Source organism: Natator depressus, chromosome 13 (assembly GCF_965152275.1).
Source record: "Natator depressus isolate rNatDep1 chromosome 13, rNatDep2.hap1, whole genome shotgun sequence".
NCBI lineage: Eukaryota > Metazoa > Chordata > Testudines > Cheloniidae > Natator > Natator depressus.
The window spans coordinates 17,493,815-17,637,993 of record NC_134246.1 but is presented as its reverse complement, the minus strand read 5'-3'; the positions used below and the strand labels follow the sequence as shown (position 1 = coordinate 17,637,993).

Sequence of the window (144,179 nt, the reverse complement as noted above, 5' to 3'; positions counted from 1 at the left end):
TGGGTTGCACTTGTTAATCCTTGCACCGCATGAGAAGAAAGAAACGGGCAAAACTGGAAGAGAAAAGGTGCGGGTGAACACTCCCAGGAGCTTTTGGCTGAGTATTGTGTTTGGTGGGGGGTGGGAAGAGATCACTCGCCAGCTGAGTACAGGCAAGAACAGAGAGGGAGGGGGAATCAAGAGAGCCACATGGAAACCCGTTAGGGCAGGGGTTCTCAACCTATTTCTTTCTGAGGCCCTCCAACATGCTATAAAAACTCCAGGGCCCACCTGTGCCGCGATACCTGGTGTTCTGCATATAAAATCCAGGGCCGGCGTTAGGGGGTAGCAAGCCGGGCAATTGCCTGGGGCCCCACACCACAGGGGCCCCCACAAAGCAACATTGCTCAGGCTTGATGTCACTTCCTATTTCTTCCAAGAAAAAGGCTTGGACATGATCTTGATGTGGAAAACAGCTGAAAGGTTAAAGAGACTGGCATTTTATTTGTTTACTTCCTGTGTTTTTTAACCACTACACTTGCCACTGAGATTATCCCACTAATATGCAGCAGTGCACATTTGACAAGTGAAAACCAATTGCTAAGGAAAACGCCACAGTTCTTTGGATCTGGGATCTATCACACGCATTGTCACATGGCATTTTATGTTCCACACTGTTTAGCACCTTTCTGCTTTTTAAAAAAAAATGCTAACATGATTTCCTTAGTCAGTGTCGACAGGACCTTTATTAGTTTTGGGAGTGAATTATTCTGTTTTTCATTTGTTCCTGGAGTCCAGGGCTCTATCAGTATTCCTGTCACTTCTTTCCTAACTGAAAAGCAAAATTTAATATGCAGCAGACTCCTCTGAGTGCACAAGATAAAACATGTAACTGGTCACTCCTGTGGCATTCAGATACATGGAAGTCTAACAGCATCTGCTACATCAGCCTTCTGTAGCAGGAGAGTCTCATTATCACCTTTCGTGGAGGTAGGAAAGATCCCAAGTGAGTGATATCCATCTTTTGGTCTTCCACCTCTCAGGCACTTGGGATTGTGTGAGCTACTCGTTCGTTCTTGTCTTTCCACTTGATTAGGTCTCCCACTCATCAAGCAAAGGCAATGATTGGCATGAATATTAATCCCCACCTGTTCTTTCTGCTCCATAAATATACACTTTTTTTGTAGAAAGACAGTTTGTTTCTTATCTATGTTTTCAGATACTTGGAGGCTTTTGAAATCCTTCTTTGGCCTGGACACTTAGAGAGAATGTTTCTCTGTGAAAGGATGACTGGCCCAGATTTTCAAACCCGAGCGTCTGAAGTGGCCTAAATTAAAGAGGCCTGATTTTCAGAGCAGCTGAGCACCCACAGCTCCTGCTGACTTCAGTGGGAACTCTGGGTGCTCAGTGCTTATGAAAATCAGACCACTTTGATTTAGACACCTATATATGGATTTAGAATCCTAACTTGAGGCACCTACGTTTGAAAACCTGGGCCTGGGATTCTAAAACGTCAGTGGCTTGCCTAAAAGTTTACCCCTTTTTAAATGCCTTTAAATGCAAATGGGTTTCAGTTCAACATGAAAGCATGAATTGTTGTTATCTATTATTATTATGGAAGGGGCTAGAGGCCCCAGTACAGGATCAAGATTTGTCACAGATGAATCCCATTGTGCTGGGCACTGTAAAACACACATGAAGATACAGCCCCTGCCCCAAAAAGCTTACCCTAAATCGCCTGCTCTTTGACTGTATGTCTACACTGTAGCTGGAAGGTGTAAATTCCAGCACAAGGACAAACAGTTGTACTAGCTCCATGAGAGCTAGCACGCTAAAAATAGATTAGCATGAGGGGCTAGCTGCTCTGTGTACCCATCTGAGACCCCAAGCATATACTCAGGGCAGCTAACCCCTCCCGCTGCTGGTGCTGCAAAGTGGGGTTATTGACAGAATAATTTTTTTAAGTGTCTGCTGCTCATGGAAAATTTTAAATTTTCAGCAATAACCCCAAAACTGAAAAGTTTTTGGGTTTGGGGCAAAAAGTTTTTAGGTGTTGTTTTTTCAACAAAAGTTGAAGTTTTCTGCTGGAAAATAAAAATCTGGCCAGCTCTAATCTTTGCACATTTAAGGCTGAATTTGACCTTATCTATCTGAGAATTTCACAGAATTTCACTATTTTATTAATCCCAACATTCCTATTATCCTCTGTGAGGGCCATCAATATCCTGGCCTCGGTCCACTGCAGAGCTTCCACTCATGACAATGGGGGTTGAATGTGAGGACTATTGAAAGTAAGTTGGCCATAAAGGTGCAAAAGGCCAGAGATCCAGTGCTTGATTTAAAGGGGAACTGAGAGAGCAAGACAGAGAGACCATCACTGGTAAATTCCATGCGGGAATGTTTGCCTCTGCTGCTTGGATTATCCTCTAAAGATCTGCGTGCTGACACAGTTCTTTGATCCTCCAGTTACTACTTATTGTCCTATAAAGAAAGGAAGAACTCTGTACAAAACCCCACAAGGCACAGAGGTTTGAGGCTTTGGAACTTGCAGTGCCAAGCAGCTGAGATAAGAGCTGGGTGGCTGAGCAGATGGAAAGGCAGCATGGAGAAGCTCCTGGTCATGAACTAGCTGCTAGCACTCCACTCAGCAGCCGTCGAAACAGCTACGGTCGGAGCCAAGCAGAGGGAGGAGAATAAAATCCTATGAAATGATGAAAGCTGAGCAGAAGTTCCGATAAGAAATTGCTCAGTGAAGTTTCTGTTTGCGATAGTAACACTGGATTAGGAACTGGGCTTCTCTGCAGAGCAGAGATGTCCTCCCAGGCGCCCCCCCCCCCCATTGTGGAACACCTTTAGGGAGAGTTTCCTTCCTACTGCAAAAAGTGTAACGCTAACATTGGTGGGGGAAGTGTAACGAGGTTTAGCCCTGTCGCTCAGTGGGGAGCACCTGGTCTTTGGGCAGAAATCCAGAGATGAAACTACTTGCCAAGGAAGCAGCTTATACAAACTGAACTGTGTCCACCTGTTAGGCCTTGTACACACTTGATTTATGTCTTGTGCTATGTATATATCTGTCACAACTAGCTTTATACATCAATTCAAAAGTGACTTTTATAGCTGGCACTGCTATTCATGCACACCCGTATAAGCTCTCTCACTCAGTTTAAGTTTAAAATACTTTCCTTTTGTAGAGCTATCCCTCCAGGAATACACTCCATACAGTGAAATTCTGCAGATAGCATTGTGATGGATTCTTAACAGTGGGAATTTTGAAATAGCCTATATTGCTCTTAAATGCCTCTGATGAATTAGCCCTGGGAACCCATCTCATCCACTCAGCTAATTTCATCATAATTATTCTGAGAAGAACCCAGAAGGCTAACAAATAGTGTCCATAGAGACATATAAGGCCTGTTCCTGCTCCCACTGAAGTTAATGGAAAAAATTCTCATTGAATTCAATGGGATCAGATCCTAGTTTGCTGAATGTGCTTAACCTGACATTTAAACGGTCTATCCTGTGATAGTAGGGGCTTAAATTTTTCCATTGCCCTGAAGACCACAAGATTATGAGCTGAGAAACTTTTGGAGTTTTAAGCTGATTATACCTGGGACAGAGGAACCCTTAACGTGGCACATTTTAGAAATTAAATAGCTTAACACAGACCAAGCTATATCCATAAACTAATCACTCTTTATTATTATATGTTGGGGGTCAAAGTTCCCCCCAAGCCAATGGCTCAGTGGGCTGATGAAGTTAAGGCATGCCAGTTTCATAGCTGGCATCACATCCGACCACCTTTGACTGCCCTAACACGATGGATAAGGTACCTATTTTGAAGCTGGGAGAACTGGAGATGGCCTTTCAGTGTGAGATTCAACCTCCCCCTCCCCCCTCCCCCCTTTCCTATCTTCAGGACTGTAGTTGAGCGCCTTAACAAACAATCCTACATCCATGTACAGAGAAGAGCTTTGCACTCTTCCCAACTCTTTGGAAAGCTCTGCGGTGTTGATGATACTTCCTTTAACAGGCTAACAGCATGGCCCCTTTGTGATGCTTTTGCTTTTACTTTGGAAAAACATACAATAGAAAGACTACACGCACACATACACGCACAGCTGGGCGTGTTGGTTTGAGTCCCCATCTGGCAGTCGCACAGGGCAAAGGCCATGTACCATTTCCCTCCCTTTTGTAGGCTCTTTAGGTCTTTGCTCACCTGGCTGATTGCCACGGCTAGGTACTGCTCTCTCTCTGGAAGCTCCAAGAGGGGGTGTCCTCATGCAGTCACAACAATACCCTTACTTGCTGCTCATTTACAAAATAAATGTTTCCTGTTGTCCTATTAAAGTACAAAGATGTTAAATGAGTCGTGGAAAATTAGCTTTCAAGCACCTTTTCTACATGCACCTGTGGGTGAAATCACAGATTCAGGCCCATTATTCAGAGCGTTTTCAAAAGAGCTCCTGCTCAGAAGCAGATAATTGTTGAGCCGGCTTACCCATTCCCTAGTGTAGGGGTCACCTTTGCTTCAGCACTGTAGCTACTCCATGTTACCCATGATTTTATTGTTAGTCTCACAATATTTAGTGTTTTTTTTTTCTTATAGCCCCAGTTCCTGGAGTCATGTGATTCATGAGACTTTTAGCTTTAGCTTTCTACTTCTTCTCCTCTCTTTAAAAAAACCAAATGTATAGGATGATTGTACAGCTTTCCTTGATCTGGAGTAAAACACCTGCAGACCGAATCAGCATGTTGTTGCTTTTTGTGTATGGAAAACACACACACACCATTAAGGGCAGAATCAGACAATCCTATACATTTACAACTTCAAGAGAGTCAGTATAGAGATGAACTCCAATCAAAGCTATTTAACACTCTTCCTCCATTGCTCAACTTTGAGGGTTTGGATAGAATGGAACCTAGGTCCAAATGACCCCTGGCCAAGAAGTTCTTTTGCAAAAATTAACTCCAGTTCTGCCCTATCTCCAATCTCCACTATCTCTCTGAGTTGCAGTAGCATGATACTATGTTGCTAGACAAATAACCCTATGTCAGCTAGGAGTCCTGCATGTGTGGCACGCTCAGGCTTAGGGAGCATCACATCACATTGCAGTGACTCTTCTCAGTGCCTCAAGAGTAGCAATGATGCTGGCTGCAGCTCACCTTGGCTAGATGAATGGCCAGCAAAAAGCTGGGACTTGTGGTTTGTCAGCGTTCCCTCCCCACTCTGAACTCTAGGGTACAGATGTGGGGACCCCTATGAAAGACCCCCTAAGCTTATTTCTACCAGCTTAGGTTAAAAATTTTTCCAAGGCACAAATTCTTCCTTGTCCTTGGACGGGATTGCTGCCACCACCAAGTGAGTTAGACAAAGATTCAGGAAAAGGACCACTTGGAGTTCCTGTTTCCCCAAAATATCCCCTCAAGCCCCTTCACTCCCTTCGCTGGGGAGGCTTAAGAATAATATGCCAACCAAATAGGTAAACAAGGTGAGCACAGACCAAACCCTGGGTTTTTAGGACACTAAAAACCAGTCATGTTTTTAAAAACAGAACTTTATTATAAAGAAAAAGTAAAAGAAACACCTCTGTAAAATCAGGATGGAAGATAATTTTACAGGGTAATAAGATTTAAAACAGAGAGGATTCCCCTCTAGGCAAAACTTTAAAGTTACAAAAAACAGGAATAAACCTCCCTCTTAGTATAGGGGAAATTCACAAGCTAAAACAAAAGATAAGCTAGCACATTTCCTTGCTATTACTTACAATTTTTGTACTCTTGGATGCTTATTTCAGGTAGGGTTTTAGGAGATTATTTTTCCTACCCTGGTCCCTCTCTGTCCAAGAGAGAACAACAAAAGACCACACAAACAAAACCTCCCCCCACAGAGTTGAAAGGATCTTCTTCCCTTATTGGTCCTTTTGGTCAGGTGCCAACCAGGTTATTTGAGCTTCTTAACCCCTTACAGGTAAAGGAGGGATTTTATGCTATGCTTAGCTGTATGTTTATGACATGGTTGGTGGCAGAAGATGAGAAGCTTTTATGGAAGCGCTAAAGGGATCTCTCGGGAGAGAAGTCTTCATAGCATCTGAACAGGGTTATAAGAAACAGCCAGCATTGATCTGTCAAGAACAAATCATGCCAAACCAACCCAGTTTCCTTCTTTGACAGAGTTACAGGCCTAGTGGACAGAGGAGAAGCTGTAGATGTGATATATCTTGATTTTAGTAAGACTTTTGACACAGTCCAACCTGACATTCTCAAAAGCAAACTAGGAAAATGTGGTCTAGATGAAATTACTATACAGTGGATACACAATGGTTTGCTGGCAGATTGGAGGGCATATCTTGTGGCGTCCCGAAGGGTCCAGTACTATTCAATGTTTTCATGAATGACTTTGATAATGGAGTGGAGAGTATGCTTATAAAATTTGCAGATGACACCAAGCTGGGAGGGATTGCAAGCACTTTGGAAGACCGGATTAGAATTCAAAACAACCTTGACAAATTGAAGAATTGGTCTGAATTCAAGAAGATGAAATTCAATGGAGACAAGTGCAAAGTACTTCATTTTGGAAGGAAAAATCAAATGCACATTTACAAAATAGTGAATAACTACCTAGGAGATGGTACTGCTGTAAAGAGTCTGGGGGTTTAGTGGATCACAAATTGAATATGAGTCAACAATGTGATGCTGTTGGGAAAAAAAGCTAATATAATTCTGGTGTGTATTATCAGGAGTGTAGTATATAAGACACAGGAGGTAATTGTCCTGCTACAGTAACTCCTCACTTAAAGTTGTCCCGGTTAACGTTGTTTCGTTGTTAGGTTGCTGATCAATTAGGGAACATGCTTGTTTAAAGTTGCGCAATGCTCCCTTATAACGTTGTTTGGCAGCCACCTGCTTTGTCCACTGCTTGGAGAAAGAGCAGCCCTTTGGAGCTAGCTGGTGGGGGCTTGGAACCAGGGTGGCCCAGCAGCCCCCGTTTCAGCTCTCCGCTCCCCTAAGTTCCCTGTGCAGCAGCTGCCCAGCAGGCTACCAGTTGCCGGCAGTTCAGCTGTCCCTCCTCCCACGGCCATGTGCTGCTCCTGCCCTCTGCCTTGGAACTGCTCCACAGAGCCTCCTGCTTGTTGTGGGGGGGAGGGGGAGAGAGAAGAAGAGGGGGGCTAATGTCAGGGTGTCCTCCCCCACTGCTTTACCCCATCTCCACAGAGTGGAGGGAGGGCAGGATGGGGGACACAACAGGGTTCAGGACAGAGGGAGCTTGCTGGCACCAGCTGCTGTCTCAACTTGCTGCTCTACTTAAAAAGGCAGTGTACTTAGAGTGGGGTCAGCCTGCTTAAAGGGGCAATGTGCATCTCTCTCTCTCTCTCTCTCTCTCACACACACACAAGGTGTGTGTCTCCGTGTCTCTCTGCCATGCTGTCTCCCCTCCCTCCATTCATGCTGCCTTGCAGAGTGTGAGGCTACATTAACAACAATGTGTTAACCCTTGAGGACTCAGCCGAGTGCTAGTTCATCATTTAGCAGCCAGGCATTCCTTGGGAAATATCCTACCCTCTTCCACCCTCTGACTCCACCACGTCAACCAAGCTTCACAATCATCATTGCTGTGTACAGTATTAAATTGTTTGTTTAAAACTTTTACTGTATATATATAGTCTTTTGTCTGGTGAAAATTTTTTTCCCTGGAACCTAACCCTCTCTTTTTACATTAATTCTTATGGGGAAATTGGATTCGCTTAACATCGTTTCGCTTAAAGTAGCATTTTTCAGGAACATAACTACAATGTTAAGCGAGGAGTTACTGTACTCTAAACTGGTGAGGTCTCAGTTGGAGTACTGTGTCCAATTCCGGGCACTACCCTTTAGGAAAGAGGTGGATAAATTGGAGAGAGCCCAGAAGAGAGCAACAAAAATGATAAAAGGCTTAGAAAACTTGAGCTATGAGGAAAGGATAAAAAACTGGGCATGTTTAGTCTTGAGAAAAGAAGATGGGGGGACCTGTTAAATCTTCAAATATATTAAGGGCTGATATAAAGAGGATGGTGATGAATTGTTCTCCGTGTCCACTGATGGTAGGACAAGAAATAATGGGCAGAATCGGCAGCAACAGTGATTTAGGTAGATGTTAGGGGAAACTTTCTAACTATGAGGGTAGTTAAACTCTGGAACAGGCTCCCAAGGGAGGTTGTGGAATCCTCATCATTGGTCGTTTTTAAGAACAGATGAGACAAACACCTGTCAGGGATGGCCTAGGTTTACTTGATCTTGCCTCAGCACAAGGGGCTGGATTAGATAACTTCTCGAGATGTCTTCCAGCCCTGCATTTCTATGATTGTGTGAAACTGCAGGGGAATTCACTTCTTGCGAAACTGCTAAGCACATTGTTTTCTTGCAATAGCGGGATTTTTTTGCATTGCCCTCACATTCTCCTAAATCAGTAGCACCATGAACTGACATGCATCCTCTACAGAGCAGAAGCAAGGCACCAAAGCTCAGCTTGCCAGAGTGTGGGGAGGCAAGAGACTCCAGGTCTTTGCCATCGAGACTCCAGGGTGGCTGTAGCTTAGTGAGCTGTAGCTCACAAAAGCTTATGCTCAAATAAATTGGTTAGTCTCTAAGGTGCCACAAGTACTCCTTTTCTTTTTGTGAATACAGACTAACACGGCTGTTATTCTGAAACCTGTAGCTTAGTGAAACACAGTTGTATGCCTGCAAATGTGTTTGTGATATTTTAGGTCTGAGTTAATTGATGCAGCAAGGAAGTAGCACTTCCATTTTCTGTCTCCAATTTCTTCTTTGTATTATTTATAGAAAATGCTTCTCAATCAGCTGCCAGTACTAACATGCTTGCAACTTCCCAGCACTACATTTCAACATGACCAATATTCTGAACCACTGCTAGAAGCACTATCCCTGCTGCGGAAGAAATGCCAAACTCTCCTCATGTGCTTTAGCCTGAGAGAGGCATGGATTCCTCCTGGGACCCTAGCAAAGGTTCAAACACCGCTTATTATGAGGAGGACAAGTGTTATCTTACTTTAGATTAGGAAAAGTTTGGAGGGAAAAGGACAAATTCTGTAGCATGCTAAGTATAGGACAGTGTTTTTTACTGTGGGACTCTACCCAAATGTTATCCAAACTATAGGATAATAGCCATATTATATTGCAGAGTGATAATACTTTTCGTTATGTTTATTCATAGTTCTTTCAGGCAGGGACCATCTTTTTGTTCATTTTGTACGATGCCTAGCTCAGTGGGTCATAGTCCATGACTGGGGCTCCTAGGGGCTACAGCAATATATATAATAACACTCGCCCTCTTCTTTTCACCTGACCCAAGACATCTGATGAGAGATTTCTTACCTGTGCCAAAGGTGACAGCCCACCTGCTTAGGGAGGGTGTCACTAATGTCCAGTTGTAGTCGATGCTGACAGTTTACATTGCAATCACTGTAACTGTACATACAATCAGATGTATACAATTCTGAAAATCTTGTCCTCTCTCATAAGTGCTGATGTGACTCCTTCCAAGTTTGCTAGTTGGCTCATATTCCCTTTTGTCACTATGTGGGTATGACAGGATTAAGATTCTCTGGTCAGCAGTGGAATCAAGGGGACTCTTGAGATGAATGGTGGTGATGTAGCTCTGTACTAATTACAAGATAGATCAGTAGGAGAGGAGTAGGAGATTCTGTGTGTCTTGATGTTCTCTCTCCAGAGTATTCGGGGCCAACATCTGATTCAGCTGGCTCCTTTTGTTCTGGCTTCCCCTTGCTTTTCCTTTTTCTTCCCTTTTCTCTCTGTCTTCAGTGACCACAGACACACTGTAGTTACCTTGCTTAATTGGGAATGCAGATAAGCACTCACCTGTCAAAGGGCATCCAAGCACATTTGGAAGGGGTCTTTCATGCTTCTCAATTTCAACAGTTTTTGTACTCATAATCCCCTGTGTGCCTTCAATCTCCAGCTCAGTGAGGGACCCTGAAATTCAGGAGACCACACAAAAAATTAATGTATCATGACTAGTTGGTGGGAAACTACTTCCTCTAGGCTCCATTGCAGTTTAACATCCAGACAGCAGGGTGAATGATTTAGTGTAATCCCAGTGAGTGTAGATGAAACCCATTCCCTCCCAGCATGCTGGCAGCTAGGAGTCTGTTATTTGTACTTGGCTAATATAGTTCCCTTGAAAAACTGTGTGTGTGTTTTTGGGACCTAACTCATGATTTTTGGGTGCTTGGGGTTGACAGTACTGCATGCCACACTGACAAGTGGAGGAGGGGCCATTAGTAACACATGCCTATGCTCCAGGATAGGAAGTGGGGAATAGGAAGTGGGGAACATAGTCCAAGTAACAAATAGCATGGATTAGATCAACACAGTGAAAATAATGTCTCGAGGGATATATTTTACAAGGGTCCTCAAGACAGCCTCTGATTTTGCATGCATAATGATTTGTACATGAATATCTCACTACTCTATGAGTGTAAATAATTTCGGATGCAAAATCAGAGGCTACATTCTGAAAAGTTTATAGAGGAAAGAGAGGAATAAAATATGTGAACCAATTATGTCAGCATGTTAAACAAATGGTGCAGTAGCTCAAGTGCATTGTAAATACATCAAATGAACTGCTAGATTCATCCAAATAAATACTTTATAAATAGTCACAGGCTGTTATTTAAAACATACTCAGCATGACCAAGACATTAGTCACATATGATTTATCTGTAGAAATATTACTTTGCATATGACATTAATTTAACATTGATTTCATTACCTATGGGGCCTGTAAATTGGGTTTAGCAAGTGCTATGTGGCTTGAATGAAAATGCAATTGTGAGGAAAGCAAAGGTTCTGCTTATAGATCATTTTTATCTGAACAAAGGCTGCCATATAGATAACTGGGGAAATCATGGGGAAAAAATGGCAACTTGAAAAGAAGAGAGTGGGAAGATAGAGAGGGAGGGGCTGAATGAAATGAACCCTTGAAATGTGCTATTGGAATCAGAGTCTGCCAAAGATGAACTTATTGAAGGGTAGCTTCACAAGTAATTTAGACCTATAAAGACTGTGAGCAAACTGTGGACACGTGTGATAGAGGAAAATGAAGGGTCAAATCTTCAGGTCCCTATTCAGTTTTCACTGAGGCCCCTTACTCAGTCAAAACTCTGACAGAGACCAGTGACTGTTTTGTCTCAGGAAGGACTCCAAGAAAGCTGAGAAGGGACTTTAAGATGTGGCCCAAATGTGCTAAGTTTTGCACATGCAGATGCCTTGATTCACACGTGTGAACGTCATGTAAAGTGAGCGCCAAAGATACTACCTTAATTGTCTTGGGGGCACTTAATTCTGCTTTTAGTTCCACCAGCATGGTTGAGAGCAAAGTATGCCCTGGGCTCTGAACTATTGGAAATGGCCTCTCACCCACACACCCACTAGGGTGACCAGATGTCCTGATTTTATAGGCACAGTCCCGATATTTGGGGCTTTTTCTTAAATAGGTGCCTATTATCTCCCACCACCATCCTGATTTTTCACACTTGCTATCTGATTACCCTAACACCCACACAGGAGATTTCATCATTAGTGTGGGTGGTTGAAGATCATTTATTTGTAAATAAGGCACCTATTTTGCAGCTGGGAGAACTGGAGATGGCCTTTCAGCCTGAGATTCAATCGCCCTCACCCCTTCCCTAGCTTCCCTACGCCTGAGGTATGATTTTTTTTCATGCTACATGAAGTCCTTCAGAGAGAGACAAAAAAAACGAGGAGTACTTGTGGCACCTAAGAGACTAAGAAATTTATTTGGGCTCATTCACTTTCTGGAGTTAGGTTAGATCTTTGATGCCCTCAAGTGGAGGAAACTGGTTTAAACCAAAGCAAGGACAGACTGGAAAAATCCACCTAACTAGGAAATAGTTACTATTGTTTTCAGAAGAGGAAGGAAACAAGTTTCTGAGCATAGACATCCAGCTCTCCAGGCGTTAGCAACACTGGGAACTCTGATGCAGATGGGCTGCCAGCTGCTGCTGATTTTCAAGTGCTATGTCATTTAATCATGCTTGGAATAGGACTAGGGTGACCAGATAGCAAGTGTGAAAAACAGGGACAGGGGGTGGGGAGTAGTAGATGCCTATATAAGAGAGAGCCTCAAAAATCAGGACTGTCCTTATAAAATCGGGACATCTGGTCACCCTAAACAGGACCAAGCTTAAAGAAGGGATCCTATAGCCACATCTAGGCACCTACATAAGTGGTTTGATTTTTAAAAGTGCTGGGCCCCTGGCACCTCCCACTGAAGTCAGTGGGAGCTGTGAGCAGAGCGGGGCAAATAATTAACAGAAAATAATTTGGTCAAAGGAAATTTTTTCTGCTCATGGAATATTCCCAAACAGACCTATTATTCCCATACAGACCATAATTTTCAGGCTTATTCATTATGCCCATTTCTTATCCAGATTTTGCAAATTTTTTGTTTGAACATTCACAGCTCACAGCAAGTATCTGACAATCGGTGGCTGGAATTCAAGCTGTGCTTTGAGCTGTTGTAAACTGCATAGAAATGTTTTGGTTCCCTGGTTGGACCAGTGAGACGCCAATCAGCCAAAAGATGGCTTGACAATGACACCAGGGTAGCTTAGGCACAGGTAGCAGATAAACAGGATTAAAGCATTTTAGAAAATTTGAAAGCTTTTCCCTTTCTGGGCAACGCAAAGCTTATGCAGGGCATTGTTCCTAGAAAAGTCACGTTACCCTGTATATTACTGGCTGGGTACAGAGTTTGAATGGAATTTACTCTTATCACATACACACAAATTAACTGTATGTGTGTGATGCTACCTGCAAAAGGTGCAGCTAGATCCCTCTCTGGCTTGTTTAATGATCTCTGTGCAAAGGCTCTCGTGAGGGGGCTTTACAGAACCTCCCTGCTGGCTGAGTCAAGCAGTGTCATCTACAGTAAAAACCCCTTCACTTCCAGTGCGAATACTCGAGTGTGCAAGATGAGTATTTGCTTTCTGCAAGCATTTGTGTGAACAAAACTCAGTGGCTCCCACGTTCATGGGGCACCCAGAGCAAAGGGATTTTAAAATTCAAGCACATACTTGTTCCATTAGCAACGAAAGATGTGCCAGCCAGGCAGAGTTGTAGGAAAGAATTTTTTACTGGGAATGCAGAGAGGCCAGCATTACAGGCTGAGAGCCCTGCATTTGTCTGGTTGCAGGCACCTTGGTCACTAGCTTATGTTCCTGAGCCCCTGCTATCACACCAAACAAGGTCCCTCCTAAAACCTGACCCGCTTTCTGTAGTTCCACTTGTCATACTACAGTCCTGGTGGGAAAGGTTTTGTGGCAGTTGTGAGCACTCAGAATGTAAGCTCTTCAGGGTAGGAACCATCTCAACTTATTGTGTATTGCACCCAGCTGTAGGAGCCCAGTCCTGCTGGAACTGCCATAATACAAGTAAACAATTACAATCATCTGGCCCTAAAGTTCAGTCTGTACTTTTTTTTCATTACAAGTTTAAAAATATCTGTTTTCTCCCTCTGCAACTACCTCTCCTCCGTATCTCCATTTAGCCTTCAATTCCACAGTGTGGGTAAAACACTTGATTATTTGGTATAAACAGATCAAGCATCCTTTGTTTTAGCCTATTTCCAGCTGCATCCTGCCATCTCTGTGGCAGGCTGACAGACTCATACATTTTCTATTTTAAAAAATGATGATAAATGAAAAAGAAGAAGATTCTATTTCAAGAAAACAGAAATGAGAGCACCTCAAGGCTGTGGTCGCATTGCTGTGTTTGGAGATCCCAGGTCCCCCTCCCCCTGACCACATGTGGGCACAGCTGGTGTGTCTATAATAACATTACCTACTTGGGAGGCAAGTTTCTGGCACAGTAAAGTAGGTGACACACTCACAAAAAACACTGTTATAAATAACAGCATTAGTATTCTCCCCCATGGAACCCATGCTTTACCCAGTTTGGCCAGTTTAGGGGAGGTTATGTGGGAACCTGCTTTGGAACTGCAGTTCCCTTATGATACAATGAAAAACATCAGAGTCATTTTTATTATAGCTGAGGGATGTCCTCTGTTACATTGTCCCCGGTACTTGGAAATATAAGAGGGGTATGATATTACTGGGCCAGTATAATCTATCTTCCAGTGATGGTCCAGGTTGCATTTTCCAGTTCCTCAGGATTATTAATGTTATTGAGCCTGTAAAAATGACCCTATGCATTTTACCAAACCAGTTGATTTTAATGAGTCCAAAAAGCATCAAGTCTTGTTTTAAGGCATTGGAAATAACTCAGAGGGGACCTGTTTAGAGAATGGAAAGGGTTAATGATAACTCAACCAGACAGAATGGATCCCACGGAATGCATAGGTTCCTTTCTACCTTACTCCTGTGAGGTCAATTTAAAGTGTGGTGAATGGGTTTGCTAAGGACTAGGGTCCTTAAAGCCTTCTGGAGACTTATACGGCCATTTTCAGATGCTGTCAGCCTGTCCTTGGGAATGACACCCAGCTCCAAAGGATGCACGATTTGCTGCAGAATATTTTCTTTCCAAATAAGTTATTCTTGTGCCTTACTTAGACTGAGCTCCTGAGAGGGCATGAAGGCAGGGACAGACACGCTCCCTGGGAATTCAGATACGAACATATCAGTTGAAAAGGAAAACATTCATTTGGTTTACAAGTCAAAAAATATTGCTGTAAAACTGCCAGCCCAAGCCAATATCAGAAAACCCAGTGGCATCCTTTCTGTTTTTTACATCAGTGCTAAGCCTCCCCTACAATACAGATCCTAAAATCAGAACAAAACTGGTAATTTGGTTGACAATGCATGAAGCGGATTTGAATCTAGCTCTGTCTTCTTCAGCTTTATTTGCTTTGCTATGCTGCTGACAGGACTAAAAACCTTGTTTTTGTCAATAAACTAAGCAAAAGTCACTCAGAAGACACGTGGAGCCGTATTCTCCTCTCACTTATGTCAGTTGTACACCACTGTAATTCCACTGACCTCTGTGTCAGTGTTAGGGGTTTTGACAACTGTGTCAGTGTTAGGGGTTTTGGCCAGCACAACTCTGTCAGTCACAAGTTACACCTCATCACGCCCCTGACCAACGTAATTGGCAAAAATGTGTGGTGTCGACCTGGCCTATCTCTTAACAATAACACAAAGCCTGATTCTTCACTCACCTAGTGACTGTAAATTCCATTAACTGCAACGGACTCACTTCTGATTTATAGTGGTGTAAGGCACAGGAAAATCAGGCTCCAGCAGTTCATTTGTTCCCATAGTTAGACACATCTTCTAAAAGCTGCATGTAGCTGAGTCCAGTCTCAGTTCTTATTTAATTATGTTTTCAAGCATTTATGACTCTTTCTTTGCAAAAGAGATGGAGTTGGTGGGCCAGATCATTAGTTGGTGTAAATAGGCATCGAGCTATTGATTTTTATGGTGTTATGCTGATTTAAACCAGCTGAGGATCTGGCCTGATGTCTGCTGTATATATATAATTTTTTTTCTTCAAAATCTGCAGCAAAGAGCAAGCATGTTCCCCTGGAACGTATTTACTGACTGTAAGAAAGACAGAGAAGTTAAGGAGTTTAAGTCCCCTGAACGTTCCACAGGATCTGCTCAATGCTCTGTGGAGATAGTACTACTCACTTTAATGTCTTGATATTTTCTATGTACCTATTGAGGATAAGGTTTTCAAATAGGTACGTTTCAAATAACTCACGAGTTCATGATCAGAAATGTGACTCTGCAAAAGTGATCACACTGGGACTGTCCACATTTGCTCCTGCTGTCTGTGTGCCTGATTCTTCTCTCATTTACATTAGTGTAAATTAGGAATAACTCTGCAAACTGGCAAAACTGTGCTTTTGCTAGTACAGTTTATCTCACTTGGGGTCTGGACTGGAATAAATTATGCTGGCAAAAAGCATTGTTTTGCTGGTATAAACTAGGAGCACCTTGATAGCATAGCATATTGGTATAGCTATATCAGCAACCCTGGCCCTATTTTCAATCAAGTTCATCTTGAGTTCCAACAACTCTGGACAAGTTCATTGAGTTAAGTTACTTCCAAAAAAAAAAAAAAAATCAAGCAGCAGTGTTTGGGGAATTGTTTACTAATTATTCTTCATATTTGATATTTGAGTTAAAGAACTTCAACACAGATTAAAGGTCTGCGGGCAAGGCCAATATAATATTTTACAAAATGATAACAAATATTGTTACTTGTGTTACTTGTAACGTCTCAGATGTTTAAAGCTGAAAGAATTTTTAAAGTGAAATGTACTTTTTCTCACCACTGAAGTTTGTTTACTGTGTGCACCTCATTCAGCTCCGGCAGTGAAACTAGTATAGTCAGTTCCAATTTTCCTTCTCAAGCAATGCTGTGAGTTTTGGATTCCTACCACTGGAAGGGAAGGCTTAAGCTACTCTCCACTCCTCCTTCACTGAACTAATTTATGTTTTAAATGTCATGGAACTATTTCTATTCCTTTTAGAGCTGGTAAAATCAATGAATACCCCTCTCCCCAAAACCTGGATTTCAGGCTGAAACCACTTAGTGGCATGGACCCATGTTTTCAATATGAAACCTTGAATAGGACATGACCTATCTAAACTCAGATTAATGCTGAGGGGCACATTATTCCCCTCTATGGTAGGCACAGAAGGCCTCCCAGCAGAAGGACTAGTGCAATTTTGCGGTGCAAGGAGAAGGCTGGATTTGGTTGGGAATCTAAGAAGGGCAGATCCTTGAGCATGGCCTATCTCTCAGTGGAGGAAGAGTGCTAGGCTGGAGTAGCCTCCAGGTAGTGTCTTTGCTTCTGCTCCATGGCTTTATAAAAAGGTTTCTCCTTGGATACTCAGGCTGGTTGCTTGGGAGTGGATTTGCACTTTAGTGAATAAAACAAGTACTTATGTGCCGGTCTGAGGGTGCAAATGCAGAGGACATGGTTGTCCTGGTAATGCACTCATCTTTGAAAATTGTGCTCTGTCCCTTTAAATAATCTTAGTCCACTGTGATGGAGAAAACTGATGAGTTGGATAAGCAGGACACTTTCGAAGCACGGCCAGCAGAGACTTATGATCACCAGTGCCTCTTCCACAATCATCATCCTCTGGGGTTCTGAGTGCTTCACACAGATGAATCAGTCTCCAGCAGACAGAATTCTGCACTCATTAATGGTGAAGATCTGAAAGATGGTTACATTGGAGCTAGAGTGAAGGGCAGAAAGGAAGAAGAAACATAAGGGTCAGTAAGGGTAAATCACCGAAGTTTGGAGGGTAAGAGAAGAAGGGAAAAGTGCAGGTGCTTATTCAAAATGACTTGATCTGGAAATCTCATAAGAACAGGTTTTCTTGCGAGGTTACCAGGGAGTTCTGGTTTCAGCCAGGTCACAAATACCTCAACAGCATATCGAGCTATCCCAGCAAACCTGGCCGCATTTTAAATCAAACAGCAGCCTCGTTTATGGTATTTCTGCATCCAGACAAAGCCAGGAAATTCAATAGTGTGTGAATATTTAAAATAAACCACTTAAAACGTTATTTGTTTCTAAAAGATTACATATCTATTCAGTTTGGGCCAGTACTTGTTTAATCTGAAATGGTTCCTCCATCCCTTGTGAGCATATGGGGCCTTCCAGAAGACAAAGCACAAACAGTAAGCTGTAGATTGTTTGTTTATGTAATGGCTGGTCTCTGGTTAGACATGGACATGACCAACAATAGGATAGAATTGCACGGACGCTCAAAAGCAAGGATCCATCATGCTGACTCCCACGGAATTGTAGGAAAATCTGGAACTGAGACCAAACAAGTCACAAGAAAGGAGTGGGTTATTTGCTCTTGTACTTTCTCAGGAAGGTCCCTAATTCTTTTCTTAGCATGTATAACAACCGATCCATCGTCATCAAGGGATTCACCACACCCTGCACCACAGTTTTGCCACACAAAGCACAAGGAGATATTGCTGACACATCCACAATAGGGGATTATAGACAAATGGCTGAGAACGCCTGGAAGCGATTTTGATATAGCTTTGTAAGGCTGGAACTCACCTTTTCGTTTTCAGTAATTCCTGCTGATTAGATACTCCTCCTGCCAAGAAAAACAGTGCAATGTGATATGGTGAGCCCCGTTCCAGAGATTTGAGACCCAAGGATATCAATTTAATGCTGCCAGCCTGGAAATAAACTGTCCTGACATTCACTGCTTCTCATATTAACCTCTCCTGGCTTGCATGAAGACATGCCTATCAGTGCCGTTTATTGCCCAGTTGCAGTCATGAATTGATACCCTTGAATTGGGAACTCTCTGTGAACTGGACATGCTGGAACATCTCAAGTTATTGGGATTCAAGCAGCTTTTGAATTTATGGTGAGAGGAAGCAACTCTGCTGATGACAAGCATTCAACATAGACGCCTCAGCACTGGTGGTGCCTCAAGCCTCTGGGGAGAGTGAAACCAGTCTGGAAAACTGAAAGCTAAGTTAGTACAAGCCTTTTTTTTTTTTTTTAAATTTTGTGTGCTACCAGGGGCATCTTCTCCTAATTCAGCCCCAGGGCCCACCCGCACCCTAGGCTGATGTACTGGAAATGGCTCATTTACATATTATTTCAGGGGTTTGTGCTCTGGAAAAAAAATCTGGCTTTTTTTGCCTTGGATATTCCTTTCCACCCCGAAAGATTGCCTGGGCCTTTGGACACTTTAAAGGTTTGTATTCAGACACAAGCAAGTGCCTTTAGCTGACTGCTGCTGATCGAGCTGTGCCCAAGAGCCAGAGGACGATTAGTGAGCTTTTTTCTTCCACCATTAACTTGCATTCCAAAATCCCACCCCCTGTGGCATGGGTGATATATTGTTGGCAAGGAGTTCTCATCCCCTTTCCCTTCCCAGTTTTGTATCTGGACTGCAATCACTGCTGCCTTCTGACTCGTATGGGGCAGACTGAATTTTCTCCCACTTCACCAGGCTGTTTCCTGATCCAAGAAATACGGTGCACCATTTAAAACAAAGAATCCTCAAGGAAACCTCCCCTATTATATACTTTAAAATCAGGCATCTTTATGGTGCTGAATCGTAGTAGTTAGAGAAGAAAAAGAGATTCGCTCTTCTCTCTACATTTCAGACCTCCTGACACATGTCAGCCTAGCTCAAGCAGAAGGGCTCCATATCAGTTTAAAGGTCCACCATATGGATTATACAGAATCAGACTGAACTCAATGGAGAACATTAAACCTACCCAAGACTGCCAGTACATTTCTGCAAAAGTGTTCGGAATCAATCAGGACAGTGACCTAACTTACCTTCTGCAACTGCGCTTCAGAGATAGCTCAATATTGACTAGTGGTGAAGGAGTGGGTTGAATTCCTTCTCCATGGCCAGCATCTTCAGATGGTTGATTTAGAGGAAGCAAGAGTAGTCGACATAGCCCCATAGTGTCCTGCTGCTCTCTACAGGCTGGAAGTGAGACTTCATGCCTGAAACATTCCTCCTCTGAAGCCCTTCACAGGGTTCCTTTCTTTTCCTACATTGAGTTCAAGCTTTGGTGATCACACTTTTAAGGCTGTGCACAACTTCACCCGGCCTTCATCTCAATACCAGTGCTTAGGTTCTGTTGCGATGTATACATTCGAAATATCATGGATGGATGGATGGACGGATGGAGAGAGATCTCCTACACACTGCATGCTCCAGCTCTCATTCCCTACATTCCTCTGAATTCTCTTTTCTCACTTCTTCCCTTAGCTGCTCCTCCCATTCTTGACTTCATTACTTTTTTTTTCTTGCCTCCTTCTATGATTGGCACTGCTTTTGAGTCATGCACCCCATTACCTTCTTATATCTATAAGAACTTTTATCATGAAGCCTCCTACAGTCTTCTACACACCAATACTACCTCTCAACCTCTTGCATTTGAACTGCTATCCAGTGTATTGTAGTTACTTGAAGTATATTGCAAGCTTTCTGGGGAAAGGACCTTGTCTTCAATGTGACTCTTAATCACTATGAACAGAGCTCTATAAGTTATAATGCATTTTAAAAATCAACTTCCCTGGCTAGATGATGTTCTGAGAAACTGACAATTCAGGTGTGGAGATCAGATCTGTGCAAACCCCAGACTATAAAATCAAACTGTAACAGGCACAGTGTTTTGTTGCATGCCTTAATGGCTCTTAAGAGTCACAAAGACTTAGTGACTTTGACGACCTCATAAATGCAGTCCCTTAGAAGTGGTCTGCCTGGATTGTCACAATAAACAAGAATAGATAGTCTGTGCAATTATTTCGCATTACTCACATGAGTGTAACCATTGGCAGCCAGTCAGAAAAGCTCATGTGTCCACAGTAATATCAGAGCAATGTTTAATGTCATAACAACAGTATAAGCAGGAGTGTACAGTTATAATGGATTCATGCACACACAGCTGCATTGTGAGGCAGGGACACATCGAATCAGGGTTTCTAGCATACATGCATTTCTCATTCTATGGCTTGGATAAACGGATTTTTGTTACTGTTTGAAATTCTGGCATCTTTTACGGGGATCCTGGACACCTACCTAGTCAAATCATGTAACAGGCAATCTGACTCCCTCTGCCTTAAGCCCAACATTAACTACTACGTGAGCACAGGCCGTTCTGCAATACTACCCTGTTAGATGCTAACAGACGTGCAGCAGCTTACTGTACCCCACTCCTGATGGAAAAGAAAGGGAATTACCTTCAACCAGCCATTTTCCACACCTCTTTGGTTCCCAATGCACAGCTAACAATTTTGAATTAATGTGCAAGAGCTGCTTGAGTCTCGTCTGAGTAACAATATGTGCAAGGCCTCAAAATCCAGAGAAAGTTATCTGTAAAAGCATCCCTAGAAACTAAGGCACAGGATGTCATCGTGTGTTTGCTGAAAAAAGTTTTTGTTGTGACCAGCAGTGAGACACAGTTATGAACAGGAGTATAATTAGCTTCAGAAGCGCAAGAATTATTCTCAGGAGCTACAGAAGCTATCTGCTTCTCGATAGCAGAAACTGTTTGCAATCTGACAGACTGTAACAGAGCATGCTGGTCCTTTAAGGGACGACATGTCCCACCACACCTATTATGAAGCTTTGGTCATGCTCCCAAGCTGGTTGTGGTCCCTTGCTAGAGTAACTGACTGAGAAGGAGCATATGACTTGGAGCAAGAAAGGTTTATTGGAGGAAGCAGGATATAAGATCTCCTATGAGCTCAGCATGAGGAAGACTCTGGTGAAAGCAGCATTTCTCCCAGGGCTGGGGTCGGGGCCAGTGATTACTTGCTGAGAAACAGCATGTAAGATGCCAGAGAAGGCCTTAGGAAAGGAAAGGCCCAGAGAGACGAGCTTGTGTCAAGGGAGGAAAGACCGTCTGAATTCCATGAAAAGAGGGCAGAAGGAAAGGCCTCCCGGATCCCTGAGGAGAGGGCTGCATTGGTGAGCCCTAGGTTCCCCACTAGGATCAATCTCCATTAACTAAATCCAGGTACAAGATGTTAATTTCTCTCCACACTAGGGGAAAGACCAGGGTTAAATTGGGGTTAACACATGTTAGCTAACCCCACCTAACCTCAGCCTCTTTTCCTAATCTAGACAAACCCAGAGTTGAAAGGTTTCCCCTCTTCGGGATAGCCTGGGTGAAATTCCCAAACCACACTCTAAAACCACATGGGTTGCAGTAATACAAGATTTATTAAAAACAGAGTGAGCAAGAGAATCAGATTAAAGCAAGAGAAACAGTGCGTATAAAATAGCTAGTCTTGTGGTCTGCAATAGCTAATCTAGAGCAGTCCCCTTCGTGCTGTCACAGAAAAATAAGTAACATCTGACATTTCTAGGGAATGTGCCCTCTCCAGTCCAGCTTGTCCCTTTCTTCCCAGTCCTCTTGACAGGACTGCGTGTGAGACCCAGTGTAAAGGCAGCGCTCATCTCTTCCTACCTGACTTACCGCTGATATATTTTTTATGTTTCTTTGACATGTTCTTCATTAATTCCAGACAGGCTCCCCACCAACCCCTCCACACACACAGAGGTGTGCCCCGTTTTCTCCAGAAGGGGATATTCCAGTGTCTGTTGACATGTCCATTGCATGGGTTCCCCATCACTGCTTTGGATAAACAGTGCAGGTTCCTGTACACCTGCCAATCTTGGGCCTGATTCGTATGTACACTAAGGCCCCTTCTACACCACTTTGGGAGCATAAAGGGGCATTAAAATGAGGGTAATTGTGTAAAAGGGCCTTAGTGTAAATAAGAATCGGGCCCCTTAGTGCCTAATATGCATCCCCCACTCTATAGGCAGTTGGCTTCTTTTTCTAACCCAGCGGCTACACTTTCTATCCTGTTAGTTTGCCCTGGCTGGACTGTTTGCCCTGAAAGATACAGGATTCACTTGTCATGTAGCTCCCTCTTGATTTTATTTCTGCTCTCTATCAAAGATGAATTATTGACAGACCAAAGGTTATCTGTCACAATCCCAACCAGAGGTTTTTCATCTGATGCTGCCTACTTAACTTACACTAAAAGGCAAAATACTGCCTTTGGCCAGGAGTATAGGCAGGGCTGTCATTTACCCCATGGCATATGCTTACCTACTTCTAGGATACAGACTTCAGCACCGATGTGTCTTATGAAACTAATCAATTCACAGACACAGATTTCCCTTTGACTGCAGAACTCACTACCACAACTGACCTAGCTCTCTCTTCTTTATTCTCCTCTTCCATCTCTCCCTTACTCTGCTTTTTAGCCCATCTCCATTCCTTTCCTTCTCCCTTCCCCAGTGAGGGATGACTTAACCAGAGGTGACACAGCTTGAATTCCAACTGTTGGGGAGACATATTAATCCCTTTCTTTTCTAAATTAAACCAGTCAGAAAAAAAATTGAAATTGTCACTTAGTTTTTATTCTATCAGGCTTTTAGGTTTGTGCTGAATTTCTTGCCCCACAGATCAGAACAGATTAAATTAGATGGGGCTCAGTCACTGAGACAGCCTGTGGAAAGGATTTGAAAGTGGAGCTGCAGTGGAGCTGTGAGGAAGAATTCAAGGAAGCAGCCGAGTCATACAAAACACGGTAACTTTCCTAACTAATTCACTGTGAGGAACATATTGAATCAACACTAACCTGAAAAGCTGATTCCCAGCCTTTGCCTTTCTGACCCAGATTTCTGGTTTGAAAACTGTAATCAGACCCCACATAATACTATCAGTATTTTAGCCTTTAATGCAAATCCAGTCTACCAATGGGGCACATGACACCAAAACTGTCCTTCAGTGCTGTGGGACCCCACAGAAAGCTGTCCACTCTGCAGTGTGTGGGGACACTTCAGCGGATCAAGACATAGACCAGAGCTGCAACCCTGCACAATATTGTTACAAATCTGGAGGGGTATTTTGAAAATGGCTCGTGCAATTTAATAGTCCAGCATGAAAAACACCAAGCCTTATAGTGCATTTTCAAAACAATCCTTTAGACCTGTAAAAATATTCTCCAAAGTTGCAGTCCTCTACTCCAGTCTTTTTGTGGTTACCACACAGGACTGGGAGTAAGTTCTGTTTCCCTTCTGGGCTCTATTTTGCTCTCTGCCATTGCCTGGCTGGTGACATTGGGCATTTAATCTCTTGGAGCCTCACTTTCCTCATTTGCAAAATAGATATTATGGGCCAGATTGATCCCTATTGTAACTCCACTAATTTCAACAAATTTATAGCAGGCATGAATTTTGCCCTTTAATACTGACCTACCACACAGAGGGGTTGTGAAACTTAACTTGCATTGTAAAGTGCTTTGAGATCCTTGGATGAAAGTTGCTAGACACTGTTGTTTTAACATCACAGCAGAGCAGAGTGCATTCTGGGATCGCCTTTCTGTTGAAAGAAACTTTGTCAGGTCAAAATTGGCTCAAAATTTAGTTTTTTAGTTTTTAAATCATTGCAAAACCCAAGACAAACAGAAATGTTTCCATGAATTTAAATTCCAAATATATATATTAGGGCTGTCAAGTGATTAAAAAAATTAATCGTGATTAATCGCACTGTTAAACAATAATACAATACCATTTATTTAAATATTTTTGGGTGTTTTCTACTTTTTCAAATATATTGATTTCAATTACAACACAGAATACAAAGTGTACTGTGCTCACTTTATATTTATTTTTGATTACAAGTATTTGCACTGTAAAAAAACAAAACAAATTGTATTTTTCAATTCACCTGATACAAGTACTGTAGTGGAATCTCTTTATCATGAAGGTTGAACTTACAAATGTAAAATTATGTACAAAAAAAACCTGCATTCAAAAATAAAACAATGTAAAACTTTAGAGCCTGCAAATACACTCAGCCCTACTTGTTGTTCAGCCAATCGCTCAGACAAACAAGTCTGTTTACATTTGCAGGAGTTAATGCTACCTGCTTCTTGTTTACAATGTCACTGCATGTGAGAACAGGCATTTGCATGGCATTGTTGTAGCCAGCGGCAACTGTGCCAGGTGCGCTAAAGACTCATATGTCCCTTCATGCTTCAACCACCATTTCAGGGTCTATGCATCCATGCTGATGACGGGTTCTGCTCGATAGCAGTCCAAAGCAGTGTGGACCGATGCATGTTCATTTTTATTATCTGAGTCAGATGACACCAGCAGAAGGTTGATTTTTTGGGGGTGGTTTGGGTTCTGTACTTTCCGTATCAGAGTGTTGCTCTTTTAAGACTTCTGAAAGCATGCTCCACACCTCGTTCCTCTCAGATTTTGGAAGGCACTTAAGATTCTTAAACCATGGGTTGAGTGCTGTAGCTATCTTTAGAAATCTCATATTGGTATCTTGTGGTGGGGTGGCTGCCCCACATAGGCAGGAGCAGGATTAAGGCAGCGTTGGAAAGACTGTGCAGCACCCAGCCAATCAAGAAAGGGTTTATTGGGATAGCCAATCAGGAAAAGGCTTGCTGGAGACGCCCATATATAAAGGGCTGCTCAGCAGGCTAAGAGGCAGTCTCTTCCTAGAGGGCAAGGGGGAAGGACTGTTGGCTGAGGAGCGTAGGAGAGGCTGCAGTGCTGGTCAGGGTAGCGGAGCAATAGGGGAGCTCCTGGCTGACCATGGCCAGACTAAGGCCCTGAAGCAGGGGCAGGGAAGGCGCTAAGGCTACAGGGGAACTGGCCCAGAAAAAGTCGACAGTGGGAGTAGGAGGAGAGGCAGTAAGTGGCTGCCAGCTATAGGGTTCCTGGGCTAGGACCCAGAGTAGTAGGTGGGCCTGGGTCCCCGCCCCCTACCCCCCTCCTGCCTTTTACCCCTACTTGCCGATGAGGAGAGTGGCCTAAATCCAGACTGCAGTTTGCCCCTGAAGCCAGGGGCTAGACTAGAGGCTGCAGTTGGCTGCTGAGGCAAGTGGAGGGACTGAGAACCGCCTGTCCCCCAAAAAGGGGGAGACAGTGGGCTGGGGCACAGCAGGAGGGCGGTGTCCTGTGGAGGATGCTGCGGTCTGGGAGCAATGTGGGTCCAGATGGTGGAGACGGTGGAGGAAGTGGAAGTAACAGTGAGTGAGAGCCTACTAGTAAAAGGCACTCCGGTGGTCCAAGAGAGCTAATTCCCAGCAGGAGGCGCTACAGTGGTGGGTCTGCATCATTACATACTTTCTTCGCATTTTGTGAAATCTGCAGTGAAAGTGTTCTTAAAATGCTGGGTCATCGTCTGAGACTGTTATAACATGAAATATATGGCAAAATGCAGGTAAAACAGCAGGGGACATACAACTCTCCCCCAAGGAGTTCAGTCACAAATTTAATTAACACATTGTATTTTTAATAAGCGTCATCAGCATGGAAGCATGTCCTCTGGAATGGTGGCCGAAGCATGAATGTTTAGCATATCTGGCATGTAAATATCTTGCAATGCTGGCTACAAAAGTGCCATGCAAATGCCTGTTCTCACTTTCTGGTGACATTGTAAATAAGAAGAGGGCAGGAGTATCTCCCGTAAATGTAAATAAACTTGTTTGTCTTAGCGATTGGCTGAACAAGAAGTAGGACTGAGTGGACTTGTAAACTCTAAAGTTTTGCATTGTTTTGTTTTTGAGTGCAGGTATGTAACAAAAAAAATCTACATTTGTAAATTTCACTTTCACGGCAAAGAGATTGCACTACAGTACTTGTATGAGGTGAACTGAAAAATACTATTTCTTTTGTTTATCATTTTTACAGTGCAAATATTTGTAATAAAAAATAATATACACTTTGTATTCTGTGTTGTAATTGAAATCAACGTATTTGAAAATGTAGAAAAATATCCAAAATATTTAATACATTGCCATTGGTATTCTATTGTTTAGCAGTGTGATTAAAAGTGGATTAATCGCGATTAATTATTTTGAGTTAATTGCATGAGTTAACTACGATTAATCGACAGCCCTAATATATTAAACAGACATTTTTCTGCAGTGTTCATAATCCAAATTCTGCAGGATTGTTAATGCATAAGAATCTCAAAGTTTGACTAAACAAAATTGAAATGCACTAATCTGTTTCAGTGTCCACACTGAAATGCTAAATGTGAACAGCATAAACAGTGAAAAATAGAGGAGACCGGATTTTCAAATAATTTAGACATGTAATTGTGACTAAAACTGCATGTGTAGTTTCTGTGATTGTTTGAAAACTAGGTAATTGTACATGCAAATGAAACCGCTATGCTATTTGAGCACATAGCTGTAATAATTACATACATAAAGTTGGCATAAAATTCCATATGCATTTTCTGCACCCCCTTACTATTGTAGCAGTCTCCAGGTGTGTGGCTTCTGTGTGTATCATGAGGTATTTGTAGCAGTTTCTCCTTAATATTTTACAAGGCTGTATTTGGTGCTGCTAGTACAACATGTCATATTGTCTCTGTTGAGTCAGGAAAAAAATAAGCTCCTATTCTCTATGCTGCTGCTGCAGTTGCCTGGAATAGTGCTCTGAATTCTAACCCTTGACATCCGCATGCACACATCTTTGATTCTATGGAGAGTAAGGAAGCCGGATGCATGGAAACATAATTCCCTTCTCAAGTATGAAGAGACGTTTTCTCATTTTCCCGGCAGAGATTGAGAAGAGAAGAATCATAGAAATGTAACACTGACAGAGCAGTGATGTGGCCATATCTATCTGAGACACAACTGGGGAGAATCACTTCTAAAGGGGGAGGGGAAATTGAAACTGAATTTAGAGCCCTAGCAAGATCCTGAAGTCAGCAGACAGTCCTGCAGTTGTTCACAGTTCTACAAACTGTGCTGATTTCCTGCTATTCCAACAAATGTGACACATTATGGTTTTGCATAATTTTTTCCTAAAATGTTTAGTAGACAGTTATGCAAAGAGGCTGCAGAGCTATACATCTGTGAGCTGCGTCTCTCAGCCTTCAGTGACCCCAGGAGACTTTGCAGTTCTGCAAGGCAGTCAGGCTTCTATTAAAACTATATGCAGAAGGAAGTATCACTGTGAAGCTGCACATGTCCAAAGAGTGACATGAAAATCAGTGGTTTGGATCTGGGAGAATCCACACATGTGGATTCTGGACAGCAATCCTTATCTTTCTACAATGTCACAATTTAAAAACAACATATAACCCTGATTTTTCAGAAATGCTTAGGCACAATTGCATCACTAAGATATCTAAGTGGTTACTTGTACATGCAATGTTGGTAATTAAACACTCAAACAAAGTGCGCAAATGATCATGCAGGATAGAAAACAATGACCTATGCTTTATTAAACAAGGGAAATACAAAATTATTAAGGAATCTAGCTTCATGATTTATTCTGGAGTGTACTGGATATAGAGAAACAGTAGAAAACTGGGACTTCACAGGAAAATATCACAAGAATCTGGAATATTTAGCATTCTGTAATTTGAAGCAATTCTCTACATCGGGGTGGGCAAACTTTTTGGCCTGAGGGCCACATCAGGGTTCCAAAACTGTATGGAGGGCCGGGTAGGGAAGGCTGTGCCTCCCTAAACAGCCTGACCCCTGCCCTCTATCTGCCCCCTCCCACTTTCTGCCCCCTGCCTGCCCCCTCAGAATCCCTGACCCATCCAACCCCCCCCCTTGTCCCCGACCGCCCCCTCCCGGGACCCCCCGCCCCTAACCGCTCCCCCGGGACTCCACCCCCTATCCAACCTCCCCTGCTCCCTGTCCCCTGACTGCCCCCTCCCGGGACCCCCTGCCCCTTATCCAACCCCCCGGCCCCGCCCCGGCCCCCTTACCATGCCGCTCAGAGCAGCATGTCTGGCAGCCCCGCCGCCCGGCCGGAGCTAGACACGCTGCCGCACTGCCTGGCATGAGCGCAGCCCCGCCATCCGGAGCGCTCCCCGCGCGGTGGTGAAGCTGCAGGGGAGGGGGGACAGCAGGAGCGGGGTTGGGGACGGGGGCGAGCCTCCCGGGCCAGGAGCTCAGGGGCTGGGCATCCGGCCCGCGGGCTGTAGTTTGCCCACCTCTGCTCTCGGTGTTTAATAAAGTCAGTTGCTACTCCAGAAGTTCACATTTTCTTTATATGGTGATCCAACGTTGTCGGGAGTCTGAATTTTCAGAGAAAGTATCAATTACTCATATGGTTACTATAAAGAATGTGAGCCAAATCTATCCCTGCCGTAAACACACTGAAGTCAATGGAGTTATGCTGGGGATTAGTAGGTGCCTATGTTTCAAATTCAAATGCTAACAAGAATGAAGGTGTTCTGTACAGAAAACCTGAACTAAGCACACAAAATACCAGGCTGCAGGAGGACGTTCAGCAGAAAATGAAACCTAAATTAAAGCCTCAATCCTGCAATGAGCCCCATCTTTTAAACATTTTTATAGTTCCTACAATTTAATTTAATCTTGCTTGATCTTATTTATCTATGTCTTTCTAATTTTCCCATCACCATGATATATAGCTTCCAAAGTCCTCCTGCTCAAATAAGTATTCCTGTCTGCTACAGCATTTACACCCTAAAACAGTGGTTCTCAACCAGAGGTCTGGGGCCTCCTGGGGGGCTGTGAGCAGGTTCCAGGGGGTCCAGCAAGCATGGCCAGCCTGGGACTTGCTAGGGCCCAGGGCAGAAAGCTGAAGCCCGTCATGTGGGACTGCAGCCCTGGGCCCTGAGCCTCAACACCTGGGGCTGAAGCTGAAGCCTGAGCAACTTAGCTTCACGATTCCCCCTGTGGCATGGGGCCCCGGGCAATTGCCCTGCTTGCTACACCCTAATGCCGGCCCTGGTTTTATATGGAGAAATACAGTTGTGGCACAGCTGGGCTTTGCAGTTTTTATAGCATGTTGAGGGGGCCTCAGAAAGAAAAAGGTTGAGACCCCCTGCCCTAGAACGCATCGTTCTGGGATGTCACAAATACCAGAAAATGCCATGGTTACAGTGAGCTGGCCTATGGAACCCTAGGTAAATCACATTTTTTTCCACAGTTTAATGTTTCTTTCTTTATTATTATTTTTCTATATTAAATATCATTTGCATTTGTTTTTTCTATCTATTGTGTTATTTTATCAATACCCCGCACAACCTAATTAGTAAATGACTTTAGCACCTACTTCTGTGCTTGGCTCTGGATTCAGGTTTCCACTAGAAGGCAAGGCACCTTTAACATACCAAAATAATTATCTGACAGTGTACTGCGCTGGGTTGGAGCCAAAGATGATGCAGTGAAGGCTGCTTCTCTATCTCAGCACGCTTAGTCTGTGTCACTCTGATAGCCATCAGTTTGGAATTTTTCCTGAAAACTTGATGCTGATCTAATGTTCCAGAGCAGGTGAGTTTTCCTGTTGTATATGATCTACAACTTGGTTGCTTTAAAACTGCATGTCAGCCCCTTGCTAATAAAAAACAGTTTTCTTTAAGTCATTTCCTTTCTCCTGCTCTCAGTGAGGGGAGTAAGGCCTTTTAAAATGAGAATTTAATTTTCTTCATGTGTGAAATCACGTCTCTTCTTTCATTACCTTTATCTGTGCCAGGACATCTGTTTGTTATCCTTGGCTCCAGCTGACCTTCTCTGTGGAATTGTACAGCATCTCTCAACAGAGGGGAGTCACACCTGTTGTCTATGTACAGACCTTTGGTTAAAATAGTAACAAAACTTCACATGACTTTACTATCTTTCCTCCAAAGGTCTCAGAGCATTCTGAGCATTATTAATGAATGAAGCTTCACAACCCTCCTCCCTTTAATATAGCTAAATATTATTATTCCCGAAAAGATAAGCAACAGCTGAGCAGCCAAGAAGATAGTGTAATTCAGGAATGTTTTGGGGGAGGATCTGATAAGGGGCAGGGAATGGAGGGACTGTGATAATGCTTTTGGGGAATGTGGGATGGGGACTTGATTCTTGACTGTGAGAGTAATCCAATACATGTGCAACTTTTATTTTACTTCACTTTTCCCCCAGAAACTCATTGTAAATTCACCTTCTTGATTTCAAGCAAAGGGGAGTACCCATCAGCTGCCGTACAACAACTTCAGCAGATGGTCCCTGCAGGAGGATATTAACCTTTCCACATAATCTCCCCTTTTGTTACACTATGTATTTCCTATCTAGGGTGACCATATTTCCCTATGCTGAATATGGGACACCTGGCAAAATTACTTGCATTCAAGCAAGTTCAGCGGCAATCAATCAGAACTATGCCGTACAAACGTTCAAATTAACATCAAGTTGACTGAGCCCCTGTTAAAAAGAAATACAGCATAGTTGGATTCTTTTTATTTACCTTCTTATCTTTAAGGGTTTAGGATTCACACGAGGAGAGGTTACCTGCACACACACACATACACACGCTTCCGTACCCCTCTCTCACACGGGGTGGGGGGTGATCTACTGACCCAACCCTCCCTGCCTGGTGCTCTTCGCCCTCCATGCCTGGCTAGGCCTAAAGGATGGACCCGCCTCTCTTGGTACCTGGTGTCACGTCTTCCCGAGGCAACACATGGTGGGGGCATGCAGGGTCAGATGCCCCCCTTCCCCAGATTTCTGCCAGGGTTCACATCAGAATGTGGCCAGCAGCAGCCTTTTGGCACTGTGCAGGAGGGAAGGGATGGGAACTGCTTCCAGCCGCAGGTGGGGGTGGGAAAGGATGACCTGGCCTGTGTCTTTGCAGAACTCATCTCTTCTCTCCCCCCACCCGCCACTCCCCTGTGGCTGGAAGCAGCTTGTCCCTTCCTGCCCTCACAGTGTCAAAAGGCAGCTAACACCTCCAGGCTGCTGCTGGCCACCGACATAACCCAGCCATCTCCTGTCCCTCAGCTACAGCACAGGCAGGGAGTTTTTAAGCCCTAAGGATTCTCTGTGTACCAGGACCCAGGGAACCTGACTGCAGGGGCTTCAGCGACTTGGCCAGAGAGGTGACTCAGCAGGGGAGGGTGTCTAGGGGACGGAGCAGCCCCACGCTCCCTAGGGGCAGGACCCGGGGGGAGGGGTGAAGAGGGTGCTTAGTCCCTTCCTGGGGGGCTTCCTTGAAACCTGCAGGGTCTGGGTGCGAACAGGCTAGAAATCACTCCCCCCCCAACAACCTCCAGAGCGTAGCTGAGGGGTGGAGAGGCTTTCCCATGCCAGCACTGTGTGGGGCTTTGGCACATGCAGGGCTTGTCTCTTCCTGGCTAGCGCCCCAGGCCAGAGGGTTGTGGGCTTTCCCGGGGCGCCAGCCCAGTCAAAGGCAGAGGGGGAAGGAAGGAGCCTGCTGGCCAGGCTGTTGGTGAGCTGAGTGTGCCAACCAGGTGCTTGTTCTTTGCACAGCTTTGGGAGCAGGACACACTCCGCCGGGGGGGGGGATATGGAGGAGCAGCAGGGGTGGGCGGGTGAAGGGGCAAGCAGGGAGAGGACAGCGAGAGGGAACGCAAGTAAAAGCCCGATGGGTGGGCAGCAGAGGCGACACGTAACAAGCCACTACTTGGTGCCTGCCCGCACTCACCAGCCACCGCAGGTCACAGTGCATAGCCAGTGCTGGCCGGAAACGGGATGGGGGTGGGGGCCCTGATGGCCGAGAGCCAGCGTGCAGCGGGGGCTGTGCTGACGGACCAGCAGGGGGAGCGGCCAGTCCTATGCACTGTAGCTTTGCCCCGCCACCAGCCTTGCACACCCACCCCCATCACTGGCCACTGGACCCCCACACTCACTGCTGGTGGGCAGGCAACTGGTGAGCAGGGATCCGGCCAGCAATAAGACTACCAGTACCGATCGGGGGAGACAGAAAATATGGCACAATTTGCCAGTTTTTAAGGAAAAGTCGGGACTCCTGCAGGAGAGATTAAATATGGGACCATCCCTTTGAAAATGGGACGTCTGGTCACCCTATTCCTATGAGCAAAAGGCCAAACCTACTATTAGCAGCTAGACTACTTCGATAACTAATAGGTTTTGCCTGCACTCACACCTACAGTACACTGTGATCTCAAGGCTAATCACTCTTATACCATGTCCATTCTTGGATTGGAGATCTCCAAAGAAAACCTAAGGACTTCTTATGGGAACAGGCCTTAAAATGATCTCCACTGAATACTGCATCTGCCACTTCTGATTCTCCATTATTACTGGTGACTGAGTCTACTCCCTCTGAGTTCTTTGTTTTAGTGCTGGTTGAGTCTGCAGTCCTCATTGGCCTGTGGACAGTGGGGTTAGTCACAAAGCACCTGTCACTCTCTCCCAAGTCAGTACTGAACAGGTGCCTCAGAAAGATGTTAACCTTGGACGCCTGATGGTGTCTTTTGGTTAAGACAAAATCAAAGTCCTGACTGCTTGAGGATATTTTGGTGCCATTTGAAAGGGTCGAGTATAAGCCCTGTTGACCTGGAAATATTCCCACTCATACAACAATCTAGACAACCTTATTTGCCCCAGTAGTTTCAACTGGATAGTATACATTCTTCACTTTTTTGTCTAAAATGTCATGTAATATTTCTGATACAATTGAGGTCATTGCATGTCCATGATGACAAGTGTTTCATGTAGCAGCTCAAGCACCCAGTAGGGGTAGCCATAGGAATACATTAAAACAGTACTCCAGAGATCATTTTGGGTGTTAAAAGTGTGACATTCCCCCAGGTACAACCTGGACTGTTGAACTGCTGTGTCCCCTATCTCTCTAGCTTGGGGTGCCTTTTACACTGCTTTACTGTCAGAACAGCCACTCCTGGCCTGCTCCTGCACTGCCACTAGCATGTAAAATCACTCCCAGATGTTTATATGAATGCTCTCCCAGCCATTCATGATAGCAGGTGACACCCACATATCCCCCAGTCCCAGCCTTGTACCCCAGAAATGTGCGTCTTGTACTGTTCAGTAGCCCACAAGCTCAGAAATTAGTGTGTCATTCCAACAAAGGATAATGCATATGCACCAACCCCACTGACCTAAGTAGAGATTTCCCAAACACTTCAAACAAACACAGTGGTTTAGATAAAACAATAAACAAGTTTATTGAGAAAGATAGATTTTAAATGATATAAGTGATAAAGCATAAAAGTAAGAATTGGTTACAAAGGAAATAAAAAGATAAAACCAATCTAATTCCTAAACTTTACCAAGGCTAATCGTTCTAAAAGCAAAATAGGTTGTCTCACCCATTAGCTACAATACATTTCACAGGCTACTTCTTTTTCCAGCCAGGGACCACTCCTCTTAACTCTGAGTTCTTTAAGTATTTGTTGATGTCATGGGAGAGGAGAGGAGATGGTAGAGGTGGCCAGAGGCCTTTTCCCCCCCTTCTTATATTCTGACCCCTTGTACTGGAAAAGTCTTTGCTGGGTTCTGGGGTCAGCAGTTCCACTGCGTACGTGCTCTGCAAGCTGTCCATCAGGTGAATTGTAAATACTTTGTTTATAACTCCCCTGGTGGTGAATCCGATTAAGCAGGTAATGGCCTTTTAGCGCCCAGCTAGTGTGCCAGTGTGCCTTTGTTGTTGAGAAAATGGTCTTAGGGCATTACCCAGAACTACAGCATATTTCAGTAACAATCATATAGCAGGAGCTTACAATTTTACATGCAGTGATATTAAACACACATTTCAGCAGGATAATAATATTCAGCAGTTTGTGAGTTTTCAAATGATACCTCACCAGCCATACTTTGTACATAATATATCATAACCATATTACATGCATGAACATGGGATAAGGGTATCACATGGGGTACAGTGTGTCACAATGGGCTTCTATTGTTGAGGCCAAAGGGTAATGAGATTAGAGAGGAAGGGGCCTAGTGGTTACAAAAGAAGACTGCATGTCTGGGATCCTGGATTCTGATCTCAGCTCTGGCCCTACCTCACTGTAAGATCTTTCCCAAGTCTCTTAACCTTACAGTTTCTCAGTTTCCCCATCTATAAAATAGGGATAATGCTGTGAAAGTTAATACTGCTAAAGCATGTTGAGACCTTAGATGAAAGGCATTACACAAGTGAACAGTATTGTGTTAAACTGCCTCTCTTTCAGTATTCATAATTTTGGTCATACAAATAATAAGCAACATTAAATTGTTCCTGCATCTGTTTCTGGGTGCAACTGAAGTTATGTGGACATCTAAGATCCGATGGTTCCCACAGATCAGTTACACATTTTAAATGAGAAATGAGGCCAAGTTTTCAAAAGTCCAACAGGTGCCAGCATCAGTACCATTAGGGTTTTGGAGCTCCCTTTTCCCCCATAAGATCAGTTGTACAGGGCTGGTCCCAAATACAAACCTTCTACTATCTACTGAGTCATTTATATAAATGAGCAGCTAAGTAGCTCCAACACAATGATGCATTTTAATTTTATTAATTTACTCTCAATATTTTCATTTTTCAACAAAATGAATGGAAATGGAACATTTAAATAATCTTGATTAGAAAGCTTTCAGATCATAGAATAGAATAGAATATCAGGGTCGGAAGGGACCTCAGGAGGTCATCTAGTCCAACCCCCTGCTCAAAGCAGGACCAATCCCCAATTTTTGCCCCAGATCCCTAAATGGCCCCCTCAAGTTTCATTTCAAATACAAAAATTCATTTTTTTTCAATTTGAATAGAAAAATAATATTTTGGTTTTTCCCATTTCTTTCCCTTTTCCCACTGACTGTGGGTATGTCTATGCTGCCATCGTAGCACAGGCTAGGCATACCCATACTAGCTAGCATAGGTAGCTATTAGGGTTGCCAATTTTGGTTGGACATATTACTGGAGATTTAATCACATGACATAATCTTTAATTAAAGATTAATCTTTAATTCCTGGAGACTCCAGGCCAATCCTGGAGGGTTGGCAACCCTAGTAACGATAGTAGTGTAGACAACAATTACACAGCAGCCTAGGTACAAGCCCACTGAGGACCCAGCACTTGCATTGCTAGCCCATGCGGAAGTCCGGACTGCCATGCCCCGCTGGCACCCTCGCTAACTAGAGTCAAGCGATTGCGGCCTGGCCAAGAGCAGCCTTGTGGGTCGCCAGTAATGGCTGAAGCAGTGTGAGATGGGGGGGGAGGGACTTTCCTCCTGGGCAGGCCCCCCCAGTTGTGACCTCATCAGCAGCCCAGCCTCCCCTCTCTCCAGACACGATGGGCACGCCCCTCCGACAGGCCACACCCACTCTACCCCACCCCCTCCGTCACCATTGGCAACTTTGGGGGGTCAGAGGTCAAGCCGGAAGACGGGGGAAGGTAGAGTCGGAGGAGTCACGTGACGGAGCCAATATGGCGGCGCCGTGTCCCTGGCGCTATTGCCGCTGCTGAGGGAATCGCGCCTCTTGCAGATCATGGGGCCCCAACGCGGCCGGAGCCTCTGAGCCCCGTTCTCCAACCCCCGCGGGGGCCTTCGGCCATGGAGCCCCCTGCCCGGGAACAGGACACCCGCACCAAGAGCATGTTCGTCTCCCGGGCTCTGGAGAAGATCCTAGCGGAGAAGGAGGCGAAGCGGACCCCGCACGGCCAGCTGCGGAGAGCCTGCCAGGTGGCGCTGGGTGAGTCCGCGCCTGGGCCCCGTTCCCCGAGAAGCCCCCTCCCCCGCGCTGCGGGGGCTAGCTGTGGGGAGCCTGACAGGTGGCGGAGGGTGAGTCCGGATCGCACCAGGTCCCCTGTGTTCCCTGGGGGGGCCCATTCTCCCTCCTCGGCAGCTGCGGGGACCCTGACAGGTGGCGGGGGGGTGAGTCTGGATGAGGATCACACTTCGCCGTCCTTTGGGGGATGGCCATCCCCTTTGCGTGCCCCCGCCCCGGCAGGGGAGAGCCAGCCAGGTGTGGCTGGGCGAGCCCTGCCGGGGCCGGGAGTTCCCCACTTCCCCCAGCTGCGTACAGCCAGCGTGCAGCCTGTCTCTGCCAATGGGCAGTGGCTTTGTCAGTGACTGCGACTGTCATTAGTTACCATTCTGCAGGTTAATCTGCCACGTTGGATACTCTTCGGTTTGTGAGCAAACAGCCTGACTCTGGATCTTCCTGACTCACAGCAACTCTGTTATTCTCTGGACAAATTTGCTTGGGGGAAGGGAAAAAAGAGGCCCTTTTTTTAAAACTCAGGAGAAAAGAACAAGGTCCAACTGATTTACTTCTGATGTTAATGTAAAATGTAAATGCTGTCTGTGGATTCTTCTTAAACTAGTTCAGGGGCCATACAGCTGGAAACCAGAAGGGACTGTCAAAAAACTATCAACTTTAAGAACAGTTCTATCAATCAAGCTGATAATTCTTTGACATCTTTTTTTCTTCTTCAAATCATATGTTGGCTGAAAACTATTAACTTTTCAGGCATGTAGGTTGTGTCTGCAATATTTTATTGAATTCCAAAAGTTTTTGAATTGACAGTGTTAGTGCAGAAGTCTCTTGCAATTATAATTGATTCTTTTATATCAGCCAATTTAATGGATTTTGGAAAAGTTACAGTGTATAAAATAATGGAAATTAGGTTTTGGGCAGGAGAGGGAATGGCATTAGGTTAACCAGTCCAGTTTTTATATCCAAAGTGACTTTTTTTGTTTTGTGTTCTTTAAAGGGATAACATCAACTTTATTTTTTTTTTTAATCAGTTGATTTTCAGGTTCAATGTTTACACTGGAGTACTTGTAAAGCCACAAAAACTGTAAAACCAAGCGTTGCTATTTTTGTTTTAGTATAAGCTTTCGTGAGCTACAGCTCACTTCATCGGATGCATCCGATGAAGTGAGCTGTAGCTCACGAAAACTTATGGTCAGATAAATTTGTTAGTCTCTAAGGTGCCACAAGTACTCCTTTTCTTTTTGCGAATACAGACTAACACGGCTGCTACTCTGGAACCGATTTTTGTTTTGTTTTTTAAGTGTATTTCCTCTAGAGCTGTGTGAAATACATAATAAGTGGAAAGAATCATTGAGTATGCCGGGAAAACAATGAAACTGACTAGACATCAAGTGCTGTCAGGTGCACTCTGTAAATAACCCCCCCCCTCAAAAAAAAAAACAAAAAAACCAAAAAACAAAACACACTCCACCTGAGCTCTGCCTTATAGAAATATTCTGGAGTTAATTGTAGTAACAGTAGATTGGGAGGTGGGATCAGAAATAAGTGTGATTTGATTTTTTTTTAAGTTGACTATTTCTGTTATGTGTTGGTAGTATTATACTTATTGCCTTAGCAATCCCAGACTCAGAAACCCCGATGAGGATTTGGGGCTCCATTGTGCTGGGTGCTGTACAAATGCACATGAAAAAATAATCTATGCTCCAAAGAGTTCACAATCTAAAGCTCCAATTTCGGAATTGGATTTGTATATAGGTGCAGGAGTCTGCACTGATCCAGCTGTAGGCCCGTTGTCTAAAATAGTAAGATGCAACAGCTGTGATCAATAGCATGTTTCTAGTTCTTAAAAATGTGTTTAATAAACAAGAGATATTAATAATATGGGTAATACAATACCAGCTACCAGTAGATGTGTTGATCTTGGTTTGACTATTTATGACACTTGAAGTAAAACAAAAACTGAAATCCTGTGATGCTAATTATGGGGGGGAACCCAATTTCATTGTACTTGTCTTGCATGGGATTATTTCTACTAGTGAATAATTGATAAAATGATTGTCTAGTTTCCTTTTGTTAAACTGCAGAATATCAAAAAGCACTTAGAGGAGTGGTCAAAGACGACAAGGCTAGGAATAAAATTCCCTGTGGCTCAGGCTATGATAAGAGTGATATAAATGAATTTGGAACTAATTTCTTGTGTCATTGCACATAGACTGTCTTTGGGGGAAACTGGTGCTGATGGTTGGCATGAAACTGATTTTACACATTTTTTGGATTTATATTTCCAAACCTGTGTCAGGGAGAAAGTTGGGCCTGGGCAGATGATAATCTATTGCCCAACTATCTCTGCTCATGTAGAGCCTTGATTGCTACATTGAAGGAAAGTCTAAAAGTTCTGTTTGGTGAGTGTTGCCAAATAACTTTTTCAGCAGCAACATGATTACATTCTCTTCTATTTATGCATCCAGGTATTAATACTTCACTTACTAAATCTTACTTCATATCAGATGAACTCCTTTCTATTCCAAGTGAAGAAAAATAAGTTACATTGGAGTTCAGTGGTACAATTCACAATGAATGAATCTTCAACTCTTTAAAGAACAAAATTATCAAGTATGTGTAGTATGAAATACACTGGGGAGTCTGGAAGTAACGCAACCCGTTCAGTTTGGGGAATTGAGGGGAGACCGACTAATCCAAGAGAACTACTATTGGAGAATAAGGCTGCAGAATTGTTAAGAGACTTCCATTAATTAGACCTGTGTTCTCTTGCCACTCAGTTCTTAAACATTTGTATAATTGTGTTGCAGAACATCAAAGAAACAATCTAGCACTTTTTAAAAATTGTTTGCCAGCAGAGCTACTCTAGTGGAAGAAGAGCACAGTGAAATAAGATGAATTTTGTTTTGTGTGTAACTAACATCATGCAGTTGTCAGCTGTCTCTTTTGATATTTCTTATTTGAAATTCCTCTTGTTAAAATACTAATTTATTAACAGATTTTTATTGTTTAATAAGACTTGAATTAATAGCATGCCAGAGCATAAAATAGCGAGTGAGACTACAACGCACACCTATATCAGTGAACCACACTACCTGTACCAGTGGAGAACATGGTGCACTTATGATGGGTTCTCATTCTAAATAACTGGAGGGGGTGAGGTTGGCTACTCCATTGTTCTAAATGATTATTTAGTTCTATTGATTACTAACTATCTTGATATTTAACACATCAATAAAACTTTCAATCTCTTATGTAATAAACTTGAACCTTATAGCACTAAATTTGGGAGCTTAATTTTTCTCTCTAACTTTAAAATCCCACTCCTATAACTCTTGTCTTATTTGAGGGGCACATCCAAATCTTTTAAATTGTACAGCTGTTCTTTAAATTTATATGTGGCATTTTGAGCATTGACAAGGTAATGCAAGTGTCTTTAAATTGATTTAGAAAATAAATTTGTTGATATTCTGCAGGTCCCATAAAAGCATTATCAGAATAATTCAGTCTTCCCAAATTGAATGTATACAAGTAACTGAGAAGTTCCACAGGTATACTGTAAAAATAGGAAAGGAACTGTGAAAAGCTGGACTTACTTCTATTAAGCTTGAGGACATCTTTTGACAGAGGGGAATAATGTTCATCTATGAAATTTGAAATCAACCAAATGTGTATGTAGCATTAGTCAGTTGATGAGAAAATGTCCCTTGATGTGTGAATTGCCCCGAATGTTGTGGTATTTCTTGTCCAAAAGAGGTGGAGGTACTCCTGCTCTGTAACTGCAAGTCTTTGGTAACTGATGATTTTATGACGAGATTCCCACTCTCCCTGATTACAGATAGATCAGCAACCTGCAGTTTTCTCAAACTTCTCAATATCTAGCATAAAGCTCATCATAGAAATGAGAAACATACAACTTAAATGTCTTCACAGTATGTTAAACAGGAGTCCAGACAGGAATGAAAGGATAGGACTTTCCAGTCATGCTCCTAACTGTGTCAGAATCATCTGTGCGGTGAGAACTGTCCTGCCGGTTATCTGTAGCAACTTGTTCCTGTAGACTCTTCTTAGTTGAGTTGTATGGTATTGGGTGTAGAATAAATGGAGTCTGAATGATTCCTTCATTCGGAGTCTTGCTTCACCAGTGCATGTAATAGTAGCTTGTACCCTTAATGCTTGTAAACCCAGGAGAAATTGAATGGGAGAAATAGTCTTTAAACAGAGGTTCTGTTCTCTGGAGGATAGTCAACTCAAGAAAATTGGTGAAAAATAGACAAGTATACAGAATCTCTGGATAAATAGCTGAATAATAAGCATTTATAGAGTACTATAGGCATATGTAAAAAGAAAAGGAGTACTTGTGGCACCTTAGAGACTAACAAATTTATTTGAGCATAAGTTTTCGTGAGCTACAGCTCACTTCATCGGATGCATTCAGTGGAAAATACAGTGGGGAGATTTATATACATAGAGAACATGAAACAATGGGTGTTACCATACACACTGTAACGAGAGTGATCACTAAAGATGAGCTGTTACCAGTAGGAGAGCGGGGGCGGGGTGTGGGAGAAACCTTTTATAGTGATAATCAAGGTGGGCCATTTCCAGAAGTTGACAAGAACGTCTGAGGGGCGGGGGGGGGAATAAACATGGGGAAATAGTTTTACTTTGTGTAATGACCCATCCACTCCCAATCTCTATTCAAGCCTAAGTTAATTGTATCCAGTTTGCAAATTAATTCCAATTCAGCAGTTTCTCGTTGGAGTCTGTTTTTGAAGTTTTTTTGTTGAAGAATTGCAACTTTTAGGTCTGTAATCGAGTGACCAAAGAGATTGAAGTGTTCTCCGACTGGTTTTTGAATGTTATAATTCTTGACGTCTGATTTGTGTCCATTTATTCTTTTACGTAGAGACTGTCCAGTTTGACCAATGCACATGGCAGAGGGGCATTGCTGGCACATGATGGCATATATCACATTGGTGGATGTGCAGATGAACGAACCTCTGATAGTGTGGCTGATGTGATTAGGCCCTGTGATGGTGTCCCCTGAATAGATATGTGGACACAGTTGGCAATGGGCTTTGTTGCAAGGATAGGTTCTTGGGTTAGTGGTTTTGTTGTGTGGTGTGTGGTTGCTGGTGAGTATTTGCTTCAGGTTTGGGGGCTGTCTGTAAGCAAGGACTGGCCTGTCTCCCAAGATCTGTGAGAGTGATGGGTCATCCTTCAGGATAGGTTGTAGATCCCTGATGATGCGCTGGAGAGGTTTTAGTTGGGGGCTGAAGGTGATGGCTAGTGGCGTTCTGTTATTTTCTCTGTTGGGCCTGTCCTGTAGTAGGTGACTTCTGGGTACTCTTCTGGCTCTGTCAATCTGTTTCTTCACTTCAGCAGATGGGTGTTGTAGTTGTAAGAATGCTTGATAGAGATCTTGTAGGTGTTTGTCTCTGTCTGAGGGGTTGGAGCAAATGCAGTTGTATCGTCTACAGCCAAGCTCTACAATGGATCGTGTGGTGTGGTCTGGATGAAAGCTGTAGGCATAGCGGTCAGTAGGTTTCCGGTATAGGGTGGTGTTTATGTGACCATTGCTTATTAGCACAATAGTGTCCAGGAAGAGGATCTCTTATGTGGACTGGTCCAGGCTGAGGTTGATGGTGGGATGGAAATTGTTGAAATCATGGTGGAATTCCTCACTTTACAAATGTATTAGAAAACAGTCCCCACTTAGAAGAGCTTACAATGGGATATAGACAAGCTGAAACATAGAACAGTAATTAAAAGAAAGGCACAAAACTAGCCATGCATATGGTTGCATTAAAGTGACATGTGACAATATTTTTAAATGACAAAATATGCAGCCAGCCTCTTGGCGGGTGAATGCATAGGAAATCTCACATGTATCTACGCTTCCTTTTTAGTTGTGTGTGAATACATGTTAACTAAATTGACTCTAAAATCAAAGTTAGATAGGGCATGCACATTTGTTGCTTGTCCTGTTTAACCTTAAGCTGCAGTGGCCTTGAACAAACATCTGTGTGGTGTATGATAGTAAATTCTATATGGCTAGTTAATGTAATAATTAACGTGGTAAAACAAAACCCCTCAGTTTTACACTGTTTTCACTAGACTTCCCATATGGATGGGTGGGTGTGTGTGTGTATATAAAACAGCTGTTGTTAACCCCAACATAGTCAATATGGGTCATTTAAAAACCAAAACACAAGACTTTCCTCCCATCTCACCCTTTTTCTAGTTAAGACAAATTCTAAGTCTTCTTCACCAGTACCAGCTGAGAACAGACAGGGTGTGCCTCCAAGCGGAGGGTCTTGCATCACCACCAGCAACTTTGTCTAGAAAGGCTGTGGAAAACATTTCCAATAACTAACACATTCCAATAACTATTAAACATAGTTTTGAATTTCATTGCCACAGGACTATCCAAGACACAATCTTAATTACATGTTAGCAACATTCTCTGTATTTAGATTAATAAAACAAAAATCATCAGGCAGGGGTCAGATTTAGCCGGTATATGGCACCAGTATCTCTCTAGTACGGCTTGATTAAACTATGCAGAATTGAAGCTTTAATAGTTTTGAAATAAAGTTTGTAGTCCTAATAGTTGCAAAGAAAATCCCTTGAGGCAGACTGCCTGAGTCTGCAAATAAAAACAGCTCAGAGAAATGTGAAAATACACTATTCATTTAAAATGGAGTAAACTCTGTAGCCTAACATAACTGAAATGTCGTCTTTGAGTGTCACTGCTGATTACATCATAGAAAGATTCAGTTGTTTTGGGATTGTGGGCAGAGCTTAAATTCCACTTTCCCTGCCTAGTCTGACTTTTGGACCTCAGTGTTTTTGAACAAATCAAATATGTCTAGCAAAATGCCAATATGTTAAGCAAATTATTCCCATCCTCAAAGTGCGGTGTATGTGAGCAACATTCCACTGTAGTGGTATAGGTTCAGTCCACCATGCAGAAAGGGCAAACAGATGGTTTATAAACATGTTACCTGTATTAACTATGCAGTAACAACTCTCTATTAAAAAATATTTCCCATTTATTTCAGCTTCCAGCACAACTTGTAGAGTCCTCTTAAGGTAGCTTTGCCTTTTTAGTCACTATACTCAGCATTCCCATCGTTGTGGCATCTAGACAGCAAAAGCAACAATCTTGTCTTTTATGGATAAATTTGACTACTCCCTGTTGCTTCTTGAGTTAGCCTTTGTTACTTGACATTACTTGCCAAAATACAAAGGAAGCCACCTGGTTCAGCTTTTCTCTTCTGAATTTTAATACATGAAGGTGGATTGCAGATAACTTCTTTCTGACATTTCAAGATTTTTAAAGCATGGGGATGGGATTTTGTTAAAAAATAGCCGCCTCTTCAATGGATTTGCACCCTCTATGTATTTGGATTCATATAGTCTTGCTTTTGTGACCAAAAATAATTTTATTTCTGTTAACAGTGCAGAATCAGCAGAGCTTAGGGAGAGTGGGGAGGATTCTATTTTAGCTTGTTTGTCTGTAGCAGAAATTCTGGACTTAAAATTTAGCTAATTGCTAGTGATAACACATGTCCCATAAAGCAAACAGTTTGGGTCTTGCGTTCCAGCCTGAATTTGCAGGGCTAGTAGTTAAAAATCCGTTTTCTTTGTAAACTGCTCAGTTATGTCAAAAGAGCTGCTCCCTGCATTCTTTTATCCCTGATTAAGTAATTCTCAGGAAGTTTGGTTGTAATCTTACTGTTTCAACTGATTTAAAGGGCTGAAATAATAGAAGCATTCTGGACTGCCTCTCTTCTGCTCCACTCTCCCAAGAGTATACTGTGGCATAGTCCATCTTTTGAGAGAAGTAGGTTTGTCTTGGGCTGTTGCCAGTAGCACCTTGTGAGTTTGCCAGCAAAAGAAATTAATGCTATACACTGTGTTCTCACCTTGACATTAGGCAAATCTCCTGATGTGCAGCGTGTCCCAGAATGGTTTTTAAACTCATAAGCTTGTCTTACAAATCTACTATAATACTGCCTGTATTCCATGGAATTCTACAGAAGGGGATGCTGTCATGCCACAGAGGGTCCAGCATTTAACTCTTCTTGCCCAGTAGTGCTTTACAGATAACTAATGAAGCCACACGGCATGCTTGTGGTATGCTAGTACTATCACTATTTTACAGATGGTGTAACTGTGGTAGAGCTATTAAATGTATGGCCCAAGTTTCCACAGTGAGTCAGTCTCAGAGCCGGAACTGGCATATAGCTAATCTTTCTCTTGATCTTAGAATGTCTCTGGATACTTCCTGAATGGGTCCTGCCATGCTTTAAATCTTCAGCTGCGTAATATTGTGTTTAAAGCTTTTGCTTACTCTGCTGCATTATCCTTGAAACAGAATGCCTTATGCAATGACTGGTGATAATCTCAAATCATCAGCTCAGAAGTTCTGGAAAAATATATAAACTTGTATATTCAGTTAGTATTGGTGTACAGGATTTTAATACAAAACTATGTGGATATTAACCTTTCACCAGAATTGTGATGGGGAAACAGGCTAGTGTATATTCATAACAAGGAGTGTACTTTGAGCCTTGAAGACTGAGAAGCAAGGTAGCTTCCCTTGCTATCTGATGAAATACAGGAAGTAGCTAAGGCCAGTACTATTCAGTTGGAAACGTAATTTTTCATCGGTCTGCAAACTTCAGTGTGGTATCTGCCTTAGCATTAGAGGGGAAAACGGACAGCTCTGATCGATTTAAACAAAATTGATTACATGGAAGATAAACCAGTTTAGTGGGGGACTGAAACTCAGAAACAAATCGTTTGTTTCTATGTGGGAGATTGAGGGCTTATTTACATGGGGAAGTTTATTTCCAGAATAAGGTAGGGTGTGATTTTAAACTACCATAGCTAAGGCTATGTTTTAGTCACGGGTATTTTAAGTAAATCATGGACAGGTCACAGGCAGTAAACAAAAATTCATGGGTCGTTAATTTATCCATGACTTTTTTATTATATACCCCTAACTAAAACTTGGGCTGGAGGTGCTTGGGGCACTGCGGGTACTGCAGGGGTGGCCCAGGACCCCCGCTGGTGCTGGGGTGGGGCTCTGCCTAGGAGCTGCAGGGACGTGCCGGGGAGCCTCTCCCCTCCCAGGTGAGCGTCCTGCTGCTCTCAACCCCGTGCCCCAGCCCTGAGCCCCCTCCCACATCCAAGGTGCTGCTGCTGCTGAAGAAGTCACGGAAAGTCACGGAATCGGTGACCTCCGTGACAGACACGCAGCCTTAACTATAACTATTGTAAAGTAACTCCCCATTCCTCACTTATTTCACAATAAGAATGCCTTTGTAGATTTACACTAAACTGGAAAGAGGGAGTCTTCTTCCGGGAATAAGAGTTACACGGGGAATTATTCTGGAATGGCTGTGCTGGCTAAATTCCCCGCATAACCAAGGCCTTGCATTACCTGCTGTTTGAGCCAAGAAATGGCTAGCCTAAGCGGTAGGAGATAAGCCTTGTTGTGTAACAGTGATAGTGAGCAGTTTACATACAACCATGACTGTTTCAGAGAATGATTAACTCTGTGTAATTCTAACAAAATAAAAAAATTAGTTTTTAAACAACTGAAAGGAAGACTTAGGTACCGAGTTCTTTTATGACACAATGGGCTTTAATAACCTCTGCCAAACTCACTAACCACATAGATCTCTCTCTCCCTGCCCCACCACTTTGGGCCACTGCCATAGTTCCATCTGGAAGACTATATAATCCAGCCCAATCTCTATCCCGTCTCTCTCATACATGCTTAACTTTACTAATGTGAGTGATCTCGTTGACGCCAATAGGACTATTCATGTGAGTAAAGTTAGTTTAATCAACACAGAGTATTGTTTAAATTTATCTAGCTTTTGATAGCACTATAAGGAGAAGCTACCACCTGTTTATAAACCATTTGTTTTTCTTTCTGAAATTTAAGATCTGATCAGCAAGCAATCATTTCTTATCGTTGAAAACTTTGCAAAAATACTGCTTACAACTATGCCAGGTCTACACTGAAACCTGTCTGACAGAACCACTCAGCAGTCATCTCATAATAAAACTCTGAATTTCTATAGTTCCTGCCATCCAGGGAGCTCAACGCATTTTATACATTAAGCTACACTGCCCACCTGTATCTCCACAAACCACATGGAAACTGGATAGTTAGCCATGACGTGCTATGGGTCTCATTATATGCTTTTCAAGATCTTGAACTTCATTAACTCAAAGGATGTTACTCAAGCTTGCTGCTACCTCTGATGGTATTCTGTGCGGAATAGGTAGGATACTGTCCAGAGTTCAGTCTGTTCTTGTGCCATTGCTCATTGCCGGAGTCTGTGTTTTCCCTTCTTTTAACCACTGAACACATTGACCTGTGGTAGTGTGATATGGAAGGATAAGTGTGGTATTAGGAGTCGAGGGTCCCAAGTTCCAGTCCTGGCTCTGTCACTAACTGATCTTATGCAGGTCACTTCCTATCTCTTCCATCTCCCCATGTGTAAAATGGGGATAATAGCACTAACTCACCTACTTTACAGGCACACTGTGAGGATTCATTCTTGTAACGTCCTGTGTATAAATGCTAAATATATGTGAGGGATATATAGTTGTCTGAAACACTGAAAGATACTGTACCAGTCAAAAGCATCTGTTGTTTAGCTGTGGCCTGTTTTACAATGAGATTCTGCAGCAAGTTCCCTATCTTGGTCTAGTACAAATGTTAGCGAAAACCAGGTAGAAGCTTCTTCCTACCCACCCACCCTGGTCTCAGTGACTGCTTTTTGTTTACCCTAGCACTTCTTGGAAGTGTGAGAAATGTCTAAAGTTTCGGTGGACAAGGCCCAGTTGTGGGTCAAATACTAGGGAGGCTAAGGGAGCATGAGGGGTTGATTAGAAGGGAGTTGGAATGAGAAGGAGCTGTTGAATATGTAATATTGTTCAGTACTGAGACACAGACACAAGCTACAGAAACACGGTGGGAGGAGGAAAGACCTAAGATTTAGAAAATGTCAATGTCTTTTTCTATAAAATGAGTCTAATACCACCTGGAGAGTTGGGAGGCCTAACTAGGTTGTTAAAGCATTTTGAGATCTTTGGATGGAGAGCACAGTAGAAGTGCAAAATGTACTTCTGGAATAGTAATGATCTATCATTTGTAACCCACCATTGGTGCCACAGTGCCACCAATACACGGTGATATGGTAACAAGTCTTCATAAGTACACAGATCCATGGAAATATGTATTCTGGGCTACTTGACAAAGGTTGGGGCTATATAGCACCCAAGGTTCATAATATTAACATGACACCGGAGGGATTCTGTTGGAGAAATATATCTGACACCAGAGGTGTATCCGTATTTAAGCATGGTGTTTTACAGACAACTACAGGCTCCAAGTGGAGGAGGTATGACCTAGCGTTTGAGTCCTGGAATGCTCATAGGAGCTCTTTGCTTTCCTCCATTCACTTACTATTTCTTGCATAATAGCACTCCTGAGAATGAGAAAAGTTATTAGGCTACTCAGGTGACACCAAAGTCATCTGAATTTATGCACATCTAGTCCAAGGCTAATGACACTCCTCCAAAGGTGGTTTTGAAGAGCAAGTACAGAGTGAATTGTCCATTGTCCAGGATTATCGCTTGAAACAAGTTTAGATACTGACAGTATCCTGTCTGGGAGTTATAGGAGTATAAGGCTGCCGTCCACAGCTAGTGAAAATTAGGTTTCAGAGTAACAGCCGTGTTAGTCTGTATTCACAAAAAGAAAAGGAGTACTTGTGGCACCTTAGAGACTAACCAATTTATTTGAGCATAAGCTTTCGTGAGCTACAGTTGGATCCGATGAAGTGAGCTGTAGCTCACGAAAGCTTATGCTCAAATAAATTGGTTAGTCTCTAAGGTGCCACAAGTACTCCTTTTCTTTTAGTGAAAATTAGGTCACTGTTAAAGTACTGGGATCTTAGATTATTAGGTGCTCTGATTTCACTGCGAGTGTGGCATAAAGGCTAAGGTGACATTTGCAACATGTACTTCTGATTGGCGATGAGGCTTGCTGTATTGACACTCCTGAAAATTTACTGTATTTAGAAAGTTCTGCTGTTAGTGTACACCCAACCAGATTTATTTATGTTTGGAAGCTTAGTTTAATATACAGCAGAAAGAATAGCAGACACTAATGATGTATAACTTCTAGTTTGAGACTAGTTTACTTCATGACAACTGCATGTAAATTCAGAAGGTGTCATTTCTGTTGAGTGTTGTGGTATCTTCATTGTTCTGCCTTTTCTTTTTTTCCTAGATGAAATAAAAGCAGATCTAGAAAAGCAAAGGTAAGTTCTTAATACAATTAATAGCAACCTCTCTTGCTGCTGTTTCTCAAAGATTGCACAGTAGTGAGTGTGCAAGTATCTGAGCAGCAATTTTTGCAAAGTACACACAAGCTAGCTTATTGGAGAGAGTTTGAATAGCTTTGGTACTGTCTGTGTAAGAAAACATGTGTTTGTGGAGAGTACTAATTATGTAATGCATGTGGTTGTGGGTAATCAAGCCGTAACTGCCAGCACATTTCATTACAAATAATTGCCACATTTCTGAAGGATGCCAATTTTTCACTTCCTTTCGTTAACTAGGTTTGTCTCTTAATAGTCATGACTTAACCATATTTGTTAATAGAAAATCCTAGTCTCTTCTTTTTATGGTTCTTGTGTTCAATAATTCATGGTTTTTAGTTGTTTTGATCACAAATGCTGGTCTGCGATAACATTTAATTAGCTACAGGTCAGCCAAGTCACCGGATTTCTTTCCGACATTAGCAACTCTGTGAATCAGTGTTATTACATCACTCCTCTCTCTCACTCACACACACATATACATATATGGTATACCCAGATTAATAGTATCTTAATGGGAAAATCTTTACGTCTGATGCATCCCCCAGTATGCTGGGATGGTGTTTTGGAGTTGGATGGGGATAAGCTGATAAATGGTGATGTTCTAAAACTTGATAAAGCGGAATCTAATAAAATATTTCACCAATACCTAAATTGATAGTAAAAGCTAGAGATGGCTTTCGTGGAAGAAAGTGTGTGTGTGTGTGCGCGCGCTTAAGATCTAAGTGCAAAATTAAAAGTACTTCCCAAAAGATTCTTACATTTCTTGGGGTATAGGGAGGGGGAATTCAGGATCAACAGAAGATTTTTGAGTCTCTGAGACTGATCTTTCCCTAGTCGTATCACATTTAATTGTATTTCCTTTAGAAATGAAGTTTCAGTATGAACATCAAAATATAATCTGAGGGCTGTAATTTTTCTCTTTGAATTAAGAGCAGATTTATGGCCATATAAAACTTCAGTAGTCATTTGAATCTGAGATTCACAAACTAAGTGGAAAATTGGAGAGATTAATTGTCAAGGCCTATTTACCTGCTAATGCTAAGAGAAGCTACGCTTAATGAAACACTCTGACAGGAGTAAAGAGCAAGATGAAAAGCACTACTAATTCCTAAATGGATAAATGACAGTTAAAATTTATTTTCGCATTTGAGTCCTAATCTCCAGCTAGTATATGTCATGGTTTCACAGATTTACATCCTTGGTGTCTGTAAATCAGTTTCCAAAATCATCACTGGCTTCTCCTCTCGCTCTGCTACCTACCAAGAATAAAAATGTCCATCTCAGTCTCAATATTTGTTTTCAGATTGCAAATTTGGAATTCATAAAGGTCTCTTAAAAAAAAAAATTTGCAAACACGTGGCCTGCTGGCCAGGGACGGAACACTTCTCCATTTATTAGCGTTTTCACTTCTCATAATGTTGCTTGTTACTTAAAATATTTTAAGTAAAGTCACCACTTCCCCAGAAATCTTCACATGGTCTCTGTAGAACTTTCTCCATTATCACCAAGATTGTAGAATCATACGACTGAAAGGGACCTCGAGAGGTCTTCTAGTCCAGTCCCCTGCACTCAAGGCAGGACTAAGTATTATCTCTAGACCATCCCTGACAGGTGTTTGTCTAACCTGCTCTTAAAAATCTCCAATGATGGACATTCTACAACTCCCCAGGCAATTTATTCCAGTGCTTAATCACCCTGATAGTTAGGAAGTTTTTCCTAATATCCAAAGTAAACTGCCATTGCTGCAATTTAAATCCATTGCTTCTTGTCCTATCCTCAGAGGTTAAGGAGAACAATTTCTCTCCCTCCTCCTTGTAATAACCTTTTATGTACTTGAAAACTGTTGTCATGTCCCGTTCTCTCCCCCCTTCCCCCCACCCGGTCTTCTCTTCTCCACACTAAACAAACCCAATTATTTCACTCTTCCCTCATAAGTCACATTTACTAGACCTTTAGTCATTTTTGTTGCTCTTCTCTGGGCTTTCTCCAGTTTGTCCACATCTTTCCTGAAATGTGGTGCCCAGAACTGGACACAATGCTCCAGCTGAGGCCTAATCAATGTGGAGTAGAGCGGAAGAATTACTTCTTATGTCTTGCTTACAACACTCCTGCTAATACAGGCCAGAATGATGTTTGGTTTTTTTGCAATATGGTTACACTGTTGACTCATATGTAGCTTGTGCTCCACCATGACCCCCAGATCCCTTTCCACAGTACTCTTCCCTAGGCAGTCATTTCCCATTTTGTATGTGTGCAACTGATTTGTTCCTAAGTGCATTAGTCCTTGTTGAAGTTCATCCTATTTACTTCAGACCATTTCTCCAATTTGTCCAGATAACTTTGAATTTTATTCCTATCCTCCGAAGCACTTGCAACCCCCACCCAGGTATTGGTATTGTCCGCAAACTTTATAAATATACTCTCTCGATGCCATTATCTAAATAATTGATGAAGATATTGAACAGAACCGGACCCAGGAGTGATGCCTGCAGCACCCCACTCAATATGCCCTTCCGGCTTGACACTGAACCACTGAAAGCTACTCTCTGGGAATGGTTTTGCAACCAGTTGTGCACCCACCTTATATAGTAACGCCTTGCTTAACATTGTAGTTATATTCCTGAAAAATGCTACTTTAAGCAAAACTATGTTAACCAAATCCAATTTCCTCATAAGAATTAATGTAAATTGTGGGGCTTAGGTTCCAGGGAAATTTTTGCTCCAAACAAAAGACTCTGTGTGTGTGTGTGTGTGTTTGTGTGATATATACGTGCGCACACATACAGTATAAGTTTTAAATAATTAATTTAATACTGTACACAGCAATGATGATTGTGAAGCTTGGTTGACGTGGTGGAGGAAGAGGGTGGAAGCGGAGGTGAGCTGGGGTGGGGGGCCGCAGAAGTAAGGGGGGGGTGCCGAGGAACCGCTTGCGGAGACACGAATTTGGATATAACGAGGTAAAGCAGCCCCGCTCCCCGGAGCACTGCTTTACCGCGTTTGATCCGAATTCGCGTTCTATCTGACTGTGTTCTATCGGGGTAGAGGTGGAGTGGGCCTGGTTTTTCTCTTGTACTAGTGTAAATGGAGAGTAATTCCACTGAAACTACAATGGCTTTAAACAATATCGGTGAAAGGAGAATCTGACTCTATGCTATTTGTGAGGAGGGAAGTATCAAAATGAATAGCTGTAATATAAGAAAATCTGAAGTTGGATTTTAAAGTAGATTGAGTCTTCAGGGTTTAAAAATGTATTCAGTTTTGTGGGGAGAAAATGGCATCCCTTTTACATGCTGCTGTGCGCCACTTATACCTGCTTTAATTTTAAAGCCGGTGAAAATGTAGTCGTAATTTTCAGAACACAAGCAATGCATTTTTTTCCTCTTAAACTAGGCAAGGCACTGTCTCTCCACCAAAAGCAAACTTCATCGAAGCCGATAAGTATTTCCTTCCGTTTGAGCTGGCCTGCCAATCCAAGTCCCCACGCATCATCAGTACCTCACTAGACTGCTTGCAGGTAAGTATCCTGTTTAAACTGGAATAGGGTGAGGTATTATGCACAAGATTACCGGTCTAAAATCTTGTCCTTTTATCAGTAATCGTGATAGTGAAGGAGTGAATTTAGCCAGAATATGTACAATTGCTCTGACCAAAACCATTCTGTATTTACTCCTACTGGAATTCTGTGCCTCTCGCGCAATGGAGAATTTTGTGCAGAATTGATGTTTCCTGCAAAATTTGGTTCCACCAGGCTCCCCCCTCACCCTCCGCTCCAGCACTCCCGCCAACTGTCCGCCCTGGGCAGCTAAGGTGCCAGGAGTGTGATTATATTGTGGTGGTTTGTCAAAACAACACATCATTTTGTAGAATTTTAAAATACTGTGTGCAGGATTTTTAATGTTTTTGGCACAGAATTTCCCCAGGAGTAATTTACTTATGTAAATCACACAATAGGGCTTTACAAAACTTGGCTGAAAAATCTTGCTGAGATCTGAAAGCTTGTCCCCAGAAGATCCTTTTCAGCTGCCTTTCTTGAAGCAGTTTTTGAACTGAATAAGAATACATCAGCTTTAGCTTTTCAGGCACTTCAGCATTTTGCGTAACGTGGCAAAGCATTCTCTATACAGATTTGTAGGTGGAAACTAACATCCCTAATGGGGCCATTATAGTAAATCCTTAAACTGGCTTGTAGCACCAACCTGAAATCAGTCGGAGTTTTGGGTGCAGGATCAGGGCCTCTGATTATTGTCCTTTTTCTTTTTTTTTTTAATTGGCTGTTTCTAATAATTTAAAATGGGCTTTTTAAGCAGACTTGGTCTTTCTGGGGTGTTAAAAATACCTCCAAAAACCAAAACTTGTTTGTGCATTAGCAAAATTTTCTGCTATAACATTTGTATTCTATTGACTATAATATGGACTGGCATGGAGTCCTTTTATGGTGGCATTTTGTATCTACATGCTCATTGCTGGTATAAAGCTTGCAAAGGAGACATTAGGCTGTTTAACTTGGAAAAATGTTTGGTTTCTTTAAAACTTTAGTTGTCTGACATATGGACAATCCAAGCATACATATGACTCAGTCTGGTCTGGCTCATTTTTGTGCTGTCAGCAAAGGTGAGCACTGTCTTGTAGGAGGCTGTAATCGGTTAGGAGAACCGTATACAAAAATCTTTCCCTGCGCTGTATTGCCCGTGTCTTGTAACTGACTATGTGTAATGCTCTAATCTCTATTCTCTCCACTTAGAAACTCATTGCATATGGACATATCACTGGCAACGCTCCGGATAGCGGAGCTCCTGGAAAGCGCCTGATTGACCGGATAGTTGAGACCGTTTGCAATTGCTTTCAGGGTCCTCAAACAGATGAGGGAGTGCAGTTACAAATAATTAAGGTATTTCAGTTCACTGTTTTTTAAGGTTCATTTTAGGAATTTGTTTGCTTAATGGAAAACTTTTTCCATCTTGCATGTTGCGCTGCAGCAATAGAATTCCTAAATCTGAAAGCCAGGGCCAAATGCTTCACCTGCTTACACTTTATGCAGTCCCATTGATTTCAATGGGGTTTTCAAAGGGTGTAAACTGGTGAGGAATGGGGACTTTAAATCTATTTCTTTTGATAAAAATGAAAACAAATTGATCAGCAATTGCTTGAAACTATAAAATTAGAGGCATATATCAGTGGCTCAGTAGCTATTAGTCCACCATACACTGTGCTCAGAAGATCTGGCATGCTATAGTAGCATCACTAGTCTGGTTTTGGTCCAGGAATATTAGGGTATTGCAGGTGAGAGCAGAAGTTTGGTTGGTGGAGATCTAATAATTTGATGCCCAACTTTAAAGCTTCCCTTGGTCAAAGAAAGGAACCTGTGACTGATTGTGAAGGTGGAGAGAGTCCTTGCTTTCATCACAATAGGTCGTCTTCGAGGCAAACATTGATACTTTTAAAATAACTGCATGGAATAGATCGTTCGATATCTCCAATCTCTTTACAAATTTCAGCTATAAAATTATAGGGTTAGAAGAGACTGTAAGGGTCATCTAGTCTAACCCCCTGCCAAAATGCAGGATTTGTTGTGTAAACTTCCTCCAATCTAATTTTGATTTCAAAGAAATAGTCTTATAAAGGTAGGTTGGAGTAGACGTGTGTATTCCATAACAAAGCCACAGCCTACTTATTTACCTGTGTAAATCTTCTAAAATGTGGTTGTTCCTACTTACTTAGATTTCAATCTTCCTGTGTGTGTGTAATATATATTTATATATATATATATATATTTATTTTTTTTTTAGGCTCTTCTTACTGCTGTGACATCTCCATATATAGAAATTCATGAAGGAACCATCCTTCAGACTGTTAGAACCTGTTACAACATCTATCTAGCCAGTAAAAATCTCATTAATCAGACTACTGCCAAGGCTACCCTCACTCAGATGCTGAATGTTATTTTCACCCGGATGGAGAATCAAGCTGTATGTCATTATTGCTTTTACCAATCTATCATCTTTAATATTTAGCCTTGAAAAATGAACTTACTACTCTACTTTTTTGTGTGCTGTTGTGATACAATATCTCTTGTAAAATCAGGGACAAATTCTGATTTGAAATGTGTTACTGGTAAAAGAATTTGACCCTGTAACTTATGCTTAACAGAGCTGCATAAAGGAATGGACACACAGTCTAGAATAAAGCTCCCTCCCCCTGACAACTACAAAAGGACTTTTTATTCTGGATTTGCCCTCAGAGAAATTGTATGTTTTTAAATGTCAAGGAAACGCAGCTCTATTAATCTTTGCTAATCAAATACCGTACATGCAGGCATACTGTACAAATATTTGATTTGATCTTCAAAATAAAGCAATTCATTACACAAGCAAAGCATAGAAGAGACTGTAGACAAAGCAGATATAACTTTTATTAAACATGATTAGTGAATCAACTCAGTAACGTCAAAATTTGAAAGTAAGGGAAAAACAGGGCTCAAATTTGAAGGGGGGTTATGTTTATGCAAAGCTAATCTGTCAAGTGTAATAAAGCAACTTGAATAAAATTTAAGATGAAAAATCCGCAAAGCTTGTACCTAGAGCAGAAAAATTGGTTTCTAATTAAATCTAATAGCCATTAAAGCAGGGGTAGTGAATAGGCAGACCGAGGGCCAAATACAGACCACTAGACGCTTTTGAACAGATCCTGAAATCTTTTAATTTTCTTACCATTATTGGGTGGGTTTTTTATTATTTTTCTTCTCTGGAGTCTGTACCTTGACCAAGAAATTTGGACCTGGACAAAAAATAATTGACTACCTCTGCCTTAAAGTGGGAACTTGTATACATTCTTGGTGTATTTCACTGTCTGATGCTTAAGTTATGTGTTCAGCTTCTCTTTGCTTTATTATGGGGTGTTTTTGGAGAAATAGTATTATCTTGTTTTTTAGATACAAGAGACCAGAGAATTAGAAAAACCAAATCAACAAAAACCCCAGTCTCCCATGATTCAAGATGTGGTAGGATCTCCGAAGATTAATCTACTGCGACACAGCCCACAGGAAGGGAAACCCTCAACCCCTGAAAAAACCGATTTAACAAATGGCGAGCCTGAGAGAACCGAAAATGCAGACCAGAAACCAGAAAGAGATCTGACTCCTTCAGTCTCCGGTAAATAAGATAATGTTGCTTGTGCTGACTTACAGTAAAATGAGTTGCCCACAGGGGTAATTCTGAGTATGTCCCTATACATTCTTTAAACATGCATCTTTTTTTAATGGCTCGTTAAATCATGAAAATAACACTGCCTTTCTTTTGGCAATCTGGTCTGCCTCCCCTCTCCTCCCTCCTATTCTCTACTTTGGAGCACAACCCAAAGTGGCTCTAATTTCTTGGTGTGAAAAAGCATGATCATGTTAGGGACGTTGTTGAAATGGGGGGGGTGTAGTTCCCAAAAGTGCAAGTCTTAACTAGCTCTGTAACTGCCAAGACAAATATTCTAGGCATTTACAGCATTTGTCTTGCAAACCTGTCAGTGAAAGTGGATAGATATCCTTGGGACTCAAACATTTTCTTTACCGAAGTGTAACCACTTTAAAATGAGTGAAATGTTAGTCTTAGACTACTTGGTAATATAAAATCTGTGTGTGCTGGGTTTCGACCTTGTTGTTTTCAGTTGTGGGGCAAATGGGGTGGGGGGGGGATGGAGAAGGTGGGGTAAGGTGTCTAGAAACAACAGAGCTGAAGCTAGTTGAAAGTCCTATGGGGGAACAAATAGTATGTGAACATCTACTTCAAAGATTTTCCTAATTCTACACACGATGGAGGTTGCAGAGGCAGCCTTAATTCTGGCATTTCTTAATCTTTGCTTGACTTTCATACTTAATGTTCTTTACTGTAGGGTTTTTTGTTATATTTGGTAAAATAGTACTACTAACAAATTTTTGCTTTACTCAATAACATTTGACTGTAGAAAACAAAATGTAGTGTTACCTACATAGCGTGTGCGTTTGTGTGTATAAAATGCCTTTAAAAGAAAACACTAAATTGCAGTATTCTTCTTACCTCCCCTGCAAAAAATCCTATTTCTTGGCATATTTAACCAGAGGAAACCACTGATGGAGGCAAGGAAATGGTTACAGCCATCCTGGAGGATGTGGTCGTATCGGCTGTTAAAGGTAAAACTTCCATATGGGAAGAACCTTTTCCAAGTAAACGTGTGTGTGTGTGTGTGTGTGTGTGTATGTATGTATGTATGTATCTCCAACTTTTGCTTTGTGCTTTTAAAAGTATGGAATGCCTTTTTCCTTAAGAATTTATTTTGAGATCCACTGATGTTGTCAAGCACCTACTGAGGTCTGCAATAAGAACACTGTCAATATCCTCCCATGCATCACAGTAACCCTTCCTCTGGGTAAAGCTCCCTCTAGCCAATTAGTGCCACTCTTGTCCATCAACCACAAGAGTGCCACCTGTGCACCCTAAGAATTTGTATAATGACATTGATATGTTAGTGAATTTATTATTGCAAGTATTTATTTGGACTTTTTTTTTTTAATTTAAGTGGCTGAAGAAAAGCATGTTTTAGCTGAAATAGCTAGGCCCGCATCTGAATTAGAAGCAGTGGATCTTGCCCCTGATGGTGGTATTAATGAAAATGTACAAACGAATGGAATTCCAGATGACAGTCAGTCTATCTCCTCCACGGATAATCTGGTAAAAACAAAAACCCCAGACTCTTGAAGATTGCAAATGTCTTTTGGGGGAAAAGATAAATCAGAATGTGTGCAAAAGGACAGCATTTGGTATTTAAAATTAGGTGTGGAACAGTATGTTCTTAATTTTTGCTTTGCTAACTGAAAGTTTGCGTTATAAGAGCATGAAAATAAGATCAGGTTGCATTGTTTTCATATGAGTGCTGTGGTCTGAATAGTGATAAAATAGCCGCCTTCCTGAATGTCTGTAGATATTAGTGTATCTACATAGTTAGTCTGTCTCAATACCTGGATCTAGTGGCTTTCAGTTTTTCATCTGAAAGTTTGGAATTACTTCTTTTTGATGGGTAACTTGGAAAAACAACCCTTTAAGATTTATGGTGAGTTAAAAGAGGCTGTAAAAATAAAATCTATTAAGTGCCCTAGTTATATTACTAGCATCTTAGGTTTGTCTAAATGAACACGTAGTTCGTGTCGGCCTGGGCTGTAAATATGCCACTCACTAGTTTGCCATGCAGTGTCCATGTAGACCCTAGTGGCCCACACTAAAAGTTCCCTAGTGTGCTCTGATCTACTTCAGGGAACATTCAGTGTGCAGCAGGAGAGTCCACACAGACACTTAGGCCTGGTCTACACTACGAGGTTAGATCAGTTTTAGCTGCATTAGGTCGATTTTATAATGAATGTGTCTACACAACCAACCCCGTTCCACCAACCTAAAGGGCTCTTAAAATTGACTGCTGTACTCCTCCCCGATGAGGGGAGTAGTGCTAAAATCGACCTTCCTGGGTTGAATTTGGGGTACTGTAGACACAGCGCTGTGCAATTAGATGGTATTGGCCTCCGGGAGCTATCCCGGAGTGCTCCAATGTGACTGCTCTGGACAGCACTTTCAATTCCAATGCGCTAGCTAGGTACACAGGAAAAGCAACGGGAACTTCTGAATTTCATTTCCTGTTTGGTCAGTGTGGCGAGCTCAGCAGAACAGGTGACCATGCAGTCCCAGAATCACAAACGAGCTCCAGCATGGAGCGAATAGGAGACTCTTGATCTGATTGCTCTATGGGGAGAAGAATCTGTCCAGGCAGAACTCCATGCTATGGCGTTTGCACGGATAACGGCGTGAAATGATTGACTGTTTGCCATTGCTTTCAAGGAGGGAGGGGAGACTGACGACGTACCCAAAACCACCTGCGACAATTTTTTTGCCCCATTAGGCATTGGGAGCTTAACCCAGAATTCCAATGGGCAGTGGGGACTGTGGGATAGCTACCCACAGTGCACCACTCTGTGAGTCGATTATAGCCACGGTACTGAGGACGCACTCTGCTGACCTAATGCACTTAGTGGGGACATGCGCGATTGACTGTATAATATCGGTTACTAAAGATTGACTTCTATAAAAGCGACCTAATTTCATAGTGTAGACATGCCCTTAGTGCACAGCCAGCTAGTCAGAGTAGTTTTAGGCCCCAATTTGCCACAAACTAAGTATTTATATAGCCAAACCCTTAGATTATTGAAACAGAGTTGAAAAAAATCTAATTTACTCTGTTTGCGTGGTATTTTACATTTTTAACAGTAGACAGTGTAAACAAATTAGTTTCACTTTTGGGTTTTCTTCCACCATGATGCTGCTTTGGTTGTGAACACTGCATACAGATGACTTTGTTCTTTAACCACAGATTCCACTAGAACTTAAAAATAAATCATTGCATTCCTGCTAGCTTGGGTAAAGATGACTTTTGCTGAACTTAAATTTGTGGCTAAACTTGGCTTTACGGTGACTCATTTTTTCGCCTTATCAGTTTTTGTAATGAAATTTTGATGTGGTGGTTCTTTGTTCATTAGGAAATGGATGTACCTGGATCCCAGTCAGCTGCCAAATTCTCCCATATCCTGCAGAAGGATGCTTTCCTTGTGTTCCGGTCACTGTGCAAGCTTTCAATGAAACCACTTGGTGATGGACCACCAGATCCCAAGTAATGAGATTATATTTACTGAGTTGTATGCTCTCCAGATAGCTATTTTTAGGAACAAAGGGAAACAGATTGTCTAGGTACTTCATAGTACAGTCTTGGTCATCCAGATCTCCGAGTTACTCCCCTGTTTTGAATACGTTCAGAGATCTTTTTGCATTGAAAATTCCCTGTATGCATACCTTCTTACTTGGATAAACCAAATAGCAGAGGGATACAGTACTGCAGGAAACCATTAGGCAGTAGTTCACGTGGTCTCAACAAAAGTTGCCTTAGCTGTAGTATCTCTGCAGTTCTGTAGAAAGAACATTTACTCCTTCTGCAGTTTGAATCCTATGCTTTTATGCAACCAGTAGGACTATCTGACCCCATCCCATGGGTTGCAAGCATCTAATATTCTCTTGAAGGAGAAGAATCTGCAAGGTAAGAAGGTTGCTCTTCCCTAGCATTTTTGGCGGAGAAGTCAAGCAAGCTGTTACTCTGAAATCAACTGAGCTAGTGCTCATTTCACTTGGCCTCAAGAGTCACTGTGATGTGTGTGTGAGAGAGAGATGAAAGTAACCTATTTTCTTAACGATAGTCTTCCGCTTTCTTCCCCAGATCCCATGAGTTGCGTTCTAAGATAGTGTCCCTCCAGCTGCTTCTCTCAGTATTGCAGAATGCTGGTGGAGTATTCAGGACACATGAAATGTTCATCAATGCAATCAAGCAATATCTCTGTGTAGCATTATCTAAAAATGGGGTCTCTTCTGTTCCTGATGTCTTTGAGCTGTCTCTTGCCATCTTTCTCACACTGCTTTCAAACTTTAAGACCCATTTAAAAATGCAGATTGAGGTAAGCATGCTTTATCTTCATTTTACCTACAAAGTGTTCTGTTAGCTCAATACATTTTACTAATAATGCAAAGCAAAGCACAATACTTTAAAAATTGCTGCTTCAAAATTTTGCTTTCTTTGCACCTTGAAGTACTATCTCCTTTACAGATTGGACATGCATGAGATGAAGACTCTCTTCCAAGTGAAATTACTGCGTACAAATGAATATGCTCATTTAGCATGTTTTTTAAAATTCTTCCGTAGAAAACTACAGACATGTCTTTGTCTCATTTGCTGTGCACAGGTGTTTTTCAAAGAGATCTTCCTGAATATTTTGGAGACCTCCTCAAGTTCTTTTGAGCACAAATGGATGGTGATTCAGACCTTGACTAGAATTTGTGCAGGTATTTAGTTATAAAAGTTCTTCACAATGTAGAAATAACTTTCCTTTTGGTTTGACAATGATCTGGAAATACTGAAGGTAGCTAATGTCAGAGTAGTGGTAGCTTTAAGTGTGTGTCCTTGGAGAAGTATCTGTCTTTTAATTCAAGATTTTTTTTAAATCAAGAAATGATGCATAAAATAACTGTGCTCTGATATCATGGTGATGAGCATGTTTTAAAAAACATACTTAGGTTCTTTCCAGCTATTTTTTTTTTTATTTAAAAGTTCTAGATCTTTGAATTCTAATACTCTGATTTTTCTCATTTTTAAGATGCTCAGTGTGTGGTGGATATTTATGTTAACTACGACTGTGATTTAAACGCTGCTAATATTTTTGAACGCCTTGTAAATGACTTGTCTAAAATCGCTCAGGGACGGAGTGGACATGAGTTGGGAATGACACCTCTGCAGGTAAGAGCAACAACATTGGAAATTACACTATAGGTCTGCTTTTCCCTTCAGTGCCGCCTCCTTTAAATAATGAGTACCACTTAGTTCAGGGGTGGGCAAAATACGGCCCACGGGCTGGATCTGGCCTGCCAGCTGTTTTAATCTAACCCTCGAGCTCCTGCTGGGGAGCAGGGTGGGGGGCGCTCCATGTGGCTCCCGGAAGCAGCGGCATGGCCCCTCTCCAGCTCCTGTGCATAGGGGCAGCCAGGAGGCTCTGCTCCACACTCTGCCCCCACCCCAAGCGCCCCCCTGTAGCTCCCATTGGCCGGGAGTCACACCCAATGGGAGCTGCAGAGGCGATGCCTGCAGACAGGGCAGCATGCAGAGCTGCCTGGCTGCGCCTCCACATAGGAGCCAGTGGTGGGACATGCCGCTGCTTCCGGGAGTTGCTTGAGGTAAGCGCTGCTTGGAGCCTGCACCCCTGATCTCCCTCCCGCCCTCTGAACCCCTCGATCCCAGCCCGGAGCACCCTCCTGCACCCCCAGCCGGAGGCAGCACCCGTTCTCGCACCCCAATCCCCTGCCCCAGCCCTGATTCCCCCTCCCGCCCTCCGAACCCTTCAGTTCCAGCCTGGAGCACCCTCCTACACCCCAAACTCCGCACCCCCAGCCGGAGCCCCCTCCTGCACCCTGAACTCCTCATTTCTGGCCCCACCCTGGAGCCCACATCCCCAACCAGAGCTGTCACCCCCTCCCCCACCCCATCCCCAATTTTGTAAGCATTCGTGGCCTGCTATACAACTTCTGTTCCCAGATGTGGCCCTTGGGCCAAAAAGTTCGCCCACCCCGACTTAGTATACGCTTGTATAGTGTGCAACGCGGCTACAGTTGGTTTTATTGAGAGTCACCTCTGAGTGTCACTGGGGAGGTAGTCCTATTGTTTCATCTCCTAGTGAATTTAGTTGGTTGAATGCCCAATGATAATACTATATTATACATGTTCAGGCCACTCTTTTTGTTGGGGGTGCTAAGGGAGAGTTAACGTTTCCATGATGTGAGGCTTCTCCCTACTTCATCACTCATGTGATTTGAGTCATCTGATTTCCTTCTGCAGCTTACCCCGAGAGCAGTAACATTCTGCGTTACAGTACTTGCATTGTGTGGAGTCCATGGCTTTGACATCACCTCTTCATCACAAGCTGTGTTTTTTCCCCTCTTTAAAATGGCACTCTCTCAGCCATAGACAATGATGGGGCATAACAATCGTTCTTCAGCAAGTGCAAAACTATCCTTCCAGTATTGACCCTGGGCTATGGTAACCTATTGCTTGCTAACAGTAGTGCTGAAAGCAAATTGTAGGGACCGCTCACTGGCATTCTTCACCTTGGAGGTGAACAAACCTCTCCCCCACAGTCACAGGTTCATTAACACTATCCCCCTGCAATCCCCTTGTTGGCCAGGGAATGAAACTGACTGAGGATTTATAGCTTGATTACCTGCCTGTCAAGGTAATGCAGTGCAGCTTACTGGGATGCACCTATTTGTTTTTATTTGGAGAAGGTCTGAATTGTAAATCCTTTCGCAGCTATTAGTAGAGGCGTTTAGAAAATATGAATGTTGTTTACAACAGTATTTCTTGCAATTACAAGGATTAAAAATTGGTGATCCATGATCCAGGACTTACTATAGACAGACCTGGGCCAATATCAATAAAACATTGCTAGATCAAAGAACTGAAGTAACTCTGTATTCTTGCCTTAGGCCTGCTCTACATTACGGGGGGGATCGATCTAAGTTACACAACTTCAACTGCATGAATAACGTAGCTGAAGTTGACGTACCTTAGATCTACTTACTGTGGTGTCTTCACTGTGGTAAGTCGATGGCCGACGCTCTCCTGTCGGCTCTGCCTGTGCCTCTCACCCTAGTGGAGTACCGGAGTTGACAGGAGAACCCTCAGCGGTCAATTTATCGCGTCTAGACTAGATGCGATAAATCGACCCCCCCCGCTGGATTGATTGCTGCCTGTTGATCCAGCGGGTAATGTAGACAGGCCCTGAGTCTCTTCTTCCATTCTTTGGAAGTCCTGGTAACAGCAGGTAAACAGTCCACTTTACCCCTGGAAAGATTGCTTTATCAATAGTTGCATATAATATGGCTCTCCAACTGAAAATACTAAAACTGTTTCAAGCTTAAAAAAAAAACCGACAAGCTGTCATTACTGGTGTCTAAAGCCAACAGTAGTGCTGTACATCAGAACAGTTCTTCTCTATTGTTAAGTCTCTCTGAGGTGAGTTTGTTTCTTAAGATTTTACAGGTGTGATTTAACGAGAGAGAGAGAATTTGTTGGCTTGTTCTCTTCCTGCTTTAGATGTATTTTGCCTCAGCACAGAACTTCTAAATTTTAGTATCTAGGACTTGACCTGTCCAGTACAATGTGATTAATTTTTTTTCCCTTATTTCTTTTCTGCAGGAACTCAGCCTGCGGAAAAAAGGTCTTGAATGTTTGGTTTCTATTTTAAAGTGCATGGTCGAATGGAGCAAAGACCTGTATGTGAACCCTAACCATCAGGCCAGTCTTGGTGAGATTTCCCCTCCACCCCCCAACGTAGAACAATGCATTAAAATGTGGATGTGTCTCCACCAAATAAATAAATATATCTAACTTTTTATGTACACCTTGTTGCTGCTGTTATAACACTAGCTAGCTGTGTGTGTGGTTTTTTTCCATGGGAAACAAATAGAGGTATCTGCCCTGAAGAGCATACAATCTAGATAATGGACTGACAAAACACTCTGAATGAGGAGGATGTGGAAACAGAGAGCATTGGTTACAGAAATAGGATTTTGTGGCTATTTGGTTAAGCATAAAGTTCTGTTTCAGTAACCCATGTCCTCCTTCCTCTGCTTTCCATTCCTGGTGTGTGATCCTCACTTCTATGGCAGATCCACTGACAGGGTTATAAGCTACTTGAGACATAGGTGTGGTTTAAAAAAAAAAAAAAGCTAGCAAAACTTGTGGAAGCTTTAAGATTAAAAATACAGTGTACTTGGTAGACTGAGGAATATCAAAGCTTTATGAAAAGTAAAGTGTCTTGTCTACAGACTGATAATTCACAGTGAACATGGGGAAAGATGCCTGTTTACAGATATATTTCTTTTTCTGTTTAAAAGCTGAGGTTCTAGGAGTTGATCAAGAGACTGAACAGGATAATTCTTATGTGCACTAGTAGTGTGTGTAGGCCCCAGGAATTCAAATAGATTTTTTTTTTTAAAAACCACACACGAGGTGGGGCCCTCATATTGAGTAGTGTGCTGGCCAGCTCTCCCCCGATCACTTAGGTGGTGAAACTGGTGCTATTCTAAGTAGCAATAGCTGTTCTTCTGCACCCTGTACACCATTCTTCACTAGGCGGAGGAGCAGAGATATTTCCTCCACTCTTCTCCCTCACCGCTTTGGGAAACTAGCGTGAGACATAAGATATCCCTAATGATTAAATGTTTGGTGGCTGTCCGCTGGAGAGAGCGGGGTCTGGCAAGGAGAAGGATTGGATGGCTTAAGAGGATTGTGGGTGAGGGGTGTGTGTGTGCGTGCGTGTTCAAATGCTCCTTGGGGGCACGTTGGCTTTTCTCACTAATCCATTTTTATGCTGCTTGTACTCTTCACCTGCATACAGGTCCAGATAGGCCTTCAGATCAGGAAATGGGTGAAGGTAAATGTTTGGAGACTGGAAGAAGACGGAGTAGTGTGAGTTCCTTGGATTCGACTGTGTCCTCGGGGATTGGAAGCATTGGCATCCAGACTGCTGTCCCTGATGATCCTGAGCAATTTGAGGTCATCAAGCAACAAAAAGAGATAATTGAACATGGCATAGAATTGTAAGTGGATTGGCAAGGAAATAAAGGCTAATTAGTATGAATGTTGGATGCATCTTCACTGTTTCTGATGTAGTCACTGTGTATTCTAGGAACCGTGTTTGTTCAGTTTAAAGGGACAGTTGTCATATTAAAGTAGCACTGACAACTAAAAATTACACTTCCTTCTGAAAACCTTTGTTTACTCTTGACACAAGCTAACTCCTGAGGGTATGCTTGTGGCTGACCTGGGTCAGCTGACTTGGCCTTCCAGGCTAAAAATTGTGGTGTAGATGTTTTGGGCTCAGGCTGGAGCCCAAGCTTTGAGATCAACCCCCCTTGCAGATGTCAGAGCCCAAGCTCTAGCCTGAGCCCGAACGTCTACACTGCAGTTTTTAGCCTTGCAGCCCGAGCCCCGTGTGCCTGAGTCAATTGATCTGGGTTCTGAGACTTTGCACCAAGGGTTTTTTATTGCAGTCCCCGAAGTCTACTGTAAATAAAAGGAATTGGGGGTGGGGGATGATCATGTTCACTCTGTGCTCTTGACACAACTTTGTGGTGGTCTCCTTTTAGACTGACTCAGCCACAAAGGAGGGGAGACCTTTTTTAAAGAAAATGTGATTGTAAATTACTAATTGATTTGGAGCTGGTATAATATCAGACTGCTCTTTAATTCAAAAAATGGTTAGACTTCAAGTTGGCAATGACCCTTTCAAATTCCTATATTTAAAAATCCTTCTTGGTTGTATTACTAATAATAAATGAAAACTGAATTCTGCAAGTGCTTTCGCCTTTCGTGCGGTCTGTCTTTTACTCTCTCACACTCACACACACTCACACAGACCTGGGAGAATAAAATGATTGGTCCAATTACATTTGTTTTCTAATCACTTAAAGTTAAATTATACTGGGTATTTACTATGTTTCAAATGCTGTAGAAGAGCGTTCCTTTTAAAAACATCCAAACGCACACAAACCTCCTTAGAACTGTTTTTATTTTATGAAAAAGCTTCTATTAATAACATTTGGAAAAATCAGGTTTTTTATTAAACCTAAATTATCTTGACATCCTTAATTCTAAAAGAGTGGTCTTTGAATATACCACATAATACACAGGATGGGATGTCTAGTGTTACCTAGCTAATGCATTAACTCTCTCCTCCCCCCCCCCCCCCCCCCAATTTCTGGATGTCTTTTCTTTACTATGCACCTTTAAGGTAGAAGTAACGTGATTTTTAAATACCTTCCTTTTATAAGGGCTCTGCATATGCAAGTAAACTTTATGCACCATAGTGTATTGGGAAATGATATTCCAGGTGTAAGCTATAGCTTTTCTGCCTTTTTTTTTTAAATATTCTGTCTGTATGAATAGATTTAACAAAAAGTCAAAAAGAGGAATACAGTATCTTCAAGAACAGGGCATGCTTGGCACCACAACAGAAGACATTGCACAGTTTCTGCACCAAGAAGAACGTCTGTGTTTTGTAAGACTGAATGCTACTTAAGTGATTAATTTGTATTACAAAGATATTCCTTCCCCAGCAATTCAGCTGTTGCTTCTTTCATATTCCATGCCACCTTCCTTTAACTACCTTTTATGGTAGAGAATCTAATGAAGGTTCTCCACTCCCTCCCCCTAGGTTAATCTCAAACCACAACCACACAGTGGTGCTGGAGCATTTTTAATAGTGGGGGCGCTGAAAGCCAGTCGTCCGTCCTCCCCGCCCCGCTGAGGCCGGGAGCAAAGCCCCGGGCGTCCATGCCTGTGCACCACTACTCCCAATTTACATACTCCTTTTAGGCCCTTTGCAGAACCTTTCTTTTGGGAATGGAGGGGACTGGGTGGGATTCCCTTCATGCCTATTAATGCTGCTTTTTAGATTGACCAGAAGAGTGAGCTGGCTTCTTACTGGAGCCAGTTATTTGACAGCATTGACTTCCAAAGGTGGTGCTAATGACACTTAATGGAATGTTGGGACAGTTGAGCAGACTCAACCTTCCATATCCAGCAGTGGCTCTGCTTGTCATGAGCAGCAAACCAGCCTTCTGAGGAAATTGACTGCAGTGCAACTGTTATACCATAAGTTCATTGAAATATAAAAGGGAGAAGATACAGTTAATTTGATACGTAATATTCATAACTGTCTCTCTTGTGTTTAGACCCAAGTTGGAGAATTTCTAGGGGAGAGCAGCAGGTTTAACAAGGAGGTGATGTATGCCTACGTAGACCAGCTTGATTTCTGTGGGAAAGACTTTGTCTCTGCTCTACGGATATTTCTGGAAGGCTTCCGGTTGCCAGGCGAAGCCCAGAAGATTGATAGATTAATGGAGAAGTTTGCCGCTAGATACATTGAATGCAACCAAGGGTAACTTGAAACATAATATTGGATAAACTGTCTTAGTAATGGTCACCTTGTTGGCAGCCTTAGGAAATAAAGTAAGGCTTGACTCATGTTTGCCCCACAACGGCAAGGCACGTTGCAGGGATGTGTGGGGGCAGATTTTGTTGCTGCTGTCTATGCTATACCTGTTCTGTAGCTAAATGGAAGACCCATGGGATGTTCCTGTAAGTAGCTGCTAAGTCATCATGAAGTCTTGCACAGTAGGTGTGGCAGTATTGGCACTTCAGAGAGCACTTTCTGACAGGTGCATGGGATCTAATTGAGCAAGAAGATACTGCATATTCTATTTATCCATGTTGTACTTAATCAGTTCAACAAAATCAAAGTTTTGTGAGCCTTAATTGTTTGTTAGTGGAAGCTTAAAAATCTGGTTTGGTTTGTGTCTCTATGTAATGAGGCATTTTCCCACTTGCCTTCAGCCAATTAGAAAATATGCATGGATGGGCCAATTTATGATATAGACCATTTTACTCTAAAACAAATTTGAAAATGCAATTCTTGCTTGAAAACTTTGACACTGTCTGCTTAAGAATCTATCCTTAATGAATTTCCACTCCCCAGATCAATCTCGCATCACTGTTTTAATAAAAATGAGTATATTTAGAAAGGAAACCTTGATGTGAGTGAATGATACAGTAGTGGATAAATCTTATTCTAATTGCTTGTTGAAAACAGTGGAAGAACATGCAAGAATAGTAAGGAATAGCATTGTTTTTTAAATGTCTTTTTCTGTAATCTTGTAAATGTGTGGCTTCTTCACAAATTCTTCCCTTTCCCCTTCGTTGGCCTTGCTGTAGCTTTCAGTACATATTAAGCAGTAGCTGGGCTAATTTTAAACGTCTTTTAATATAAAAGGCTAAAGTATGAGATTCCTTGTCAGGTTTTACTTTGTCAGGAGTGTGTAATGCTTCTGAACTGCACCTCTTCCCTGGATGTGCAGAGAGAGCTAATGGATTGGGGATCTAGACCTCTAAAATGTGTTTCTCTGTTTCAGGCAAACCCTATTTGCTAGTGCTGACACTGCATATGTTTTAGCATACTCTATTATAATGCTGACTACAGACTTGCACAGTCCCCAGGTAGGAAAAAATCACTATAGAACTGTTACAAGTGCTCTTCTCTAGAACTTGTTCTCAAAATTTGACACCTGACTTTTTATCCTTCTCACCTGTTTAAAGGTAAAGAATAAAATGACAAAAGAGCAATATATTAAAATGAATCGAGGTATCAATGACAGTAAAGACCTGCCGGAAGAGTATCTGTCCACTATCTATGAAGAAATAGAAGGGAAAAAAATTGCAATGAAAGAGACAAAAGAATATGCAATTACAACTAAATCTACTAAGCCAAGTAAGATTTAATTAGAAACTCAATATAATGCGCCGAGTTTTTTTTTTTAATAGTATCTCGTATTCAAGGATTAACATTATAAAATGCGTTAATTCAACTTTGCCAACACTTGTGTGAAGTACACAAAGGCTATCTGGGGCCCACTTCATCCAATGTTGAAACATGGCCACTGGAATGTGGCCACTTCTATCTAAGAGCATGTGGCATCGCTAGACACAGTTAAGGAGGAGAAGTGAAAAATACTGTAGCTATTTGAAAAAGAAGAGGGACTTAAGGGGAGCAGAATGTAATAATCTTTGGCACTTGGAGAAAAGAGCTGACAGTCGTCCTCTTCACAGAGTTTTATGCAACTATCTCATGTTGTGCCATGTTTAACAATGGTACCTCATAGTTCAGAGAGACTGATTGCTGCTCCTAAGGAGTTTGCAGTCTGAAGTGATAACACAGGGAGGGCTTAGCAGTTGGAAACATGAAGTTAGGTGACCTTTTCATACCTAGAATAGATGAGGACTTCAGTGGTATGTCACATCCAAAAGACAGCACCTCCAGCTGCACTGTACTCTTAATAGCATAGTGGGCAATTAATGTAGTGCCAATTGAAGGAAGAGAACCAAGTACCAAATAATCGGCACTACCTCCTTCCGTGCTTACGTGCTCCTTCGAGATCTTGCATTCAGATATTGGCTCTCTTTATCTTGAGAGTTGACTCGGTCACAGCCTGAGCAGTTATGGCTACAGGAATAAAGAAACAGCTCTGATTATTTTAATAGGCTATGGCTGTGTCTACACGACACAGCTTTTAGCGACATGGCTGTGTCACTACAGGCATGCCGCTAAAAGTCGCCCAGTGTAGCCACTGCTTGTTGGCTCTCCTGCTGACAAAAAATGTCCACCCCCCAATGAACAGTGTTTGCCTTGTTTACACTGGTTCTTGTCGCCTGCAAAACTTTTGTCTTTCAGGTTTTTTTTAATAAACACTTCTGAAAGACAAAAGTTTTGTCATTCAATTGCCAGTGTAGACAAAGCTTACACTACCACCTGTGTTGCTCAGGGGAGTGAAAAAAACACCCCCCTGAGTGACATAAGTTACACCAACATAAGTACTGGTGTGGACGGCTTCTCCCACTGACATAAATGCCGCTGCTCGTTGTGGGTGGATTAATTATGTTGACGGGAGAGCTCTCTCCCATCAGCATAGAGCGGCTACACTACAGATCTTACTGGGCTCAGCTGCATCAATACAGTGGTGTTACTGTAAGCTTTCTAGAATAGACCTAGCCATAGAGTCTGTTTTGCAAACTTGAGACTTTGAAGCATTCTTAAACAATTCACATGAACTAAATGACTTAATGAAATACACCTCTGGATTTTAGTTTTTCTATGAAGCATGTCATAAAGTGTGTGAGACTGTTAAGGGAAGAGCTATATAGCTGCGGTAGTGTACCTTATGATCTATGTGGATTATTGTACTAGACATGTTTTTTTTTTCATCCCGAGGCTTACACTTTATATGAAAGGCAAAGTCCCATGACAGCATCTTGAGTAAATTCAAAAGCTTCTGAACAAGTCTCTAGATAAAAATTAAAAAATCTACCTTCAGCATCTGATACCCAGAACTAAGGAATGGAGCCTGATAGCAAAAATACATATAATGATGCAGGTTTTGTGGTGGTCTTCGTAGGTGTAGCCAATGAGAAGCAGCGGCGGTTATTGTACAACCTGGAGATGGAGCAAATGGCTAAAACAGCTAAAGCCCTCATGGAGGCAGTAAGCCATGCAAAGGCTCCCTTTACTAGTGCCACTCACCTGGATCACGTCAGACCCATGTTCAAAGTGAGTGTATGGATTTCTCCGTCACGTATGTTTGGGCAGTAATCCTCTTCAATTCATAACATGCCTCACTGAGAGCTGTGATAACTGAGCCATAGAGAGCAGCAGTGCATCTCTTTTATGAAGGTGTCGATATTCTGATGGGGCTAGAAGTGTTGCATTCTTCCAGGAGAGTTTCTGGCTCAGGAGTGTGAAGAGAAGAGCTGAGAGCATCGGAGGCAGGAAAAGGGCCTTATGTTTTTTTATAGGGGATATTAATATACTCAATGCTGCAGAAAGTCTGCAAATGGCATTCTGGCACTTCATTATGTGAATGGGAGGATACAGTGTTGGCATGGGCAATGTCTGCCCTAGCCACTGCATTAGGGAGAATCATGATTTGGTGGTAATGAAACTAAACTTACAAAGGTTTTCTTTTTGCTAGCTTGTATGGACTCCGTTATTGGCAGCTTACAGCGTTGGCCTTCAGAACTGCGATGACACTGATGTTGCATCTCTATGTTTGGAAGGAATTCGATGTGCAATCCGAATAGCCTGCATTTTTGGAATGCAGGTTTGTATATGTCAGACATGCTATGTCTAGGTCACTGGAGGCCATCATGGACTCTGACATCTGGAATAATAAAATTATAAAAATGTTAGCTTACACCAAAGTCAAAGTAGGGGCTGAAGTAACTGAGCTACCTGGTCATCTCAAGCAAATAACTTGCTTGAAAATAACTTGCTTTGTTAATCAACACGTATAACGTTTTTGTTTGCAGAACAGTTTTAGTTTTTAAACCGTCCAGAGCTCTGGATCATAAATAAAGATAATGGAGTTTTATTCTTAATCCTCAAATGCCTCCCACTTCTGATGCTCCCATTAAGATCATTTTCTAGTATGTCTCCAGCTCTTCTGTACTATATTGACTGGGAAATACTTTGCCATAATTGCAATCACAGAGGCATACTTGGAAGAGAAGTTACCCAAATCTGAGGAGGTTGTGTGCTTTTTCTTTAGTATTTGCAGACATCTCAATTTCTCTGGCTTATTTCTGTTCTCATATTTGCATCTGCATTCTAGCTTGAACGAGATGCCTATGTGCAGGCCCTTGCTCGCTTCTCACTGTTGACTGCCAGCTCTAGCATCACAGAAATGAAACAGAAAAACATAGACACCATTAAGACACTTATTACCGTGGCCCATACAGATGGCAACTATCTTGGGAATTCCTGGCATGAGGTAAAAACTTGAATAGTAAATGTGAGGCTTCAGTGTGCGCTCACAGCTTACCAAGCTTTTGTTCACCGAGCTCTGCCTACCGTTTGCACAGCCCACAGGTTTTGAAACTCCATCACCAGAGAACTCTGCTGTGATGAAGGGATTTATTCCGCAAACTGTGCACTGGCATCTCATTTTCACTGTTTAATAAAATTCTTTCTATCCTTTGTAGTTGTGAAGGTACCTCAGACATGAACAGTGAAACCAGTACTGTGCTTTTTGTAGACAGCATGAAACACTGAAACCTAAGAACATTTCAAAAGTCAACATGTAAACTATTGTGCTCTTCACTTTAGCAGAAAAATATATGGTTAGTCCATCCCTCAAACCTTTCCTCACAGAAATCTCTGCAGTGCAGTAATTGTCAGTGCATACACCTTTTGTACATTGAAAATGGAAAAACGGGAGAAGGGTAAAACTGAATCGAATCTGAAAACACATTCAAAGACTACTGTGACTAAGAGAATATGAAAACAGTCAAAAATTGGGATTTATATTTTGTTTACTGATCTGGAGATTTCTGCACAATCCAAAGGACCTTGCTGCAGAATTTAGGTTCAGTTCATAATAAAGCACACAGGATCTTGACTAGTTGTACATTTACTCTGTCCAGAGTGCCTCTTCAGTTTTCCTTAAAGACTTGTCTAAAACTTATTTTTAAGCACCATAATGGATGCCAGAAACTGAAGGCAAGAGGCGTTTCCATTTCCTCATAGGCCAACTAATTTTTCTTGTATTTCTCTCAACGTTATTTCCCTGAAAGCATAAAATTCATCTAATGTTGGTGTGTGTCTCGCCATTGTAATGAATTGGCATCCCCTCATACCCCACTGCCCACATGGATAGCCATATCGTTAGGACAGCTTGCAGTAGAGAAAAAGCAGGAAGGAAGCAAACTTGTTTGAGTGGCAGTAAATGCTATCTGAGATAGTCACTGTGTGAGAGATTCAGTTCTTCACAAACACCCCAATTCTCCCGTACCCCACAATAAATGTAATCAAGCTGTCACCTACAATGTAGGAAGGAAAGAGTCATTTCTGTCTTTACATAGTTGGGAGGTATTTGGAAGCTACATCAATAGAGACCATATAAGTACCTAGGTAAATGGATGAGTGCAGCACTGTCCTCTAGTGGAAAGGATATCAGACTAGTTGAAGATATTAAAGTACTCTTTTATTGGCTGAGAAACTGCCCTGCTAGCTCTAGCTCCTCAGAATAAGGCCTGTCTTAGAGTACATACAAAAGGTGTATGCACTGACAATTACTGCACTGCAGAGATTTCTGTGAGGAAAGGTTTGAGGGATGGACTAACCATATATTTTTCTGCTAAAGTGAAGAGCACAATAGTTTACATGTTGACTTTTGAAATGTCCTTAGGTTTCAGTGTTTCATGCTGTCTACAAAAAGCACAGTACTGGTTTCACTGGTTTCATGAATTCTGCCTTGATGGCATATGCCAGTATCTGGTATCTCTGTCTGTGTTGCCAGTGATCTTTACAACTGCTTCAACTTTGAGAAACAATTTTGCATTTAGATATTGAATCAAGTCTCTTGTTTGTGTTCATGAGATTAATCTAATAAATTTTTGTATTATCATGGAGAGAGTAGATAGGCTCCTCCGTGCATGGGTGGCTTTGAGAGACTGGGCTAGAATTGAAGTAGAAGACAAGACTTGTCAAACCAAATTGGAATCATGATCATGTTGTAAACTTGTGGTCGTCTTCACTTGATGCATTGTGGGAATTTCATTGCAGCTGCCATTTGTCGTAATGGGAGCTCACTTCTTATTTATCTGTGTGGGGAAGAGAAACTATTGGATAATAAGCCCCATAATGTATAAATTCTTAAACTACACCCTAAGGAGGAAACTTGGTCTAGTGACCAGAGAACTAAGAGTTGGACTTCTGGGTTCTGTGTTTCACAGCTGCCGCTGACTCACTATGATTTTGGGCAAGTTGCTTAATTCCATTGTAAGTTAGCAGTTATATTTGCCTATATCACAGAAGTGTTGAGGTACAGTGTTGATAAAATGGTTTGTGAACCTGTGAAGTCTCATAAGGTAAAACGTGGTAGCGGTCACTTACATTATTGAAATGTGCCTTTGTTGTTAGATCTTGAAATGCATCAGCCAGCTGGAACTAGCACAGCTTATAGGGACTGGGGTTAAAACTCGATACTTATCTGGCTCTGGGCGTGAAAGGGAAGGCAGCATTAAAAGCTATACATCTGGAGGAGAAGAATTCATGGGCCTGGGACTAGGTAAGATTAATAGCTCTGTCACTGAACAAGCCTGCATTTACAAGTTAATTAAACCTAAACATTTGTCACTATGAGAACGAATGATCAGTTCTTCACATGATGTTGGGTCGTATATTTACCTGCTTTCGTTTTAACTGTGTGAAGACTAGTGTCACTACATAATTAATGAAAGTACCCATTACTTCAACTAGCTTGGTAATGATTAAACATCTGAACGCATTCCAGTTTCTATAAATCAGCTATGAGAAATTACTTCATAGACTACCCAGATTAACTGCCTTGTAGGAACTTGAGTGTGGTCATAACTTTGTTACATCAGATCTAGTATGGCCATAGTCTTGTTACAGACATTAAAAGCTCTACTTTTTTTCATTCCACTTTGAAATAAAAATGTTGAAATTACTGAAATCTGTCTGAATACTAACACATTTTGCTGATACTAACAATTTTCTGCCTTGAGATGTGGCGATAGATGGTTTTCAAGTTAGATATTTCACCCTAATGTATGTTGCGTAGTCTAAAATCTGGTTTGTAAGTGGGGATTAGGGGGACGATGGTAGTCTGCCTTTACCTGAGAAAAGAAAGAAACTCTCTCCATGAAAAAACACATAATGTAGAACTACTCTAGAGTTCCACTGAGACAGTATCACATTCTGTATATGAATGTAATTAAACAACGTGTCCAGTACTAATTGCTCATACTCAGTAATAAATGTTTATGTAGTACCAGTGTTACACTGTAGGTTAATTACAAATGTTACATTCAAATGTTTTTATTGTAGGCTTTAGGCATAACTGTCATGACAAAGATTATTTAACTACTAATGCATTTCTCAAATGTTAAAGATGATTTGCACCACTATTGTAATCTTGATGGCCTGCTTTCCTATAATGGATACTAGCCACCAAAATTAAGGATGCAAAACTGTATCCATTAAAACATCTCTTTTCCCTCCCCCACAAAATCTTCACGTGTTCATAACTTTTGTTATGAACTTGTTGAAATAATGTTCAGGCAATTAATGTTTTTAAGAGGTACACTACTTTGAGACTGGACTTTCAAATGCAGAATAATCAGGTGCATCATTTCTGACCTATAGCACCTGTCCTATATAAATTCTAAGCTGCTTGGGAGCAGGACCCATCTGAATTCCTGTTTTGTATAAAATTGAGCATATTGTTGGTATTTAACTATGAATATTTCATCAGATTAAACATTTGGATCTGAATGTTTTATTACAGGTAACCTAGTTGGGGGTGGAGTTGATAAAAGGCATATGGCCAGCATTCAGGAGTCTGTGGGTGAGACCAGCTCGCAAAGTGTGGTGGTGGCAGTGGACAGGTACTGTAGTGCTTTCTGTCTTTCTGTTTGTAGTAACTTGCAAATCAAGAGTTACCCAAACTGTCCTGATTTCCCCCTGCAGAGCAACAGAGTGGTTGGCTGTCAAAGCCTAACTTAAAACCAGTTTAAGAACAGGTTGGCATTCACCTTGAATGATGCCAAATCTCCTGGACCTGACGATGGTAAAATATTCTGGTGGTTTGTTGTTATTGTGGTTTTTTTTTTTTAAACTTCAGTCCTGCAACACTAAAGAGAGGGAAAGACTCTTCCAGTAAACTAGTCTGGTGTTACCATTGATAGCTGGATAATTGGAAAAAAGAACTTATGCACATTAATTTAAGTGGGCTTTGAGGGTGGGAAGTAGAGAGAGAGAACGTTTGTGTGTTCTTAACTCTTTCCATTTGGAGAAATGGAGACCCGAATTCATTAAATTGGTGCGTTTGTACTGCACACTTGGTGATTTTTATAAAGGCTGTCTGCTACACTGGGTTTGTCCTTTTTATATTTGGCCATGAGCCACTACTTTACAGTTAGACTTTTTGTCATTACTGGGTAATTAACCCAAGTCAAAGTGTCTGAAATGCATCAGTGCCCTCAGTCTATTAGACCATGCTGACTTCTATATTTCAGCTTTCTTTTTTTACTTCCTCCCTGTACATAATTCACTCTTTCCACCCGTAAGTCACTGGTGGAAATCCAAAGCATTATCTTGCTAGTCTATTTTGCAGCATCAAGGTTTCTTTATAAACTTGAACCTTTTAACCTGGAAATACTTTAGTGTGTTATGTCCTTCTCCTATTTTTTAAATATAACTTATACTTTATCACACATCTTGATTTGTTCTACAGAATATTTACAGGATCAACACGGTTGGACGGAAATGCAATAGGTATGTATGCTGAACATATGAGGAAATTAACTGTGTTGCAGTAGAACACCCCAAACTCATGGCTTGTATTATCTGTTTAATATTCAGTTGATTTTGTCCGATGGCTGTGTGCCGTTTCCATGGACGAGCTGGCTTCCCCCCACCATCCTCGCATGTTCAGCCTGCAGAAGATAGTAGAGATCTCGTATTACAATATGAATCGAATTAGACTGCAATGGTCAAGGATATGGCATGTGATTGGAGATCATTTCAATAAGGTAATTCAGAACTTAAAGGTTACGCAACATGCTTTTGTAGTACTATTTTTGAGTCTAGTTGGAATCATGCTCATCAGCTTTCCCTTATTAAGATGCCTAAGAGAATGTCTTGGAGGGCTTTCCTGATTCAGAACATCATAGGTTTTGACCTGTATTGATCAATATGGATTTAGTTGAGGCTGTGCCATTCTTTACATTTGAGTTGGAGAAGTCCTAAGTGTTCCCTATGCTATAATATTGGTATTATCTTAAGGAGGAGGGGAAAGATGTCTGTCACCGTCCCCCCCCCCCGCCACTCCCAGTCTCTCCCCATGGCGCACCCACCCCCCGACCCCTCTTTTTTTTTTTTTTTTTTTTTTTTTTGGGAAATCCTATGACAGCTCTCTTCATCCTTTGTTTTCTCCCTTATTGAGAATGTCAGGACATGATTTCTGTTGTTCCCTTCTTTCTAAGCTATGTGTAGGCAGTTTCCTTTTGGAATCAGTAATGCCTGGTTAGGTTTCATCTTATAAAATGTGTGTAGATTGAGGGACAGCAACCATGTGTGTTCCTTTTGACATGCTTGGATAATTAATTTATTTGTCTCTCCTGGTAGTCTCCACTGCTAATCCTTTTCCACACAATCAATCAAAGCAAGAAAAATGCCCATCTGATTCTCTTTTTAAAAAAAAAATCTGAATTCTCAATTTGTTTTACCAGCTCAGGAGTCTGTTTCTTTAGTTTGAACATGAGCAAAAGCACACATATCAACTTCAGAAAAACATGGTCTAACCACAACATCTAGCCCAGGAACATCGATGATGTGCAGCATAAATATCTGGATTGTTCTAAATGAATCTTTTAATTTAATATTTCCGCATTCACTTAATCCTTGCCAAAACATTCAGATGTAGGTGCCTAAAGTTAACTGTGATTTAGTTGCCTATCTGACTTCCTTCCACTCCTGACAAGATATACTGACCACCTGTAGCTCCTATTGAAGTCAGTGACTGAGTGGTCAGAATCTCCGAAAAAATCGGCTCATTATGATCTCTGTTCCTATCTTTAGGCATTTAAGCAAAATGCTCAAGCTTATGAGGTTTGTTCTTGCTATGAAATGTTATCTTACTGAAACTAGAAAAATAGTGAGTATACAAGGAAACTGAGTGAGTGTTTGCAAACTCAAATATGCGAACTCTCTAACATAAAATGATTCTGCATGTCCTATCCTGATAGTTTGGTGGTGTACTCCTTCCCTCATGCCCCTTAGTAAACTAATCCCTGGGGTTCTTTAGACAGCCATTATACGTTTGTAAAAACCATTTAGGTATATAAAGGTTGGGTCATGGAAATGAAATGCCCATGGTGGCTTTGTGTAGTGTAGTTCACGCTAACTTTTAAATGTTCGTTAAGACACACACACATGCCTTTTCCTTCTCTGTTACTAGGTTGGATGTAACCCTAATGAAGATGTGGCCATCTTTGCAGTTGATTCATTAAGGCAGCTATCAATGAAGTTTCTCGAAAAGGGCGAATTAGCCAACTTCCGTTTCCAGAAAGACTTTTTGAGGCCATTTGAGCACATAATGAAGAAAAACAGGTGTGCGTGCACTAAAACTTCTGTCTTGGCTTGGGGGCTTTTTATGCAGCAACTTAAAATGTGACCAGGTTTCCTGTGGTAATGTGGGTGGGATGCTCTCCAGTGTGTAGGCAATGGCAAATAACGTGGTTAATTTGTCTTTAAGATCTCCTACCATACGTGACATGGTAATACGCTGTATTGCTCAGATGGTGAACTCACAGGCTGGTAACATTCGCTCAGGCTGGAAGAATATCTTTGCAGTATTTCACCAAGCTGCTTCAGACCATGATGGGAATATTGTAGAGCTGGCTTTCCAAACAACAGGACATATAGTTAGTAAGTAGTGGTTGGCAGATGGAACACCTTAACTAACATACTCTTGTGCTAAAAGGGCCTGTCTACATAATGAACTCTATTGTGGTAGAGGGGGTTGTGTTTTTAAATGTCCAGATTGCTTAAAGTATGTGGTTAAGTTTTGCCTGCTCCCCTGGCTCTAACAATTCTGTATCAAGGAAGACCAAACTATTGTACAATGCCTGATAGTTTAAGGTATGATCTGTAAGTATCATTGAATATAATCTGAATCCAATTGGGTATATGAAATACTTTTAATAGTAATATGAAAGTGTTCTCTCAACCCTATATAATACATCTGGGCACCTAGATTAGCCTTCCAGATTTAGTTAAGTACTGTGTCTCTGATATATAGCCTCCAGCAAAGGCAGTGATGGGTGCCTTAGACATGTCATGGATAGCTAGAGGAAAACTCTTCCCAGTCCAAGCATAATCTATTCACAACCCTTTATCATAATTAACTGCGATTTTAAGACACTCCACCCTCACGCTTCTCCTTAGACAGGGGAAAAAACTACAAATGACTTGATTTCAAGGCTGGATCAGATGTTGCAGTAGTACTTTCTCTCCCCCCACCCTCTTTGTCACGTCAGATTGTTAGTACAATGCAACCCACCCATACCCCCTCGAACACCCAGTGCTTTATCCACTCTGTCTTTTAAACAGTACATGCTGGAGCTTTAGCGTATCAGGCATGTAAATACCTTGCAGTGCTAGCTACAAAAGTGCTATGCAAAAAACTGTTTTCACTTTTGGGTGACGTAAACAAGAAGCAGGCAGCATTATCTCCCATTAATGTAAACAAACTTGATTGTCTTAGCGATTGGCTGAACAAGAAGTAGGACTGAGTGGACTTATAGACTCTAAAGTTTTACATTGTTTTGTTTTTGAGTGCAGTTATGCAACAACAACAAAATCTACATTTGTAAGTTGCACTTTCACGATAAAAGAAATCACACTACAGTACATGTATGAGGTGAATTGAAAAAAATACCATTTCTTTTGTTTACAAATACTTGCTCTGTAAAAATTATCAAAAATAATATAAAGTGAGCACTGTACACTTTGTATTCTGTGCTGTAATTGAAATCAACATATTTGAAAATGTAGAAAAACATCCAAAAATATTTATAATAAATGTCAGTTGATATTCTATTGTTTAACAGTGCGATTTAAAACTGCAATTAATCACAAATAATTTTTTTTAATCGTGTGAATTAACTGCGATTACTCAACAGCCCTAGATATTTTACTTGCTGAGTTAGCCCTACAGAGCCATCTACTCCTCTATTAAAAAGATATTTGGGCAAATTGGTGCTCTAATTAAAAAGGAGGGACACTGTGTACTCAAAAATTTTGAAATGAAGTAATTCTAGTTTCTAATGGCATATTACTTGTAATATATGCCCTGAAACTTATTTTTAAACATTCTCTGTATACTTTTGTAAAAGTTGTTGTTCTGCTCTGTTGCTGTTTAAGTGCTTTTTACAGCAAGGAAGAAATTGACTATATGAGTTAAAAAGTGAAACTAAGGGCATGTCTACACTACTGTCTTAAACTGACCTAGGTTAGGTTGACTTACAGCCACCGCAATAATTTATTGTGGTGGCTGATGTCCACACTACCCTCCTTCTGTCAGTGGTGTGTCCTCACGAGGAGTGCTTCCACCGACTGAAGAGTGGCAGTGTGGGGGGGCTTAGAGCCAGGGCGCTCAGCTTTGTGAAGTTTCCCCTGCCGGGAGCCCAGCTGTCCCCAGGGGCTTCTTGCCTTCCTGCTCCCAGTAGGAAGCCGGGGGGGAAGCCACTCAGGTTTCTCGCCTCTGGTGGGAAGCAGGGAGCCTGCTGGGGGGCAGCCAGACTCCCAGCCGGGAGCCTCTGTGCTTCTGGGCTCCCAGCTGGGAGTGGGGAGCCGAAGCAACACCACCAGGAGCCCAGGTGACAGCCCGGCCTGGAGCAGAGACCTGGCAGCATCCTCACTGGGGAGCTGGGCTTTTTTTATCAATTTCAGAGCTCCAGCTGAGCTGTGAAATTGACAAGACCGCCAGTAGCTGATGTAAGTTACACAGTGTCTACATTGACACTGCATGGCCCTAACTACACTGATATAAGCCCTACACCCCTCGTGGAGGTGGAGGAGTATGTCAGTGTAGTAGGGCACTTACATCGGTGGGAGCAAGGCTGTAGTTTGTATGCTGATATAGTTAGATCTGCCTTATGTATAGAGTAGGGCCTAACTGCTCTTTGCATTTAATAGCATTATACTTATAAACTAACAATAACTTTTTTCTCTCCTCTTTCCTCTCTTCCATCTCCCTTCCCTCCCCGCCATGGATATTTTTATATTAATACTGTTTACATGTTGTATACACTAAGAAATTGTGCTGTGTTTCTGTAATACTGTTCAGTGTTTAATATTGATGCAATCAAATGGCCAGATTCTCAGCTGATACAAATTGGTATAGCTTCATTGACTTCAGTGGAAGTATGCCAGTTTACATCAGTGGAGGCTCTGGCTCAAAAAGTCTGATACAATATTAGTATATTTAAGACATTTCTCTTTCCTTTGTTTTCCCCAGCCAATATTTTTCAGCAGCATTTTCCAGCAGCGATAGATTCATTCCAGGATGCTGTAAAATGTTTATCTGAATTTGCCTGTAATGCAGCATTTCCGGACACCAGTATGGAAGCAATCCGACTTATCCGTTATTGTGCTAAATATGTTTCAGAAAGACCACAGGTATTTTCTGTTCTTGTAATAATTTTTAGTTTTAAACTGTGATTACTCCTATAGCTAAGACTCTGCTCTTAAACGTGGACTTTATGGTCTTAGTGAATATGTTTGCCCCAAATCAGACACTTGTTTAGCACTAGCAGAACATACTTAACGCTAGTCAACCATCCTCCTTAGAAAATGGGGAATACCTTGTTTCAATCAGATGTGGAAATAGCTGGATAAAATTGGCTGTTGCAGCTCTGTTAAACAAAAATTGTAAACTTTTAACTCTAAATTAGGACTCTCGCAATTTAACGGTCATATTGCGTGTCACTTTCTATCCTGTTAGAGCTTAACACCAAATCCCTATTGTATAAATATGTAATATTACAGTAATTCTGTTTAAAAGTATCTAGGCTGAAGTTACCTAATTAACATGGATCGTTAATCTTGCAAGATTTGCAGGTTCATCAGTTCTTGCATGCACAAGCACAGCATTGACTTCTGCAGAACTGCGCACACACATCTGTTTGGATGAGCAATTGTGTGTAAATGTGGGTGCAATTAAGAGGTTGATCTCAAGTCTTGTCTCCAATGTACCAAAAGAGCCAAATATTTTTTTTAAACCTAGAGTAGGAAAAGAACTAGATGAATCTTTTTATTATTTAGAAGTGTTCATGGAGGTACTTGGAGAAACAAATAAATTAGGAAAGGGTTAATCAAATATCATCTTTGACTTCTCACTACTTACTTAAATTTTGAGTAGCCAAATTCTGTTTAGAAGATGCAATTTAGTTCAGTTTAATTCTGAAGTCTTTTAGATGTGACTTAATAGAAAGGTAATAATCTTTCTCTAAATGGCTTTCAGGTATTGCGAGAATATACAAGTGATGACATGAATGTTGCTACTGGAGACAGGGTCTGGGTCAGAGGATGGTTCCCTATTTTATTTGAACTTTCCTGCATCATTAATCGATGCAAATTAGATGTTCGGACAAGGTAAAGAGGATCTTTGCTTTTTAGCTGCATTCAGTTATTAAAACTCTGATCAGAGGCAACCATTTTAGCATCTTATTTTTGTATTCCTGTTTCCTTATTGTAGAGGCCTAACAGTGATGTTTGAAATAATGAAGAGCTATGGCCATACCTTTGAAAAACACTGGTGGCAAGATCTGTTTAGGATTGTGTTTCGGATATTTGACAATATGAAGCTTCCTGAACAACAAACTGAGGTAATGAAAGCCCTCTGAAGGATCTTGTTATGACAAAAGTAAGAGGTTTCCATACAATTGTGAAATAAACCCCCTAAACTTCCACTTAGTGAAATCCTACTGTTCCTGGAAGGAGCCAGATTCTTAGGCCTGGTAGACTGACGTCTGGTACTTTTTAAAAAACAAAACTGGTTCAGCCTGGACAGTGGTATTGTGTGTGTTCCTACACCCAAATGGTAACTAGTTTCTAATCACTCAAGGTACTTACAAGATGGTTCGATTTTATCCAAACTATATTCCTCTGTATACAGAGAGACATGAATAGTAAAGCCAATCCTAATCCATGTACCACCATAATATGGGAACCCGTTCTTTCCATTCAGCATAACAAAAATTACCATAACAAAAATAAAGGCCTGTCGTTGTCTTGCAGAAATCTGAATGGATGACAACTACATGTAACCATGCACTTTATGCAATCTGTGATGTATTCACGCAGTTTTATGAAGCTTTAAATGAGATCCTTCTTCCTGACATATTTGCACAGTTACACTGGTGTGTAAAACAAGGTAGCTTATTTACATACATATACACATTGTGTTGCTTTAACTTTTCTTTTCTCGAGCTAATCAAAGCAAGGAAAATAAACCACTATTTATATATTTAAAACTGTTGCAAGAATGTTTTTCATGCTGTTTAATCTATTAGTGACTTTTCTCTGTCTGGGCAATTTTTGCCAAATGTGTGTTGCTACTTAAGAAAGATCTTTAACTTCTTTTGCTTCAACATGAGTTATGTTTACACTTTTGCCATTATCCTTTCTTCATTTGGCAAAATCAGCATTTTTTGTTTCCTGCATGAATAACATTTAATCTCGCATTACTTTCACGCTTTTGAAAATTGTCCCTCTATCTATATAGACGGCATTCTAAAAAGTTAGAATACTTACTTGAACAAGAGACATAAGGGGTCAGCTACCATAACCTTTTTATGCAGACAGCACAGAATATGTGGGGAAGACTCGGAGGGAAAGGGTGGCTTGTGAATTAAACTCAAACTGTCCTTAAATCCTCCATTGTGCCTAGTTTATTATTTCATGTGAAAATGACTTGGAGCCTCTCGGGCACTGGACTAGGAGTCAGGAGATCTAGTCTCTATTCCCAGCTCTGTCACTGGTCTGCTCTGTGACCTTGGCAAGACACTTTCTTTCTCTGTGCTTCTTTCCTCTCTTGATCTTGGTGCTTACTGTCACACAAATAACGATTACACTCTAAGCTTTGAGCTATTGGAAATTTGGTACAAATACCAAATTGCATCATAATAACAAACATGCATAATGACTGGCAAGCACAGTAGATGTTTAATTCACATTGTTTGAATAGAAGAGCTGAGAGATTAATAAATAAGGATAATTTATTTTACAGATAATGAACAGCTGGCTCGATCAGGTACAAACTGTCTAGAAAACCTGGTGATACTAAATGGACAGAAATTCAGTCCTGAAGTCTGGGACCAAACATGCAGTTGTATGCTAGAAATCTTCAAAACCACCATTCCTCATGCGTAAGTTAGTCCAACATAAATTTGTTTTGAGACCAGCTGTCATGTTAAGGTTATTTATGATTTCTTTTCTCTGTGAAGCTTGCTGACATGGAAGCCAGCAGGAATGGAGGATGATTCATCTGAAAAGCATTTGGTAAGACTTAAACTGTTCTGTTTAGAAATACTTAATGTGGTAAATCTGTTTGTAAAGACACATACTGGAATTAAATACAGACTAATGCTCTATGCCAGGGCCAAAAGATCATAAAGTCAAATGCAAGACTATCTCAATACTTTGATAGTAGAAAACTTAAGCCACATTAGTTATGTCATGTGAAAACTGAGTTGTGACAAATTTTAAGTACATTGGATAAACAGAATTCTATCTTCAATTGTCACTTCTAGGATGTGGACCTGGATCGCCAGTCTCTAAGCAGTATTGATAAAAATGCTTCGGAAAGGGGACAGAGTCAGTTTTCAAATCCCACAGATGACAGCTGGAAAGGTGGTCCTTATGCAAGTAAGGATGTATTTCACTGTAAAGTTTTTTAGCTTCAACGCAACCTCTAGTCACTGACCCAAGTCATTTAATTAAAAACAAAAAAAATTGCTCTGCTAACTTTTTTTAAAAAAAAAACAAAACAAAAAACACCTAACTTTCTGAGGTTCCTAAATCGGTGCTTCATGTGCCCTAATGTTTTAATGAAAACTTACCAGCCAAAGCACATAATCTACTCTCCCATTTCTACCATGATTATAATTATAATGGAGAAAATATTTGACTATGCAATATGGTACTGTACTTCAAAGATAACACACAAAATAAATGGGTATGGAGATGCTGGTGGAAATATGGGTTTTAGTCTTCTAGTTTAACACATACTTTATCATAAGTCACTTCTAAAACTAGACTGAAAACCAGAGTTCCTCTATTCTATTAGACCAGAAACTGTTTGCTGGCCTCCTTATTAAATGTGTGGTGCAGCTGGAATTGATACAGACCATTGACAACATAGTATTCTACCCAGCAACTAGCAAGAAGGAGGATGCTGAGCACATGGCTGCAGCCCAGGTAATTTATCTTGGATTCTGAACATAATAATCTTTTGTCTTTGCATCTTACTATCCTAATAATAATTAGCACTTTTTGTAGTGCTTTACAGTTTGAGGAAGGCCTTCCAACCATTAAGATTATAATCATAATAATTTTAAAATGGGTTCAATAGAGTGTAACTTCCTGTATGAACTTCCCGTTTCTGAACAGACTTTCTACACCAGGGGTCCCCAATGCGGTGCCCATGGGCGCTGTGGTGCCTGCGGGTGCCATGGCGCCCGCCGGAGCATTTTTGTGCACCCACAGGACACCCTGCCGCCTAAAAGCCGCTGAGAAGCGTTGCCGTATTTCAGCGGTGACGCTTCTTGCTGCTGCTGCTTTCCAGCGGTGGCATTTTGGCGACGGGGTATCTAGCGCCCGCCACAGTCTTCTGGGAATAGCAATATGCTATTCCCACAAGAAAGGTTGGGGACCACTGTTCTGCACTGTACTTTCTGAAAGGAGCATCTCTCTTAGAATGCACACTGTGTGTGGGGAGAAGTTATTCTTTGTTTAACAAGGCTTCACCTCTGAGGCTGATAGCAGGCTGTCTTCAGTGACAAATCCTTAACTCTGAAACTCCATGTTTCAGGTCCAAATACCCTGATCTTGAGGGCACTGTGCAAGGCCCACCTGCTTGTTCCAGTAGAGGGCTGGGTTAGGGGTTTGGATCGGGGTTTGTCTTAACCACCCTCACCAAACCTGTTAACTCCTATATTCTATTGCTTGGGAGTAGAGGTGAAGCTGATATTTTGGGATTGTCTGCTTCCTGACAGTTGGCAGGTCTGTTATTAATGTGTTATGTCAGAGGCTTGTGTAATGGGTGCATGTCTTACAAATATAGAGAATAAAATTCTATACGTGCAACCTCTAATTAAGGCAAAGAAGCTGAACTCTTACTTTGTACAGCATCTGCTTAAGCATGTGGAACTATATATCTGATTAGTTAACTTGTCTGACAGTCTTCAGAGCTCTGCAGAGGCAGTGAATCAGCCCTTGTGGGCAGGCAAGTGCTTTGTATCACTCAACAGGACCTCTCTGTGCCTTGAAATAGAGGTCTTCTTTTTTGATCTAATCTTATGCTAATTGCTAAAATAAATTATATCAAGTTATTTTTGGAAATACACTAGTAGGAAGGAAAGCACTAAATCACAGCACAACACTGAAACACACAGCCCTAACATTCTCCAAACCCACTGGTCTTATAAAAACAGATGTGTAGTTATTGTGGGCAGAACTTTGCTCTGTTACTCTTGAGTAAATTTCATTTACATCTCTGACAATGGAATTATTCTGGATTTAGGTATTTCACTGTATAACACACTGAGTTTTTTTGGACCCCTTCTCCATTAATCACCACTAATAACTTGATTTTCTATGCAGAGGGACACACTGGATGCAGATATCCACATTGACACAGAAGAGCAAGGAATGTATAAGTACATAACTTCACAACATCTTTTTAAGTTATTGGATTGTTTGCAAGAATCTCATTCATTTTCAAAAGCCTTTAACTCAAATTATGAGCAGCGAACTGTCCTATGGAGAGCCGGTGAGCACATGTTACTTAGTAATGGTTTTGAGCTTTCTTGCTTGTGGGTTTTTTAAATATTTACGCTAAGGTAGAAATATGTAGTATAGCAAAGTGACTTTTTCCAAATATAGTATATATTTAATGTTTTTAATCATAGTGCTACTTAGCTGCTCTATATTAGACTTGTCACTTTTCTGATTACTTTAATTACAAAATTGAAATATTGATCAAAAGACCTACTTCATTTGCAATGAAATAGAAACACGATGGGAAACACTGGATTTTATTTACGTAATTCAGTTTCATCAATATAACTTTGTCGGGGGGGTGTTATTGATGGTAGGGGAGTTGGCCCAGGGAGCAATGGAATCCAATCTTCTTGCATGGAAGTGCTCATCACCAGAGATGACAGTTTTCCATGATTTAAAAAAAATAAAAATAAAAATATTCTCCGATACAAAAGTATAAAAACCTAATTTTTTCCATGATTAAAATGAAATGCTGAACTTTTTATTTCCCTAACCACAATATATATAGGTTCAGTGGAACCCCAGTTATCTGATCTGATTGGGACTAAGGTCAGATTGGATGATCAAAAATTTGGATAATCCGTAGAGCTTCGGCCCTGGGTGGCAGCCAGGCTCGGGCTGTCCACTTCAGTTTGGTTAACATGGAGAGCCGGATAATGGAGGCTCAGATAAACGGGGTTCTACTGTATATATGTGTTTGTTTTTTCACGAAATGTAGAAACGGAAGATTATCTGTAAAAATGCAAATTCTACCTTTTTCCATGGCAAATGGATTTATAGGATCCCTGCTCATCACTAATCACTGGGCTACCTTGTGGCTGTATCTTTGACCAATGCTGCTACTTGGTGGTAATTCTGTACCAACTTGGGGAGTTATTTTTAAAAAAAAAAAAAAAAAGTTCAAGCAGTTTTGCAAGGCCCTTGCTTCTGACTTTGGGGGTGTGTATGTGTCTGGTCTGTTTTTTGAATAATACACCATATAAAATATGTAAGGAGAGTTGTGTGTGCTGAGCTGAGTTTTGTGGGACCATATCTGGATCGAATAGTAAAATACACAGGGATTTTAGAGGCAAATCCAAACCTATGTAGTTTACAAATCTAAACCTCACGAGTGACTTGCACACCACCTAAGGCTCCATGACAAACCCTGACCGTGCTCCCATCAGATGTCATGTCAACAGCCTGCAGGATTAGTTTTTTAAACATTTCTGTGTAAGAAAGTTATCCCGAAAATGATTTAGGCAGCACTACAATAAGTTGGTCTGCCTAGCTGGTATCTAGAAGTTTAATTATGCTTTTTACTGTTTCTAAACTATATCCAAAGATGTATGAATGTATCCAATTTTAATTCATTTCTAGGGTTCAAGGGTAAGTCAAAACCCAATCTTTTAAAACAAGAGACCAGCAGCTTGGCCTGTTGCTTGAGAATCCTCTTCCGAATGTACGTTGATGAAAGCCGCAGAGATTCTTGGGATGCTATACAACAACGACTCCTAAAGTAAGAATGGTATTTTACCTAATGAATCTTGGGCTTCAAGAAGTCTCTTTAGTGGGACTGTCTTGTACTGTTTTTCGAGCACCTACCACAGTGGGTCGCTGATCCTGATTGGGACTTCTGGGTGCCAGTGCAGTACTAATCATATTTCTATTCAAAGTAGCTGAGCAGATGGATCATAAATTGATTAGGGATAGAAAAGTGGGCACTCTAATAGAAGGGTTTTGGCAACCAGAAGTAAGTCGATTCAGAATGGATACTATGTGGCCAGATAGCCCTTTCTGCTGTGGGGGGTGGGTAGGGTGTGAGTACCAATCACCATATAGCCCAGTTCCTGGTGAACTTTTTCAGGTATCTGTTGCATCACAGTTTGGAACTTTGGGCAACAAGAGGTAATAAAGATATCTTCATCCTTACCCTAAAGATGATTTGCTGCTGACTGGAGGCTCAGAGGATTGATATTGAGTCTGTGTGGGGAGAACTTATAGGTTGTTAGTTTAAATCCAGCTGAAGCTGGCAGTAGTCTGGTTACCATTACCTATTGGCTTATAGTTGATTTCTTAAATCAGTGTGTGTAACAGGACCTCTCTGTCCATTTCTAGTCACTATAGCAGAAATCACCACAATAAATGGCACTGATTGTGCCTTTCGTTGGCAGTCCTTTCCAGAGGGACCAAAAACCCTGCTTCTGTCCCTAAAAGGTCTCGACAGATCTTTGTTAAAGGAGTGCTGGTTTGGAGAGGGAATCTTGCACTGCTATACCTAGTCTGAGGATCAGGAAAGGATTTCTCTTCATTGAGCTATCAAACTGATATCTCTTTAATGATTACTATAGTGACGTATTTAAAAATCTTCAGTATGGAGGGAGGGAGGTTGAAGAAAAAATTTTTTCCCATTCTGCCAGTAGAGCACCATCAGGTTTTTAAAGCAAATCTCAATAACAAACTTGATTAAAAACGTAGATAGACAACTGGGGGAAAAAAAGGAGCTCAGTGCAGCTCGCGTTTAAACACAAAATACTGTTGTTACAGATGGGGACATGTATATGAACTTGATTTGTTTTGTTTGCTTGTACCCTTATCTGTGCTAATGTGTGTAATTTTTTCCCTAGTGTGTGCAGTGAAGCACTGGCCTATTTTATAACAGTAAATTCAGAAAGCCATAGAGAGGCCTGGACCAATCTCCTATTGTTGCTTTTAACAAAAACACTTAAAATCAGTGATGAAAAGGTAAGATAAAGCTGGAAATAATTTATACTTGCATCCAAATATGCTTTAAATATTTAAATGTAAAATATTTTACTTAACTATGTATAGCTATCAAAATAGGAAATTCCCAGCACTGAAGTAGCGCACTGTCACATTGTCTGAAATATCATATTGCTGCTTTACAGAGTTAAGAAATTGGCTTTAATGGTGGCCTGAGCATTTGATGACAGTTCCTTCTCTTCATTGGGAAAAACAATGCCAACTCCTGAGTTTTACTGTTGTAACATTCTAGGTAATGGGAGTAACTTTCTTTTTATTTTTGTCTTGCATTAAGTCATTTTATTCTTTTTCCACAAAAGTTTAAAGCACATGCTTCAACTTATTACCCGTACCTCTGTGAAATCATGCAGTTTGACCTGATTCCTGAGCTCCGAGCTGTGCTACGGAAGTTCTTCCTGCGTATAGGTGTAGTGTTCAAAATCTGGATACCACAGGAGCAGTTACGGACAACTGGGACCCATTCACCTTCATGGTAGCCCCAAGTAAGACTGGCCATTGCTGCTTATTCACAAAGCTTTAGTCATGCTACATTCAAGGAATGGATTCAAGAGGAGGAACAAAAGTCATTGGTATCTGTCTCTAAGCCAAGAGAGCAGCAGATCATCTGGATCAAGATGCCATTTTTGGAAAAACAAATTTTTGTTCTGCCCACCCTACAAAAATATAGCTATATCAGCAGTTCAGTGATTTTTATTTAAGTTGTTGCCTACAGAATTAACATAATAGATGTAAAGTCTGTTTCAGTGCTAGTCATTCTTATGATTAATTCTGTTTCTGCAAATCAGTTACTTCAATTGTTTGGTTTTATACCTTCTAGCTTATTCCCATAAATCTTCTGGAAATTATTCCTCAATGGAAATTATTCCTCTTGGAAATACTGAATATGGTTGTATAGGCTTGTGATGTTAGCACATATGTTAATAATAAAATATATTGCAATGGCTAGTGGCCACCAAAAGATCATGCTGGATTTGTTTCTTTGTGTACACATGACTAGAACAGTTAGTGTGGTTTTTTAGTTTATTGTGGAGTGGCTGTAGATATACCAGTTGGGGGGAAAGGCTTTCCTCCTGCAGGTTATGTAGTGAGCCATTTTAAAACACTTTAGTAGCAGTGTTTAACCTTCCAAGATCAGCTTTCATGGAAGGTTTAGATGTGTCAGGAGTACATACTCTCAAATGAACTCAGAAAAATCTCAAGTTTATTAGGAGTTGGAAAGCTTTTTAAATTCTTCGTTGCCTTTTATATTTTGCCTGATTATCTAGATGAGATGGTAAAATTAAAGAATAGGGTTATTTATTTGATTTTTCTTTAACATGTGCACTGAAGAGATGAAGTAAAAATAACATTGGTTTGTCAACCTCTTTCCTTTTGAATATATATATTGTAGCAAAGATGTCTGTTTAGCCAGAAGTAATCTCTTTAATACATATCAGGACATGTGTTTTTACTGCCAATTTGACAGTGTTGGTTATTTTATTGCCTCAACTTTCAAGTTATGTCAGTATGGCGTGGGGAAATAAAGTCTAGTTCCCACCAGGACTGCTTTAGTTAATTTTTTTTTTTACTTAAGCACACACTATAACACACCTTCTAATACATTCCTATTTATTGGAGGCAACCAAGAAGCAAACTTGTGATTTAACATTGCAATTTTATTAGCGCTAGTGACTTCCTTTTTTTTTTTTTTTTTTTTTTTTTTTTTTGGAAAGACCAGACTCTAGTGTTCTTGTTACAATGATTCCTCTGATGCACTTTCAGTTTTAACTGAAGTTCAACAGAATTGAACCTGTCCATAGGATTATCTGTATTTGCAAGTGACTTAAAACCATAGCTCTAAGGACAGTATAGGATCCACGTGGAGGGGTAGGAGGAAAGTCGCCACCTTCTTGAATGTATTAAGGATGGAAAAAGTGTTACCAAGCACTGTTTGTTCTACCCATATTTGCATACAAGAACTATATAAGTGTTAATTGAATGAAATAAAACATTTGTGGCTTTAGTACTTATCTTTTTGCTTTGTAAATAGAGATTTTTTTTTTCCTGCTAATGCAATCAAAGTTTAATATAGCATTGGAAAATCCAAGCTTTGGATTTGATGGGGATTCATTTTTTGTGGGTTTCTTCAGAGTCAGAATGGTGCTCTTACTTTATATGAATGTAGTTTGTTTTGGCCAGTAGTGCTCTAAGGTTTTCACTTACCTTATTTTGTCTTTTTAATTTTAATACCAAAGAAAAGTAACTGGGATTTTACTTTAAGTATACATTAGAAATATATAAATTCTTTCAGTAGAAAAGAATATATGGCTATATTTTACCATGAATAAAAACTGAAAAATAAGTAAGTGCACATAACTAACTTGCTACATTTGAAGTCAGTATATGTCCTTTATGTGGCATTGTAAAGTGTAGCAGTCACTTATTCCCTTCTACTGTATTGTTTCATCAACTACGGTAACAAAATAAATAAATAGGACTATTTATTTAGATTTTTATTTCTCATGTTTGAATGTCACTCTCACTGTTAATGTACAGTATATGATTTTAGTCCTGTCTCCTGTTAAAACATTACCTTTCAGATTGCATGCTTTCTATCCCTATTAGGCAGCATGAAAGCAATACAACTAATGTCTTAAAATCTGAATGATGAGAATTGGGTTTTTTATTTTTTTTCTCCAAATTCTTTCACAAAAATGGCATTATGGGTTTTCTTTCAATATAAAATAGTTTTGAAGTGGTTTTAATAAACATGTCTTTGTACATATATGGATACTGAAGATAATAAAATTAAGAGCCTTTATCAGTGTTGGAGCGCCTTTAACACAGCCTTAGGATTGAGTGACTATTTCCTTAGATTGATTCCTTATGAAAGGATTTTATTGGTCTATATACCATTTATAAACTGCTAAAAATTGATATTTGATCATACATGACATCTGAAACATTCTAGCTTTACCATGTAGTATGCGGTGAGGAAAGACTATAACAGACTTATTCCTGTCTCAGAGGTTTCTAAAAGTTGATTGTACAGAGAATGGTGCATTAGTAAATGTAATGTCTGAAGCCCTTAATTTTACACCAGCTGTTTGCTTCTCTATACCTTTTGGAAAGGCCATAACCCATGGACATCATAATAACAAAGCTAAGAGTGCTCAGTCAAAACTCGAAGAGTAATCACCTTCTGGCTCTGATCCTGAACCAGGGTCTGCTGGCACAAACTCTCACTGTCTGTGTGGAGTCTCACTGGCTCCAGTGGGACTATGCATGAGAACAGGGGTCCATGTTAGCATATTCTGATAAGGATCTAGGCCTCCGTGTGCAGTACACAGATACTGTGTATTTTAAATGTTATGCCCCAAATGACAGGTAGACTTATAATTTAATGGTATTAATGTGGAGTATCTGCATGTTTATGATTTTACAATTTTTTTTTTACTGGAACCCTTTGAAGGTGGTGGACAGGGGGAGAGTTGTTAGTTTGCTGATTAGGATAAACCTTCAAATTACCCTCATCTTGGTGCTTCTATTGCTTGTTATGGTGCAAGTAAAATATTATATTGAACCTTGTTTTTTTTCTCCCTATGTGATTTCACTTATTTCTGTAGCTTCTAAAATGCAGACACAACAAGATTCTAGTACAACTCTTCTAGCTTAAAAAATCTAACATTGTAGTGATGTATTGATGAATGTTTTAAAAGAATATTCCATCCTTGGCCTGCAGTCAATTTACAAGCTTTCTAAGGTACAACTCACTTAAAATGTCTTTAAATTTTGTTCAATCACTTCTGCCACTTCAAACAAAATGTACTTTCTGTGCACAATGTATGTTTTATGTATGTAAAATGCCTGTTAGTTACTAGTCACTTTTTCTTAAAGATTTCCATATTAAGTGCATTTAATATCAGTAATTTAATGAAAAGCGTTCCTTGCCCAACGGATGTATACATTTTTGAGAGAATAGCAGAAATAATTATATAATAAAAACTATGTAAAGTTTTCTACATACAAATATTGTGTATAATACTATTATAATCCATGCTTTAATCAGGTGGTAAACCAATAAAGTTTTAAAAAGTGAAGTGGTTTTTAATGTAGTAATTAAAACTTATGTGAAACTATTTTGTGGTATATCCAGTTTGTGAGATGTAATCACTCATGTTTTCAGATGTCTGAACATCAAAGCTTTTGGTGTATGGTGAGTAACAAATAGAAATGGTGGTAATGTGCTTTTTTAAACAAAACATTTGACAAATTTTCAAAGAAGGCAGATAGTCAAGATGTATCTGCATAAAGTTGCCTATGCAATATTGTTAACCAAAGTGATTTGCTTAAACACTAATGTAATGGTATATGTAGGAAAAATTGTGCTAACTTTAAATTGGGGCAGTTCCTTATCAGTGGCAACTTACAAATACAGAATTGTCCACTATTCATATCTCGTTACGTGTGTGTGATCACTGGCAAGAGAATTCCATTCTATTATTGTGAATTTCCTATAATTCTTCTATGAGCAATGAAGTATAAGTTCTTATGTATGTTTCCATGATTAGAGGAGTCTTTTTCCAGGTTACTACTCCATAGAGTACCTGTTAGTGTTCTTATTTCTTTTTGGTGGGAGGGGGAGAAGAGGAAGGGTTGAGAACAGGTGATTCAGGAATCAGAATATTACCACTTTGACTTCCACAACAATTATTTCTAACTGCCACTACTACTCACCTGAATAGTAGCTTTTCAGAAGCTAGGAGGAATGCCTGGGTAGGCAGAATAATATATTATGAAAGCTACTTCTAACTAGCAGGCTCCTGCCATGAGCACTGTATGCTCAGCTAAATTTAACTCAAATTGACTTAATCCTCATTGACACTCCTCTGATGTTCATGGATTTAAAATATTTTTGGGCACAACTATAAAATAGAACAATCTCTTCTACTGTAGGAAGAGAAAATAGAAGGCTTAGGTTATCTGATGATAGATGTGTGGGTTTTTTAATTAGGGTGCAGTACAGACCTTTCTATGCTTTTTTAGTACCACTGCAATTATAGCAAAACCTCTACAATAGTCTTAAACTTTTCCTACTACATTGATTTGCAACATGTTCAGACCATAACATCTTATCTGTCCAAATTGGACAAATGGTGCCTAGCTTGCGCAATGTCAGCTGAGGTGGAACCCTGAGGCTTAGTTTGATGTCATTTGCCTAAGTGTGAATTTCTTTATTAGCTTTAGATTATGGCCAGTCTAGTTTTCTGTTGACTTATTTTGCCACTAGCTGACAGATTTTTTTGTGTGCCACAATTGGAGAGTCAAGAAAAACACCTCTCTCAGGGAAAATGAGACCTAAAGGTGTAACAGCAACCACAGGGTGGTAATAATTATTGTATACAAATGGGAGTTGAGAAATAGAATATCCACAATGGGTATAACACAAACTACCATGTTGCCATGGGTCTGCATCTCATCTTAAACATTTTGCCCGGGATCAGAGTTTTTAATGCAAGTGGGAGAACACTAATATGCACACTTAATCTGAGCACACAAAATGTTACATTAATTTAACTTGTTTGGCCTAGTAGTCTGTGGAATCAGTAACATGTGGGAAGTGCATTAAATGACCATCTTACTTTGACAAAATTCCCCCAAAATGTTATGGGTTAAGATAGTGCTTACTGTCCGCTATTAGTTTCCTCTGGCATTCCTTAATATTGCTGTAAAGTTACTAGAGTGGTCTATATCCAAACCCTTTGTGTAGTCTGATTTCTGTAGCATCCAGTTTTATGATTACGTTTAAAACTGATTCCATTTTAGCAAAGGTCCCCATACTAGCCCTGCTTTTGCTAGGCTGTTCCAAGAGAGGGGTAGGGACAGGGACAGGGAAAGGCAAGGGGATGAGGAAAGGTTGTCAGGAGTCTAAGCTACCCCAGAGTGAGACTGAAGTATCCTCTGTGCTGCTTTGGATGCATGGGTACTTCCTCCAGTGCACTAAATGCTCTCATAGAAGCTGTGTGTGAAACCAGACAATCACTATACTCTCAAACTCACACAGGAAAATAAGAAAAATATCTCATCATCTGTGGGTGAACATATTTTACAGTGCAATTACTCCATCTGTCCTATCAGTTCTCTGTAAAGGAAACCTACACACACCTTCAAAAGATGAGCGTGAGAGCTAGAATTTCTAACTGTGCTAGACATTAAGAATCGGTGACTCAGTAGAGACATAGGCTATATGGTTTATTATAAAAATCTATAACCCACTTCCCCCCCCCCTTTCCTGCCTTTGAGTGGAGAGGTTTTAACAAGCCCCTTCACCTTGAATGGTCCCTTGAAATGTGTTAAGTAGTTTAAGCTAAACCCTATGTTGTTGTTTGTATTTAGGTGTGACACTGAGTAAGCTTCTTCCCCTCCCCTGATAAGAGCTCTGTGTAAACACAAAAGCTTGTCTCTGCCACCAACAGAAGTTGGTCTAATAAAGGATATTACCTCACCCACCATACTACTTACAGTGGCAGCTTGAACTAAATGGTCTTGTTGAGCACAAGTGGGAAGCTGATGCTGTCAGTTTCCTTTTTTTTAAAAATTATTTACAGGTGCTTGTAAATTCCATTCAATTCTTAGTCATCTTTCCACAAAAAAAAAAAAAAAAACACCACGAGGCCATTCCAGTTATTCCTGAAGCATGATGGTAGAAATTAAGGGGGTGGATGAGCGCTGGCTGGCTGCTTAGCAGAGACGGGACAGGGGCCGGCCTTGATTCCTGAAGCTGGAGATTAAATGAGTTGCAGACGGGGACATTCCTGAGCGGCTCCCGAAGAGAGGGGTAAATTGCACGGGTCCCTCTGCCCGGCAAGGAGCAGCAGCAATGGCACCAACTCAAGTGACGGCTTTATATCGAGCCAGGTGAGAGCTGCTGCTTTTCTTAACGCTCTGGCGGGGGTGTCACGGAACGAGGTGAGACTCTCTCAGGTTGCTTGGGGGGGGTTAATGTAAGTTTCCGGCCGTTGGGGGCGGGGGGGAGGTCGGCGAGAAAAGCTGAAAAACGAGAACTGAAGAGACCTCCACCGTCAAGGCCGCTAGAGCCGCTCTCGGGCTGCCCGTCTGGGGCGGCGGGGATGAGGGGCGGCGGCGGCGACAGCCCAGCCAGGCCGCAGGGGGGCAGAGCTGACCCGGCCCCGCTGGATGGATTGTGGGAGGAGGCTGGCGATTGGCCGGCCAGCCTCAGGAGCGAAGATGTCGCCGATTGGCCCAAGCCCGAGGCGCTAAGTCTTTGCTGATTGGCTGAGCTCCGCACGCGTAGCGTGATGCGGTCAGTGCGTCGCCGCTGCCGCCGCCGCCGCGCCCTCTCACCGTGGTTTGAATGTGTAGCGGAGCCGGAGCTCTCAGAGCTGCCGCCGCTGGGGAGACCCGCCAGGTGAGGATTAGCTGCGCGCGCAGCGTGAGGGCCCCTGCGGGCGAGGCTCGGAGGGCGGCTCCCTTTCGCTTCTTACACGGCGGTTCCGTGTTTATTCCGGACTGGGGATGGGCTCTGGGCCCGCGGCCCAGCGGGAGGCGCAGCTGAACATGCTGGGCCCACCGGGGCCCGCCTTCTTCGCTTGCACCCGCGAGCGTTGGTTCTTGGGCCGAAAGAGCAGGGAAAGGTCCTCCCTGATTGGTCTGCGCTGCTGTCAGTCTCTGGCGGGTAGCGAGTTAGTTGGAGGGAGGGTGCTGCTTCAGTCTCTCTTCCCCGAGGCCCCGAGCGCGCCCCCTTGGCGGGAGGGCCTGGGGTCCCAGCCTGCCCCGGCCCCCCGACTTAGCAGTAGCGACTGAGGGTGACGGTGTCGCCTCCTACCCCCTCTTCGGCACGCGCTCGGGGACAGGCTGGGTGCCAGGGGGCAGCCGCCGTCCTCCGATCGTTGCAGGGAGGGGATAAGGGGGCAGCCTCTGTCTTCCCTTACGGGCATCTCTCTCTCTCTCTCTCTCCTGCCCCTCGGGCACGTGGCCTGGCTTTACTGCAGTGTGATGGGTAGAGGAGCACAGGAGGGGATTTGCACAGCAGCGTTTCGGAGGCGGCTGGGTGAGAACTGGAGAAAGCCTCACCACATGGGTGGGATCTTTTCAGTCTTTGCTGCAGAGGTCTGTGGCACTGAGTTTCTCCCTCTCACTGTTGTGTTGCCTGCTTTTCCCCTCTCTCCCCCGCTTCTTCTGCATACTAAACACTCACTTGTTAGTACAACCAAAGGGAGGAAACTCAGGCACTCCTCTCTGGATGTAAGCTGGGTTCACTTCCTAGCACTGTAGGCGTGGGAAGGCACCAGCTTTTGCTGCAAAATACTTGTGTGCACTTAGTCCTTGTTCTAATTTAACTCTGTCTGGTTACAGGCTGCAGTTGAAAGGAAAAAGAGGAGCTAGGATGCATTAAAAAAGAAGTGAAAATGAGCTAAGGTTTGAGGGGGAAGGAGGAGCAATCTTTAAATCTGTAAAAAGAAAAGGAGTACTTGTGGCACCTTAGAGACTAACCAATTTATACTCCGGGCACTGTAATATAAGCGGGGATTTAGAAACCTGGAATGGATGATGGAGTAGTGGTGATTGGGAAAACATATGAGGCCTAATTACTCTAAAACATGAATGGACGTCTATGTGTTTAACAATTTTCTTTCCTCCATCTCTTTCTTGCTCACTACAACATAAAGTGGGTACAAGAGCTCTACTGCTTAAGTAAATGTTGTTACTTACAACCTTAAGAAAAGATGGGGTTAAGAGAATGGGAAATAGCTGCTGGGGGAAGAGAAAAGTACCAGAACACGAGACAGCCATTACCTCAACGTGTATTGGCATCTTGCTCTTCTATGCATCTGAGGTCTGGGCTACACCTAAAATTTAGGTCAACCTAGCTACTTTGCTCAGGAGTGTGAGAAATGTCATGCTCCCAAGGGACATAGTTAACCCAACTTAAACCCTGGTGTACATACGGCTAGGTTAATGGAAGAATTCGTCTGTCAACCTAGTTACCCCCTTTCAAGGGGGTGGATTTACTACATGGATAGAAAAACACCTTCCGTTTCCCTCACAGTGGTTTTTGTGGTATTTTGGTTTGCAGAGAAGATGGGTTTTTGGAACAGTAAATCATAGCACATGGCATTTCTTTCTACCTCTTGACTTTGCCCTCACTTTGTCTTGCTTCAGGTAAAATCCCAGCTAATACTTGTTTCCAAAGTATTGTGGCTTAGTCAATTGCTATTCCGTGTACTGTCTTTTCACTAAATTAAGGAAATAAGTATTCCTGGGAATGAAATTTATGCCTGATAAGTGATCTAACAATTTAGAGCAGAAATGCAGTATTCTCAAAAGTTCTTTATCAGAGGCGGGCAGACTACAGCTTGTGGGACTCTCCTACCCAGCCCCTGAGCTCCTGGCCCAGGAGGCTAGCTCCCAGCCCCTCCCCCGCTGTTCCTCCTCCTCCCCCGCAGCCTCAGCTCACTGCACCATCAGTGCAATGCTCTGGGTGGCGAAGCTGCAAGCTCCTGTGGCAGTGCAGCTGCAGAGCCCAGTCTGACCCGGCGCTCTGTGCTGCGCGGTGGCATGGCTGGCTCCAGTGGGCGCCACCAGCCACCGGTGTTCCAGGCAGCACGGTAAGGGGGCAGGGAGCGGAGGGGAGGAGGGAAGGGTTGGGTAGAGGGCAGGGCAGTTTGGGGGGTGTGGTCAGGGGTCCAAGCAGTCAGAAGGTGGGGAATGGGGCGTTGAATGGGGGCAGGGGTCCGGGGGGGGGCAGTCAGGAAGGAGGGGGGTTGGATGGGGCAGCAGGGGGCAGTCAGGGAGAAGAGGGGGGTTGGATGGGGCAGTTGGGGGCAGGGGTTCTGGGGCGGTCAGGGAGAAGGGGTGGTTGGATGAGGCAGGGGTCCCGGAGGAGGGGGGCAGTCATGAATGAGAGGAGGGGTTGGATGGGGCGGCAGGGAGCACTCAGGGGTTGGGGGTTCCGGGGGTGGTCAGGGGACAGGGAGCAGGGGGGGTGGGTGAGGCAGGGGGCCGGGCCACGTCTGGCTGTTTGGGGAGGCACAGCCTCCCCAACCGGCCCGCCATACAATTTCAGAAACCCAATGCGGCCAACAGGCTAAAAAGTTTGCCCGCCCCTGTTCTTTATAGTGTTCCATGAAAGTGGAGTGGGGAGAAATGTTTGGGTTTTCTTTTCCTTTTTTCTGACATGGTAATCCTTGCCCTCAGTTAATTTGTCTCCTTCCTTAATATGTGAATTATTTTAGCATCTGTCAGCATAGACACTAGCCTGGGTCAAAACTCAAAAACATTTTTACTCTCTCTAGCTTAAGTTGTGGTCTGTTAAGGAAGATACGTTATTACGGCTTCCTGGTGTGTATTAATGTAAAGGGGAAAAAAGTTGCTGGCTATATAGCACCACAGCTACCAACTGAGCATCTGTTCACAATACTTATGTGAATGAGTTCATTGTCCTTCGGCTGGAGCAGATATTGGCCCATTAATTTCAGTGGGATTATTTATGTAAGGTGGTTGACGCTATATTGTCAGACGTATAGATGAACATAATTTGTTGAGGAAGAGTCAGCATGGTTTTAATACAGGGAAATCATGCCTCACCAATCAACTAGAATTCTTTGAGGGGCTCAACAAGCATGTGGACCAAGGGGATCCAGTGGAGATAGTGTACTTAGATTTTCAGAAAGCCTTTGACAAGGTCCCTCACCAAAGGCTCTTAGGCAAAGTAAGCTGCCACAGGATAAGAGTGAAGGTACTCTCATGGATTCGTAACTGGTTAAAAGATAGGAAACAAAGGGTAGGTATAAATGGTCAGTTTTCAGAATGGAGAGAGGTAAATAGTGATGTCCCCTGGGGGTCTGTTCTGGGACCAGTCCTATTCAACATATTCATAAATGATCTGGAAAAAGGGGTAAACAATGAAGTAGCAAAATTTGCAGATACAAAATTACTAAAGATAGTTAAGATCAGGCAGACTGTGAAGAGCTACAAAAGGATCTCTCAAAACGGAGTGACTGGACAACAAAATGGCAGATGAAATTTCATGTTGATAAATGCAAAGTAATGCACATTGGAAAGCATAATCCCAATTATACATATAAAATGATGGGGCCTAAATTAGCTGTTACTACTCAAGAAAGAGATCTTGAAGTCATTGTTGATAGTTCTCTGAAAGCATCCATTCAGTGTGCAGCGGCAGTCAAAAAAGCAAACAGAATTCTGGGAATAATTAAGAAAGGGATAGATAATAGAACAGAATATCATGTTGCCTCTATATAAATCCATGGTACGCCCACATCTTGAATACTGTGTGCAGATGTGGTTGCCCCATCTCAAAAAAGATACATTGGAATTGGAAAAGGTTCAGAAAAGAGCAACAAAAATGATTAGGGGTATGGAACGGCTTCCGTATGAGGAGAGTTTAATAAGACTGGGACTTGTCAGCTTGGAAAAGAGACGGCTAAGGGGAGATAATGATTGAGGTCTATAAAATCATGACTGGTGTAGAGAAAGTAGATAAGGAAGCGTTTACTACTTCTCATAACACAAGGAGTAGGGGTCACCAAATTAAATTAAAAGGCAGCAGGTTTAAAACGAAGTATTTCTTCACACAGCGCACAGTCAGCCTGTGGAACTCCTTGCCAGAGGATGTTGTGAAGGCCAAAACCATAACTGGGTTTAAAAAAAGAACTAGATGAATTCATGGAGGATAGGTCCATCAATGGCTATTAGCCAGAATGGGCAAGAATGGTGTCCCTAGCCTCTGTTTGCCAGAAGCTGGGAATGAGCGACAGGGGATAGATCACTTGATGATTATCTGTTCTGTTCATTCCCTCTGGGGCACCTGACACTGGCCACTGTCGGAAGACAGGATACTGGGCTAGATGGACCTTTGGTCTGACCCCAGTATGGCCATTCCTATGTTCTTATGTCTGAAATGGGACTGTGAAAACAGACTTCAATTTCTTTCTGTTTGAGGTTTTTCTGTTACTTTATAGTAAGCTCTCCAGGGAGAAAAGTCCATTCTATCTTTGTGGAAATAAGAGAGGCTGAGAGATGGGATTTCCTGTGGCCCTACAGGACCAGGTACTGACTGACATGCCAGATGCAACTGAAAGGGCTTTGAAATTCTAAACTCCTGCTCTGAGCAGGAAAGCACAGTCATCTGAGTTCAAAGTTGTTTCAACCTACAGTTTCCCAGAGAAGAAAATCTCTGATAAGAAAGCAAATAGGTTGAGAGTGAAGGGAATAGAATCTTAAGTCAGTAGCGAACACATTTTTTGGCTAAAGTGACTTTTATTTCCTGATTGTAACAGAAAAAGGACAAAAGTAGTAGATGAGTAGTGGAGCGAGAAATAGAGGAAACAAGTTGTAAAGATGAAAAATCAGCAACATTCTTGTAGTTACTATAAATTCCATCCGCCATGGGATTGTGGGAAAGGGGCTGTGTGTGTGTTATGGGTTCAATTTTTACCACTGCAGCCATGTATTCAAGTCTATATAATTCATAAGTGACATGAGTTTAATTAGGGTGGAGTATATCTACATATCTATATTATACAGCTGCTTGGCCAGGCTCTCCCTAGCTAGTATTTCCAGTTCATTTATTTCATGAGCACTGAACTTCATTCAGGCTTGAAAGATAAACTGAATGACTTATGTATTGGTTGATTCCCTGGCCTTGCAAAATTATACTTGCTGGAGTAAGTAATTTTTAATTATGGATGCATCAAATATTTGTTTTACCATGGTAATGGTGGATGAGGACATTTTGTCATGGAGCTGGTAAAGTCTCATATTAAATATTACCTTTTAGTAGGATTTTTTTAGCTGATATGAGCTAGTGAATGTGATTATAGTCAGGTCAGCTGAAAACTGCAGGGAAAAGCGATGCCTCTGACCTTTCTGTTTTGGGGCAGGATTCTATGCTTTTACAACATGCAGTGGTCACACTCATACTTGCCCACAGTAAGGTAAATGAGACTCCTGTGGCGTTACTGTCCCTTTAAAATGGCATATAAGTACATACTATACTATCAGGCAAAAATTAGCTCAACAAGATGGAGGCTGAATGCATTTGTAGATACGTTAGAAGTTGCTGTGGCTTGGTGATCAATACTAAAATGGGACACCAGGCTTCGGTTTGGATTGTAGTAGTATCTGCTGATACTCCAGTCGAAAAGTGCCTTTGTGTGTTCTCATAGCAGATTATACATTCTTCAGTTGGTAGCAACAATTAAAACTATCTCCTTTTTGAGAAGGAAGACGTCTAAGGATGGCTCACTGAAGAGAAGTCCAATCTTAATTTTGCCTAAACAATAGGATAAGAAAGTGCTGCTTGGAACAGTAAAGAAAAATAGACCAATCTGGGAAAAGGAGAGGGAGAAAGAGCTTGAACAAAATTGAAATGTGTCTTGACTCTGGTTGAGTGATGATATTGTCACCTGAATGATCTCAACTAAGCTGTGAAGGTAACAGCTCACTGAGGTGAACCTGAAAATATGTGTAGGACAATGAGGGGAGAGGAAGAGTAACATAGGTTGGTTTTGGCTTGAAACAGCTTTCTGTTTAGAGGGTATTAATTTTATATTGAATGTTTTTTACCAGCATTTTCTTTTGTAATGTGCCTTTAAACAAGAGTCAACTCTCCAAAGAACTTAAAACTGCTCTGTTTTCAATTCTCTAGGTGCTCGGCCTAACTAATAAAATAGTTGTTAGCAGTCATACATAATTGAGAAAAATGTCATGCTTTCTGCTTTAGATATATATTTAATTTCACATTAGCTTTGCTTGGATATAATACAGGTGATGAATGCACTTTCTGAAATTTCAAATGAAAATGTAAATCCTAAATAATTTTGTGCACAGCCTATTGGGCTGGTAAATAGATTGCATAGAAACCATTTTTTACTCTGAATTCTTAACCGAATATTTTATGCATTTTAGGTTCTGCAGTTATGGAGCTCAGTGATGCCAATTTACAGACTTTAACAGAATATCTAAAGAAGACACTAGATCCAGATCCTTCTATACGGCGTCCAGGTACAATAGTTAAAAATGCGTAGCACTTGGCTGAAAAGCATAGTTAGGGCCGGCTCTAGGTTTTTTGCCGCCCCAAGCTCCGAGACCACAACTGGCCAAGCAAAAAAAAAAAAAAAGTGGCCGGAATTCCGCCCCTGGAATTGTGCTGCCCCAAGAACGTGCTTGCTTTGCTGGTGCCTAGAGCCAGTCCTGTGCATAGTATCTGCTTAGCTCTTCTGTCTGCCTGAACTGCCACTGAAGTTTATTAGATGTGATCTTTTTCCTGCCTTAAACTGTTTTGGGTTAGTTTCTAAAGGAGTTGAGTCTTTTAAGGAACCCTGTGACAAAGTGTGTAAATAAAAGCTATCCATAACTCTTCTCCCTGTTTTCCTTCTCTTCCATTTCCCTTCTTTTCCTAATTTCAAATTATCTTATATATCTTCATATGGTTGTTAATGAAAAGAAGCAAATGCTATTTCCAAACATGGATAATGCTAATTAAAAATCCGGGATTCGCTGCTGGGGGTTCATGGCTTTTTAGAAATGATGAGGATGCAATATTTCCACAGCTTGCTCTGCATTCAAAACTTTTGGGAAATGCTCTAGCACCACTGTTACTTAATATTTGTCAATTTTTGTTGAAATAAAAATGCATTCTATTTACATACTTCTCTTCTTGAGACACACTCATGAATTTAGTCTAATTACTAAATGGTGCTTTGTTTTCTATTTCAATGTTGAAGAATGATAGGGCTCTGTGTAAAAGCTAATGCATTTTGTTAAATTTAGCATATTATCTTACAGCGGAGAAGTTTCTCGAATCAGTTGAAGGAAACCAGAATTACCCATTGTTACTCTTAACGCTGCTGGAAAAGTCGCAAGATAATGTCATCAAAGTCTGTGCCTCTGTAACTTTCAAGAATTATATTAAAAGAAACTGGAGAATTGTAGGTATTTTGGTGAATAGTTGTGATAAAATGTAATATAAGGTCTCTGATGTGCAGAAAACTATTCTTATGTGAACAGTAATCATGGAGAATGTTGCATACCCGTGCTTTGAGAGATAATAGATGGATCGTTCAGAAAACAAGTACAGATCTTGACTTATTGATAGGATAGGAATTGACAACATTTGGGTTCTTGAAGCCTGAGAGAAGACGGTAGGATTCTTGTTAATTTCACTCCCTTGCTGGATCATGAGAATAGAGTAGGATAATGAAATGGTGAAGGAAGAATATAGCATTTGACGTTCACATTTCTGCAAAAAATACAGAAGACAGTAGTGCAAGCCTGGTCTAAACACAAAGTTGCTTCATTTCAACTAAAGGTGTGATTTTTTTTTTTGTAAACCAATTGATATAAACTAAAAGAATTTTGTATGCAGACGCTCTTTAAATCAGTTTAGCTTAGGTCAGGTTGTAACTGACTTAAGCTAACCAGTTTAAAGGGTGTCCACATGTGGGCATTGTATCGTTTTAGTCTCTCACTTACAGAGACGTTGGAACTTAAAATTGTTCTTATTTTGGAGGTCCTGGAGTGTTTTTTGTTCAAAATATTCAGCTGTAGTGAAATTTAATTTATGGATAAAACGACTACATTTGGGACCTATCGACCCTGACAATGTGGGGAGATTTTTGTAAGTATACCTGGCAGCTAAATGCTGAATTCCCACTGAAAGTTAATGGGAGTTAAATGCCTAATTGTCATTTGTGTCTCTGAAAATCTTCAAAGTATAAATTTTATAATGCTGGAAAAAATGCTTTGGGATTAATGCAAACTAGCTGTTAAATCAGAATATGAATTTCCCATTACAAATGGGATGACTATATTAGTGATGTAAAATTGTAGGCCTTTGGTGTTTGTCTTACAACAAGTTAAATGGACACTGTCATATTACACTTCTTTATGTGAAACCTTGCATTTGTTGTTGTCATAATTAGTACCTAGCATATAGTTATACCAAAAGGTGCCAATGGTTTCCTAATTATTACAAGCACTCAGGATAAAGATGCCATGTAATAGGTGCATCCAAAGAGTCATTAAGGATGCCATGTGGGTTCAAGTACTCCCTTTGTCTGGCAATTGAAATGCTGAGATTCACTTGCATTGCAGAGCAGCTGTACAGAGTATGTGCCCAGGTTCAGCTTTCTAGGCCATGTGGTCTTAGTGAGCAGCCTTGGGCTAGGTATCTCTGAGGTATAAAGCTCAAGGGCTGGGGGAGGAAAAAGGGCATAGAGTTTATCAAGCACATAGGTCACGTCTGCACTACAAACTTTTATTGACACAAGTTATGCTTGCATAAAGCTGCCACAGTTAGTCTATCAATTGTGCAAATGCACACTTGGCTCCTTATGTCAGCACTTCACGTATGCGCCAGGAATACTTGTTTTGATGAACGATGCGGTGCGCCATGGGTAGGTAACCCAGTGTGCAACTCCCCATCGTTCAGTGCACTATGTTTTGGAAAGTTTTTTGGCATTTCATGGTGGGATGTGAGTCGCGCAGGGGTGACTGGGACTGTGGGGTTCAAGTTCTCATCAGACGACTTTCTCTACCCCATAATGCCATCTCTGTCCCATAATTTTCGTGCCTGTTTTGAAAATCCCATGACCCCACGTGGAACTTGTTGCTGTCCACCATCTCTGACAGAAGCATGGAGCATGCACAGCTCTGAACTATTGTCGTGAGTATTGCAGGCACAGGACACATAATCCTCTGGTATTTGAAGAGCCGTGGAGAACTTGATGATTTTGTGAAGAGCAGATTGCTGTGGGACATAGTGAGAACTAGTTCAAGATTATTTTTGGTGTACGTGGAGCAGGTGCAAGTGGTGGAGCACTGCTTCTGGTCCTGGGAAACAAGTGCTGACTAATGGGATCGCACTGTAATGCAGGCTTGGGATGATGAGCACTGGCTGCAGAATGTTTGGATGTGCAAGGCCACATTCCTGGATCTGTGTGCTGAGCTTGCCCCAACTCTCCAGAGCAGTGACACAAGAATGAGAGCTGCACTGACAATGGAGAAGTGAGTAGTGATCACACTGTGGAAACTTGCAATGCCAGATTGCTACTGTCATTGCAAAGTCATTTTGGAGTTGAAAAATCCACTTTGGGGACTGTTGTCATGCAAGTGTGCAGGACCATTAATCATCTCCTGCTACACAGGACTGTAACTCTCGGCAGCGTGCGGGACATAATGCATGGATTTGCAGCTGGAGGTTTCCTGAACTGCAGTGGAGCAACAGATGGCATGCATGTGTCTATTTTGGCACCAGACCACTTTGCCACAGAGTACATCAAGAGAAGGGGCTATTTTTCAATGGTTATGCAAGCGTTGGTGGATCACCAGGGACGCTTCACTGACATCAGTGTTGGCTGGTCAGGGACGGTGCATGACACTTGCATCTTTAACAACACAGGACTGTTCAGAAAGCTACAAGCAGGGGCTCTTTCCTGATCGGCAGATTACCATTAGGGATGTTGAAATGCCAGTACTGATCCTGAGGGACCCAGCCTATTCTTTACTCCCCTGGTTCATGAAGCCATATACTGGCCATCTCAACAGCACCAAGAAAAGATTCAACTACTGGCTCAGCAGTTGGAGAATGACAGTTGAATGAATGTGCTTTTGGTAGACTGAAAGGGAACTGGTGGTGTTTGTTCACAAAAGTTAATCTCGGGAAGAAAAATATCCCAATGGTCATAGCTGCCTGTTGTGTCCTATATAATATCTGTGAAGCAAAGGGGGAATAGTAGTTGCTGGGGTAGAGGGCAGAGGTGCAGTAGCTGTTCGCTGAGTTTGAGCAGCCAGACGTAAGGGCTATCAGAAGACCTCAGCTTGGAGCTATATAGCTCAAGGAGGCTTTGAAAGAGCACATTAACAGCAAGCCACAGTAATGCTTTGTGGTGTACAGTGCTCTACCTGGCCCTATAGTTTGGGGGCTTGTTACAAATTGTGTGGTGCTTGGTGCATGTCTGATGATTACACTTTGTTCACTGATCCTGTGAATTGTGTTACACACTTCAGTTGTTATACATTGTGCTTTCAGTACCGTCAGGCATTCTGCAGCATATGTTGGGAACTAATAAAGATGAATTATTTTCCAAACAATACTGTTTTCTTGAGTAAATGAAAACACTTCACTTCAAAAAAAAATTCTGTGCCAATTAAAACTAAATACATTAAAACCTTAATAGACTTGTGGAACAGAGCTTAAAGAAGGGGAAGGAACATTCATGTACATTTTAGCTTCCCAGACAGCAGTCATGGCTCTTAACAGGTCAGTGTATGTGAAGTTGTGGTTGTCTTTAATGTCCCCCAGTGTGAAGCAGTAGGGGTAGGAATGTGGCCCTTGATGCCACATGGAATGTGGAGTATACTGGAGTTTTCCATGGACTTCAGCAGGAGGTGAGCCTGGACTGTAGAACCATTAGGTCCAGAAGAGTCTGCAGCATCTGTGTGTGTTGCCAGAGAAGCCCCTTTATGACCTGGTGCATCTCCCTCACCAACTCCTGGGCCCTTCTCCTGTCTGATCTTTCCATCTGCCTACAGTTTTGCAATATTCATCCTCCAGGTCCTCAGTTCACAGTCTGATGCTTGCAATATCTTGCTGAAAATGTTATCCCAAGTCGTCCTCTTTCTCTTCCTTCTCTGGTTCAGACACTTCCCTGGTGTGGAAGGGAAACCCCCGATTGCTGCAACTGCAGCAGCTACAGATAAAACACACAGCTACCTTTGTCAGTATAGTCACAACGGAAAACTAAAGTTAAGATTCAGAACTCCCTTCCCTTGCTCCCCTAAAATGTTAAACAAGAGGTTGACATTTCTGCTTCAGAGTGTTTGTGCGCAGTGCCACTCACAGCTTCAGCTACGGTATGCCCTGCCAGCGATGAGGGAAATGAAGGGGGGAATTGCTCGGTTGCATAAAATTATGAGTATAGGGCAATGGCACTGAATACTGGCACCATTTTTACGCAGGCATGGGCTTGTCTTTGCTCAACTGCCTGGACTGTAGTGAAGTCTCAATTAGGTCCTGGCTTGTGGCATAGCTGGACACACCCTCTCCCCGCCCCTCCAGTTGCCATGTCCCCTGTCGTCATCCTCATCCTTGCTGTTCATATCAGGGGCCTGTGATTTGGGCTTCTCAGTGGTATCCGTGTGGGATGGTGGTGGAGTATCCACCAAGTATGGCATGCAGCTCTTTATAAAAGTGGCAGGTCTTCAGCTTGGCACTGAATCACCTGTTGGCTTCCTTGGCCTTCTGGTATGTCTTCCGCCATTTCTTTGCTTTGATACTGCTTCCTGTCATACCCTTTCTGCCTCCCCTATGCAATCTGCTTATAGACGTCCATGTTTCTATGGATGGTCTGTAGCTGTGACTGCACAGTGTGCTCACAGGCCCAGGAAATCCAATCCTGTCTGCTCCTGGCTGGGGCACATCTGGAGCATGTAGCTGATGTGGTGAGCTGGGCAGTTGTCCAGAACAATGGAAAACTGGTAGTTGTGCTCACCAAGATGGACAATCAGGAAAAGACATTTCAAAAATTTGAAGGGCTTTAACGGGGGGGGTGGGTGCTTCCGGTCTCTCTGATGCCTGGGCAGTGGAGTTCACAATTGTAACCGGAATGGTCAGTTTCAGGTATTATGAGACAGCTGCTGGAGGACTGTTAGGGTCAACATAGGTAGTGCAGTGTCTGCGTTCACTCTGCGTCAACCTCAGTACGTTGACCATGGCTCAGTGCTGCTCAGGGAGGTGGTGTTACTATGTTGGCATAATGGAGAGTTTACGTCGGTGGGAGACAAAATTGGACACCTTCAACTAGGCTGATGCAAAATGGCTGATGATGACATAACTTTGTAGTGTAGACCAGGCTTTAGACTTGATAGACCTTGGAGAAGAGAGTCAGAGGCACAAGATGCTTCTGGTGACAGGGCAGAGCTACCTTTCCCGAGGCTGCTGTAAGAGGGGAATGCCTATGTGCTGCTCATTATAAGTCCTGTTCAAGGAAACAGGATTTATGCGTCTTGTAAATAAACAAACTACATTAAGAGGTTCACTCTCACTTATTTCTGCTCCAAATAGGAAGCTGATCTTGCAAGGCCCTGAGTTCTGCTACTGCTCAGCAAGGTGTCAATAACTATAAATCTCAGATTAGAGGAAAAAAAACCTTTCTCTAGTAGTTTTCAGTTTTATTTTGTGTATGTGGCAGTGCTTTAAAATTACTTATTCATTGTTTGAAGTTCACTGGGTTCCAGGTTAACTTCACCCACCCAACAGAGAAATACCTTAATTTAATTCAAATTCACCTATAGGTGCCTCTTTTGAGGTGGCTGGCCAGCCTCTTCAAACAAGTAATTCTCAAGGAGAAAGTGTAGTCCCTAATTTTATAGAAGCATTTAATTTTCTTGGTTTATCTGCGGAGATTGCCATTATAGTTCCATCACAGGCAGAGTTATATCATTAAAAATAAACATGTTGGCAAACACTCAGTTTTCTACACTGGATTTCCTTATTGTGGTGCAACATGCTCAATTTATGTAAAGAAAACTAAAAATATTTGGAGTATTTTTTCCTTTCATTGCACAGAGGAGTAATAGATGTCTCATAATTAACTAATGTTTTACTTTTAGATTGAAGATGAACCAAACAAAATATGTGAAACAGACAGGATAGCTATTAAAGGCAACATAGTACACTTGATGCTTAGCAGTCCAGAACAAATTCAAAAACAGGTAAGATTGCTTCACTGAGACCTTCGGGAGGATGTTGTGCCTAGAAGCCCTAATGGGAGATCAGTCATTTTCTGGGGTCTCCCAAAGAGTTTACTGTGTGTGTATGTATAAAAAAAAAAAATAAATTCTGTGCACAGTATTTCAAAATTCTGCATATTTCATTTGTCAATAAATAAATGTGGAGACTCCAGCATGGCAGTGTGGAGCATAGGCCACTGGCTGCATGGAGGTGGGAGATCACCCTGCAGCTGCCCCGCATCTTGGGACACGGACTCAGTGGTGAGGCTGCACCAGACCGTAACACAGTGCAAGGGCCGGGCTTGCCCCAGAAACACCCCAAGGCCCTGCCCCTTCATGCCATATGTACCAAGATAGCAAGTGAGAGGGGGACAGAGTCTTGCATGCCTAGCCCTGGCCCTGATCCAGGTGTGAGGCAAGCAGGTTTAGCCCAGTAGAATCCAGGTGTGGGGTGAGAGGATTCTGTGTGGGGCAGTCTGGGTTTGGGTGGTTGGAGGGAGAGATACGGATGCAGAGGCTCTTTGGGGGGTTCCTGGTGCTGGGGGAATGGGACTCTACAGGGGGATCCAGGTAAAGGTTGTTGGGGCACAGCAGGTTGGTCTGGGTGCAGGGTGGGGGTCCAGATGCAGGGGGGAGGGGCTTGGCAGGGGTCCGGTTGCAGGGAGGGTGAGGATCACCGTGGTGGGGGTTCTGGTGCAGGAGACTGAGGCGTTTCGGGCGGAATGGGGTGCTCTGGATATGGGGGGTCCGGATGCATGGGGGTTGGGTGGACCAGGGAGCACCTGTGACCCCTCCCACCATGGTTGCGGTGCGATGGGGGCAGGAAGCGCACGGTGGAGTGCAGAGCTTCCTGCAGCGTGGGGAGGTTTCTGGGGGTGGGTCTGACTCAACCCTTGCTGCTCTCTGCAGGGGAAGAGGAAGTCCTATCCTCCCCTACCCAGCTGGTGGTAGGAGCCACCAGCAGTGACGCAAAATTCCCCCAGGAGTAACTGTCGTATTTAAGTACTGATCACTGTGCTATTCACAAATGGTATGATATAATGGTTACGTTTCCTTTCCAGTTAAGTGACGCCATTAGCATTATTGGCAGGGAAGACTTCCCTCAGAAATGGCCAGACCTGCTGACCGAAATGGTGAATCGTTTTCAGAGTGGAGATTTCCATGTCATTAATGGAGTCCTTCGCACTGCACACTCGTTATTTAAAAGGTATTAACGGATAAGTGTGTGGATTCCAGAATTTCTACTAAAATGCACGTACCTCTGCTTATTAAATTGAATTTTGTGGTTGTGTTAATCATTTGTGGCTTCTAATTGAAGTTACTGACTTTATAATGATTAGTAGCTTTATTTAAGTGGTTATTGAATTTCATACCTTACATGGACAGTTTTAACTGTAGCATTTAGTTCTTGCATTTGCTTGACTTGACTTGTCTCAAGGTTCAGAGTTCCTTATAAATAATTAGATGCAAGTTAAATTGGAATGAAGTGCTATTACCATTTTTTTTCCCTGCCTCTCCCTTTGTTTGCCAGATACCGCCATGAATTTAAATCAAATGAACTGTGGACAGAAATCAAACTTGTCCTTGATGCCTTTGCACAGCCCTTGACAAATCTCTTTAAGGTACAGCATTATTTCTGAGAGTTGTTTGATTTTCTTTTAGGGATGATTTAACACTTTAAATTGACCTACTTGTGAATTCTTATGGAATGCAAGTTATTTAGAAATAGAAACATACTAAATTTTAAACTGAAACCAGGATGACAGAACTAAAATCATCAGTTCTCTGAATGTGCTGTCAATAAAATTGTAACATTACATGGCATTTGCAATACACCCAAAACATTTCTGTTCATGTTTCCTATTTATCCTTTCTTCTTTTCTAGGCCACCATTGAACTTTGCAGTACCCATGCAAATGATGCCAGTGCTTTGAAGGTTCTCTTCTCTTCTCTAATTCAGATTGCAAAATTGTTCTACAGTTTAAATTTTCAGGTGAATCTTAATTTATTGTTCCTAATTATTGGGTCTGCTCTGAAAGAGCCAGAGTTGTTATGCTTTAAGCTGTTGTGCTTTTTGCTGTAGAATCAATTTAAGGTCCCCTCTGGCGCATGTTATCTGGTCAAGGTAAAAAGCAGTAACCTGTGCCTACGCTAGGGAATAGGCAGAGCTTGAGACTGACTAACACATTTGCTAACCTATAGTTAATTTTAGTCTCTCTTCCTGATCTAGTTAAACTCTAAGTAGGAGATCAGAGGGGCAAAAATACAAGGGTAGCTAGTTACAGGTGAATTGCAAAAGACTCTTAAAAACAAAAACCCTGAATTTGTGGCCACTCTGCTTCTTCATGATGCATAAAGGAGCCTGAAAAGCTTTTGTTGCTTATTGTAAGGTGAACAATAATGAAAATGATCGAGAATGTCAATTTTGTCCTTTTCTGGTTTTGTAGGAGAGTTCAACCTTAATTATAAGAGCAGTGGTAGTCGTAAAGGTTCAGTGGACATTGTTTCCCAAGTGTCAAACTATTTTGCATGTATAATAAGGGTTGACAGAAAACTGTTATAAACAGTCTCAAGCAAATCAAATGAGAAGGGATTTTATTAACTTTCAGAATAACAGCCGTGTTAGTCTGTATTCGCAAAAAGAAAAGGAGTACTTGTGGCACCTTAGAGACTAACCAATTTATTTGAGCATAAGCTTTCGTGAGCATAAGCTTTATTTGAGCATAAGCTACAGCTCACGAAAGCTTATGCTCAAATAAATTGGTTAGTCTCTAAGGTGCCACAAGTACTCCTTTTCTTTTTATTAACTTTAAGTTTGATAGCAGCATAATTTCACTATTTTTTTTATTGCCACAGAATCACTAAGATATAAAACAAGCTTATCTGTGTTTAAAAACACTCTAAAAGCAAACTTTTAGACTCTCTATACTATGCAAAGCACCCATGTGAGTCCAGGCCCTTGAAGTGTGATAAATGTACCCCTTAGACTGTTGGAGTCTACTCCTGTTTCCTTCGTTTGGACTGAAGAGTAGGATTGAGCAAAAGGGGTGGCCTGTGCTTCTGTGTTTGGAGGCTAAGGGGGCAAGAGGAGTGAGGGTGTCTTTAGTTAGGACAAAAAGGACCATGAATCGCCTCTCCCCCACCATCTTTCAGAGAGGAAAATCCCTCACGGCTCCCAACATCCCCTGAAGTGGATTCTGCAAACAAATAGAGAGAGAAGCTATAGTGTGAAGTCTCTATGCCAGGGTCTTGCATTATTTCCTATGTCCTTGTCCATCTTCCTTTTTGATAAAATAAATTGTCAATGAACAGTGGACAGTAACTGTATAAAGCTACCAAACTAATATAACCAGGAATGAACTTAAAATGTGCATTTCTTTCATACTTTTTCCCCCTCACAGGATCTTCCTGAGTTTTTTGAAGATCACATGGAAACCTGGATGACAAATTTTCATAGTCTTTTAACTTTAGATAACAAACTTTTACAGACTGATGTAAGTATTCCATAAAATTTGCCTCTGTTCCAATGTTTGCAGAGGGAGGGAGTGACTAAGGGCTTGTCTACACTGGCAATGTTAAAGCGCTGCTGCGGTTTAATGTGGCTTGTGTAGTTGCTGCACAGTGCTGGGAGAGTGCTATTGATAGACCTGTCCTCTGTGAACTTATCTAATTCTTTTTTGAACTCTGTTATAGTTTTGGCCTTTGCAAGATCCCCTGGCAATAAGTTCCACAGGTTGACTGTGTGTTGTGTGAAGAAGTACTTCCTTTTTTGTTTTAAACCTGCTGCCTATTAATTTCATTGGGTGACCCCCTAGTTTGTGTTATGTGAAGGGAATAAATAACACTTCCGTGTTCACTTTCTCCACACCAGTCGTGATTTTATAGACCTCGATCACGTCCCCCTTTAGTCGCCTCTTTTTCCAAGCTGAACAGTCAGTCTTTTTAATCTCTCCTCAGATGGAAACTGCTCCATACCCCAATCATTTTTTGTTACCCTTCTCTGTATTTTTTCCAATTCTAATATATCTTTTTTGAGATGGGGCAACCAGAACTGCACACAGTATTCAAGGTGTTGGGCATACCATGGATTTATATAGTAACGTAATGCTTTTATGTCAGATCTATCTCTTTCCTAATGGTTCTTAACATTCTGTTAGCTTGTATGCCTGCTGCTGCACATTGTTGATAGTTCTCTGAAAACATCTGCTCAATGACGCCAAGATCTTTCTTAAGTGGTAACAGCTAAATTAGACCCCATCATCTTGTCTGTATAATTGGGATTATATTTTCCAATATAAATTACTTCGCATTTATCGGAACTGAATTTTGTCTGCCATTTTGTTGCCCAGTTTTCTGAAATCTCTCTAACTCTTCATAGACAGCTTTAGGCTTAACTATGTTGGGTAATTTTGTATTGTCTGCAAACTTTGCAACCTCACTGTTCACCCTCTTTTCCAGATCATTTACGAATATGTTAAACAGCACTGGTCCCTGTCCAGATCCTTGAGGGACCTTGTTATTTACTTCTCTCCATTGTGAGAACTGACCATTTATTCCTATATTTCCTTATATTTAGAATTGTGAAACACCAGTACAACAGCATTATAAAATAATTCCCTCTTTTTTTTGTTTTTTTGTTTGTTTTGGAAGCTGACTGTTCACTAGTGTTGAAATTTGCGTGTTTGAGTTTTTAGTTATGTTTTATATGAGGATGAAGAGGAAGCTGGATTATTGGAGCTACTGAAATCCCAAATTTGTGATAATGCTGCTTTGTATGCTCAAAAATATGATGAAGAATTCCAGCCTTACCTGCCTCGTTTTGTCACAGCGATCTGGAATTTGTTGGTCACAACAGGCCAGGAAGTTAAATATGACTTGGTAAGTTGTTATATATTTCCATCCAGTTTTAGAATAAACAGTTCAGTTGTGCTAAAAATGGGTCTGTTTTATCTTCTAGTTGGTAAGCAATGCAATCCAGTTTCTGGCCTCAGTTTGTGAGAGACCACATTATAAACATCTGTTTGAAGATCAGAATACCCTGACAAGCATCTGTGAAAAAGTTATTGTTCCCAACATGGAATTTAGAGGTAATTAATTTTTTTTTTTTTTTTTTAAGGCATGTTAGTAGTGACTATGACCAGTAAAGGATAACTTTGAGTATAGTGGTGGTTTTGTTAATAATGTAAAGGCTGCACGATTGGGCCCTATGCACCCTTGCACAAGAATCAAACCAAGTCTCTCCAATAGTATGCTAATCTGTTGAGTTGCTGTGGAAATGATCAAGTAGGAAAATTCAATTTGGGAAGGAATGGTGGCAGTTCTTTCTCTTGGAATTTCAAATTGAGCTATTACTTTGAATTTTTAAAGTTATTAGAGCGAACACCAGAATAATTCAGGCAGTGTAACGAGGTGGAGCATGGAGAATTTACCCCATCAAGCTTGAGTGGTTCATCTGTCTGGCTCATCTGAATCATTTTGATCCTGGTGCCAGCAAGACTTAACTTGTAACGAAAATTTATTGCAGCAATTGGAAACTTCCTTTTTTTCTAGTGCATGAGTTTGAAAGCCTCTTGGTTCAAATACACTTAAAATATATTGAATGTGCCCCATCTTTTCTACATCCAATGTACAACAGCTCATGAACGTGAAAGAAAAGGAGTTACATTTGTCAGTTAAAGCTCATTGTGTCACTTGTTAGGTATCAAGGCCAATATGCTGCGTAGTAGCTCATGAGATTTCTTAATCCCATTAATTTCACAAAACACTGTTAAACCATAGATGTTGACACAAATTATCTCAATTCTTTGCCAAGAACCAAACAAACAAGTGAGTTCTCATTAGTGTATCTCATAAATGATCTATTTTCTCTGCAGCTGCTGATGAAGAAGCTTTTGAAGATAATTCTGAAGAATATATAAGAAGGGATTTGGAAGGATCTGGTAATGCACATGTATACTGGAAATATTTTACATTTTTAAACATAATGCCAAAGAACTGAAGTAGTTTACTGAAGTTTATATATCTTTATTTTTACATTTGGAGAAGGTCCTTTCCAAAATCAATTCTAAAGAGTCTTTATCCAAATCTTGAGAAAGTTGACCATCATGCAAAATAACATTGATCAGTTTTTTTTTTAAACTAATAGGAAAGAGAGTGGTTAAAAATCTGTGTTGCAACTGAAAGACATAGCAGAGTTTAAATACTACCACTCTTATCTGGAATTAGCCACACTTCAGATGTACAACAATAATATTACCTAGTTCTTATGGAGTGCTTTTCAGCCTTTGATCTCAAAATGCCTCACTTTACAGTTGGGGAACTGGCGTAGAGGTGAAGTGTCTTGCCCAAGGTCACCTTAAAGGCCCGTGGCAGAGCCAGACATAGAGCCCAGGTCTTCTGAGCTCTTATCTACTGGGCAACTCTGCCTCCGCTATTGGCATTTATTCATGATGATCCTGAAGTTCAATGACATAATAGGTGGTGGTGGTGTAGCCGTGTTGGTCCAGGACTGTAGAGAGACTTCTTATGACCTAGTATATCACTCTTACTGAATTTAGGCAATTGGTTACATTTTATATGAACTTTGAGGCTACTTGGGATGCTAGGAAGACAGCCTGTTGCATCTGAATCTGGTTCTGATTTCCCTTACCTTAGTTATGTTATGTTGGAAATTAGTTGGGCAAAAAGACTGCAAACAGTTATGGAAAGTAGGGTGTTACTTGGTACTTGTGTTAGCCTGTTGCAAACCTTACATTTTTAATCCATTTTTTAAAAGCTCATTCCATATCTTGAGTTTTGTCTAGAATAAGCTCTAGTGCATGCATTTTCTCTTTGGAAACAAAAAGAACATTTTACAAAATTGTTATGCAAATTTACTAGCCAAGGCACTTTATTGTAAGGGTAAAGAGAAAATTACGATAAAGAAAACTCCTTGCATGCCTGTCAAAAAATTTTCATTAGGCAGTAAATCTGGAGTGCATGCTATCAGCAGTGTTACATATCTTTGCCTATATCCTAGAATATTGTTTATGCATGAATTTAAACTTATCCATTCTATGTTCATAACAGTAAATAAAATATTTAACTTAATACTGTACATGGCAATAGTTGTTGGTAGTCAGTATGAACTATATTAGGTAGGAATGTGACCTAGATCCATTCATTCTTTCATATACAAATCTTTTTATTTATTTTTTTTATACAGATATTGATACCAGACGCAGAGCAGCCTGTGATCTAGTACGAGGCTTATGCAAGTTTTTTGAAGGACCTGTAACAGGGATCTTCTCTGGCTATGTTAATTCCATGCTGCAAGAATATGCAAAGAATCCATCTGTCAACTGGAAGCATAAAGATGCAGCCATTTACCTTGTAACATCTTTGGCATCCAAAGCTCAGACACAGAAGGTACTTTTACATGCCTTTCGTTTTAAACCATAATGTAGCTATACAGACATCAGAGTTTAAGACACTAGGGGACCACTGGATTATCTGACCCCCTACGTATCACAGACTGCTACAGTCACCCAGCACTTGCACATTAAACTCAAGGACCAAAATGAGACCAAAGTATTACAGTCTGCAGGAGACTAAACTATTATGTACCAGAGGTTGATTGAGTTTGTTACATGGTATATACTGGCAATAAATTCATTGAAGGGAATGACATTACACCAGTTTAAAATTGGTGGTCAAAATTTAGCCCACAGTATATGAATTAGAATGGCCTTAAGAGAGACTAATAAAATTGTCTGGAATCAAGCATAGTAAAAAATGTTATTCCCTCTTGCTTCCCTCTTGCTGTTCTGCCAGAGAACCCCAATTCTGCCCAAAACTCTCTTGCTTTCCAGTTGTGAGCATCTGAAGAGCAGTGCTCAGTTATGATACATTAGGTGGTTGTGATATAGAGAAGTCTTACAAGGATTACAAAACTGCCGTGAAACACTTCTCCACTTGATTTCACCTCTATATTGGGGCAATTAAGACATTAATCTACAGTAGCATCCATTTTACCTCTCCTACCTCATTTAGTGGTTAACACTGTCATTTATGTTACTTGGCACACTCGGTTGGCAAACATTAACTAATCCACAAACCCCTTTTGTTCAGTAGATATAATTCCCTATATACAGATTGAAAAACTGACGCAGTGAGCTTAATTGACTTGCCCAAACCTAGAGAAGGAGCCATTGTCAAAGCCAGACTTAGAAATCAGGAGTTCTTACCTCCATTTCTGTGCAACAGACCGCATCTCAACAATATTCAAATTAACAGTTTTCTAATGTTTTATATTTAGTATTTTGACATAGGATTAGCAAGTGTAATAAGTACTTTCTCAATTCAGGGCCTATTTTATGTTGAGCTTTTAGCATTGCAGCTAGAAACTGGATGCTAAAACAAATGTGTGCAGAATAATTGGAGAGGATGTTCTGAATGAGAGTACCTATGTAGCACCTAGACTGTGGTGGTTTAGCACTTTATAAATAACTAGATAAATTTGGGTGCCTTCTGTAAAACCACCTGGAAATAAGTTTAAAAAAATAGATAAATGTTGATGTCTAAAAAGATTTTTCTGATTTTTCTTTTTTCTAGCATGGAATAACACAAGCCAATGAACTTGTAAATCTGACAGAATTCTTTGTGAATCATATTCAACCCGACTTAAAGTCTGCTAATGGTAAGCTCAGGGTTACGTATGGCATAATGCTCCTTTTGTAGCATACCTAAAACCTCTTTGGTGGCCATTAACTTTTAGTGATGGTTTTTAAGAGTAACAATGCTGATGGCTTTCCTGCAGTGTATACCCACCCATTTTTGAGTAAGGTAGCAAAGTCAAAAGTTTGGTTATAGGAGACTGAATGTTTTGTATTCTGCTCCAGCCGTTCATTCTATGGAAGTATTTGGTGGGGATGAGGATGGGAGGTTTTTTATATTCCCTCGCCATTTGATCCATGATAGAATGCTGTCTTCATCCTAGAAATACAGTTAACTATTCATGTACCAACTACCTTAAATTTTTTTTGGAGGTACTTCTTTAAACTGTGTCACGAGGTTACCTTGATCAGTTCCATGGCCTACCATCAGTGTGGTGGCTACTGCCATGTCATGTTATAGGTCAGGGCTATGAATAACTCACCATACTAACTCAAAATCCAGAGTTTAACACATCTGATTGTAAAGTTATAAAAAGCAAAATCGAAGCTAATGTGGAGAGAGCCACTACATTCTTACAGCTGCTACGTGCTGTGCAAGTTCTTCTGCAGCAATGTCCACGCTATACAATTTTGAAAATGTATTGTACAGGTACATGAAGAATTCTTTGAGCTGCTGTCAACTCTGTATGTAATTTTATGTTAAATAATAAACTCCATATACAATAATGCCCAAAAGCTCACTAAACATCCTTTTCATTTGTAGTGAATGAATTTCCTGTGCTTAAAGCTGATGGCATCAAGTATATCATGATTTTCAGGAACCAAGTAAGTTGCTTTCTTAATCTTCCATTACTAATGTCGTTTAGCTTGCGGTCATTTTATACTTATCAAGCCTAATGAACTAATTTCTACACAACATATAATAAATTACTTCAACAGATATTCAATAACGACATGTTCCATGATAAATTAAATCTGAAGGTGGTATAAAAAGCTTGTTAATGTTCAGTTACTGATGGATTAGTGAACATTTAGGATTTCTATTCCACTCGTAAGCTTCCATGGTGCACGGAGAAGTGAAGTGACTTTTAGCTGGGGCTTGCCCAGTGGCCTTTGTCATGACATCTGTTGTTACAGGAAGTACAATAATTTCCCCCCCTCTCCTTTGACTTTTGAGATGTAGCAAGAGAAGACGTTAGATATTTCAGTTTTATACTCTATTTTTACTAAGCTTTTCAAATCACAGCTATGTATTATTTCAGAAGGCAAAAGGGCCTGATTCCACACCATTGGAATCAGTATGACTTTTTTTTTAATTGACTGTAGTGGGAGCAGGATTGGGCCCCAAAATCAAATCAGAGGGCCTGATTCTGCTACCTTAATCATGTTGAGTAGTACCTTATTCCCCAAGCATTCCTGATCAAATTGATATCATAGGGGATATCAGAGAGCTATTTTTCACTCTAATAATGGGGGAGAAAAGTATTTTAGGTATATCAAATGCTGCTAGAGAAGTCTATAAGAATGATCATCATAAAGACAGTTAAGAGGAGAAAAAATATTGAGATCTTAATTTATAGATTCTTTGCATAATAGGTGAGAGGTTTATCGCAGGAGTGGGTGGGTGAGATTCTGTGGCCTGCATTGTGCAGGAGGTCAGACTAGATGATCATAATGGTCCCTTCTGACCTTAATATTTATGAATCTATGAATCATACTAAAACACCGAAGAAAGAGATTTTAAAAAATCATACTGATAGGGAGCAATACATAGGTGATGACAGAAACAAGGTAGTAGCCCTCTGGATATCCGGTGGTCAGGGTGTGATGTTAGCTAATGGAGAAGCCTGCCTGAGATTCCTTCTGATTTCCTGCAGAACTTGCAATGTTCCAATGAAATAAATTCTAGGGTGAATGTTTTCTCAAAATACAGGTATCTGATTCTAAAATGTCAATTTTAATATTATATAAATGTCACTATGTTTTTGTAGGTACCCAAAGAACAACTTTTGGTGTCTATCCCTCTCTTAATCAATCATCTTCAAGCAGAAAGTATTGTGGTTCATACTTATGCAGCCCATGCTCTTGAGAGATTGTTTACCATGAGGGGGACTAACAATGCTACACTGTAAGTTTTCAGTTAGAAGTAATTTTACTCTGGGTTTTTATCATTCATGGGGATTTTTTTCTCTTCATATCAGAATATCCTAAGTTGTTCAGAAATTGTGTGTTGAATAAAACACTGAAGCGTTGCAAAACTGTGTTTTCATCTACAGCATTACAGCTGCAGAAATGGTACCATTTGTAGAAGTGCTACTAACAAACCTTTTTAAAGCACTGACATTTCCCGGCTCATCTGAAAATGAGTATATTATGAAAGGTAAGAAACTCCAGACTTTGCACTGAGAAACTGACTTAATTTGAGGTAAGAAGCTGCTGTAGCTATGGGCCTCAGAAAGCCTGATTTGACACGCCTGATTTATGCAGTTTTTTTAAAAAAGTGGATACACATACTAAATGCAGGTGCTTATTTGTCAGGTTAACATAGCTAATTTTGCCATGGCCCAAATGTGGAACCCCCCAAAATAGTATTTACAGCAGGCTTGTATGTGATAAAAATGTAGCAAGGCCTCAGATGAGGGATGTCCCTCATTCTGAAGGCTAGATGGAAAATATATTAACAGCAGACTTTAAATATACTACTGTCTTGTGGCTAATGCACTGGACTGGGACTTGGAAGATCTGGGTTTAATTCTTGTCTCTGCCACAGATTATGTGATTTGCCCAATATAAATCTCTGTACCCATCTGTAAAATGGGGATAATGATCATTTGCCCAAATCTTTGTCTTGACTATAGATTGTAAACTCTTCAAGACAAGGCCCCTCTCTCTCTCTCTCTCTCTCTCTCATATATCAATCTTAGCTGGGGCCTTTAGGCTCTACTATAATACAAATACAAGATCAAAGGATGTATACGTATAACTGGCAAGCTGGTGCATCTTCATGGATGTAAAATTCTTTCTCAATTTATTTACAGCTATCATGAGAAGTTTTTCTCTGCTACAGGAAGCTATAATCCCATATATCCCTTCTCTCATCGCTCAGCTTACACAGAAACTGCTGGCTGTCAGTAAGGTAAACAGAAAGCTATCTGAGCAGAACATTCACTTCACTATTAGCTGCTTCTGTTACTTTTTAAGGCAGAAATCTGTTTTGTTTTTCTTAAAAATCATTGATTTTTCTTTTTGTTAAAATACTGGTTGTTGCACAATAAATTGCCAATTAAAGTAATAAAAGCAGCTTTTTTACATTTGGTAGGAACTCATTCTTCATACCTAACAGTGAAATATCCTCTCTTGTAGACGCAGGTTCCTGCAAAGTTTCCCCTCTTTCATTTTGAAATACAAGCTTTATAAATAAGCTTGTAAGTGTATTTATAATATAACAATTATTTTAGTACATGGTTTTGTTTATACACAAACAGCTAGCATATAAATCTAGATTTTTCACGGGTAGTCACGTACATCTTAAAACTGTCTATTTTCCTTTATATTGGGGACTTCTCAGGCAGTTGTTTAAATCAATGAAATATGGAGGCTGTAAATGTTATGCATAAAAGAAGAAATTAACTCTTGAAATGTTTAAATCTGTTGATCATTAACAGATTTTTTCAGTTCAAGTTGGACTGCTATACTTTATATAGACAATCCTGTGAAGACTGCAGACCACCTTCAACTGCTAACCAAATAAACTTTTTTTAAAGCCTATGTTTTGCTGTAGAGAATAAAGAGCATTCCGTATAGATAAAGAACTGAATGAACACTGTTACATAACTGAAAAATATTTTATTTTTTTCAGTAGATATTTTCCCCATGCTGTTTCTACTTTTAGATTTGTTTGGTTTGTCTAGTTATGAAAACTGTATTTGTATATTTCCAAAACTGATAAAAACTTAGAAAACAAATATTAGTGGATCTTGCTGTTTTATCACACAGCATCAATGGAATTACTGTTTGTCAGAAAAATATAGTAAAATGCCCTTATTCTTTGACTAAAATTAGATTAATGCTGCTTTAGATTTCTATTTAAGTGTCAGTTACATTATGTTAAATAAGTGACTTGGCTCAAAGTCTGAGTTGATTGTTTATTCATAACTTGTTTTTAGAACCCAAGCAAACCTCACTTTAACCATTACATGTTTGAATCAATATGCTTATCGATAAGGATAACTTGCAAAGCAAACCCTGCTGCTGTTGGAAGCTTCGAAGAGGCTTTGTTTATGGTGTTTACTGAGATATTACAGAATGATGTGCAAGGTAACTAAAAGCAATTAGTAGCTGTCTGTGTTCTCATCCTGTGTTGTAATATATAAGATTTACTGTGCAATGACTTACTGCATTAACAAATATATATAGTAATTCTGAGTTATGTATTATATCTACAGACCCAAAACATTTTATTTATAAAATACAGTATCCCAACATCTCCTTGTTCATAAAGGACATGCCAACTGAAAATTTAACCAATTTTTAAAAAATCAATTAAGTTACAACTAGGGCTGTGGATTAATTGCAGTTAACTCACGCGATTAACTAAAAAAAAAAATAATCGCGGTTTTAATCGTAGTGTTAAAAAAAAAATTGAAATATATTTTAGGTGTTTTTCTACATATTCATATATACTGTATTCTGTGTTGTAATTGAAATCAAAGGGTATATTTTTATTACAAATATTTGCACTGTAAAAATGATAGAAGAAATAGTATTTTTCAGTTCACCTCATACAAGTACTGTAGTGCAATCTCTTTGTCGTGAAAGAGAAACTTACAAATGTAAAATTTTTTTTTTTTTGGTAACATAACTGGACTCAAACAAAACAATGTAAAATTTCAGCACCTACAAGTCCACTCAGTCCTACTTCTTGTTCAGCCAATCGCTACAGGAGTTAATGCTGTCCTCTTCTTATTTACAGTGTCACCAGAAAGTGAGAACCAAGCATTTGCATGGCACTTTTGTAGCCGGCATTGCAAGGTATTCACGTGCCAGATATGCTAAACATTCGTATGACCCTTCATGCTTCGGCCACCATTCCAGAGGACATGCTTCCATGCTGATGATGCTCATTAAAAAGAAATGTGTTAATTAAATTTGTGACTGATCTCCTTGGGGGAGAATTGTATGTCTCCTGCTCTGTTTTACTCGTATTCTGCCATATATTTCATGTTATAGTAGTCTTGGATGATAACCCAGCACATGTTTATTTTAAGAACACTTTCATTGCAGATTTGACAAAATGCAATGAAGGTACCAATGTGAGATTTCTAAAGATAGCTACAGCACTCGACCCAAGGTTTAAGAACGTGAAGTACCTTCCAAAGTCTGAGAGGGACGAGGTGTGGAGCATGCTTTCAGAGGTCTTAAAAGAGCAACACTCTGATGCGGAAACTCCAGAACCCAAACCACCAAAAAAGAAAGTCAACCTTCTGCTGGTGGCGTCTGACTCAGATAATGAAAATGAACATGCGTTGGTCCGTACTGCTTTGGATCGTCACCAAGCAGAATATGTCATCAGCATTGACGCATGTCCCTTGAAATGGTGGTTGACGCATGAAAGGACATATGAATTTTTAGCATATCTGGCACATTAATGTGTTGCGACACCGGCTATAACTGTGCCACAAGAACGCCTGTTCTCACTTTCAGGTGACATTGTAAACAAGAAGTGGGCAGCATTATTTCCTGCAAATGTAAACTAAGTTGTTTGTCTGAGTGATTGGCTGAACAACAAGTAGGACTGAGTGGACTTGCGGGCTCTAAAATTTTACATTGTTTTATTTTTGAATACAGGTTTTTTGTACATAATTCTACATTTGAAAGTTCAACTTTCATGATAGAGATTGCACTACAGTACTTGTATTAGGTGAATTGAAAAATACTATTTAGTTTTTTTACAGTGCAAATACTTGTAATTAAAATAAAATATAAAGTGAGTACTGTACACTTGGTATTCTGTGTTGTAATTGAAATCAATATGTTTGAAAATGTAGAAAACATTCAAAAATATTTAAATAAATGGTATTCTATTATTGTTTAAGAGTGCGATTAATTTTTTTAATTGCTTGATAGCCCTGTTTACTACCCTTACTCCCGAATCGTCCCGTCAGTTTTTCCAGCTTTCTAACATCTACATAGTGCTTGCAAATGTATACAAAAAGTAAATGTGGGGGCAGAGAAGCCTTTTTCCTAGATTTCACCTAGGGATCTTAGGTGTTACTTGTAACAATAGTAGGTTTAAAAATAATTCAGAGGGAAATGTTTGTATGAATTTATAGTGACCCTTTTAACTGTGTGTAAATGTCATTTTCTACTCCCTCATAACAGAGTTTATTCCATACGTGTTTCAAGTGATGTCTCTACTATTGGAAATGCATAAAAATGACATCCCGTCATCCTACATGGCATTGTTTCCTCATCTCCTCCAGCCAGTACTGTGGGAAAGGACAGGAAACATTCCTCCTCTGGTTAGACTCCTCCAGGCCTACTTAGAGAAGGGTGCCAATACAATAGCAAGTGCTGCAGCTGACAAAATTGTAAGTTGGGTTAATTTGACTGCAACATACCTGTCTAAACTCACTGCATTTTTTAATTCAGACAAATGAGATACTGACACACTTTCCAAAGCTTAACAAATTTAGTAGATACCAAGATTAATGCAGAGTTTTTACTCCCTTTGTAAACTCAAACTTCTCATATAGTAAACTGAAGAATAATGTACACAACACAATGTACACTGCACATCCTCTTCATTCCGTTTTTCTTTATTGGTGGCAACCACTGCGTCACACAGCTAACCATTGTAGATGCAGAATTCTTGTGCCCAGTCCCAGCTGCTTTTGGCATGCAAATAGGTTTCCCCAGTTCTGCTAGTGAGGTGGGAGAAGCTGGTGCCTCTCATTAGAGCTCTGGAACAGGAAAGGACAGAGATTTCTTCCAGAAAGAGCATTGGAATGATGAGGAACAAATATGTCCTCCGTGCTTCTCCCTGCAACTTCCAGCAGCAGCGCTGTTCTGCATGTCCTGACCCTCCATCACCAACCGCCTCACAGAGTCGGGCTTGAGCAGATAATGCCATTGAACAGGCAGGCAGCCATGTTCTGAATTAGCTTTGGCTTTCAAGTAGTTTTCAAAGTTAGCCCTAACTCTTGTACACTTGGTTCCATCAATGTCCTTTTAGTAAATGTTTTTGTCCCTAACTGCAAAAATTAAATTGTCTGTTAGATTGATTTATTTGATTCTCCTTGATACACTTTTCAGGAAAACAGGTGCATGACTTTTGCTAGTTCTTATCATATCTGCTAAGTCACACCAGAGAAAAATGCTCTTTTATTTGTTTCACTTACAGCCTGGATTATTAGGTGTGTTCCAGAAGCTCATTGCCTCTAAAGCTAATGACCATCAAGGATTCTATCTTCTCAACAGTATTATTGAGCATATGCCTCCGTGAGTACAACTGTGTGAAACTAGGTTCAAGCCTAATTACTGAAGACCAGACATGTTTATGTACTTTGAAAGATACTAGTGCTAAATTCAATTTTAAATTAAATTCTTATATACACCTTCTATAAAACTACATTAGCAAGATACAGTTGTAACTTGAATAATTGTTTTAAATTTCTAGAGAATCAGTTGACCAGTACAGGAAGCAAATCTTCATTCTACTATTCCAAAGACTTCAAAATTCCAAAACAACAAAGTTTATCAAAAGTAAGTTCTGTGCCGTATATGAATTCTGATATACGGAAAGCCCTATAACTTGGAACACAAAAAGTGACTGGGTGAACTTACCATAGGGAAGAATCCTACAGTGGCCAAGGGGGATGACTACATGACCTAACAGGTCTTTTGCATCTCGAAATTCTGTGATTTATACCAATTTATTTCCATTAGTGAACAAAAGCTACATCTTGAGGCAATTGAGGTTGCAACAGGACACACTCCATTGATCCCAAACCTTAAAATAATGGAAAAAAGAAGTTATGGGGAAGGACTTGTGTGTTCCTTTCCACCTTCATATTGCTGACACCACTATCGATAAAACACTTCATAAGACTCATTTTCATCTCAAATTGATACTCAGAAGCAATATCTATTCCAACTTCATCAGTGACCTTAACAGTGACCTGATGTGCTTGTATGTCAATTATATCAACAGATCAGCACATAGGACTCTCACATTTCATGTATTTGGGAAGTTATTCTGCCTTAACACAGCTGTGGTCATTGTTATGGTTTTGCATTACACAAGCAAAATGTGTGGCAAATAACCGAAATGTGAAATGTTTTGGTGATTTACACCATAATTTAGAGATTATCATAGTTACTCAGTATAAAATCTTGTCTTTCGCTATGTAAATCATACAGTATGCCACAAAATCTTTAGTTTTTAGTTAAATGTGTGTCTTTGGCAGGAATGAGAATATGATTGTTATAACAACCTACATGAAACTAAAATTAAGTGATTTTCCTAACAGCCACATAGGAAAGAGGATTGACAATTGTAGGGTTCCAATTGCTATAATTCTTAATTTATCTAATTACGGCAGGAGCTTTAACACATTGCATGAGAAAATTAATCTTTGTTCATTTCTTTTTTGATATCTAAAATTGTACCCTGTACATAACTTTTTGAACAAATCTCGATAACTGGAATGAATCTAGTTCCTATAAGTAAAATTTTACATTCTTTGGATCACCATTTCTAATCCTTTCAAAAAATTCCACTTTTTGAAAACAGATGTTTTATGTCAGGTTGAGTAGTAACGGTGCAGTCTGTTGCTCATTCTAAAGCTAGTTCAGAGAAGTCTCTTGTTGTACATACTATTGTATAAATATTCTTTAGATAGTTTTTAACATGATCCTTTTCTTTCAATAGGTTTCCTAGTCTTCATTAATTTGTACTGTGTAAAATATGGGGCATTAGCACTTCAAGAAATATTTGACAGCATACAGCCAAAGTTAGTATCATTCTTACTTAAGACTTCTGTATATTTATTACTTTTAAGTTGGAAATAGTTGGTCTGCTACTTAAAAATCAGAAAACAAGTACTTGTCCCTTCAACTAAATAGTCATTTTATTCCCCCACTATCCTGGAGGAGAGATTATCCTCTGAGATTTCTGCCACCAAATCAAAGGCTCCATGTAGCAGTAATAGTTTCTTCTGCTGAGACTGGCTGATTGTGGTTTTTCCCTGAATCATTCTGATTGTCTGAGTATCTGCCAAAGAGTATCTCCTGAAAGGGGCAAGAGGTATTCCCTGTTTCACTTCGATCCATGGGAAGAGTGTGCTGCCTACACAGAATTTGCAGCTTGGGTCCTCTGGGACTGCTCTGTCATGCTAGATTCCCCATTTTTGTATGGTTTTCTGATGCCTCTTGTTGCTGTCCTTATTTGTTCTCTAAGGTTGGGTTGTTCTCATATCCTCTAGTCTTTCTTTTCTTCCTAGCATATCAAACCTACTTTTCCATGTAATTTCTGTTGAATGAACTCATTAGATCACTTCACCGATGATCGTGGGGAATTGTGAAGTTTGATTCTGTTCCTGTTAGGAAATTAAACTTGACTTGGTTTGGATTCTTGAATGAACCCATTTCAGGTCACCTCTGTGATGGTATAGCATTGCTTTTCTTTAGATCGCTCCCTGAAGATTACATACACAGTTTTAGTATATGTTTATTTTAAATGGTGGATTTTTTCCCCCTTCACCATTTTTATTTATACTTATTTTTCTGTTTACAACATCACAATAGGATGTTTGGAATGGTTTTGGAGAAAATTATAATTCCTGAAATACAGAAAGTATCTGGACAAGTAGAGAAGAAAATCTGTGCTGTTGGTATTACTAAAATACTAACGGAGTGCCCTCCCATGATGGACACAGAATACACAAAACTGTGGTAAGTGCAGAACAACTCCTGAAGGTTTGTTGGTGAAGATACTGATTTGTTGCTAATGCAATTGAACTGATCAAATTCCTTTTTTTTTAAAAAATATGCTTTTGTGGTCTTTGATATGCTTGCTGCAATATGGAGTGAGTGTTCAGGCCTCTTTGCTGTTACTAAGAGAAATAATACACTCTTCCTTCCAGAGCAGGTGTCAGTATTGTTTTGAAACCTATCTGACAGGAATGCAGCATTGGACAGGTCAGCTAGGCCCCTGCTTGAGAAAATAGTACTTATGAAAAATCAAGCCAGGTTTTGACTCATTGGTCTTCAGAATGGCAATATAATTGAGCCCATATTTAACTTTAGTTCTGACATTGCCATTGTTCCATGAATAAAATTCCTGTTTGCCATCAAGCCTCTTATAAATTCCATCATCCAAATGGCAAGTAACTTAAGTTATATTTAAAATGATTTGATCTTAGTGTTAGAATATTAGGAAAAAATGAAATAACAGCATGAATGGAGTAGGCTAAAAGAGTTGCTTTCCTTAGACACTTTAAGAGAACTTGAGACAGTCCAAGATTAATACATTCTCCATCTTTTTAATAAGAGCACCCAAGTTGTGCCTGTAAATTTTTGTGTAAATCCATTGCATCTACAAAGCCCATATTTGCCCAAGTCAGGACACAATCTATGAACACCTGGCCCTTTGTTAGTACTCACTGAGGTTCAGATAAATTTGAGTTTTCAGTATTCTTTTAAAATCTACCCATGCGGACATAATGTGTGTGTGTTTTGGTTTTATCCTCCTTCCTCCTGTGGTAGGATTCCTTTACTGCAGGCTCTAATTGGTCTCTTTGAACTGCCTGAAGATGATACCATTCCTGATGAAGAACACTTCATTGATATAGAAGATACCCCCGGATACCAGACTGCATTCTCTCAGCTTGCCTTTGCTGGAAAAAAAGAACATGATCCTGTGGGTCAAATGGTGAACAATCCTAAAATCCACCTGGCACAGTCTCTTCACAAACTATCTACTGCGTGTCCAGGCAGGGTAGGTGATAGTTAATGTATGGCAGATTAATCTCCATTTCTACAGAGAAAAGAGACCCTTTTGATGACCAATTTTGTTTTATGCAAGTTGTCTTGCTAGCCAGAAAAATTGAGTGGATGTTTTACTCATTTAGTTTGCAACTGAAGTATTTTTCTGTAAGGTATGCTTTCCTATGCTAATAAGGGCCCAGGTACTTCTGCTGGATTCTGAGAAGGGTTTAAAACGTTGCCACTTCTTAGGGTAAACTATCTCCTCTAGGGAAAAGGGTGAGTTGGAAAAAAACCCTCTTCTGAATAAGATTCTAATGCATTTATTGGTCTGCTGGGGAAGATGGTGCCTGGACCTGAAGCAGAATCCAGAGAAAACATCCAGTGCTACTAATGAGTTAAACAGAATGGTAAAGCTCCAAATCAGTATCTTCAGCTATGTTGTTGGTGCATGGAAAACACCTTTTCGGGATGAATAGTTATGTGCCTGCACATACTAGTAGGCTGCAGTTAAAAATACCTTAACTTAAAAATATTAATGTTTTTTCATAACTCTTAGAAGTCTTCAAGATTCTGAGGAGCGAAGAGATCAGGGTACAGCCTACTGTGTAAGGCACCTGAATTTTGTACTTGGTTTGTTTTCATTTTTCACATTCTACCCAAACTGGTAATATAGCAATATCAGTGAAGCTGCTCATGTTAATTTCAATTTCAAGGTGCAGTATTGAAAAATGCTGGAAATTAAGATCTTTGATACTAATCTCTGGTACTGGCAGGTCTGTTGCAGGAAGTGCTTTCACATTGCAAAACCCCTTGTGTCAGGACTTCAGTTAGCGCCTTACCGTATTCCCTCAGACTGTCGCAATCCTGAAATACAGTGGTATTTGGTTAACGCATACACATATTAATGCCTCTGTCTTGTTTATGTTTAAGGTTCCATCAATGCTGAGTACTAGTCTGAACGCAGAAGCCTTGCAGTATCTCCAAGGATACCTCCAAGCCGCAAGTGTAACGCTGCTCTGAATTGCATGTTTGACAAGCAAGATTGAAAGCTGTTCATTTAAAAAGAAAATTGACACTGACTTTCTTTTAAGCAGAGCTCAGACAAAATGAAGTTGCTACTTCAAAATGTATCGCAGAACCCATCTTGTAAAAGATATTAAATGTTGCTTTAAGCAGAAATGGAAAATTAGGTGGTTCATATGATCATAAATAAAGAGGCAGCTAACTTCCATTTCCATTTTAATTTCAAAGAGAATAGTAACAGCAGTTTATTGTGTGGCATTGACTTGAGTTCTGCATCTGCAGTGTTTGGATAATATTTTGAAATGTAAGGAGAGCACTGGCTATAGAAACTCACTTTCTGTCACTAAAATTCCTTTTCATTTTGATGTTGTCATTTGTATTTCTTTTGTGTCTTTCTTTAAACTGTCTAAATTGTGAATAAATAAGAAACACTTGTTTAAAATGTCTAGAAATGTGCATTTACTGTTGTAATCTAATCATCAGAAAATAACTCTAAAATTTAGTACAGATAACAGTGGGACTTCAAGGTTTTGGGGGTTTCTTGGGGTTTTTTTGGTGCTTCTAACTCTAAGCACCCTTCAAAACAAAAAGTATATTGAGGAAAATTGAAATCAAGGTATTGCTCTTTTAATAATAAAAATAGAAGTAGGAAGCAGTAATTGTGCTTATAAAGCACCCCTTCTTTTTGAGCAATGAATAATAGCATAATGTAGTAAAAACAACAAAAACCTCCCTCTTAAAATTTTACATAAAACTAGTAGATTTTTTCTTTAAATGGTTTTTTACTGATGCATTGTACTAAAATTGCAATCATATAAAATAGTTCTTGTGCACTTGATTAAAGTGTTTTCCCCTTCAAATTTATATTGATGAAATTGAAATTTTTTTTTTTTTTTTTCATTTTAGGTGCATCTTGGTCTATGCCTAACTTTGACATGCACTTATGATCATGCAGGCGAATGTACAATTAAATGCTCTGCTCATTTGTATTCTTGAATGCCCAATTTGCACACCCATAACTTCTGAAAATCAGGCCCTTAGAGCACTAATACTGTAGTGAGACAAATAAAACTGGCTTTTTCCAGAGTAGCAGCCATGTTAGTCTGTATTCGCAAAAAGAAAAGGAGTACTCGTGGCACCTTAGAGACTAACACATTTATTTGAGCATAAGATTTCGTGAAGTGAGCTGTAGCTCACGAAAGCTTATGCTCAAATAAATTTGTTAGTCTCTAAGGTGCCACAAGTACTCCTTTTCTTAAAACTGGCTTTGAACTCCTGAGACTGGGATCAGGGAACTCTGCAAAAAGGACCAGAGAGAACACCTCGGAGCTTTAACAATGTCTTGGGGTAGGGGGTGGGACGAAATAAACTTTTAAGGAATAGAATAAAATAAAATCCAGGGGCCTTTATACTTAGTGGCAAATTAGTGGAAGCAAAATTTCTCCTGAATTAGCCACAGTGGCTAGGTAAATCACTAAAGGCACATGTAAATATTAGTTTTAGTTTTTTTAATATCTTCATGTTTTGGGGGCACAAGGCAACATCTGATATGGGGTTACTTCTCTTATGACAGGAATAAACCTGCCTACTTCATAGCTTGCTTCTACCTCTTGAATCATCTGGTAGTGGGTATTGTCACAGACAAGATACAGTTCTATCCAAGTTCTTGTATTACATCCATCTAAGCCCTGGTCCACACTAGGACTTTAGGTCGAATTTAGCAGCGTTAAATCGATGTAAACCTGCACCCATCCACACGATGAAGCCCTTTTTTTCGACTTAAAGGGCTCTTAAAATCGATTTCTTTACTCCACCCCTGACAAGTGGATTAGCGCTTAAATTGGCCTTGCCGGGTCGAATTTGGGGTACTGTGGACACAATTCGACGGTATTGGCCTCCGGGAGCTATCCCAGAGTGCTCCATTGTGACCGCTCTGGATAGCGCACTCAACTCAGATGCACTGGCCAGGTAGACAGGAAAAGAACCGCGAACTTTTGAACCTCATTTCCTGTTTGGCCAGCGTGGCAAGCTGCAGGTGACCATGATGGAGTCCCAGAATTGCAAAAGAGCTCCAGCATGGACTGAACGGGAGGTACAGGATCTGATCGCTGTATGGGGAGAGGAATCCATGCTATCAGAACTCCGTTCCAGTTTTCGAAATGCCAAAACCTTTGTCAAAATCTCCCAGGGCATGAAGGACAGAGGCCATAACAGGGACCCGAAGCAGTACCGTGTGAAACTTAAGGAGCTGATGCAAGCCTACCAGAAAACCAGAGGGGCGAACGGCCGCTCCGGATCAGAGCCCCAAACATGCCGCTTCTATGATGAGCTGCATGCCATTTTAGGGGGTTCAGCCACCACTACCCCAGCCGTGTTGTTTGACTCCTTCAATGGAGATGGAGGCAACATGGAAGCAGGTTTTGGGGACGAAGATGATGATGATTGATGATGAGGTAGCTCACAGCAAGCAAGCGGAGAAACCGGTTTTCCCGACAGCCGGGAACTGTTTCTCATCCTGGACCTGGAGCCAGTACCCCCCGAACCCACCCAAGGCTGCCTCCTGGACCCGGCAGGTGGAGATGGGACCTCCCGGTGAGCGTACCTTTTAAAATACTATACATGGTTTAAAAGCAAGCATGTGAAAGGATTAATTTGCCCTGGCATTCGCGGCTTTCCTGGATGTACTCCCAAAGCCTTTGCAAAAGGTTTCTGGGGAGGGCAGCCTTATTGTGTCCTCCATGGTAGGACACTTTACCACTCCAGGCCAGTAGCACGTACTCGGGAATCATTGTACAACAAAGCATTGCAGTGTATGTTTGCTGGCGTTCAAACAACATCCGTTCTTTATCTCTCTGTGTTATCCTCAGGAGAGTGAGATATCATTCATGGTCACCTGGTTGAAATAGGGTGCTTTTCTTCAGGGGACACTCAGAGGTGCCCGTTCCTGCTGGGCTGTTTGCCTGTGGCTGAACAGAAATGTTCCCCGCTGTTAGCCACAGGAAGGGGGGAGGGTTGAGGGGGTAGCCACGCAGTGGGGGAAGGCAAAATGCGACCTTGTAACGAAAGCACATGTGCTATGTATGTAATGTTAACAGCAAGGTTTACCCTGAAAGAGTGTAGCCACTGTTTTATAAAATGTGTCTTTTTAAATACTGCTGTCCCTTTTTTTTTCTCCACCAGCTGCATGTTTCAATGATCACAGGATCTTCTCCTTCCCAGAGGCTAGTGAAGATTAGAAAGAAAGAAAAAACGCACTCGTGATGAAATGTTCTCTGAGCTCATGCTGTCCTCCCACACTGACAGAGCACAGACGAATGCATGGAGGCAAATAATGTCAGTCAGGAAAGCACAAAATGACCGGGAGGAGAGGTGGCGGGCTGAAGAGAGTAAGTGACGCGCTGAAGACAGGGCTGAAGCTCAAATGTGGCGGCAGCGTGATGAGAGGAGGCAGGATTCAATGCTGGGGCTGCTGGAGGATCAAACCAGTATGCTTCAGTGTATGGCTGAGCTGCAGCAAAGGCAGCTGAAGCACAGACTGCCACTGCAGCCCCTGTGTAACCAACCACCCTCCTCCCCAAGTTCCATAGCCTCCACACCCAGACGCCCAAGAACATGGTAGGGGGGGCCTCCGGTCAACCAGCCACTCCACCACAGAGGATTGCCCAAAAAACAGAAGGCTGGCATTCAATAAATTTTAAAGTTGTAAACTTTTAAAGTGCTGTGTGGCATTTTCCTTCCCTCCTCCACCACCCCTCCTGGACTACCTTGGTAGTCATCCCCCTATTTGTGTGATGAATGAATAAAGAATGCGTGAATGTGAAGTAACAATGACTTTATTGTCTCTGCAAGCGGTGACCGAAGGGAGGAGGGGAGGGTGGTTAGCTTACAGGGAAGTAGAGTGAACCAAGGGGCGGGGGGTTTCATCAAGGAGAAACAAACAGAACTTTCACACCGTAGCCTGTCCAGTCATGAAACTGGTTTTCAAAGCTTCTCTGATGCGTACCGCGCCCTCCTGTGCTCTTCTAACCGCCCTGGTGTCTGGCTGCGCGTAACCAGCAGCCAGGCGATTTGCCTCAACCTTCCACCCTGCCATAAACGTCTCCCCTTTACTCTCACAGATATTGTGGAGCGCACAGCAAGCAGTAATAACAGTGGGAATACTGGTTTCGCTGAGGTCTAAGCGAGTCAGTAAACTGCACCAGCGCGCCTTTAAACGTCCAAATGCACATTCTACCACCATTCTGCACTTGCTCAGCCTGTAGTTGAACAGCTCCTGACTACTGTCCAGGCTGCCTGTGTACGGCTTCATGAGCCATGGCACTAAGGGGTAGGCTGGGTCCCCAAGGATAACTATAGGCATTTCAACATCCCCAACAGTTATTTTCTGGTCTGGGAATAAAGTCCCTTCCTGCAGCTTTTGAAACAGATCAGAGTTCCTGAAGATGCGAGCATCATGTACCTTTCCCGGCCATCCCATGTTGATGTTGGTGAAACGTCCCTTGTGATCCACCAGAGCTTGCAGCAGTATTGAAAAGTACCCCTTGTGGTTTATGTACTCGCTGGCTTGGTGCTCCGGTGCCAAGATAGGGGTTCCGTCTATGGCCCCACCACAGTTAGGGAATCCCATTGCAGCAAAGCCATCCACTATGACCTGCACATTTCCCAGGGTCACTACCCTTGATATCAGCAGATCTTTGATTGCGTGGGCTACTTGCATCACAGCAGCCCCCACAGTAGATTTGCCCACTCCAAATTGATTCCCAACTGACCCGTAGCTGTCTGGCATTGCAAGCTTCCATAGGGTTATCGCCACTCGCTTCTCATCTTGGTATTCGTGCGCTTCAGGGCAGGGGAAAGCAAGTCACAATGTTCCATGAAAGTGCCCTTATACATGCGAAAGTTTCGCAACCACTGGGAATCGTCCCAGACCCGCAACACTATGCGGTCCCACCAGTCTGTGCTTGTTTCCCGAGCCCAGAATCGGCGTTCCACAGCATGAACCTGCCCCATTAGCACCATGATGCATGCATTGGCAGGGCCCATGCTTTCAGAGAAATCTGTGTCTGTGTCCTGATCACTCACGTGACCGTGCTGACGTCGCCTCCTCGCCCAGTATCGCTCTGCCAGGTTCTGGTGCTGCATATGCTGCTGGATAATGCATGTGGTGTTTAATGTGCTCCTAATTTCCAAAGTGAGCTGAGCGGACTCCATGCTTGCCTTGGTATGGTGTCCGTACAGAAAAAAGGCGTGGAACGATTGTCTGCCGTTGCTCTGACGGAGGGAGGGGCGACTGACGACATGGCTTACAGGGTTGGCTTACAGGGAATTAAAGTCAACAAAGGGGGTGGCTTTACATCAATGAGTATTTCAGGCAGGACTTCACGGAGGGTTCCAATAAGAAATGGTGCACCTAAGTAATTGTTCTTATTGGAACAAGCAGGTTGGTCTGGCCTCTGATTGATACATGGCTAGATTTACCTCGCTGCACCTTCTCTGTGAGTGACTGCAGTGTGACCTAGAGGAATGAGTCCCCTAGACGGGGGGGAGAGGGGAAGTAAATGAGTACAAAACAAATCTGGTCTATTTCTTGTTTTGATCCACTCCATCTATCTTTTACATCTTTGGCTGGCAGCAGACGGTGCAGAAGGACTGCAAGCCATCCACATTTCATGGCTGCTCGGCAGAAGATGGTGCAGTAGGACTGCTAGCCATCCTCATCTCTTGCCTGGCTGGCAGAAGATGGTACAATAGGACTGCTAGCAATCCGTATTGCCTGCCTGCTCACCATAAGATGGTTCAATAGGACTGACTGCAGGACTAAAGAGAATGACCTGGTCAAGTCACTTCTAATGTAGTCCCTGCGCCCATGTGTGCCCGGGCGCTCCTGGGCGACGTGACCAGGAGGACCTCGGACATGACAATGACGGCTACCAGTCCTACTGCACCGTCTGCTGCCACAAGGCAAGGGGTTGCTGCTGCTGTGTAGCAATGCAGTACCACGTCTGCCACCACCCAGGAGACATACGGTGACGGTTACCTGAGCGGGCTCCATGCTTGCCGTGGTATGGCGTCTGCACAGGTAACTCAAGAAAAAAGGCGCGAAACGATTGTCTGCTGCTGCTTTCACGGAGGGAGGGAGGGAGGGAAGGGGGGCCTGACAATAGGTACCCAGAACCACCCGCAACAATGTTTTAGCCCCATCAGGCATTGGGATCTCAACCCAGAATTCCAATGGGCAGCGGAGACTGCGGGAACTGTGGGATAGCTACCCACAGTGCAACACTCCGGAAGTCGACGCTTGCCTCGGTACTGTGGAAGCACTCCGCCGAGTTAATGCACTTAGAGCATTTTCTGTGGGGACACACACACTCGAATATATAAAAACGATTTCTAAAAAACCGACTTCTATAAATTCGACCTAATTTCGTAGTGTAGACATACCCTAAGTGCTAATGATGCATAAACAATGTGACTACCAGGTGTTATGTGAGCTGCCTCCATTCACCTTCCCAGAAGGAGTATTGCATGTGGGGATGGCTTTTTTTTTTTTAGGAGCTGTGTGCTTTAATTTTGAAAAGTCCAATTTGAAGAAGTGTGCACTTAGTAAAGAAAATGGTAAATATATTGGACTAGATGGAACACTGATTCGATCTGGTAATCCCTATGCTTCAACAAATCTGAGTTATGTCTACTTCTAGAAGTTTCTAGATTGGTTATTTGTTTTGTAACCTTTTTTTTTTTTTTTTTGGAGACCAAAGCCAAAAGGGCAGATGCAATCCTTAGAGGCATAAATGGGAATCACAAATTGGAGCAGAGATTATTTTACTTCTGTATTTGGCAGTGGTGTGACCACTGCTGGAATACTGTGTCCAGTTCTGGTGTCAACAATTCAAGAAGGATGTTGATAGACTGGAGAGGGCTCAGAGAAGAGCCACGAGAATTATTACAGGATAGGAAAATGTGCTTTATAGTGATAGACTCAAGCAGCTCAATCTATTTATGTTAACAAAGAGGAATGTTTAAGGGGTGACAATTATAGTCTATAAATACCTACACTAGCAACAAATATTTAATAATGGACTCTTCAATCTAGCAGAGGAAGATATATGATCCAATGGCTGGAAGCTGAAGCTAGACAAATTCAGATGGGAAATAAGGTGTAAATTTTTAAACATGAGAGTAATTAACCAATGGAACAACTTACCAAGGATTGTGGTGGATTCTCCATCACTGACCGTTTTTAAATGTGGGAATCTTTCAAGATGGGATATTTTTCTAAAATATATGCCTTAGGAATTATTTTGGGGAAGTTCCATGGCATATTATGCAGAAGGTCAGACAAGATGGTGGTAATGGTCCCTTCTGGCCTTGGAATCTATGAATTTATGAAAGTTATGTTGTATTAAAACCACAACGTGTTGCTGACACTTTGATTGTTTATGGTTTTAAATATTAATGGTTTTATTTCTGTAACACCTTTCATCCAAAAGGCTCAAATCACTTTACATAACTGATTCTCCATGGCCCTTTTTTTTTCTCCTCTCTCTCCCCAAAGTTTCCTGCAGAAACTAAGGCACAAAGAGATTAAGTGACTTGCCCAAGACTAACCGAGAGTCTGTAACACAGCTGGGATTAGAACCCAGGTCTCTTCATTTCCCCTTCTGGGCTTTAATCACAACACTGTTTCCTTTTTATCGCCTGGCAATTAAACAATAGCCTGACACTTCCAAGCAGTCTATTTGGAAGAATAATCTTATATCAGAAATGGTGCCAGGCAGGCCTTTGATAGATAGTGTGCGCGCGCGCGCACACACACACACACACACACACACACCACCACCCCCCCCCCCCCCAGTGCTAATGTAAGGTGTGTGAAGCATAATTTGCAAGTTTTTTTGTAACTTGCCTGGCTTATCAAACTAACAGTGTACTTGAGAGGTTGTCATTCTTCGATTAAAAATTAAAACTTGTACAGAAATTGTTGTTCATTCTCCCCATGTCTGTCCAAAGCTGCATGGTTCAAGCTGTCAGCCTACGCCATTGAAGTGGCCAGGAATCGTGATTTTTCAACCTTTTTTTAATTTGCAGACCCCTAAAAAGTTTAAAATGGAGGTGCGGAACCCTTTGCAAATCTTAGACACCCCCAGGAGTCCGCAGCCCACAGGTTGAAAACTGCTGCTCTATGGTAATGACAACCATTTGTGGACTCCTTAAACATAGTCTGTGGACCCCCAGGAGTCCACGGACCACAGGTGGAAAACCACTGTTATGAGAAAATAACCTTTAAAATAACTAACTTGCATGATGCTTTACAAAATAGCTAGACAGGTTCCTTGCTTGAAAGATTTTACTATCTCGGGTAAGAGGAGAACCTTATATGGCAAGATGTTTTAAAGTAATAATTAAGTTAACGTTAATTATGCAGGAAGGATTATCTATATAAAAAAGCTTGACTTTCTCCCTCCAAACATTTGTTCTACTTGTTTTTACCTGCAAAATGGCTGGAATACAGGGTTTGTCTCCTCTGCTTTTGTTGCCACATTCATTGCATGAGGACAACCAGGAAACAGATATATGTGTTCTCAGACCTCAGATGAAGGCATGCTGAATCTTTTGATTTTTTTTCTCTCAAATATGTCAAAAATTAAATAGGTGTTAACAAAAACAAAACTGTTAATCTGTCAACTGCTCAGATTTCAATCTTGCGATATAATCCTGCGAGTCCTCCCTCATAAAAGACGTCCCAGACCTAATATTTGTAATGGGGGAGAGGGGAAATCTTTTTGAACAATTTCTTAGCCCAATTATGCAGCAAAAAAGGGAAAAATACCTGATTTGTTTTCTTTTGGCGCTTACATTTAATTAAAATCCCTTATGATCAATAAGGTGAAGTCAGTATTACTGCTTACTATAATGCAGGGGAGAGTGGAGATGTTCCTGATGCATACTAGCTAAAATAGAAACTAAAATAGAAAGCTTGTTCACATGTTTAACTGCCTGGTGAAAATTATTATTATTCAAATACCGTAAAATGAATTGTGCAATCTGATTTTGTGACGTCATTATTTAGACTACTTTGAAGCAAGTATCTAAAGAAATGACTGCATGATAAAATTACAACAATACTTTATATGGTAAATTCCAAATGATTGCTTCATGATCTGCCTGAAAATATTGTATTTACTAATGTGATTACAGTACTGTTTCCTCAGTACGTTCTTGCAAGGATATCAAAGTGCTTTATATAAGCAATTAACTACTACTGTGACCTGCAAATGAAAGAAATGGATCTGTGCCCTATTTTTGCCGCTTAATGATGCATAAAGAAGTTATGATTGGTATCTTATAAATAACTTTTTCTGCTTGCTTTACCTTTCTAGGAATATACTCTCCTATTTACTTGAGGCGTTGGAGCTACTTTAGCCCTCTGTTGAACAGTTGGGCTTGTTAGATATGATGTTCTCTCCCAACGGTTGCCTCAGACTTTCAGATGACACAGCTATTTGTTTAAAACTTGATTCAGTTTTTGTAATCGGCTTCCACATCCTTTCCCCCCTCAGTTTCCACATTATTACTTCAGATGTCCATAGTCTTTTGGGAAAAACAATGTAGATGAGATCTGAATTTCTAATATAAAAATTTAATCAGAAAAAATTTACATCCCTCCTATATCATAAACCAGCCTCCTCTACCCCCCAAAAAAGTGCACACAATTGCTTTTTCTTTTGTAGGTCACCTTTAAGCCTCACAATAACTAATGAGTAGGTAACTCTTATAATTTCACATATTGCTGAACTGCAACCATCTCTGGGATGGAATACCAAAGGTATCTTTACAGCACACAGCAATTACTATACAATAGATCAGGATAAGGTAGGAACTGGTATTTAAGTACACCATGGGATGGATGTCTAATATTTTAATTTTGGCAAATGATCTTTTAAAGGCCATCTTGTCACTGTACTTGAAGCTGTACAATATATTTTCCTTATGGTTTATTTGAAAAGCATCCTCAGAATAAATAGAGAATTGGGTAATGTATGGAAAATGCCACATCTATTTGTTTTGATGAAGGGCTTGTAGCTGAATTATTTATTCCTATATGGAATCCTTTACACTTTATAACTAAGCTATTTACACACGGTTGAATGATGCAGACCGCCTGCAAGGGTTTTTTCAATTTACCAGCAAAACAGAGGCAAAAATAACTAATTTTAGTTTAGTGAAGGATTTAAATACTACAGGGCCTTAAATGTTACATTGTAACTTTTGAATGCGGGTATTTTGTTATCTGATGTATTAAGAAAATAAATATTTCTGAATAGAAAATTCCTCCCAACACCTTTTTCTGGCAAAACAGATTGACCTGATCTAGCTGGCATTTTCCCTTCCAGAAAAAGACTATAAAGATTATTTTTGGCATCAAACCATAATTTTGCAATCATTTTATGTTTGTTTTTATTATAAAAATCTGCAGTTTGCTGCTTCTTAACCACCCCCAAAAGACTTACAGATTGAGGAAAGCTTAGCCTCCTAGAGATATTAGTGATTATGCATAACATTTGGTAGTGATGGTTAAATCTCATGCAGCATTCTGATTGTAAGTTTGATTTTACAGTGGCTTAAGAAAAAAAGCTTCCAGTACAACCTTGCCCAATTGGTCCGCTGCGTAATGCTGCTGGTTTTTTGCCTTCCTTTTGGAACACCTGAAGGCTATTTTGGGAAGGATGACGTTGGATTTAATGGCTCAACGTATTATGGCAAATCTAAGGTTCTGAAAGGTTGTAGACTCTTGCCATGTTTTACAGAAAAGTAAATTTTCAAATAGTGGTGTTCTGCTTGGAATCTGTAAAATCAAAAGACTCGTACCTTGTTTTTGTCTGCCAGAGTACCAGTATTTAATAAGAACATTTACTCCAGGTGTTAATTTCAGAGTCAAGTGGGTATAAGTTGTGTCACAAGTACGCAAAACAAAACTAAGTTTGTTAGTGATGGTTATAGGCAGACGGGATTTGGGGGGTGGGGGAGGGAAATGGGCTACTATTTGTGCAAAATGAAACCATATATGCAAATTAAACAAATAGGAAATAGCTGTCTAGGCCACAACCTTGCTTCATATTTTTGAATTCCTTCTACATGTGGTGTTTAGGTTCAAAGGGTATAGTTATGCTTATCTCATTGGGCTCTTGGGCCATTAGTATCGCTTGTGCCATTAAGTGGCAGCAGCCCATCTGTTCCCCAAAAGCTGTCAGTAGCACTATGAGATTTGTGTCCACTGCACATACTATTCTGTTAATGACCCCCCCCCCCCGAATTTCAGGTGCAGTACAGATACTTATTAGGTGCTGCACTTGGGTTGCTTCTAGATTCTGTTGACCTGCAAGTTGGAGCTCATTTAAACTTCATTTAGAAAAAAAAATTTTGAGTTAGGGGTTCTAACCATTTTGACATGGCTTGGAGATTGGAGGCAGATACAGGTGTTGTGATAGTGCTTGGTCCCCCCGGTCTCTTACTTTGGTGGTCGCAGTTCATTTTATGGCTGTGACAGGGTTTTTAAGTCCAGTCCTTTTAGAATTGTTCCAAATATTTCCGTCCCATACTTCATCGGGACCCCGTGGTTTATCCCAGCTAGAGGTGCTGTCTTGCGGGCTGTCACCCCATTTTCCTGCCGTTACCGCTGCTAGTTGGCGGGTTGCGAATTCCAATTTTTGCTTAAGGTGTTTAATGGGTTCAGAGCGATTATGATTGGCAGAGGCTCTGCCTCGTTTTACGGTTAATTTTGTAACCATTTCTTGTAATACTTAATTCTTTTTTTTTTTCTTATTCTTTTTCCCGACCTCTTCTGCTAACTTTTTTTCCCTTTGTTTCCCTTCTCTAAATGTGTACCGATGGGAATCTGACTCTGTATTCCTGTTCCTTTCATTTCTTGATTTTTTTTCTGCTTGGGAAAACTTCTTCTACAGGGATGCATTCTCCTCTCAGCAAGCAGCCAGACAGAGATGTGACTCATTGCTTGCCTCCCATTGTAGCCAAATTGCTGCCGAATCTCTCTTTGCTGGGGTCGAAGGTTTATATACCCGTATATATTTGGCAAATTTATCTTCTAGATCCGAAATATTGTGGACATTTGCCAGTACCTGTTCAGTCCATGGCCTATGCCTGTATTTTTGCAAGATTTGTTTAAAAGGAGTAATCTCGTGAACAAAACACAGTGATCCCAGTCCTTCCTTGGAGGCATCATCTTTAGATTGTTTCCTTTTAAACATTTATATGAAGGTGCCAATTTACAGGCTGTGGCCTTGTGTACCACTATTTGTCCACGCTCCTATATTCTTCAGAGCTCGGTCTTACACAAGGAATGCAGGAAATACCGCCTGACGCTCCTATACCCTTCGGAGTTTACTCCGGCGCTTGGGTTAGAGCGAGAAACTTTAAATTCTCCTGAGCCTATTTACTCAGCTCGCTACAACTGAGGGGGTGCACACCACTTCTACAATGATCGATCAATTTTATTTTACTGTAGGCAAAACTTTAAAACAAGCATGGTGTATCACCATGTTCCCCCTCCACTATTCTCCACCAAAAATCTTATGCTCATAAACACACAGAATTTTTTTAGGGGATAAGGCAATACGCCACATTTATTGAAAGTACAATTTAAACATTAAAATTAGTATACACACACATCAGCCAAAGGTTCTGCAGCTGGATCTTATAGTTACAAGTTCTTAGCATTGCTTAGTCAATTCCAGTGGCCAGCTGAAACTACACACGAGGGAGAGGGCGGAGCTGGGTCTCTGTCTGACATGTCCGAAGCTCTGATGTCAATGCAGAACGAACCTAAAGTCTCATGGTAATCCACCCTTTTTTTATAGTAATAAGTTGCCATGCAAGTTTGAGCCTTGCTGTGTTATGCTGAGGTTGTTAAAAGGCAACAGTTAAGGTTGCTTTCAATCAGCATTATTATGGGTCATTACTGGGAGTTGCTGGGTTTTTTTAATTCCTTTTTTTGGTTTTACTACTTATTTTTATTATTGGGAGCTTATGCCTTTGCTTTAGGGTTGTTAATTTGCTGCTGCTTCAGCCATCAGAGCAATTCTGATAATTAGGTTGGCACCTTTTGGTTTCTTCACTTCCCTTTTGACCATTCGACCCATTTGGTACTGGCGTTTTTTATTTTTTATTTGTCAGTGTGCCATACATTTCTTACTTATACAGCAGAACAGTAAAATAGTTTTAAAGCAAGACTTCTTACAGAACAGTAGTCCACAATCTTAACCATGCTAAAAGCTAATGATGATGATGGCCCTCAACTTCAAATACTGAATAAGCAGAGAAAAAGAAGTCTCCATAAACTGATAGGCCTTATTTTTTAATATTCTACCCTTTGTGTGTGTGTATATATAAGACTGTATGCTCTTTCAGGCAGAAGCTCTGTAGTCAGAGTGTATAACACACTGGCTGCTATTTCAAAGTCAATACTTAAAACTCTCCAATCCCTAAAACTCCTCAGCAGGGACCAGTTAAATTCTGTATTTTTCTTTATTGCAGTTTTTCATTCTCTTGAAGTATACAATAGCAGCTTTCTAAGTATGAACTTTTAAGTAAAGTTCCTTACTATTTTATTTAGGAAAAAAAAGGTATAAAGTTCAGCAGGACAGGAACTGGAACACTTAATGTTGGGTTGTTTGGCCTTAAACCTGTGTCCTAACACCCACGTAATTACAATGCAATATTTCCTTCCATCTAAGAATGTTAAACAGTTTTA

General features: G+C 41.2%; 2 protein-coding genes and 1 long non-coding RNA gene across 5 annotated transcripts; 2 read left to right on the top strand and 1 right to left on the bottom strand.

Moving 5' to 3' along the window:
* The first annotated feature begins 35,681 nt into the window (after positions 1–35,681).
* ARFGEF2 (ARF guanine nucleotide exchange factor 2) lies at positions 35,682–92,969 on the top strand. The gene is made up of 39 exons (XM_074970034.1): positions 35,682–35,972; positions 48,328–48,358; positions 51,815–51,938; positions 53,166–53,312; positions 54,211–54,390; positions 55,353–55,572; positions 56,508–56,579; positions 56,966–57,117; positions 58,968–59,098; positions 59,696–59,930; positions 60,216–60,315; positions 60,627–60,766; positions 63,218–63,326; positions 64,422–64,623; positions 65,972–66,083; positions 66,760–66,965; positions 67,996–68,080; positions 68,180–68,351; positions 70,033–70,184; positions 70,606–70,734; positions 71,245–71,403; positions 73,554–73,701; positions 74,944–75,043; positions 75,892–75,932; positions 76,020–76,189; positions 77,617–77,768; positions 77,914–78,086; positions 80,680–80,840; positions 81,685–81,815; positions 81,919–82,048; positions 82,461–82,596; positions 83,452–83,590; positions 83,669–83,723; positions 83,975–84,089; positions 84,511–84,641; positions 86,046–86,214; positions 87,585–87,723; positions 88,832–88,949; positions 89,288–92,969. The coding sequence occupies exons 1-39, from the start codon at positions 35,834–35,836 to the stop codon at positions 89,462–89,464; spliced, it is 5,382 nt and encodes a 1,793-aa protein (XP_074826135.1). The 5' UTR covers positions 35,682–35,833; the 3' UTR covers positions 89,465–92,969.
* On the bottom strand, positions 68,387–96,115 carry LOC141997622 (uncharacterized). Its single transcript, XR_012641748.1, has 4 exons — positions 95,490–96,115; positions 71,148–71,302; positions 70,586–70,794; positions 68,387–69,083 (listed from the first exon to the last, which is right to left on the bottom strand). It is a non-coding gene; the product is annotated as an uncharacterized LOC141997622 (long non-coding RNA).
* On the top strand, positions 95,468–130,835 carry CSE1L (chromosome segregation 1 like). Of its 3 annotated transcripts, none has more exons than XM_074970037.1 (25): positions 95,468–95,885; positions 102,921–103,016; positions 103,800–103,942; positions 109,626–109,727; positions 110,807–110,952; positions 111,277–111,367; positions 111,631–111,738; positions 113,147–113,239; positions 114,456–114,623; positions 114,703–114,832; positions 115,619–115,684; positions 116,950–117,152; positions 118,338–118,422; positions 119,163–119,224; positions 120,391–120,527; positions 120,676–120,779; positions 121,438–121,535; positions 122,566–122,716; positions 124,781–124,989; positions 125,802–125,899; positions 126,078–126,163; positions 127,332–127,413; positions 128,207–128,353; positions 129,167–129,398; positions 130,319–130,835. In XM_074970037.1, exons 2-25 carry the CDS (start codon positions 102,932–102,934, stop codon positions 130,406–130,408), a joined length of 2,916 nt encoding a protein of 971 aa, XP_074826138.1. In that variant the 5' UTR covers positions 95,468–95,885; positions 102,921–102,931; the 3' UTR covers positions 130,409–130,835. The 3 variants fall into 3 exon arrangements, with proteins under 3 accessions (XP_074826138.1, XP_074826136.1, XP_074826139.1); XM_074970035.1 differs by lacking the exon at positions 95,468–95,885 and adding an exon at positions 96,264–96,396 and having other exon boundaries at positions 130,319–130,834; XM_074970038.1 differs by lacking the exon at positions 95,468–95,885 and adding an exon at positions 96,979–97,097.
* Positions 130,836–144,179: the final 13,344 nt, after the last annotated feature.

Bases quoted from the DNA above. Each gene is read 5' to 3' on its own strand.
- CSE1L (XM_074970037.1), top strand. From the start codon at position 102,932: ATGGAGCTCAGTGATGCCAATTTACAGACTTTAACAGAATATCTAAAG. The intron at 113,240-114,455 runs GTAAGTATTCCA...GTTTTATATGAG, and splicing joins ACAAACTTTTACAGACTGAT to GATGAAGAGGAAGCTGGATT. The intron at 118,423-119,162 runs GTAAGCTCAGGG...TTTCATTTGTAG, and splicing joins CGACTTAAAGTCTGCTAATG to TGAATGAATTTCCTGTGCTT.
- ARFGEF2 (XM_074970034.1), top strand. From the start codon at position 35,834: ATGGAGCCCCCTGCCCGGGAACAGGACACCCGCACCAAGAGCATGTTC. The intron at 48,359-51,814 runs GTAAGTTCTTAA...CTCTTAAACTAG, and splicing joins GCAGATCTAGAAAAGCAAAG to GCAAGGCACTGTCTCTCCAC. The intron at 57,118-58,967 runs GTAAAAACAAAA...TTTGTTCATTAG, and splicing joins TCTCCTCCACGGATAATCTG to GAAATGGATGTACCTGGATC.